We start from the raw sequence: 144,179 nt of genomic DNA on the forward strand, positions 1-144,179 counted from the left end.
TTTCCATTAACTTGTTTTCATGTATTAATGTACAATGGGAAAGTGTGACCTGTGTTCCTAAGTGAGTGAGATTGGCAATAAAATACAAAGTAAAGGATTTATACTCCTCTGTCTCAGACAAATACTGGGCACTGTTTCATCTGAGTTTCCCCTTTGAAGGATGTGGCTAAGACTCTTCTAATCTGAATGGAAGAAGATCAGCCTTCTCTGAGTAAGATCCATATTGCAGATCACCATTGCAATCAATCAGAACTGAGATTTCTTCAATGGATATTTGATGCAAACTATATAATCGCCCTTATACTTAGCACAATTAGAAACCTGAACTAGTTGTCTGCCTCTTCTATCAGGAGATCAAGTATGAGGAAGCAGCGGTCAGAAATTGTTAATGAGATACACTGATAGAGCTGTTTGAATACTTTTACCCACCTTATGTCTACACAAAGCCCAGTGGAAGCTGAGTTATCATTATGTTAAATTATAGAAAAATTTTTATATAATTGTATATTCAGACCTGTCAAATATAATTTAAATGGTATGAGATAGACCCATAGATGTTTGCTGCTTCCCCACAGTTGTGGCCATTCAGTGAAAAAACGACCTCTTGCCACAAGCACCATTACCAAGTTTCATTATGCTGTCAAAGAAGGCCCACAAGAATATTTTCCCCAGTTGCATCCTGATGCTGATGTTGATACATGAAGAGGATGAGGCCAAGAATTTCTGACTCAAATTTGTTATTGCTTTGGTCTGCTTCACTAGGTCAGGGATGAAAAGGAGGCTGGTTTAGCAAAATGGTCCATGTGCCCAAATACAAAATGCAGCTTTAGGGTTTATGTAAATAGGACTCAATCCCATATCCTTAAGGTTTAAGGTTTCTTAGTTTTTCCTTAGTGGCAGACAGATTCTCATTATCATCATACTAAGGTTCTGTGGAAAACATTCTTAAAAACCTTCTGAATTATGTTCTGCAGAAGAAAGCAAGCCAGAAAACTAGTATAACAATATCCCTGTATTCTGGTAAGCTGGTAGTAGAGGGGCACAAATCCTATTGATATCTGCTATTGATCAGACTGTTTGTAGACAGCTCTTCCTATTTTTCTCTCTCCATTTCTTCCTTACTCCTGTGAAATATTAATAGTGATCTTCTTTACTACACCAAAATACAGAAACAAAGTGTAAATTGTCATGGTTACAATTTTTTTTAACATTGCGTTACTGCAGGATCAGATTAGTTTAAGGAATGAATAATTCATTGTCTGGATGATAGTCACATTGTTGGATACTGACAAAATTCTATTAATCTTTTTCTCAAGCTAATTGGGGTTTCTATGCCCTTTTCATGACAGAATATCCTATTCATAAATCTAGTACATCCAGAACTTGCGTTGCTTTTATTATTATTGTATCACTGTTTCAGTAGTTCGGTTTTAGAACTGCAGACGTAACTGTCAAGGAGATTTACAACCGACTGTTATCCCAGCATTTTATAGCTCAGACTGCACTACAGTTCCTTTAAAGACTTAACACTTATCCTGTGACTTCAGTTTAAAAATACAATTTGTGTCTTTCTGTCGATAAGAGCTGTCGGTGCCATGAGACACTGGAATAATCTGCTGCCCACAGTACTTTTTAGTTATTTTGGATAGAATTCTGAGTTTCCAACTGTAATGATTTGCTGATAAACTAGAAGTTCATTATTGAAATGCACTTCTCCCCTCCATCCACATCTTTCCTGCCCACTCTGGCTCATAGCACTGCTGTTCCTTTCCATGTTCTACATTCCACAACCTGAGAGCAGTAAGTGAAAAGCTACACGAGAAAACATATTATTTCTTTTCCCTCTTTTTAAGGGTTTCTAGAGAGAATACTGAAGCCAAAACCAAAACTCTGCTTTGTCAGGGGTCATCTATCATTATCTTCATTTTTTTACCAATATCCTGCATTTCTCAAGTATTTTACTTCACCAGATATTATTTTCTTTCTTTCTACCTACAAATAGCCAAATTTATCCATACCCTTTTTTCTCATCACTTAATAATCTGAAAAAACTGATGTTTCCCTCTGCTCTGCTTATACCCTCTCAAAAAAGAAATATCCACGTGGCTTGTCCTTTGTACCTTGAAAAATATTTACTGCTCAGTGTTCTCCTTGATACACTGCTCAGTGTTCACCTGCTGTTTTTCCTGATGCAATCTTTCTTTGATAAATCTCTCACTGAATAGTTACCAGTTCAACATCTCATTAGTGAATACATGTGTGGGGGTGTGTGTGGTCAAGCTCTGTGAAGATCAAGCAAAGAAAGAAAGAGGTAAAATATGCACCTCTTTATGTTTCTGTAAATTATTATTTTTACTACTCATTTGTGTGTATAGTAAATGTATACACACATATAAAATAACTCAGAATTGCAGTTATAGAGCAAAAACTAGTTGTTAAGTATGAAGACATCATTTAATTATGAACAGGGGAATTAATGAGGCCTGACTTCCTATGGATTTATGTCCTTTGTCTCTTAAATCCTCTCTTCTGACTGCATTACTCCCAATTCTTTCCCAAGTCTCCTGTGATGATCCCACTGGCAAGAAATAGCACTTTCTGCAGTTAACATGCAGCTGCCAAAGAGAAGTATATAATGGCTGAATCCTGTCTGTCTTTCCCTGTTAGAGCACTAATTTGTTTCTTTCCTGTACAGCTGCTGATTTCCAGAATGTGTGCAGGAGCTTCAGACTTTTATCTGTCTTTCAAATTTGTCCTCAGCTGGCCAGTATTTACTGTGGGAAAGGAAAGTTAACAGACATGTAGCATTATTAAAGATGACTTGCTCCTTAAGTACCAAATTAAAAATAAAATCAAATTAAAATATGCAGTTTCTGTTAATAAAGTAATTTTGGAGCATCAGTTATTATTCCAAAAAAGTCTTTTACTCTTGTTATAATAATTACAGTGCTCTTGTTATAGTAATTACTGAGTCTGTTGAATAAAGTACTAGTGAAAGGATGTACAACTCTAAGAATTTGAACCCATATGCATTATTTTATTAACATGTCTGAGAATTAGATACAAAACAACCATCTCATTGACTGTCCTGCATAATGAACTATCAGAATTCACATATGCTAAACATACACTTCAGGCAGGACAAGACTTGTCTTCATCAATACTAGGCCAGTGAAAGCAATCAACTGGTGAGCATGGGAATAAAATATAGAAACAATGAGCCCTCAGCCCCTGAGGGAGAGCTATAATATATTGTCAAAAGATGATCTGAGAACTGAACTCCAACCAGATGATAAAAGTCTTGGACTCAGTAGAGATACTGCTTTTATGGCACATCATGACTTTCGACATTTTCCATCCCACTTAAATTTTCTGCATTCCAGAAATGGTCATTTTCTTTCTCCATCTCAGAGGAACTAAGAATTTCGTCACTCCCCCTATTCCTTTTTTCCCGGTGTTTGTCTTTCCTTCTCTCCCCACCATCCCCACTGTCTGCACTCAGGGCACACCAGACCAAATAAGCCAAGTTTTTCCATATGGGGAGGTCTGAAATTAAGGTAGTCCTTTTGTGCGCCTATATAAAACTAATATTTTTCTTTAATAAAATATTTGAAAAACTACAGTCTAGTGTTGTTAAAGACCCAGTCTTTAATAGAATTGAGAAAGAGTTGAGAATTGCATAACAATCCCTTCAAAATGTGTACTCAGCACCTCAAAGGTTACAGAATGTCATCTGTCCAGTTGAATCAGTAAGTGTGATGGTTTGTGTGTGCCAAGTAGCCAAATGACAGAATATAAATATTGTATAATAAAATATTGCTCTCTAAATAACCCAGGCAGGCATAGTATAGAAATGGAACTCTTAAGTAAGCATAAAAGTTCACTAGCTGAGTATTTGCCTCTATTTGCTATTACAAATAAATAACATGAAAATGTAAGCCCTGAATCCATATAAAAATAGCCTTGAAATGGTAAAAGGAGTTTGCAATATTAATGTATTAGAAATAATTAATCACTCTAACATATTTTTGAGTGCTATGTCAATTTATTTAAACTGTTTCAGTGCCTAAGGTTCTCTAAATCATTGAAACTATTGCAACTTATTTTGATAGCTTTGATTAACATTAGCTGAAGGCAGGGAATTTCAAGGTGTTTACTAGATTATGCATAATTAAACATAGCTATAAATATAAAAATTGAAACAGTGAAAGGGATGGGAATAGGGTAAAACACTGTGGAGAAGATCTGTATAAGTATGGAGACAAGTATATTTGAAGACCTAAACCCTTGTGGTATTGAAGCCACAAAAATCCTCATGATGAAATGACCAAAAAGTTATTTTTAAATATAATTTACAAGTGGGAAAATCTAGATTGCAATCTACTGAAAGTACTGCTATAAATCTGAACACAGAGCACAAACCTCAAGAAAAAGGGAAGAAAAGTTGACATTAATCTGAAGGAAAGAGTAAAATTTTATTCAGAGTTTTATCTGTTTGGTGCTTTTTTTTTTCTTTTTTAATGACTTCTCTGGTATAAATTACCCTTTTTATTGAATTAATTGAAGGAAATATACTAGTGCTGCATACTCACATATGTTGCTGGAATGAGCCATAACTTCCATGAGGAAAGATGTTGCACAAGTTGTAGCTTTTTAACTGATTCTCAACAACAGAAGCAGAAGACACTTGTAAATACTTGAGCTAAAACACATTATCAGGAATGTATTTGCTCTGAGAAGTCCTCATGGAAGGAGCAGTTTCAAGAAACTCCATGAATATTTACTGAAGATTTTAACTCGGGGACAAGAAAGGAAGATGCTGAGACACTGTGGGTAGCTTATTGTATTGTATACTGTATTTAGTTGTTGATTAATGAGATTCTGGTTGAGGTTGGTAGCTGATGAATCTTTACTGTAATTCGTAGTAAACACGCAAGGAAGAAATTCGTGAGAGCGGAGAGTGAAAGATGTGCGTGACTTTCAAGCAGTTCACGCAAATGTGACATTTGGATCTTCGTGCTGGTGTCAAAATTGTATAGCTTAGAAGATACATGATCTAGAAAACTGTAAACTAGGTGGTGACTGGATGGAAACTAGACCAAGTAGAAGTTCCTCAAATGTTTCTCCCAGGGACTTCAGAGATTCAGAGCAGTTTTGTTTCCCAGGCAGGTCACTTCTAGCCTTTGAAGGGGGCTTCCAAAATGCAGCTTTCTCACCTGGGCATTTCTGCCTCTGTTGACCCATCATAGTAGTGATATTTTTCAACTCTGGAATTTCACCCATCAGGAATTTCAGTCTTTTCCAAAGCCATGGATTCAGATTTGTATTGCAAGCAGAAGACTGCTGCCAGATTCTGCTGTTCATTAATTACTGCCAGAGGCAGGCTCTTTTCTCAGCATCCTGCTGGATGAACAGTTGTTACCATCGGGCATTGCTGGACAGTTGGCAACATCTCCTGACACACATCTCATTGCTCTCTTCTTATCACCATTGCAGAAGTAAGTTAATGATCTTGTTCATGAATATCTTGGAGGAGAACTTTTGAGATATCCTCTCCTCTGCATATGTGGCAAAAACCAAAGGGAATTCAACAGAAATTTTAAAAAACCCAACAGCTGTAGCTTGATTCAGGGTGTCTGATCACAAAGGAGAATTTGCTATGATAACTGCCAGCTTCCTGCTTTCTCTGGTTCATCTGTCCATTCTCAGCAGGCCAAATAGACTCTGCTGGTATTTCCAGGCAGACCTCAGACAAGGTCCACTGTGGTCAAGTATATGTGATCATATGGCATGTATTGCCTTGTGGGTTTTCTGAGGACATAGGGTTATTATGATGTCTCAACATCTAATACTTCTGCCTTTCACTTCCACACCTCTGTAATTAGAGTAATAGTGTGTTCCCAGTTCCTTACCAAGTCTGCAATATGAAACTTATTTCTGTAGGTATTGAATTTCTCTTTTTCCCACATTCTCTTTCAAATCTTCTGAATCTCCTTTTATTTTTCAGTTTGGTATCTTAGCCAGTCTTCTGCATAAGATTTTGCTTGTTAGTTACTGTTTTAGTTTTATCCTGGATTGGTGTTGCCCAAGATTTAACTATTGACAGTCTATACAGTGTTCCATAAGAAAAAAGAATTTTCCCTGAATTTTTTTGTTTCTTTAAAAGAAGAAAAACAAGGAAAAAAGAATAACTTTCTGAAATGTTTGTCTACTGATTTCAGTTTAAAAAATAAACTGAATTCACTTTAAAAGCTCACATGCTTATGTTTCTTATGTTATTGTTTCTTATTTTTTCTCTTCATCTTCCCTCTGTGATAATGTATTTGACTTTTTTCCGTATTATTTGAAATAGATGCTGCTAACATTTTCTTGAAATAAAATGTGCTCTAACCCAGAAAATTCTCTAAACACTGTCGACAAGAAATTCCAAAGCACCTAAGTGACTTAGAAAAGAAAGAGCCATTTCCACAAGCTAGCATATATGAGATATTCCCAAATGGTAGCTGGCATTCTCTGCCAGTGCAACGCTGTGCGAGGATACCAGTGTAGGTCTGGCAAGTCATATAGCTGCATAGTATTGGTTTTCATCTCCTAAATCATGTAAGCAGTTCTGAACATTTTTTCATGTCTAATTACAAGGCAGGGTGCGATATTTAAAACTGTATAGCAAATACCAAAACAATTAACAGTGATGCAATAAGATGCATTTAATTCTAACAGAAATCCTTTGTCAGAACCACTCTTAGGGATGCATAAGAGGCCACACATATGAATGTGTCTGTGGCTACTCAGTATTTACTGGCTTCTAAGCAATATCATTGAACTGGATTCTCTCAGGGAAATACTGTCATTCAAATGTATGTGTTATCCCCATACCACCAGCTCCATTCATAGCTGGGGAGAAAACACAGCAGGGACAGGAATTGCTGAAAAGGTGTTCTGAAATGTGTTTTTTCTGTTTGAATTGCAGTCACACAGAGAGATTCCCAAAGCTGTCAAGGCCTCTCTGTACTATCTATGCATTGCACAAATGAGTAGTGAGAGTGATCATTAAAAACTTTGTAATTTAAACAAACAGGAAAGACTGTAGAGGAAGTGGACGCACATCCAAACATCATATACGGGAAGAGCAACCAATAAAGCCTTGATCTCCCAAGTTGCAGCATAAGGTTTTATATGCTGCTTCCGTCCTTCCTTCCTCATTTCAGGATGTTCATCTGATAAAGTGCCGAAGTGTCACAGGGAAGAGCTGGATCCCCAGCAGCTTCAAAAACCACAACTATTGGTGCTCAGAGCTTATCTCAGCACTTATGCAAACTGCTTTTGAGGAAGGGAACCCAGGACTGCGTTCTTCCAAAGGCAGACCATCCCATGGCTGGTTTTATATGTTACAAAGGTGAATTGCTGCAAAGAACTACTTGTCAATGCAATAGTAATTGCCTTTCAGACAAATAGAAGCACTCTGCCTAAACTGGACATTTGAGGTCAATTCAAAGAGTTTGTTATGGGGTAGAATGCTTTGAATAGGGTAACACAAACCCCTAGATGTCTGGAACATATTGCAAGAAGCAAGGGTCTAGGGAGATTTCTAGGCCTTGTCATGTGGCAGAGAGACCACAGGAAGTGTACCTCTCACATGGAAAGTGCCTTCTGTAATTCTGAATCCCATTAAGTGACAGAACCCTTGCAGTAAAGGTCAAATACTCATTATTAATAAAGCCTTAAGCTTAACTGTATCCTGTGAGCTTAACTGCTACCTGTGAGAGATTATCTTTGCTCTGGAGTTCCCACCTATGAGCTAATTCTCCCCTGCACCTGATGTTGAGGCTGGTAAACATGCCAGAACGGACATGACTTAGCACTCTATTTACTCTCCGGGTGTTGATGGCCAGGCCTGGGCTGGAGGGGAAGGGGCTCTGGAGGATCTGAGAGCTGTAGACACCCATTCAGTACCAAGCGTGCTCAGTCAGACCCTGACCTGTTTGCCCACCCAAGTCCTCCTGAACCTCCTGGGTAAAGAGACTTGCAAGACCAAGAGACAGCAAACAGGATCAGTGCAGGAAGGAGCATGTGAGATTAGAGCAGTGTCAGAGTTTCACAGATAAACATTATGGACAAGATAGAAACTGTATCTCTTGGCACTTGGTACGATACAAAGCCTGTACTTGACCCTGTACTGTTTGAGAGGATTAGTGTGACAGAGAGGGAGAGAAAGTCTGTGAGAATAGTGATGGGTTTCTTTTTTTTCCCTGTAATCAATGACTTGTAGGGCAAGGGTCTGTACTTAACAGTTTTGCTTACATTTAAATTGATTCTGGAAATCTTCTGGACGTGGGAAAAAAGTACTCAAATAAACCAAAGAAAATAGAGAAAATCTTGTCTTAGAGTACAAGATCTGTAAAAAGGGTTAAAAATGAGCTGAAGAGGGCAAGGGCGTTGTGAGGAACCCTAGCTGGATCCTGGAGGAGACTACTGTTGAGTGGTAAATGACATTATTACAGCATTTCAAGGCTACCTTTCTGGGTCCTGCAACATTTCTTTGCATGGCTGCCATGGTAACTAGCATGGCTTCAGAGGGCTGTAGAGTAGGCAGGCGTTGAGCATACCAAAGTGTGAGTACCTGGAAATTCCTTAGCAGAGATACGTATCTGCTGTGGTGTCATTTGTGCTGATTTTTTCTGGCAGAGGCACGGACTCTGTGGGACACGATACATTGATATGTGGAATATCTTGCTGCTACAGCTTGGCAAGTGGGCTAAGACAATGGCTTTATTTTTTCTGAAAATATTCCTTTTCAATGGGCTCTACAGAGAGACCAACTGTGCCCTATGGTGGCTATTATCTATCCTCCCACTGCCAGAGTTTTTCCACCCTAACAGACAGTAAATGTCCCCTTAAATGTATTCCATGTACCCTTCTGTGTCCCCTGACCCTCTAAACTGTACATAGTCAATCATCACAGGAGGTAGGGCTATCCCAGAAGTACTTTTTTTTTTTTTCCACTGAGAACATTTACAGAGTGGTGGGAGATGTGTGGGAAATGAAACAAGTCTTAGCTGTCTTGGAGCAGATAATCAGGCTGTCTGGAGGATTAGAACAGTGGTGAAGCACTGAAATTGCACCCACATCCTCCTGCTCTCTGAAGGTCTTTCCTCTAACATCCTTATAGAAGCTGTAGTGTTAAACAGTGTCCTCAAATTTGTGCCAGAACTCCTAACTCTTATTTGGTTATTTTTAATCACATAAGAAGCCCTCACAGCACTAGAAATGAAGTAGTTGCAGGGAGAGGAAAAAAAAAATTTTGAAACAGATAAACAGAGGCAAGGGTGTTACAAAAAAAGAAGTATGATTTTAAATTTTATTGCCATCCCAGGTGGAGCAGATAATTTATAAAGATTCAAATGAGTAGACTTAACTCGAAAGAACAATGAATATTAGGTATTGTTTTAAAATGTTGAATTGAATAACACCTTAGTTTTATTTTACAGCTTACATTAAGTGAGCAAAATAAATCATACTGTAGAGACTTAAAGATTATTGCATTCTCAGAATAAAAACCAAAGAAGTTTCACAGGAGAAATCAAAATGAGGGACAAAGGCATGAGACTGAGTCAGGTCTTTTGGATTCTTATATTTCAGATTCAAGGAATTTCTAATTTGGGACAGATTGTATCAGGGATTGAAACACCTAAAATAACTAAAAGACTGCTGCAAAGCCTGGTTTAGAAGAAACAGGATTGTTTAAAGTAGGAGAGCATAGAAGTTTTGGCAGGAAGATGACAAAATGACTCAGTGGACTTAGTTTGCAAAACAAAGAACCAGAATTACTTGCTATACTGGAAAAAGGGACTGCAAAATACAGAGTGTGATTTTGAATAAAACAAAAAATGCAAATAATACAGCAGAATGCTTTGAACTAAACAGTGTAATGCCTTTACACAAAGGTGCAATGCTTGCAGTAAGCAAAAACATTCTTGAAAAGTCCACAAACAATGATAAGTATACTTACACACATACTCATACATATTCCTCACAGTAGACATTGAAGCAGAAGGTGATTGCAGAGAAGGGAGAACCAAAGTATAAGGGGATTTCTCTGCACAGTTTATTGAGGAAACGGCTGCACCTTTTGTTTGGAACATTTCCTTGAACATAAATAGTCTTTCCTTGCTTTCTTTGTATGATGTTCTACACACACAGAGACCAAACATGCAGATCTCACTCTTTCCACTTCAAACTCCTTTTTCTCTAATGCTCAATAGTGTTGCTATATTAAGTTGCTATATTAAAATTCACCTTGTTACATACTCAGTTGTACTCAGTAAAGCTCACACGGTTGACAGACTCAGATATAGACTCCTGACTGAACACACAAGAGCAGTAGGAAAGCTGTAGTACTGTTGTGTAAGTAATGATCTTGCTTCATCTGCAAAAGTTTAGTTAATTTCTGGTCCTTCAGGATGAAGGAAGGTAAAACCAACATTCAAGATAAGGCTACAAGTATGATGAGTGAGTGGAAAAAGTACTGTGAGACTAGCAAAGTTTTGTTTGTTTAGTTTAGCACAATGAAAAAGAAGAGAGGAGCTGAGATAGGATATATTTGCTCTTTTTAAGTGGCTTTAATTTGATCTTTATTTATTTTTTTAAAATTAATGTAAATAAGGGGGTAAGAAAAATAGTGAACAGGAGAAACACCAAGGAGGAAAAAGAACTGTTTAAGCAAAAAGACCACACCCGACACAGGCAAAATTACCGATGTATAAATATATCAGCCATACAGGAAATTATAGGAATTAATCAGTTCTAGATCAGTTCAGTAATAGTTAAATCAACAAATCCAATCTCAAGATACACTATATAAATCGCAGTTGCTCTGAATTTGGACCTAAGGACATAACTGCCTTCAGTACTAGGAAGGATTGGAATTGAAACTATATTCAAATTCTTCATTCTTGTACCTCCAAGTTTACTGATTAACCTGAAACATGTGGTCTGGATAGGTCAGCCCCCAAGGCAGGGGGCTTATGTTGGTCCTGCCCCAAAAAAGCACCTCAGCTTCATTTACTATTTGTTCTTTCTCTTTTATGAGTAACTGTTTTATAGACCTTTCAGTGAATTACTGTGCAAAAGATAACAGAATATTACTGTGATCGTTGCTTTGTTTGAGGCTTTTCAAGCTGAAAGTTTTACTTTTTTTGTTGTCGTATAGGCAGAGCTGGAAAAATATTTGTATTCTTAGTAGTTGCCTTGTTCAGGGCTGAGGTTCTTCTGAAGGATCAGTCTCATGCTGCAGGGAGACAGAGTCTGCTTCAGTGTCTTTCTTTGCATTGAAAATGAGATTCTGACATCCCAGAAAATACTGTTCTATGCATGCAGTTTCATGTGATTCATGAAAGTACCATTGAGGATTAATTTTGTATTATTTTGAAGATATATTTCATTGCTGGCAAAGAGGTGAACATTTATATGTATGTAAAATAGACACCCAATATGCCTTTTGAAAACTATTCATGAAAAATGTCAAAGGAAATTTTTAAAACCACAGCTTATTTTTGCAATCAGGTAAAATAGCATATATTTGGGTTTGGATATTATTCTCTGTGGAGGATGAAAACAACAATTTGTTTCTTTCTAGATGTGCCATTTCATTATGTGATTGTACAGGCTGTAATACAAAGGACATGAATTGGTAATTCCTCCTTGTTTGATAATGAGAATTAATATAAGTCAAATGATTAAATAATGTATGTAAACTCAACAATAACAAAAATCCTTTGAATAAGCTTTCTTGAAAGAGAAAATTTTAACTTTCTTTATGAAACTAGGCACGTGCTATTGATTTATAACTCCTGCAGGAGGAACAATCAGTACGACAAATATTGCACCATTGGCAAGCTATTTAATGGAACTTTCTTTCCAGCCCACATTATGACAGATCTCATACTCCTAAGCAAAACCCTGTTGTTATCAATTCATTATTAGTTTTCATTGAAGGCCTAGGTCAGGTCACAAACCTTTTTTCAAAGACCCTGTGACTATTGCTTTCTCTTCCAGAGATAAATAAAGAAATGATGGATGAAACTTACCACAGTTAAATTATCAGTAGAAAATTCATCAGCTAGTCCAGCAGGGTAAAGAAATTTCATAAATTCAATAAACCACCAGCAGTATAATGTGTATGTATATATGTGAGATTCAAAAAACCAGAGATCAGCCAAGCTGATTAGAAAGACCGAAACACATTTAAATGCGTGACTGGTAAACTCTGAAGAAGGCTGTTTGATGTGGATAAGCTTCATGCTGTGCATCTATGCTGGTAGCAAAAATAGCTGGAAATTTTATAAGGACAACCTTGTAGATGGTGCAAATGGCTGGTATAGAAGTCAGAAGAGAGAAGCCAAATACTTGTCAGTTTATTTCTACCAAACCTTAGTGGCTTTTTTCTCTGCTAGTAATAATGAGCGAGGGCTTTTCCAAACTATGTTGAAGATTTTGTGAAGGAAATACCTTTATTTAACATGGAATGTTTCTCAGCCATTTTCTGATACTCCTGAGTATGACTAGCAAGTAATTCCTTACCTGATTTTATTAGGACTATTTGCAGATACCTCAGTACAACAAATATTTAAGACTATATTTGAAGTTAAACAGCTGCTGAATGCTTTGCTGGATATAGTCCAGAATGAAGTGTTAGTCTGTTTCATGACAGACTCTGACTCCCAGTGCCACTTTGCTATGTTAGCAACAACTTTAGCCCATGGCAAGCAAAAGAAACCTTATCTGTTACACTAAGTGCAAAAATCAAGAAAGAGTTGGTCTGTCTTATGACTAGTGACTTAAAGTATGACTTCAGTACATTTTGTCTGCTTCATTGCTGAACATTAGCCTGATAATTTAATTTACATCCACAATAACTTGCAATAATTTTGGATGTACTAAATGTTTGTTGTATATGTACAGCTTTTTTTACCCCTCACAGTCAACGAACACATTTCTCCCTTCTGTCTCAATTCACTATTTTAGGAACACTGAAGGAGGGAAGAAGCCCCTGATGGAAACAAAGAACATTTTATAAAGGTTTTCTGTGACATTTTTGTCTCAAGCATTTGTCATGTTGTATCTGTCTGCTGCACTGAAAATTGGTATTTGGTTTCTGTTCTGAAGTAATGCTGAATCAATACTGCTTGTACATTACTTTTTAGGCTTTCTGTAAATGTAATACAATAATATATTACTCCTGGAAGTTGTCCTCACTGATGTAACCAAAGCAGTGCATCTAGATCCCAGCACAAATGGAGAGCCTGTTCTGCAGACACTTCTATGTTTGTTCAAACACACTGATAGATGCTGCTGATAGATACTATACGACCTATCTGTAAAGCATCACTGATGCGCAGTGGAACTGAGTAATATTGTATATAACAAGAAACAACACTATTCCAACTTATATCTTGTTCATCCTTGTTCAGGGACTGTGACGTCTTGGAAGAGAGTACCCATTTGTATAACTTATGATATAGTTGCAAATTAAACGTGAAACCAATATTTTCTGAAATAATTAAATTGGACTCTTTTTCTGTTTTGCTACAGATTTATATGCAGTTTTCTATACTGTTCATTTTGTCATGTGCCATCATTAGCTGAAGGTACCTAATGTTTTAAAGGAGACTGAACACAGTTGTTGTTCACAGACTCATTTAGGATCAACCCCTTCACGTGTCAAGTTTGGGCCTGGCACAGGGGGAAGGGACCAAATAATTCCAACAATCTCCTGTTGGAGGCTGAGCTATCTGGCACAGGAGAGACAAAAGCCAGCTCCAGCCTGTACTCCTGAAAGATTTACTTTTTTACAGTTTACAGGAATTTGTTTTAAAGTTTACAGGAATTTGCTTTCCCTGCTGTACTGTTTTCTGATGAGAGGACAAATAGAGTTTTGTTTTAATTAGAGGTTGAATGACAAAACCTAACAACAAATATGCTTCTGAATGTAAGGACATGCATGTACCTGCTTAGGTTCAACAGCTAGTTAACATTAAATGGATTGGTTTGGCTAGGGCCAAGGGAGACCAATTTTTGCCTTGGGGCAACACTGAACTGTCCCTTGGGAAGCCACACTCCTTCTTAGTCCAAAAATGTTCATTAAAAATGAATGGGAAGATTCCTTCTCTTCCTTAGTCCAGCTTGTAATGTAGCATATTTTATGAGTAAAATAATTTCTTTTTAAAATAGTTAAAAATTATGGTATAAAATAGCTTAAACCATTGAGCTAGGTAAAAATGAGGAAATATTTGGGTGCAGACTAAAAGAGAAAGAAGCCTTACCACAGGACAATTGCTTGCTTGCAATTCCATTTTGCCACCTGTGGAGGCTTGGAAGGGAGCCCAGCATTTGTACAGTACATCTTATCTGGTACTTGAAGCACAGGACTGTTTGTTTTGGCACTTTCTGGACACACGATTTTGGCCTCAATCCAAAGAAGCATCTTGCGATTTGTGTCTGATGTTCAGTAGATAAGGTATCATTCATTGGCTGTATCATATTCTTTGTGCTTTAAAATGACATTTCTCCAGAGTAATACAACAAATATTTGTATGTGTTTTTATCTTTTTTCCTTCTAAAATGTGGATATAGTTTATTATGGAAATTTACATTTATGTTATGTACAGATGTATTCTTTAACATAAAATAAAATCAAGGTAAAAACATTGAAAATCATTACCAAAGACATACTAATTAATGAGATCCTTCCAAGGACTTTGTTTTGATTCACAAAATCAATGATTAGACAGTACACAAGGACAATTTTCAAATGTAAATATAAAAGTGCATTTTAGTATGTGTAAAAGAATGTCATAAAATTTTAAAGAAAATAAGTATAAAGGTTGGAAGAGGATTGGAAGGTAAGGAATAAGAATTGCAAAACTGAACTCATCTTTGTTCCAGTGTTGATGGCAATCTACCTTTTCAGCTCTCTGTACAGAGTATTTTTACAGTTTTTACTGTCAAACTTTTGCATGAAAAGCTAGAGGACAATGACTTCCCACGTAGTCTCAACAGCAAAGAACATAGCTCTTTTGTGGACTTCAAACAACAGATGCTGTTGGAGCTCACAGTTCAGAGAGCTCCTTTACTGCTTGATTGATGCAAGCTCTTTCAATCTGTACAAATATGGGAAGAATTTTTTGTGTACAGAGTTTAAGACATGAAAGCTGCTGATGAAATTTTAGCAAACAGTCTGCGGCCTCTTTGAAAATGTGATCCTGAGGAATTTTACACATGGAAAAATATGAAGATTCCAATTATCATCCTAGCAATCAACATGTCAGAAAGTGGGAAGGAATGTGATGGGGCAAGGGTGCTAATTCCTGTTAATAGGAATTGCATGCTGGCACTGTGGGCAGTCAAACTGAGGGCAGAGCAATTGGATGCCAACATCCACGAATACCCCAGTGTCTTCTTCACCTTAGAGTTTAGAGGATCATAAAGTCCTTAAGTAGCATCATGTCTGATCCTTTCAGATCTGCATCTAAGTCTGTGTAGAAGGGTTAAAAGGTTAAAAGAAGGCATTTTATTTCTTTTTCTTTTCCTCATTGGCACCTGTGATGTCCTTTCTTTTTCTTGTTTTTTTCTTTTTACTTTGTTTAACTGAAAACAAATAATGTGAGTGAATTTTTGTAGATTAGAAGACATAAAAAGTCTAATCCTCTCCAATTAATATGAGAAAGCAGACTGGTAAAAATACCTACATTCTTGTTAGTGGTTTATTTTCTTGCTCTCTTTATTTGGGTGATAACTGTCCCAAAGAGATGTCACTGGGAACCTTTGTTACTGCTGTGATTCTCAAACACTCAAGAAAATACACATTTATTGCTCTTTGCATGAATTACCACTCACATAAAAGTCAATAGCTAAGCTCCCATTTATTAGAGGAGCTTAAGATTTTATTTTCTGAGTCATCTTTTGCATGTCAGCAATGACAGTATTTACAATTCTTCACTTTTACAGTTTTGTTTTATTATTGTTATTGTGGTAATAATAGTTCTATTCATAATTTTAAAAAATAAATTGTGTAACATGCAGCATTTCATTTCTGTTATATTCCTTGTTCTTGTAAACCATACCACCACAGAAGTTATGGAACTGCTAAGGGTAAATTGCATAACAAAATCTGGCAGATCTGACAGAAGGCTAGTGCCAAAGGAAGACTTTATTTTCTGCAAGAAAAATGAAATGCTAACTTTTCAGTATAGCTGCATGTCATAAAATGAGAATGGAAGGTGAACATAGCAATGCAAGTTTGCCTAATAGTTCCAATTTAATATGTGTTTTTCAGTTGCTTTTAAGATTTTCAAGTTGTAAAATTTCAGATTGAAATTGTTTGAGCTTATTCTCATTGACAATATTGTTTTGAGTGGTCAAAAGTGGTGTTTAAGTTTCATCAAATGATTCCACATTTTCTTAGATCTATTAAGGGAGAAATTTGCTGTTTGACAGTTGTCCCAGTTGTTTTTTTTTTTTTCCAGAAATATCATTTACTGCCAAGAGTTTGTGGCAGAAATCTGAGATTTGACGGAGGAAATAATGTTGTGTACCAAAACCAACATTTTGATCTTTTCATTAAAGTCCTTCAGGCCTGATATTATGAATATGAACAAATTTCCATTAATGTCTATGCAGTAAAAATCATTAGCTGATTGCTGCTAAAATTTCCAAACACTTATCTGCAGGAAGCATGATCCATAATCATAGTGTATATGTAGTTTCTGTGGACAGGACAAAGAAAAATCAATGCTACTGTCTTGTCCTTCCTCCCTTGTTCCTGTGAGGTGAAGTTGCATGAAGTAATCTTTAGACTAGTAGATTAAGACCACAGAGTGTGATCTTGATGGTAGACTCAGTCAGTGACTTTTTTTTTTTCTTGTGGCCACACCTCATATCTTAAGTTTGCATTTTGCAGTCACTTTGGCCCCTCTGCTTTTCGTAATTATGGTAGAAATATTGTCATTTTATTAGAGGCAATTTATGGAGATCTTTTCTGCCACAGAATTTAGGTACAAAGACTAGGAATGGAATTAAAATTTTTTGTTCTGCTATGTTGAATTTTAGAAACTTTATTAGCTTTCTCTTCAAAATATAATAGGGGCTTACTGATGGCAGGCCTGTTTGTTCATCTTCAGTTTTGCAAAATATATTAGGGCTCTGTTTTAGCTGTGGTGTTTGCTGTCCTTACTTTGAAGTCTCAGCTATCGAGGATTTTGCATTTGAAAAGTAGCCATTGCTATGAATATTCCTGAGTTACTCTTACTAGTGTTTTCACAGTGTCATAGGTAAATTGAACCAATTCCATGAAATCTTTATCCCCAGAGATATAATTTCAGTGGGAGCATCTCTTAGTGTCACTTCTACTGAGGTCAAAATTTCTAAGAGAAAAAATAGCTGTGCCATTAGAGTCACATTGCATCTGCAGGGCTTCAGGGAGGGGAAACACAATGTTAGTGTAAAGCATTGCAGATATTTTTTCTTTCTTTAAAACTGTAAATATCAAGACTTTTGCTTTTGAAAAGAAACTGCATTTATGAATACATTTTAGTTACTCTTAATAGTGTTTTCATTATGTCAAAGGTGTATTGAATTTCTTCCATTAAAGCTCTATCTCCTGAGACACGGTTTCAGTGGGAGCGTCTCTTACTGTCACTTCCATCAAGATCATGATTGCTTGGAAGGCAAAAAATAGTAACTGTGTCATTAAAGTCATACCATATCTGTAGGACTTGGAAAGACTACAATTCAATGGAAAATGTCACATGCACTTTTTCTTTCTTTAATTTGCAGGGTTTTAAATGGGAAAAAAAATTAAAATACATTTATAAAGAGTGAATGTAATATTTTGGATCCATTTTAGACCTCTCAGTTTTGTTCTCATGACCCAGTGTCTAAACCAATAGGAAGTGTTGAGCAGCATTCGAACAATGAGACCTATGTACACATTTGAAAGCAAACATGCAAATTAAAAAGAACAAAATCTGCATTTGTCTTGTGTTAGTCACCATCAAAGATGAGCCTAGCACAAGGGGTCACATGAAACTGAAATTTGAAAGTCAAGCCATGAAGCAGATGAGTCCATGGGAGTAAGTAAAAGTCATTTCCTCGACTTCACTGGATTTCGTATTGGGCTCAGGACTGGAATTCAGAAGCTGTAGCACAGCGGTATGTATGGTACTTGTGGTACTCTTCCAGTGATGTATGCTTCTGTGACTGGTGATAACACTTTCTGCCACTGCCCAGAAGATGAAAAAAGGGTGTATAAGTCTCTAAAACCTATCTGAGAAAAGAAAAGATGTCTTGTTACCCATCCACTTGGCTAATGGTGACAAAACATGTGCCTCTCTTTGTACTGAGCTAATAACTGCTCAGCCAAGGACCCAATTCTATAAATTAGTTCAGAAGTGATTATAGTACTGAGATATAAATATGATTTTTTTTAAATGTCTAATTTCTGTTATTACAAGTACTTAACACAAATCTATTGCTCTTTTTGATATGCAGTTTTGGACTTTATTATAATAATGGGCTGAGAAAAACTGTAATTTGACTTCTTAACTTTTATAGATCTACTTGATATTTTATTCTCAAGAACAGGTGAAATGACACTACCAGCAGAAAATCTGACAATATCAAATAAGCTGCATGCCCCTTCTCCATTGTACTCACATCTCATTAGCAATATTGTTCTAATAGAATAAAAATAATTAACTTGTATATCTTCACAGATGAACCAAACAGCCCCAAGTGAAAACAAATTTCGATAACTTACATTTTCACACTTTCTGTGATTTAAATCAGGAGCATGGTGATCTCTAGCAAAGAAAATCCTGGATCTAGACAAGTAAAATAAGTTACTTGAGTGGTTGGAATTAACAAGTCCCACATACTGTTGTCTTTTTTAATTTTCCACCTCATTAATATCTGCAAATGAGTATGTAAGGCTGAGCCTACAGAAGTCATACTCTTCTGTCATTATACATGTTTGCTGCTAGCAATAACTGGCTCTCCTAATACTGGTTTGCAGATATATGTGTATTTAACCCCAAAATACAACAATATGGATAACTCAGACCTGTGTAATCAATACATGTGTGCTGAATTTGTGGGGCAGTTATAGCTAACCTTTCCAACACAGTGGCATCTATCTTAACAGCTCTAAGTTGTAAGTAGTTTTTAATAAGTAAAATTTAGTTTAAAAAATCAGCCAACCACTGAAAGCCAGAATTTTCTTACTCCAAACTGATAATGACCAGACCTCAAGAGAAGATTCTTCTTGGGCTACGCACCTCTGTTAAGCTTTGTATCAGATATCACATAGGCAGATAGTTTTTCAGCAATGTTCTCCCAGATGATCTAGTTTGGAAGTAGATGTAAAATAGTTTCCTTTGCAGTTCCTGCCTGCAAAGGGCTCAAATTGTTCATAGAGAAATAAAGGTGGGGCATGATCCTTTAATAAATCCAAGTACCAACTATATATAGTCTGTAATAAATTTTGTTTTCTCCAAAAGCTTTTCAATGTCAGAACTGGTTTTCAGTTCTCTTAAAACTGCTGCCATCCACATCTCTCCCAAAATCCAAGTCCATTGGAAGAGGATTAGACAGCTTGACAAACCAAAAGGAACAACTTGACCTTTATGGTTTTGAACGTTTTCTTAATGCCATCACAAAGCAAATATAAACAATATCTGATGAAGCTCACATATCAGGAAAGACTGGAAAATGGCATTTCTCAGACTTGACATTTTGAGTGGCAGATGGGATAACAAATAATTTTTCCCCATCTTTTCTTGTCAATATTTAATTTTAAAGTACTGAAGCTGATAAATATAGTACATTTTAGTTCCACAAAATACAAATACCAGTATGCTTATCTGGCCTAATTGCTAATATGTTGACAAGAACAGAATAATAATTTGATGTGAAAACAGACTTTTTTTTCCCTATTTTGATACAGTGAGCAGAGTGTATTACAGTGCTGATAAAAATCAGTATCTTGTCAAATATTCTCTGTGATGTTTTCAAAATATCCATCTTTCAGTATTTTGAGGTATCTCTCACTGAAGAGTTGAACACCCTGCAAACCAATGGCACCAAATTTTTCATGTTTCTAAGTTAATTGCTCTGACTTATGAACCCCAAATGTTTTAAATTTTAATTCAAACATTAATGAAGTCAAGTCTGTACAGTATGTATATGACCTATGTAAATATAAAAGTTAACTGTGCATATATTGTTCTAATTCTAGTAGCTGCATAGACCTATGTCATCACTTATTCCTGCTCATTAGGCTTGCTATTTCTATCAGTCTCACCTATCCCTGCTAATTAGACTTGCTCTTTCTATCAGTCTATGGATTTTCTACAGGGCCTATCATTATACAATTAAATTCTTCCCCTGTTATCTCCCAGGTGTCTTCCAGTAAGTTTTGGAAATGATTTACCCTGTGTTCTGCATGGAAAGCCTTACTGAATACACTTTGCTATCAGTTAAGAATCATCTCTGAAAGACTAAAACCAAACACTAGAAAAAGTGTAAGCATTTGGCTTGAACTGAAGATCAACTGTAGCTGGGGCCATATACAATTCTTAAAAGTATTTAAGTAACTAAAAATGAAAGGAGGCATTTAGTAGATTTTTAAAACTCCCACTAGGAGTATTTAAGCACAGTTTAAAATCTCACAACTTCTACGTCCTATCTTTTCCCTGGTGGCACCCTGGAGTGCCTGTACAACTTGAAAAATTGCACCAATGAGAGGGTTTTATTTAGACACATGAACATCTTGTATCAGTAATAGCTACAATAATAGAATTGTAATTGATGTATAATTGATCTAAAGCTTGCATTCAGTCATGGTTGCTAGGAATTATTTACTTTGGTCCTTCTTTTCTACCAGTAATTTCATGGAGTATAAACATATGAAATAACGTGCATATATGGACCATTAGAGTGTTGAGTTTGTCACAGCTATAACTGAAACTGCTTGGAAGCCTTCAGGGAAAGCTGAATGAAATCTTTACTATGTTTCCATATTGTTCTTTTTTTTATTATTATTATTATTTCTTTTATCTCTACAGATACAGACCAATTCAGATTAAAGGGATTATAGATCTTATAACAAGTTACTTAGAAAAAAACATGTGAAATAATTTTGACATTGTTGTTCCTGATAGACTGTAAAAAATATGTTATTTGTTAATTATCAAGACATTTCTTCTAAGATGTATTAAATTACCACATTTCTCTCCCAGTTAGTGTTTCAGTGTCATGTAAGATCATAAATGTGTGACTCAGGCTAACTATCATATGACATGCTAAATTTTTTTTAACTCTATAAAGTGTTGCTTCTACAATGCATTTCCTTTGTTAAAACTATGGAAGCTATTTGTTGCTTTGAAAAATAATTTTTAAAAGCATATTTATTTTACAGTCCATTTTCTCTTTTGGTAGGTATATGTCTAGCCTCTTCTACCCTAATGATAAGTAAAATACTTTTAGTAATTTTTCATGATATCTCCTTAAAGGTTGGAAGGTTTAGAAGACAAAATCATGTGTGTATCACCTAGATACTACATTACAGCTTTACAGACTGAATACAATATTGGGTAGTCCTTCACTTTACAAGCATTCCCACTGAGTTCAGGCCTGCCACTGATGGGGGATAGTTCTCAGTCAGAACCTTACTGACTGTCATTTTTATTAGTCAGCTCTAAAACACACATGTAAAGGAATGACCTAGAATCTGTGTTTTGTAGGTATGTAACTGAGAGCTTTGCAAAGAAGTAAAATGCCAGTGGATTGTTTTCCACAGACAGATTTTTAAGGACATTTTTAAGGACATTATGGTTCCCAAGTTCCTCAAAAGATTCTCTAGAACCAGGGAGGTGATTCTGGAGATGGAGAATTGATAGGGTTACACGTTAGTATTAAACTAGTTTCTGCTTGCTGGCTCTTTTATGCATATTTTCTCAAAACTCAAACTCAAAACTTTTTTTTTTTTTTTTGTCCACGTAACACTGCAGTTACTGAGTAAAGTGCAAATAGCTGTTACCATCCCAACATTAACATCTTCTGTCTCCGCAGTAAATTGCTGAGAAGTCTTCCTGATTGTATTTGTAATGCAAAATTAGTCTGTAAGATTTCTGCTGAAGATAGATTCTTCTGGTGTGAAATTGTACTGAGTGCACCTCCCTTCACTGCCTCCACCAGTGTTGGGCTGGAGAAAAGGTAGTGATATCTGTGAGCATTTTAGCTGGCTAATTGTTGCATTTAAGGTAACGAAATTAATTTGGTAAGAGACGAATCCCTTTGTGTTCTAGCCAGTCCTCAGAGATTACAGCGGCTAGGGGCGGCTGGACTCATCTCTTCATAGGTATGCCAATTATTGCCACAACTACAGGCCTGACACCAGATGCATGAACAGCTCACATGGTGTAGGTCCGGTTGCATTCAAGAGAAGCAGTCAGGTTCACGAATAATACAGTTTATTCTTATGCAACATCTACAGATTCTTTAAGATTGCCTATGATAAATGCAAAATGACAGGTTGGCTATATAGCACTACACACAAAACCCTATTTAATCACACATGCATAATTCCCAGGTAATAATTCAGCATAGCCGACGGCACAAATCTTACCAAAATGTGTCCCTTCTGGGAGGGGGTGAGGAGCACAAACCCGTCGATCTGTCCCTCCAGTTTGGTATCGGATTATCATCCCTCTGAGTTAGATACAAACTCGGGGTAGTATTTATCTAAGTATGTATGTGTGAGTGGGTGGGACTGTGGTCAAGCCATTGTTTCTTGAGTAATCTCACAGCACATTCCTTGGTGCAAGGTGTGTGCTGGTTTTGTGGGAAAAGAGGAAGAATGAGGGATAAGGTCTGCAGAGTTCTGCAAAACAGTCCTTGAGAGAAGAGGAAGAGCAGGAGATAAATCTGCATAGTTGTGTCAAATATTCCTTGAGAAAAGTGGAAGAACGGGACTGCGCGGCCTCCACCTTGCGTTGCATTCCTCCTTGGTGCCATGGCAACACAAATCACTGGATCTCCATCCTGTCCTGTGTTCTGGGCACCATGTGTTAAGGAAATGTGTGTTTTGCATTTTTTTTGCTGTTTTGCTTTTCCCACACTTCCAACACTAATAATGAAAAACAAAAAAATAGTTAACAATTAATTGCTGCTTGACTTTCACATGAACAAAACAAAATCTGAAGAGGTATCTGGTTGGGCCTGTAGCCCTAGCTACTCTTTAGGATGCCATTGGACATCATAGGTCAAGCAAAGTTTTGAGTTTCATGTATGTGGGTGGAAGGTAGCTGAAGCTGAACTTTCTGGAGTTGAGGAACTACTAAATAGACAAAACTATACCATCCTTCTCGTTTTAGTTTTGGGGAGTAAGTTTACAGAAAGATGTGAAGGGTGATGAGTGAACTCATGAGCTAAAGGAGTGTCAGAAATAAACATAGTGTCCCAAGTAAAGGTCCGGTACTCAAACTGCCAAACAACACATTTGCACCTCTTAAAAATATGTGCAGACATCTTAAAATATATAGAGGTATCTTAATAAATTTATAGATATCATTACCTCAAACACTCATATAATGAAGTGCATTTTCCTCACTTTAAGGAAACAAGAAGTAAGAGCTTCTTCACTTTCTAAACCAGACATGCTGTCTATACCTGGAGCAGCTTTTCTCCTCTGTATGCTCTCAGTGTACAGACATATTAAAATTGTAAATGTCAAACTTGATGTGAAGTTTGGGTGGGACCTGTCTGCAAATTCCATTTTCAGTTTGCCAGCAAGCACTTTACCCTGCTCAGTAGCTTGCACCTTTTCAAGAAGCAGAATAACTTAAAGCACTTCTCATACAATCATTAATTGGTTGTTTCTAGTGGGATCTCTTCACTGAGTACATGTTAATGTTCGTGATGTGGGTCACAACTCTGCCTTGCTATTTTCTCTAATTACCATCCTTCAGTGTTTTTTCCCTCAGCTGGAACATTGTGTTCTCCCAGGCACAGTGTATGCAAAAGTGGAGATATCACAAAATGAGAGGAAAAAATAACCTAATTATCTTCATGGTCCAGGAAGGTCCAATTAGCAATTAGAGAAATGTGTTGAAATAAAAATTGTGCATTGCTTCTTTTGACTCTGTTTCTAAACTGTTAAATTCACTGCTTAGATTTATCATGGGATTAACTAACTGCTGATAAGAACACTTTTAACACCAGAGCTTTAATGTTTCTGAACACAGATGGTTTGAGGTGTTTGAAACTGCATGAATTACTGAACTATAGTATCATTGCAAGGTTGTTAATTGTTCACGGGGCCTTGACTGGAAATATAGCTTGATACGTACTGCACAGTTGCCATGTCCAGAATGCAAGAAAGTGATCTCAAGCATTGGTTGACCTGTGAATGTGTAGGCTCTGCTCGTTCCCGCTCCTTGCATCAGTGCACAAAACTGATCGCACGTTACAGAACCTACAGAAAGAATAAGATAATGATACTGCTTTATTCTGAGGTTTCATAGTTTATACTGAATTAGAGAGAGTAGGAATGACTGGTGTGGAAGAGGAATGGTTTACTACAGGATGGCTGACCGTAATGTTGATGCATTTTCCCTGTGAACCTGGCTTCTCTCTCCTTCAGTATGAACTACACCTGAATTACAAGGGATAGTCTGCAAAAAATTATTACAAACTAGGACTGCATTTGAGAAGAAAGTGAAAAAAGGTGGTGCTGTATCTGATCCATAGTCAAATTCACAATTTATATTCCAAGGGTTGATGTGGTTATGTAATAGTCTTCATTTATCATTTATACTATTATGTATCTACTTTGGAAGGTGTCTCCATCAGCCTTGGCAAGGGTAGGCATACAGTCCTACTAGCATGCAGCCTGAGCTCGGAAGTCTACTTGGTGAAATACTATTTATTAAAATCTCTGAAGGGAAACTAGAAGAGATCAACATAAGTACACAGGTAACAAAGAATTTTAATACTTCTTACTATGCAGGATCACATTTGTTTTTTCTTTTGTCCAGATGGATTCACATTTCTGCAATTGGAAGCTTTGAAATTGGTAGCTGGAATATATACATGTCTTTTTCTGAAAAGCAGTATGCTTTATTCAGTGGTGGTGGGGTAGGCCATAATGAAATTTCATAATAAAACTTGTAGGCTGCATGTTATGAAAGGCACAGAGGGAAATACCTGCATTTTCCTCCTTGTCCTGGACCGAAAAAAATAGCAAAAAAAATGCTCTGCTTACTATCGTATATTATGTTACCTTATCCATCTTGTCATTCAGTTGTTCTAGGCACTTGTTTTTGCATCTCTTTGTCTTGCAGCATGGACCATGTATAACCTCTTTTTTTCTTCTTAGACTAGAAGATGCTTTTTGTTTTTAGATTTCACACTCAATGTACTTACTGTCTAATTTCTCACTCTGAAGCCAAACCAATTCTTGACCATGTTTTGCTGCTCAGGTACGCCATACAAATCTGGCTGCAAGAATAATGACAGGCAAAGGCAAAGGTACTCACTGTGCACAACGCCTGAGTGCTTAGAATCCGAGATTGCTGTATATAAGCGTTTAAATACAGGAGTGCTTGCTAGGGTATATGAAATGTATTACTTATTACTTGTTACTTAGATGTATTCAGAAAAATGTTTGTAGTAAGATCTAGGCTGGAAAACTGTTTCTATTTTTCATTCACTGCATATCAAGTAGGAGTTGGACCACTTGGAGAAGATCAGATGGAAAATAAAGGGAAAGAACAGATGTAGAAAACGTGAGGTATGAGAGTGCAGGTTGGTTTATTCTAGAAAGAGACAACCAGAACTCCTTTGTTCAGGGAAAGGAACGGAAGGCCGCTCTGGAAAGGAAGGGAATAGCCTGAGCAACCCAACCAGTAGGACAAAAGTAAGGTTGCAAAGAAGATTTCAGCTAGATAGGATAAAAAATAACAGTTGGGAAAATGAAATATAGCACAGATTGAATGTGGAAATACAGCATTTCTGCCACTGGTACTTTTAAAGAACAAGTGAAATAAGCATCTGTCAGCAATATCAAGGAGCAGTTAATCCTTCCTTGGGGCAGGAGAATGTTTCTGGTCATGTCTTAAAATCCCCTTCAGTACTAATTTTTCATTGACTGTATTAAGATTTTACAGGCAGACTTTCAGCCCAAAGGGTATATACTAGAAAGTTCTCTGTTGTTTTGTCTGAGAATTTTTAGATGTCTTTTCACCAGGAGTAAATGGAAGATGTCACATGGGGGATGTCTGGTCAAATAAATGAACGTTGAGAACTACGGTGTTTTACAGATGTGCAGTGAGCAAGTCTGTAAAGCAGATTCCTGTGGTTGCTACAATCAATGTCAAAAATTCTATTGACTTAAGTGGTTAGAGATGCAAATCTTAAGCTACGTGGAAGATATCAGTTAATCAATTTGAAGAAAATTCTTCTGCCATGTGTGTTGAACCAAGCAATAGTTTTCTGTTCTCTTGAGAGGTGACAATCTATCATGCAAATCCCCCCTCCCCCGCCCCCATTCTTGGGCATTCATTTTAATTAATATTAATTAAATTTGCCTTGAGCAAGTTATTTTGCTGTCCAGATTTTGTGAGATTTTTTTTCATTCTTGCTGCTTACATGCTTTATCACCTTGGTGCATCCATTTACAGAAAATGTAGATGCAATATAAAATATTCATTCATCAATTTGCTGAGGTTAAAACAGTCTTTTCCCCCTTCCCCTTCAGTCAGTTGGACTCTGTACCACTGCCGGGGTAGCTGTTGGGGGGTGGCTCAGGGTGAGCCGTCCTCTTTTCAAGGCAGCTGGCAGAGGGTGCTGCTGGGTGCCTCGGGGCACCGAGAGGAGCCTGGGGCAGGTGGAGCTGGGCTGGGAGCCATCCTTGGAGATTGCCCCTGGCTGCTGCTGAGTAATATGAATCAGGTGTGGAAGCAGAGCCCTGCCTGTCAGGGTGCAGAGAGCAGCTGAGCTTGGTTCTGAGCCTGCTTCTCTCTATTTCAGCTTAACACAACCCCTTGGGTTTGGGTGCCTCCTGGCCTTTCCTGGGGAGATGCCTGCAGCACTACACCGGGGACAAAGGGCTGCAAGGCAGAGCGCAGCTGCCTGTTTATGTGATAGAATCATAGAATCATTCAGGTTGGAAAAGACCCTTTGCATCATTGAGTCCAACCATCAGCCCTACTCTACAAAATTCTTCCCTGGTGAGGCCACACCTTGAGTATTGTGTCCAGTTTTTGGCACGTCAATACAAGAGAAATATCGAGGTGCTGGACCAAGTGCAGAGGAGGGCAATGAAGCTGGTAAAGGACCTGGAGAACAAATCCTATGAGAAGAGATTGAGGGAGCTGGGTCTGTTCTGTTTGAGGAAGAGAAGGCTGAGGGGAGACCTCATCACTCTCTACACCTACCTGAAAGGACATTGTAGAGAGGTTGGTGCTGGTCTCTTCTCACAGGTGATTAGTGACAGAACAAGGGGGAACGGCTTTAAACTCCAACAGGGGAAGTTTAGACTAGACATTAGGAAAAAATTTTTCATAGAAAGAGTGGTTAGACAATGGAATAGGCTGCCCAGGGAGGGGGTGGAGTCACCATCCCTGGATGTGATTAGTGATGATAGCTCTCAGGTGAGAGGGAACCGCCTTCCCTTCATGCGGGGGTGGGGCAGCACTTAATGGACCTTTAGGTGGCTCAGTTGGCCCCCTCCTGAAAAGGGAGAGCTCTTGTGTGGGAGCTAGAGAGAGGGTAGAGCTGTGAAGGGAGAATCTCTGTGGGCAGGGTGAAGGTGTTGCATCGTGTGGCTTCTCCCCTGGCAGGGGAGGCTGTGGGCTGGCTGTGCTGGGGCCTGCCTGGGTGCTGCGAGGTAAGTGCGGAGCCTGCCCTGCACCAAAGCCTTGGGTGCAGCCTGAGACTCCGAGTGGCCTTGCTGGAGGGTGCCTGAGGGTGCTCTGGCTGCACCCTTGGTCTCAACGCTCCGTAGGTCTCAGCAGACTGTGCACATGGAGCCAGTCCTGGCTGCTGCATTGGGTGTCTTGTGCTGTCTAGGTCAAATGAATCTCAATTTATTTATGTGGCTTTTAAAGAAGGTGGGGGAGTGGGGTGGAATATGGGATCTCATAATGTGAAATGTTATTCTGGTGGTCTCAGAAAAACCCAAATACATAGTATGCATCCCTAGATGGGCTTTAATGACTGTAGGGGGATATTCTGTGTTGTGTGATGGGGAAATACTTAATTGGAGGGAGAGATTGGGGGGGGGGGGGAGGGAAATATCTTTTCTCCCTGGTTTTTAGAGTTAATCTGTATCTGATCCTAGATTTGAATGAACTAGAGAGCAAAATAACATGAACTTGAAGTTTCTAAAGTTCTGAATCTTTGTGAATAGACAGCCATACTCCTTTAGGTTTTGGGTTTTTTTTTATTATTTTTTGAAAAGTATAGAGTACATATTGCTATATTTGGGGTATATCTCAAACTGTAGCATTCTCCTGACTGCTTTATCCTGCTGTTCTGTGTACCAAAGAGTGGAATAATGCATCTTGCAGCACTGTAGAAAATTTATGTAACTCTGCTCCCCAAACCCAATTTCCCACAAAACGCTGTATATAATAACTCTGTGTCTTCTATTTTTCTCATGTCCTCTCCTGATTTAAAACTAAACCATACTAGAATCTAGCTTCCAAGTTGGGTTATCAGCTGTCTGTGCTCTTAATCAGTAGAATAAACAGAGTATCTATTGATCATTTAACATGTTGTTGTAGACTCCTAAATGTGTTCATATGCAACTTAAGCCTTTTACTTTTTTCCATTGGGTGCCCAACTGAACATTGTCATGTTAAATTGTACATACTTGTCTGTAGCAAAATCGCTGTAATTATGGAAATGTTCTTACTTTCATTGTACTATGGCATGTATTGCTGCATATGTACATGCTGTAAGAAAATCTAAATTAAAGTCATTTTGTTAGTGCTTACAAAGCTAAGAAAGATTTACACTTTTCTATTTCTGTGAATTAAGGATAAATTTAGGCTTTAAAAAACTCTAGGAAAAATACAGTCTTTTAACCAACTACTTAACTGACATTTTAAAATGCAGTACACTCTTTAATATGGAAGTATTATGCTCCTTGAGGAAGCCCAAGGCTAATATTTTGGCAGTCAGCTTAATCATTAGTGTAGCAAAAAAAAAAGACAACTGTAAAACTTACATCAATTACTGTTTGTACAACAAGCAGTTTTTCCAAGTGTGGGACTGTCTTGTTTTAAACAGACCTGTTTTTCTCAAAAGATGTTTTTGGTGAGTAAAAATGTTATTAAAATTACTACTTTGAGCATCTAGTTTGCAAATCCCTGGAGAAATCTAGCTGTCTTGCAGACAGACAGCGAGAGTACTATTGATCTGGGGGAAGGCAGGCTTTCCCCTGACCCTCTCTCTCACAGGAAGGGAGGACTAGAAGGGATGTTCCAAGTCCTGAAGCACCATCACCTGCCATTGTAAGCAGCTTTTACATCTGGTGCTATTCAGAAGTTCATGTTCCTTGCCTACATGCACATCTTCCCATGGCTTCACCATTCTGATAGTTGAAATCCTCCTCTACTTCTTTAGCTATTATTATTCACTTCCAGATTAAACCTGCCAATCTTGAACCTGTTTTTGGCTCTTCTCCCTTGTTTGTTGTCCCCTTTCCATAGATCTTTATGGACAATAGTCATCCTCTTGGTTCTGTCTGACTGGATGAAAATGTTTATGAATAGGTGGTTAATACTAATAAGTCATCAGCTGCTACAGACACCCTTTCCCAGGCAGTGGATGACTGACTAGCAACTTGTCTGGCAGTGAATCAGGGATGCATGGGGAGAGAATGCTGCTGACTACATTATCCCAGGTTAAGACTGCTTTCTTTACTGTATTTTTCTGTAGTTTTCCAGTCTCTCTGCAGTGTAGTGCCTCTGGCTTTCTCTTTCTCCTCTGTACCCACCTTCCTTTTCAGTGGCCGGCTGATGGCCCCAGCAGCTCAGCCCCAGGACCTCGATTCCCCCTGTGCCTCTTGCCCCACTTGGCTGTGGATGGTTCCTAGTAGAGTGTCCCAGATGGCTGCGTGGTTTGCAGAGGCAGAAGCAGGTGACTTTATGGCTGCTGTTCCTGTTGTTTATGACTGAGGGAACAGGGCCAGTCAAACACTTTATTTTATCCAGAGAGTGCAGTAGGCCAACGAAGTGGCTTAGTGGAACACATCCAGCTGAAGAGCCATATGTTATGCAGGCCTGGTACAACTCAGGGACTTTGTGCAATCCTTTGAATGTAGTTCATCCTCGAAGACTGCAAGTTCCTCTCTGCTGAGATCTGCCTGCTTAATGCCAGCCAGGAGCTTATTGCACACCACTGAGGCTGGAACCCTGAGCACAGCTATTCCAAGCCTCATGTTCACACTCATAGTTGCTCAGTATATCTGTTATCCCTTAAGCTATCTACACAAACTTTGTGAGCAGTTTGAATAGGAGTAATCTTTTTTTAAGTATCGTTATCTGTCATGGATGCCAGCCCCCCTTGTATTGCATGACTATGGGTACATGTCTCTTAAATCTTGCTGTGATCAGAAGAATACTAATTGTATTCATAAGTCTTACTGATAGCTGTAGGAGTATTTGGAGTTATTTGTCCCACCCTTTCTTAGCCTAGATAACATGTACCAAGACTGGGAGTATCAACAAATATTTGATTACACTGCAGCATATGACATTACCCTCTGAAAACTTCTGGTTTGGTGTCGCAACTTTTAAAAACTGTAGGCCATTGTTTTGAAAAGGGGGCTACAGTGAATAGATTGGAAGTGGGATACAGCTGAAAGGTCAATGTTTCCTTGCTGCTGCTTGGTAATATCCTAAACTTGTCTGCCTCAGGTTAGATTAGACTCATGTTTAGCTAGTTTCCTCAGCAGTGTTTGGCTTTCAGAAATTGTATTTGTTTATCAGATTATTTTTTTTTCTTTGTGGCCATTCCAAAGCGGCTTTTGTGCAATGTTATTCCTTTTGGAGATTATTAATTATGTCTGATAATTTAAGAATGGCTGTTCTCAATATTCATGCAAGCACTGCATATAAAACAGACCTAAATTTTAACTGATAATGTTTATTTTACTTTGGAGGAGTGAGGGGTACCCCAGCAAGATATTTGGAAAAGTATATTTGTATCAGTTGGACCATTAAATGGAAATCAAGTGAATATATAAAACCAGCTCAATGAAGACCTTAAGGAATCTGATAACTGTATATTTCTGTGTGTGTGTAAATACATATTGTGCTCCTTAGTTCCAAAGAGTCCAACAGAAGCTAAAAAATAATTCTCAGTGTTATTGCCAGATACTTCTGGAGTGGTGAAAACAGTCTGAGAACAGCTGAGGTTCCTTTAGTGGGAAGAGTGAGAGAGGTACTTGGTGACCTCAGAAATTTTCAGTGGGTCCTGAGATGAAAGCATATTTTGGATCTATGAGGGACTCCTAGCAGTTACAACATGACAGTTATTACTTGATTAGTAATATTTATTTCTAAACATTTATATTTATTGCCTAGAAAACTTTAAAGGCAATTTTTATATATCATTATTTATATATCAGTACCTGGAAGGAAAATACATTTCCAAGTCCTAGGCTTGGTTCCTTTTTTAGTATGTCTCCTTATGACATGAGCTCCATATTTTGCTATGAAGCAATACAGTGGCATATAGCCAGTTTAAAACAGATACACCTGTTGAAGAACTGGGTATGTAGAAGAGTTCAGATGTGATTCTTAGCTCTGTTCAGGACATCCCTATGTGGAAGCAATACCCTCCCTCCATCAACATCCCCTGCACCTTCTGGTGATGCTGTGGCTGTGCTAGGCTCTGCTGTTCCTCACACTCCATGTTTCTCTTTGCTGACCTTGCTCAAATGTGTTTTACTTAGTTTATTGCTAACTTCAGGGCTGCCCCTTAGTCCTTTGTCAAACACCTCAGGTTTGTCAGTCTTATTGGTCTGTAACCGTGGTGTTTCCTTCATTTGTATTCCTTTATGAAAGATGCCCTGGTTCATATTGAAGCTTACAAACTACATTTTCAGTTAAATGGTGTTCTGCAGGACTTACACGTATATTTTTGCTAAACTAATTTCTTTTGGGTTCATTGATCTCTTTAATGAAAGTCTAAGCATTTTTATGAGCCAAAACCTCATTATACTGTACAGAGGCTGTACTTTAAACCTATCTGTTCTGTTACTGTACATTTTAATAAAACTTTATTAGATTTCTCTTCTGATGAAAGACAGCAGGAAATGTTTCCTTCATTAGAAAACTTGAGGTGCTGGGAAACTTAATGTTGCATTCTTGTTTTCAGATTAATTATGGGGCTTTTTATACCTGGTTAATGGGCTTTCTATGAAAGGAATTCAATTTAAATTATACAATAGAAGATAACTGGATTCATGTCAAGATTATCTTTACACACCTGATCATGTGGCTTCTCTTCAATTAATAACTTTTTTCAGTCTTGGATTTATTTTTTCCTGTTGTAAATGAGTATGATATACATTTTATAACAAGGTATTTTATATAAATTCTGCTTGTCAGTGACACTTCACTTTGCTACAGCAGTAGATGCAAATCTACTGGAATGTACTTTCTTCCTTCTTTTAATGAAGAAGACTTCTTTTTTAAAGTGTTTTCCTATGCAACATGGGGTACAGTAATCTCTACAGATATTAGGTTGTCTGAATAGGATGAAATGAAATTCCTATTTCATAGGAATGAAAGCATTTTTATGTAACTTAATTTTGTAAAATCCTGAGTAGCATCTGGAGGGAAGAAAATGATGGGGAATTAAAACTCTGGGGATTTTCTCAATATGTTGAATCTACCAACATCTTATTTTTCCTTTTGTGACCACTGCACATGTGTTTGGGCTGCTACTGAGAGCAGGACAATATGCTTAACTGAAAGCTACAAGTGTGGGGTTTTTTTTGTGTAGATATAAGTGACTTCTTCCTCTTTCTTATATTACAGCTACATCTCATTAGTGTCCTGGCTTAATTAAGAGAGGTTAAAAATTGCTTACATTTTCCTTCCCTGCTGCAACCACTCTGGAAGATAATAATCGAGAGAGTTTTTGCATGCTGTTTTTTCTGTGCCTGAATTATTCCTCTGTTCCTAACTTTTTTTTAAAACCAGGTAAATATTAAAAAAAACAACCCAAACAAAAAAACGTGCTTTTAACCCAAATAGGTAGTCAATATGAAACACCTTGCATATTGTTTCTCTTAAAGAGGAAAATTGGTGATAAGGTTGCCTTTCACTAACACAGACTTGTTTATTTGAAAGCAGTTTGCACAAGGCCCTAAGCACAAGGAAGATCCAAATGTAAATTTTTGAGCTGGTACTCCTAATTGTATCTTTTAATAATTATTCCCCTATTCCTTAGCTAGTGCTGAATCTGAAACCTTCTTCCTTTGCTTCCTGTCAGGGTCAGGCTGTAAGTCGGACCATTCCAGGCTTTTTTGGTTTCTTTTTCAGCTGGCATCTCCATTCAAACAACCCTGAAGTGTAGGCCCCGGCCAAAAAGGTCATGGCTCTCGGTGACCTGTGCTGTTATAGAAATTGGTTCAGCCTGTATCCTCCTGCTCTTATTGGGATGCTTTTTTTTTTTTGAGTAGCAATGTCCAGCGATGTGAATATACTCAGAGCCTGTGTGGTGGGGTGACCTTGTGCTGCAGCCAGACCCCCAGCCAGGTGATTCTCACACTGTTTTTCCCCTCAGTCCTCCCTGGTGTTCGACCCTTCCTTGCGCACACTGTCCCAGAGGTGCCAGCGGCGCTGCCACTGGGCTCGACGCTGCCCTATGGTGATGGAACCAGCCATGCCTGGTGCAGGGCAGCCCTGGCCTCTCCTCATCCTCACAGAGGTCCCCACTGCATGCGCCTGGGCAGGGCCACCCCACCCCTCACAGTGCTTCCTACTTGGTAATCAGTCTTTATCAATAAAGTGCTGTTGTATATTTGAGTATCAAAGTTATCCCAGCAAAAGCTTCTTCCTCATTGATGTTGGTGTCCTGCTGATGCGAGAGCCCACAGTTGAAAAATGAGGATGGACAGGGCGGGACATGGCTCCCCAGCTCTGGTGGTTCTGCATGGTTGTGCTGGGACCCAGGAGAGGTGGTGGAAAACCATTGTCCAGCAGAGAAAGGAGTTGAAAGGAGATGGGAAATCTACAGGTAGAGGCAGTTTATGCTTTTTGGTGAGTATACCTCAGCCCTGTAAGTGGTAAATAGTGGTAACACGAGGGAACATGGGCCTTAGAATATTGTGAAAGAAGGAACAAACAACACTCTAGACAGCGGCAAGGCTAACGATTAGCTTATCTGGGGCTTTTGTCTCCTGGCCGATGGTGTCTAGGATTGCTATTTTTCATGCAGAGTCACTTTGAACCTTAAGTTTTAAACTTTTAGTCAGATATAGATGTCCCCACCAGCCAGATGCTGTGGATTACATACCTTGGATTTGATTACTACTTCTTTGTTCAGTAGGAGTTTTAAATCCTGCAGGATAAAAAAAGGAGTGTTTGGTAGGAAAAGCTTTCCAAGGCTTCTAAAGGCTCGCTGGCTTGGAGACTGCCTGGGGACTGGGCCTCGTTCTGGTTAGTTTTGGGTTTAGAAATTAATCTTTTAAAAGTCTTTGATGCTAATGTTCAAGCTGGTAGCTATGTATTGAATATATGCCAAAGCACTAATCTGTATAAGGTGGTATTGAATTGTTTGAGTTATGTACTTCTAAAATAAATGTCCATTTAGAGTGACCTACTTCTGATACACTTCATGTGATGTAAGGAGCACCTTCTTTGTTTCCAGTAAGCAGGTCACTTTGAGGTGTTCCTAATGATAGGAATAAATAATTTATGAATACAGGGCAGTTTGTTTTTCAGTTGCAGCTTTGATCTAGAAATACATGGAGATAGTGGACTGTTTCAGATTCCAGGATAAATGCTTCCCATGCCTCCCAGGAAGTGATTTACTTTTGACCTCCCAAAACACTTCAGGTTTTGGCTCATGACAAGCATTCTGTCATAGGTAAGGAAGAGTCATTGATGCAAATACCCTAGGTGGTGTTCTGAATGATAAACCAGTAATAATTTATTGCACAATGTGTGTAATTACCGAGTATTCACTTCTGAAGGACTGCTATAGGTGTTAGTGAGCCAGCCCAAGTGTGCTGACCTCAGGGACATTCATCTCCAGAAAGATGTGTTAAAAACATACACTCTGGTTTATTAAGCATAGATAACAATGTAAGTACAGCCAGTTTCATATAACTGGGATGACTTAAGTGGTGAAAACTGACTGCTCCCTCGTAATTGTTACAAAATAGCAGTACACAAAGTAAAGGTGTTTAGTGGTGAATGATTCGGCATTATTATCTTCCTAATAATGTGTCTGGAATATCTTGGATTATATCAAATGTGTTTACATTATTACTTTGGCTGTTAATGATCAAACTTTGGGCTTTATTTGCTGCTGGTTTTCTGGAGCTTCTTGGTATAATATAGGATACAAACTCTTGTAGCTTTTGGCTACAGGTCATCAAGCAAATGATTTGGAGTGCAGGCTCTATGAGCAGGATGCTCAAAAGAAATGTGTGGTAGCATAAGGCATCTCCAACTCATCCCAATTCCTCCTTGACTCTCTTCTAGCTCTGAACAGGTCATATTTTCCAGACTGAGAAATGCTCTGAATTTGTGCCTGGTCTCCCCTAAAAGTTCTGTGAGAGCTCTCAAAGTTCATCATTAGGGGACTGAATTTGTCTGAAACTTTGATTTAGTTTTCTGTAGTCAACATTTAGATATGTTATTACTTATCTGAGTTGCTTTAACCTAGAAAGCATGCTTGTACTTTGTCATGTTTGGACAGCCTGAGGTTTTTTTGGTGGTCTCATACACAGGATAGTGCACTTTGGTTGTAATTAAACAACACAACTCAGGCATGCAATTTTCTGCTTAGTATTTTCTTATTCAGTGAAAAGGTTTGTGCAACAGCCCCCCCCCATCCCCAAGCCTGAGCAAATTTGTTAATCAGATGGAAAACTTCAAAAACTATTATGAGACCCATAGTGTGCCTCTGAGGTTTGGATCAGAGCTCTGATCCAAATGATGTGATGAGGCATCCAGAGCTGGAGCTGCTGTTTTTGCATCCTGTGGCAACTAGAATTCTGTGGGGGCATGTATTTGGGGTTTTTCTTTCTGTTGGGAAATTGATGGGAGCTGGGTCCAGAAAAAGCTGCCTCTTTCAAAGGCTCCTGCTGACTTCTGGCTCAGATGATTCCTTATTGTTGCAATAGAAAAGCTTTTTCTCCTTAAGTGTCAAGAATTGCATGCCCTCTTTGTTCAGCTTTCATTGCAATAAGAGGAACATTGGGTGCAGACTTGATGTTTTTGTTTCCATGCTAAGACAAAAAGTAGTGGGCTTTTTCCAGTTGCTATATTTGGGAAATTATTCAGTTCTCATTTAAACAAGTCTATTTACACTTTCTTTTTACTACCACTTGACTTGGAGTTACACTTCCAAGCACTTGAAATGCTTGAAAATTAGTGCCTAATTAGCAAAATCTAAGAAGTTCTGCAGTTTTGGATGTCTTCTAGACTTATTCTTTTGCCCAGTCCAAAAGCTTATTGAAATGCTTGTTGTGAGATAATATTGCAGCCAGCATCAGAGGCATAGTCCTTGACCCTGTTTTCACTCATCAATAGCTCTTAATACTGTTCAATATTCTGTATGAATGAGAATAAGCTTGTGAAGTCTTGCAGGGTAGATGGGTTAATGGATCAATATTGGCCTTTGCCACTACAACTGCAATTAACGCAGCATATGAACTGAAATGAGGGTAGCAGTTTCAGCACAAATGGGGAGGGTCGGGGGGGTTGCAGGAAGATGTTTTAATCTAACACTATTTTATGCCATTTTAGATGTCTCTGAAAATGTCACAGAATTAAGAATAAAAATGTATGGAGAATGCTATGAGGACGTGGATAGTTTTAAATCAAATCTGTTAAATGGGGTTTGTTTTGTGTTTTTCCTTGACAGTGCAAAATCTCTTAGCAGTGAGTTTTAGCTCTTCATTATGAAACAGCTATGAATTCAGCTGGTATTTGTTTTTACTCACTTGATTCCTCTCACTGCACTTGCTGTATGGTTTGGATGGAGAAATGCTATTTAGCTCAAGGAGATCTCCCAAACAGTGGGCAGATTGGGTTAACAGCATAGCACTGTTTGTGGGTCATGACAGTGAAGACAGAATGTGCTCCTTCCCTGCCAGCATGCATCCCTCAGAAGTAGGTTTCACCCTCCAGTGTGATAGTCTTTGAACACCCTTTGGCTATGCTTTCACATCTTGTGTGACCACCTACATCAAGTGTTAAAAGGGGCTGACACTTGAATTATGATGACGGAATCTTTGTCTTCAGGTAGGAAATGTGCTCATTAAAATAAGACTTCTTGGGCAGCTGGAAAATGGAGACTCCCAGCGTCATCAGAGTTGTTGTGTGTTTACTATTCTGAATTAAGTTTGTGTCTATGCTATCTATTGTTTTGGTGTTGTGGGTTTTTCTAGGAGATGGGGGTAGCAGTATGTATGGGAGGGAAAAAAATCAGTTTCACTCACTTTGTATTAATACAGCATGAAAATGACAACAAAGGGGGGGAAAAGAAGGGCTCAAGGATGGTCAATCCACTTCAGAATAGTTTCTCTGTGTTCAAAAAATAGATTCTAAAAAAAATGGCTTTTCCACTGTGTACCAAATCCCTAACTCTGCATTCAAATGGGAATGTACATTAATACTAGTCCTCTTTACTATTGTTCTCATGGCTTTGTTTTATTGTGAAATACAGAAATATGACAGGGTCTACTTTAAGAAGCAAGAGGAGACACCAAATAGCTGAAGTCTCCTATAATTTTGTCCAACTTTGGTTATAAACTCAAGAAGACTATATTTACAACTAAAGAAAGGGAAAGAGAAATACTCATTAATTCACACATCTTGTCCTGACAAAGTATCAGTGATAGAAAGGATAAAGTGAAATGGGAAAATGAGAATGAAAAATTTTAAAGGAAATTTAAAAGTAGCCAGGAGACATTAAGTGAAGAAATTGAGAACAGCACAATTTCATCATGGAATGAGGCTGGATTTTACTACCCTTACCAAATTAGTATTTTAATTTTTCAAAGATTTAAAAGCTTTCTCACAACTCTGCCCTACTTATGATGGGAGAACTACTGCCAACACTGAAGAGTAAGTTTTTAATTTATTCACAAATATTTGTATGTGTGGAAACCAAGTAAATAAAATATGCTTTCCAGTTCAGACTATATAGTATTCTCTTCTCCAGGAAAAAAAATTTTTTAGACCAAGACTGGAAATGAGTGGGATGCTACATATACCTGTCTTTTCTCTGGCATTCCTGCCAGCTGCATGGCCAACCCTTTGCTGCATAATGGTGAGAAGAAAGCTGAAAGGGGCAGGGAGGATTGATCTTCTTGGATGGGTTCAAGTGCAGGATGGTCCCCAATGTATCTGGGAGAAAGAAGTAGTATTGATCTGTTCTGTGGAATGCTAAACTTGCACTGAACAGAAAAATCTCATTAAAGCTCCTCAAGATGCCCTTTGCTGCTATTGTTGGGTTCTTTTAAACATTTTCTGTACAACCATTTTCTTTAGATTAAATGGCCTCAAGTGTAGCAGGATCAATGCAGCTATCTGGAGACTTGCTTTTGGTAAATAAAAATAATCATAATATAGCAAATAAAACCTATTTGCCATGTTATCTAGTAAAAAGCAGGGCAGAATTTGTCCTGAAGCATTGAAAATCTATAATGCTAGCTCTTGGGGCGATTCTTCTCTCCCTCCTGTGCTGAAGCATGTTCTCAATGTGAGAAATAATCTTACCAATTAAAGATGCTTTACTTTTTTTTTTAAAAAAATAAAAGTAATTCATATGTTTGAAAGTAACTGCAGTTGAAGTGGGACTGTGATGATCATTACATGTCATCTCTATTTAAACTAAACTGAATCACACCCTTTCTTTTTCGTTCTCTTGAATTATTATAAAGGTTATTAGATAAATCCTGTATATGACATCTTTAGAGTGCTGCAAGTAACATTAAAAAAATACAATAGTTATTGTCTCCTTCCCTTTTTAGATTCCATATATAGATGTTTATCTGTCTCTCAGTAATATCTAAGTATGATTTAGTCTTAGATGTTGGTTAATGGTTTGGTCCTAAATTGTTTCTGAAAATGAAAGTTCAGGTTGAGTTTGGTAATATATCACACAAGTAATAACTTTTGGTTGCACTGCTTTTTCTCTGAAGAGCTCAAAGTACTTTAGAAATGTGTTATTTGTTATGTACTTGTAGTACTGTGTAGGGAGCTTTATGAAACTTGTGGCCTGTAAAACCATTAATACAGGCAAGTCCTATGGATGGAAACCTATTCAGAAAGGAGACCCTCTCCACTCTTGTACTTAAATTGTAGGTGTGAAACTCCCTCTGAGCAGGAGCTGAGTGAAAAAACTGTCTTTGGACCAAGTTCAATAGTGATAGGCAGTGCCAAGCAACTTGCATCTCTTCAGTTTACCCTCTTTGTTCCTCAGTTTGCCTGGTATGCAAACATACCTGTACAAATGCAATCTGCTAAATTTTGCTTCTCCTTTTGAGTTAAAGCATCAGTAGTAATTCAGCATCCAAAAAAAATACAGTTTGATTCCAGAGCTAGTACAACAACAGAGGACCTGGTCTCTTGTGAACAGTCACATGTGAAAAAAAGGAATAAAGAAAGATCAAGGTTTTTTCATTTGATCTTGTTTCATTTTTCTGTGAATGTGGCAAGCTCCTAGTAGTATAATCCCTTAGACCATCATTTTTTCTTGACAGCAGCTAATTGCTCACATTTTTGTCAACTTTCTGACCTTTAAATGGTGCCACTTTTGACAGCACTTGAAAATAGTGACTGCTTTTAGAGGAAGAAAGAAGAAACAAGGCAAGCATTTCCACTTTAATTAGGATTTGTAGTGCATTAATGACAATCATGTTGTCAGAAAACTTTACACACTTGTAAGGCTGTCATGATGGGCAGTTGTTTTTCCTTGTCATTTTCCTTGCTTTTTCCTATCCATAAAAGTGAAGAGTGTCCCCAAGGGTAATGTGACTTGGTGTGTGCACAGTGCAGAGATGTGTTTTCAATAGAATGCTGCTAGTGACATGAGGGGAAAATCACCGTATAATTTACTGCCAGACTGCATGCAGAGAGAAACTAGTGGGGAAAGAAGGCTCTGTGACGATCCCCTTGTTGTGATACTTCTGTAAGTTGCACGATGCGTCTGAGCATCTTCTACTCTGCATGGGTAATGCCTGACTTGCTAGATAATCTGGACAAACAACTTCTGAAGGCAGGAGAGAGCTACATGTTTTGGGTCTCTGTGCTAGATTCTGTCTGAAAGTCCTGAGCGTACACAGTAGGGCCAACTCTGACCCATGCCATAGGTCAGGCCTTACCACAGAGTAACAGCTCATGGACTTGAGATGTGGGTCTTGCATCCTGCCCCGTCCCAAACAAGGAAGCAGGTTGGAGTGGGTGATTGATGACAGAACTGTTTGCTTTTGCTGTTTCATAGACCTCCTTAAACGTTAGGGCTCAATTTCTGTTGTGTAACTACATGGATACTTGTCACATCTTGGGGTGAAAAGCTCCAGGGGAAAATGGTGGTGAGGATGTAGCTGCCATCAGAATAATTTGCCAAGCTTGTAGTTAACCTTTTGGTGTTGTCACTGGCAAAAAGAAAGCCCCTGGGAACAGGCTGTGAAGCATGCTAATCACTTGGTTTCCCCTTACTTAGTGTAGTGCTTGTCTATAATCCTAGATTTAAATATATACACACACCTTTCATGTCTGTCTTTTATCATTCATGGATTGAAGCCCCAGCACCCAGTAAACTGCTCTTACAGGGTTCTCTTTACTATGCTTGTACAGAGGACTGTACAAGTCTTCTGAGATCAGTTGTCATTTCTTTGAAAGAACCTTTTATTAAGGTTAGTATCATTGAGGAAAAAATAAATATCCAGGAAAAGTGTAAGTGCACATTTCAAGATATCATAAGCTTGACCTTTGCTCTAAGACTTAATAGCAGATTATAGAAAAAACAGAGTATAAATAATAAACATCGGCTGTATTTTTGGTTGGGATTTTTTAGTAAAGATTCTTTTCTGACCCACTTTAGAAGTTTGTCCTATGTCTGTCTTTATACTCTCTCTTTAGATTTAGTTGTGGTCATCTTATATGAAGCAGACTTCTTGTGATTCCTAGGAGAACTATTTACTGTGTTTATCCTATATATGTGTTTGTTTCAAAAATTATTATTAGCTGAACTCTTGACTGTCAAAGTAAGTGAATCAAGTCATTGAGCTCTGGTATTTTATTCATAAAACCTTTTGTACTAGACAGGTAACCTTGAATCCGTGAGCATGATATCTGAACTGCTCAAAGAAAGGTTTACTTTCTCAATTTTGTTCATTCTGTTTTCCCTGACTTAAGCATATAAATACTTATATTTGTAGGCCTTTGAATGGCCAGTGTATAGTGATAACAGTACAGAGAAGTAGTAAAATGACACAGCTAATGTCACAAACATTTAACCTTCATAATAGCAAAACCAAGACCCTTCTAGGAGAGAGGGGTCAGCCGCTGCTGCTTTTGGCACGCTTTTGGTACAAGTAATGTGGGTTCTTCTGCTCATGTTCTGAGTTTCTCTCGTCTGTCTTCTATAGAAAGCAAAGGTTTGACCCTTCAATTAGAGATATGTGTCCCTTCCACTTTTCAGAGACATGTGGAAGAATGAAATGTGCTGTATTCAATCTTGGGTTTTGCTGGGTTTTGTTGTTTAAGATATTCTCAAGTTAAAAATACACTTGCATAAATGAAAGACCGCCAAATAAAAAGTGTCAGAATTTCATTGGTTATAAATCCTGAAAATAAGTTCTTTAGCTACAAAACATGAATATTTTTAGAGCATTGCATATATTCATAATATCTCTCCTAGTAAAATAATGACTGTAATTGGAGCATGAAATTTTAAGAAATTTTTTTTTACCTGGTTCTGCACCTCCTGGTAAAATTCTGAGAAGCATCCTGAGCTGGATGTCTTATGTAACCTAACTGACTAAGATATCACAAAGGCACTTTTTCTTTAACTCTTGGCTGTGTACATTAGAATTTAGACCTGTGTATTGGGTTTGCACGGCAAGGTTTTAGTAGTGGGGGAGCTACATAGGTGGCTTCTGTGAGAAGGTGCTGGAAGCTTCCCCAGTGTCTGACAGAGCCAATGCCAACCAGCTCCAAGACAGACCCGACACTGGCCAAGGCCAAGCCTGTCCACGAAGGTGGTAGTGCCTCTGGGATAACATATTTAAGAAGTGGGGGGGGGAAAAACCAGTTGAGCAACTGCAGCCAGAGAGAGGAGTGAGACTATGTGAGAGACAACTCTGCAGACCCCAAGGTCAGTGCAGAAGGAAGGGCAGGAGGTGCTCCAGGCACCAGAGCAGAGATTCCCCTGCAGCCTGTGGTGCAGCCCATGGTGAGGCAGCTGTGCCCTGCACCCAGGGAGGTCCATGGGGGAGCAGAGACCCACCTGCAGCCCGGGGGGGACCCCATGCCAGAGCAGGTGGGTGCCCGAAGGAGGCTGTGACCCTGTGGGAAGCCTGCGCTGGAGCAGGCTCCTGGCAGGGCCTGTGGACTCATGGAGAGAGGAGCTCAGGCTGGAGCAGGTTTTCTGGCAGCACTTGTGACCCTGTGGAAGGGACCCACGCTGGAGCAGTTCATGAGGAACTGCATCCTGTGGGAAGGATTCACGTTGAAGAAGCTTGTGGAAGACTGTCCGCTGTGGGAGGGACCCCACGCTGGAGCAGGGGAAGAGTGTGAGGCCCCTCCCCTGGGGGGAAAGGAGAGGCAGAAACATTGTATAATGGACTGGCCACAAACGCCATTCCCTGTCCCCCTGCACTGTTGGTTGGGAGGAGGTAGAGAAAATGAGGAATAAAGTTAAATCCTAGAAGAAAGGGAGGGATGGGGGGGAAGGTGTTTTAAGATTTGGTTTTATTTCTCATTATCCTATTCTGATTGGTAATAAATTTAATTCATTTTCCCCAAGTTGACTCTGTTCTGCCTGTGATGGTAATTGGTGAGTGATCTCTCCCTGTCCTTATCTCAACCCATGAGCCTTTCATTATATTTTCTCTCCCCTGTCCAGCTGAGGAGGGGAGTGGTAGAGAGACTTTGGTGTGCACCTGGCATCCAGCCAGGGTCAACTGACCACAACTTGCAAGGGGGCCATGCAGAACTTGACCTCGAAGATACAATGTTGAAATTGTATTTGATAATGTGTTCTAACAGGCCAGTCTAAGTATAGGATCTGAATAGCATGAGTTGGTTGTTTCATTTTGATGAAGGTTTAGGGAAAAATGTGTTGCCCCCTCCCCTGCTGCAGCTCTGTAGGCATTTACTGCTTATTTTCCTTTGTTAGCTGTGCATGTGGCCTTTAATGTGAATGAAAAGAATGAGAACACTCATTACAGAAAATAGTCTGATAAGTTTATATATGATTTAAAAAGGCTAAAAACCCTCTTATTTAAAAAAAAATGTACTGAGAGCTACATGCAAGTAGCAATTCTTACTTTTCATGCAGAATTCTGTATAAGGCTGTTAACAACATCGCATATTTGTAGACAAATACTTTTTCTGTTTTTCATGGGAGACAAAAGAAATATTGAAAATACTGAGCTGAATGGGATGTATTTTTCAGGAAGAGTATGTTGACCTGTTGGCATTGCCATGGTCTGCTCTGGCAAAAGTGGGACCTTGTTTTGGAGCTGCAAGCTATTTATGCTAAGCTCAATGGGCCTTTTGAGTCTGTGGACAGCAGTTCTCTTTTTGTCTAAAAGAAGCATGTCGTGCTTGAATTGTAGAGAAAATAGCTTGCTTTAAAAATTACAATGCCAGAATCATGCCTGAAGACTCTAGAACAGGAAAACATTTAGCTGCATCTCACAGTGTAGTTTATTGAGGTTTAGACACATATTAAAATACAGCTGAATCAGGGCCTTGATTATTTTTCAGACTTATTTATTTTTTTAAGTACATTTCAGAAATGTATTCTTGGTTAAAAAAAATAGTAATAGAGTGCACCATGAAAAAAAACCAGACTTCAGCTCTGGTTTTGAGATGCTTTCACCAGTTCCAGTCTGTCTCTTCATGGGACCAGAATCCTGTATGCAGAAGTATGCCCAATCTGTTGCTTGCATGTTTTTTCAGATATTGCTTTCCAGGATCCAGTCCCCTATTCTGAATTTCTTTACCAAATGTCTGACCTTGTGTTTGTCTGCGAATAGCTTTAACTTCCCAACTAAACTGGTTTGTTTTTATGGCTAGCCTACCCTTCTCAATATTTAGTACTACTCGAATTGCTCAATCATCTACACACTTTATCAGCAGTGACTTTCCTATTTGTTTCCAGCTTTATTTTTTAAAAAAAAGCTCTAACAAAGAACTGGTCTGGAGAAAGAATTGCTTATGAAATTTGCAGATTAAGAGTCTTGGAGACATAATAACAAGCATTGAACATGGAACGCCTGTGCAGATTAATCTAGCTAGATTTGGGGTTTACATCAGGGGAAAAGCTTATCTTTCAACTGTAGTAATTTCTTTGTGAACTCTGCTCTTGCTCAGCGGTGACAGAAAGGGATGAAACCCCCATTTATGTGCAAGAGAAATGGTTTCATTTATCCCTGAGCACATGATTCCTTGTAGTCTCTTGCTGTGGTCCAGCAAAATCACAGCATATGAGTCAAAGGACACTCCCTAAATATTTACAAAAGGTTATCTGCATCTGGGAGATATCAGATCTGTACTTCCTTATCTTAGAGGGTCATGGACTTGATAGTTGCTTGTTTCGGGGTTTGCAATGCAAGGGGAAGGGAAATGAGTTCCTGTAAATAATGACAGGACTGAAAGGCTTTTAAAAACCTTAACTGCTTCAGTGCCTTTAGGATATAACAAACGTGTCCAATAAAAGTTACCCCACTGTGACCCCTTATTTTCACTGGATGTTCTTGCTCTCTTCTGGAATGTTTCTTGCCTAATAAAATGTCGATGCACACAAGGGATTATTCTGTAAAGGCATATGCTACAGTTACTGAAATAAGAATAATGGTTTTATTTTTCATCCTCTTCTGGAAGGAAAGAGGGGAAAACATGATATTGTTTTTCTTGTGAGAGTGATTCTTTGTGACCCATTGAATCCTCCTTTTTTTTTTCTCCCTCCATTTCTTTATCCTAGGAAAAATTCCCATAATTGCAAAGTCCTTGGTGGCTGTAATCAATATATCATCTTCATTTCAGTAGGCAGTACTGTGTCATTAGGAATTTTGGCCCATAATTAAAGTCAGTAGAGAGCTCTAATACATGTGAGATGTCCATTGTCTGTCTGGTCTCAGGATGGTATGTTTTTAAGAACTGAATTGTGAGCTCTTCTTGGAGAGGCCGAGCCTCCAGGCAAGAGTATATGATTGCAAGAAATGATTTACAGATCTACAAAATACTTGTGCACAGCAAAATGCAATTATCAAGATGGTTCATGTTACTCTTAAATCTTGCTAGTATTTTGACATGTTTCTACAGATATTTGTGTGAGGAGTGAATAAACATAGTAAGTTTGTTACTTTGTTGCACTTTGAAGCTTGTCTATCTCCACTCATTTAAAAGATTGGCCTTTCTCTATATTTTATGTCTGTGTTTGTATCTGCAAATATTAATTAACACTGTAGTTTGTGGATTTCAGAAACTTGGCTTTAAATCTATAACTGTTTTTGCCTGGATGTCACATCCTTTTAGCCTTATATCTTGTATTGATGGGATGTGAGAATGGGATAAGGCCTTCTATATGGTGTGGTTTTTCTCTTTCTCTGGCTGCTAGAGCAGTATCTGTTTGCAGGGACATAATAGAAATAATTCTTACTGAAGTGGCTTGGCAGGCAGTGGGTGAGTACATCAAGGTGACAGTATAAAAATGTAAAGTTCAGAAACTGCTTGCAAACTAAAAATTGCTTTGTGTTCTGAGATTACAACCTCATGTTGTCCCTGTGTTGGTTTTTTGTTTCAAAATATTGGAGAATTCTTTACATTATAGTATGCACCCAGAGATAAGCAGAGTTACCTTTCAAAAGGCCAACAGTTACCTCACTGTGACTGGAGGCAATGGATTTATTTCCAGTTCTGAATTTGGGAAGATAACCGATATCTAATAACCATCTCTTAACAATGGCTACTCTGTGGTTGTAAGAAACTTGGCAGACAATTAATGATGAATTAACTTTACTGCTTTGATCTCTCTCTTTGATAAATATCTATGGGCAGATAATGATTCCTTCAAATGGATTTGCTATTCATTTTCTCTTAAAGCTTTTTCTTCACTGTGGATATATTAAGCTTTGCCTCTGCTGTTCCCATATCTGTATTAGCAAAAGCTCTAGTAGAGTATTGTATTTGCAAGAACAATTATTGCTTAGCCCAATAACTTTAGTTCACAGACTTTGTAGACTGATGCAAGTTATAGGGGCAAAAACGTTGCCATGTCAGTATAGGTTATGTTTGGAGGCTTTGCATTCTTACAAATATACCAGAAAATCACTGTGCCTTAGCACCATGCCCTATTGCTCCCTTCTCATTTAGGGACTTCATATCCAGGTCTTCCACCCATCTCCCCTTTTTCCTCCTGGCATCGTTTCCTGTTCTCCTCTATATCAATAAATATAGCTTTGGTTTCTTTCTGTCACGCAGCACAATATTGTGCATGCAGATTGTGCTAGCTGAAATGATTGCAACTATTTCTTATCCTGGTGGTATATTGTTCCTGTTTGACTGCATCTGAACTTGCAATATGACAGTTACAAAACTCAAAAATAATTTCTATTTGAAATATGCTAGCCTAAATACAAATAAAGAATCTTGTGGACCACTAAAATTGGGGCGATTTTTAGATTTTTTTTTTAATACTTTTTGTCTTTTAGGAAAAAAAAAACACTTAGGAAAAAGGGCAAATTCTGCCTTTCTATTTGATATGATTCTATCATGCTAACTGGGAATAGCTGTCGTGGGTCAGAGTCCCATTACTCTACTACTGTGCTGGTGCAAAGCAGAAAGAAATAGAAATGTGTAGAAGAGGATAACTTTGGAGGAAGCTTCTCTGAAAAGGCATATAGTAGAGAGTCTGAGTCTAAAAATGGGTCACCACTGTTGCCTTACGGCAGGGATATATCTTTATTTTCCTTCTTTCAGAACAGTCACTGAGTTCCTTTCGTTTGAACTTGATAGACATTGGCTCTGCCATTTGTTTTCATGAGCTGATAGGATAGAGCACCAATCCCCAAAAGTGTCCTTCCTCAAGCTCACCAAGCTTCTGTCGTAGTAGACATGTGGCAGTGACCAGAGAAGGCCATGGCTCTTTAACTGTATGATAGGAACTAATGACATCCATGGATATTATATGTCTGCTAGTGTCTTGACATGGAGTAAATTGGAATGCAGATGGTGAAATTAGAGGGTTGATCTGTGATACACATCTTCTGGCAATGTTGTAAATGCCTCTAATTTAGGTTTCTGTGCTGTCCCTAATAGTAGATGCAGAATTGTAAAAGATTTACTTTTTCTTTGTGTTCGAGTTCAGCCTGTTCTCATGAAGGGATCTGCAATTACTTCTAGCTGTGTTAAGAAATTGAATCTCATAATGGAAAGGTTTTTGTCTGTCTTCTAAAAGACAAATGTACTGACGTGTCAGAATGGCTTCATCTGAGCATCTTTGTTTTGGTTTTGTCATTAATCTTAAGAACAAGTTGTGATATGGGGAGAATTGATTTCCCATTCAGAGGAAAACAGTTGTATAAACAGTAGACGAAGTATAGGGCATTGTTAGGCAGTTGTGTTGGCTGAAATAGTACTTAATTTAGTACCATGGAAATCTTAAGCAGCCTTTGCCTTTCTCACTGTAAAGGCCTACAGAAATTGCTGTGTGGTTGTGGATAGTGTTACCGATTATGTATCCCTTGTTAATAAGAAAATATGTGTATCTGGAGTTGCATTTTGGAGAAGTTAGTGGTCTGGAAAGAGCTAGACAATAGTTTGTGTGTTAATTAGTAAGGTTAATGGCAGAAGATATGGAATATACAGAGGTGACTGAAAACAAGTTTAGTTTTCCAGGTATCACTAATGAAGCTATAATGTCAAGTGAAGTATGGGTGGAAAAGTCATAAAAGAGAAGGTTGACAGAAGGACTGAAGGTAAGAGAACAGGACAGAAGGAAAAAAACCTACTTTTGGAGGAGATTGAGCTTTGGGAGGCTTTATTAGACCATCACACATTTCTTGTTCCTCCTGACTTCTCTTGTTTGTTTGGGGTTTTTTTGTTGTTGGCTTACCTTCTCAAAGCTATTGCATTTGATTCCATATCAGAAATTCAAGCTAGCTTTAATAGATGTACCCAAAATATTTTGGTGGATAACCATACTACCTGAAGCGTATGATGTGATGGTTGGTCTCTTCTGTGATCAAATGTAGATGTAAGTTGTGCTGCATTTTTTTAACAGTTGATGCTAATGCTATAACTTTTTTTTGCTTTACTTACCTCTGTTCTTGTGTAATTACTTTATAGAAAGTGAAGGAAGATGCAGAATACAAAGTAGTTCTGACTTCTTTTTGAGCTGCATCTAACTACATTTAACTGCATCTGACTGCATTCGGATCTGGAAACATAAAAGTTTATCTCTAATTTTACTGCATGTTTCCCAATGGCAGAGAATTGTATCAACACTGTACAAATTGTGGTATTATAATTAGCACTGGAGTGTACCAGTGCATTTAAATGGTGGTGTGGAAGGATACCCCAACTAATACTCTTTCTTGAAAGTGAATGTTGAGAAATGAACCGAGACGATAAATCAACAAGCAATCTTCAGAGTGGTAATGACACTTGTAGTTTTCAGCTTTATGGAATATGAACCAGCAGCCTGGAGGCAAATAATCTCTAGGTAGGCCCACCACCAATCACCTGGACTAAACAGGCTGCCAATATCCACTCGGCACAAATATGTTTTCAGGCAAAGGATCTATTGCTTTTTTCCTTATTCATGTAGCTCCCATTAATGTCAAAGGGAACTATGTGTTTGTGAAAAGAAAATGGATCCCCCGAGGGTGTCAAGTATTTTAAGGTAATGTTCTTCTGTTATGTTTTATGCACTGCTTATTTTTATGAGTTGTTGTAATTGTTTAGTGTGTATGATTGCTTTAGGGCCTTCTGTCAGGTGTGGAATCACTGTGTAAAAAGGGATTGTGAATGAAATATTGAGAATACAGAAAAGCAACCTCATCCTTTTATTGTCAGCAAAGCAAATATATCTAATATTTGGATTAGGAACCTACATAAGGAGCAGCAGAAATTAAGAGATGCTTGAGAACTATGAAAATGCATGGTCCTAACTACCCAATTAATGCCTACAGTTATTGATATTTCAGTAATTCATTAAGATCTGTATCAGTTCTGAAACAACTGGTCTGCTGGGAGGAGAGCTTATAAAGGCAGCATTGATTAAATACACTGAACCTGAGAGACCAGATTAGTGGTCATATTTCTAATTTGTAAATCAAATACATTTACAATGTAAACAACTTCTTGATTCTTGTTTTTGAGGAAACCTTTTGACATGAACTTGGAAGTGCTGTTACCTGAGCTAACAGAATTGTTCCAAAGCAATTGTGAAATTTGTATTACTAGTACTACCACTATTTGAAAACAGATGGATTTATTTGATGCTGTTGGCTGAGTAGAGGCACTGTGAACAGTGAAAAGACAACTTGAGTAAGAGTTGTTCTGAATGTGAATTAAGGATGACAAGTCTTAACTTTTGTAAAGAAAGCTTTCTATACACCCAGAAATTTTTTTGGTGTTATGTGAAGTTCTTAATTCAGAATTTTTATATGGGTGGAAAGATATTTTAGGCCACACAGGGTGGGGGTTCCCTGCTTCCTGGAACTTTAGTGCTTTTCTACATTTCTGTTCACCATTAAGATGGAAAGTTGTTACCAGGACTGAAATCCTCTTCCAACACTATGTTCCACAGAACTACAGCAATGGCTGTAGTTGTTCTCTGCACAAGGATTTTTAAGGTGAAGAATTGCTTTGTCTCCTGTGCTTCTGCTTAGTAGCAATTATCTTTTGTGCAAACCTGCTCATTTGGAGCTTAGTCCACTCAAGTGAGTGGTTCTACTGGGTAAGTAATGCATTAGCAGAAAAAGCTGTAAATAATGAAAGTAACTTTTTTTTATTAACATACAGCTTTCTACACAATCCTTGGCCATGTGAGTTAATTTAGCATCACCATGTCTGATTAGGGCTCAAGTGAGGAATGATTGATTAAATCTGTAGACAAGTTCAGTCTGATCAGATTTGTGGTTTGATTGATGTGGATTATTGCCAGAATATTGGGAAAACCTGTTTGTTAAATGTTTACCTACATACTCAGTTGTTGACTCCTTTCTGATATGTAACTTGTGTTATAGCTCCAAATAAAATTCAACCCTCTGACATACTCCTGAAGCAGTTTTTCCAGAATTCTCTTCTACATTGGGAAAGCATAAACCATACGGTGTTTATGCTTTTTGTCTGCTTTTGATACTGTTCTTGACAAAAGCCAGTACTGGTTATTTCAATACTGCTGGTTTTAATACCAAAATCAGTTCTTTTTCCCTAGAAAATGCAATATTTCCCTTTGTCTTTCAAGTGGATCTCTGATACCGTAACTAGGTTACTAAACTGGCACAAATTGGCTAAGTCTGTGTATCTGGCAAGACAGTACTGCAGGTGCACGAATAAAATACTTGTTTTCAAGAACAATTTTCTGTGGCTGACTTCATGTCCTTGATCTTGCAAATAGCAGATATTTTTCTTTCATTGCACAGCTGAAGACTAGAATTGCATTAATCTACCTATCCCTAACTTTCTACTATAGAAATTGATTCCATCAGAAGCCATTTTTCTTATGTTCCCTTTCATACTAAACTGCTTTCCTACTTCTCCTCAGTAATGCAGGAAATGCTTGGATTGCAGGTGACCTTGTGAACTGATTTCAAATCAGTTTATACTTCAGTGACCACTTAGGTTCTTCACAATGGTAGTTTCCAATGTTTAATTCAAGATGGAATTCTGTAAAAATCAAATTATGTTCAAGCCTAGAATTGGGGAACAGGAATAGGATATTAAGAAGGGGTACATGAGAATAATTTTTTCAGTAGAAACCTCAAACAAGTTTCCAGCTTGAGAAATGCATTTTAAATGCACTGGCTTGTTTTTTTTAATTCAGTTATTCTGTATTCAGATATACTAACTTCTTGTATTGCCATTGAGCTGGCCTTAGTGCATGAGAGCTGATCTTTCTGATTAAGACTAATTGCTGAATTAATGCAAACACTTGATGCTTAGGTTTACTAGCACAGCTGTTACCTATACAGGAGAAAGGGTCACTGTACTGCAAGGTTGTTCTGGCAGTCTCAGGACAGCATGTGGCCCTGGAGCTCCGGGAAAAGCAAAATCTCCTTGAGCGGTGAGCGTGAGCTGTGGTGTGAGCATGGGCTGCGCTGTCCCTGCGAAGGCTGGGAGGACACTGATCACACTGCCAAAGGGCACTGCCCATATTCAGCCTTTCTTTGCAAAGTCTTCCAAGACTGATGACTAGGCACAAGCAAAAATACAGCTGGAGCTGGGTTAAGGTGGAAAAAGACTGTTTACCAAACTTTATTACAGTGTGTCAGCTGGTCTTATGGTACTTAATTTGACTTTGTCATTTTTAAAGTACAAGACTGGAAAGTTTTGGCCCACCTCTTTCTCCTGGCCACAGGATTTTTTTATTAAATCGTAAGAGAATCTGTGTTGGCTTGGTCCAAAACATTCTGAAACTTTTACTTAATAGCCCTTCTTAAGAACCAGATTTCTGTGATTTGGGGGTACAGTTTAGCTTATTTTTGTCATTTGCAGAAAATGATTAATTGATCTTTTTAGTATGTTTGGGACATTTTTCATTCATAGGTTGTTTACCAAAAGAATCAAGAGAACCTATTCTAGCAGTTTGATGGAAATGTGCTTTTATCTTGAAATGCAAGAAGAACTTTCATTTTTTTTAAATGCCTTTAGCATGGTGTTATGGTGGATAACACATTCGAAAAATACAGGGTGAAAATGGCTACAAGATCCAGGTTTCTCTTCTGGGCTGGTAAACTAAGATTTTTCCAGTTATTCTTCAGCTCCAATCCTCAGTCGATCAGGGAAAGAAATATCTAAATAGTGCCTTTGAGCTCTATGGGTTTGTATTAAAGTGTGTATTAAAGATGGGTATGATGGAGCAGGGAATAATTTTAAGTAAAATTATATATAGCCAACCAAGCATATACACAGAAAAGCAAAGACAGCCTGACTGGCTAATGAAGCTTGTAAGCAGTGTCTAAGTGATCAGCATATAGCAGCTGGTCCCTAGAAGGACCTATGTAATCCTTGGATATTACAGAAGTTGAATTTTCTAGCTCTGGTTTAGTTCTCTATACATGAACTCTGTTCTCTCTCCACCATCTCATTCCCCTGGTGTTCTACTAAATAAATCGGGTCCTCTCCCACTTTGTATCTTTCCTTGCTTTTATTAAACGTGTCCCAGAGTGAGATGTGTGTGGTTGTTTTGGTTTTTTTGATTGGTGGGTTGGGGTTTATTTTTGGTTTTGTTTTTTCTACGAGGAAGGAGGAAAGAAGACTGAAATATATGCTTCTCACTCTTAAAACACAGAGTATAGTATGTTAAAGTCTGCTATGTTTGGCAATGACATGAGTTTTATGACTGTAATTTTACTAAATGCAAAGAGAATGGAATGCAAGTCAGCAGGATTATAACACTGTAAAACCACCGTGGGAGTAAGATAATCAAAATGTAATACCTGTCTTTCTCTGTGGATTTATTCCTCTGTTCTGTGTTGTCAAGAGAGGAGGATGTGTCTGATATGAATTGGTGTCTTTACAGGCTTAAAAAATGTAAAGAGGAGGGAGAAGGCAAACTGTCCCTGGTTGCTAGTACTTGTAAACCCTTCCTCTTGTTTCTGAACTTACTATGCAACAGCTTGAAACCTTGAGGACCTACATTTGTTTTCCAGGACAATTGTAGGTAAAACCTGGTGGTCACTGTATTTTAAGGCAGACCAAGTCCTTGTAAAATCAAAACCTTTAAGTCATGCGTACAATTCTTGTATGCAAGACCTTCACTGAACTTATGAGAAACTTTTCAAGTCAACAGCAATATTCAGGTGCCTACATCAACAGGTGTAGAGTACTTTAAATTCCGGGCTTGACTATTTTTTTTTTTAAGTCTTGAAAGACAGAGTAGACCAAATTCAAAGGACACAGTTTGCCTTTGTTGCCTGCCTGCCTGCGCTGACCTGACCAAAACAACTAGACTGGCAGAAAACTCTCCAGTGAGAAAATTGTTGTTTTAATGAATCAAATTGACTTATGAAAAGGTTTGAGTCCAGAGTGCAGTGTGGCTGGGAGGAAGGAAGAGGAGACTCCTTTAGTGAACTACTAGATGGCCTCAGCTGTCTTGGACAACATCCCCCTTCCCAGAGAACAGCTACAGCTGGATCTCAAGAAGTCTGCTTAAAGTGCCCAAGAGAAGAATACAGGATCACATACTGCTGTATAGTCTCTCTCATCAGACCTGAGTCTCAGCCTTCTCTAGCAACTCAAAGTGATGACTTTGAAATTACCTACTGAAAAGCCACAAACTTGAGCTGCTCAGGGGCAAGAGGAATGGAGTTTTAAATCTATCAGGTTCATCCCAAGTAGTGTTTTATCTGGTATTGTATAAACAAAATATAGTGGTCTTAAATGATTGCCAGCAGGAATTTAATGGAGACTCTTACAGCATACAGATTACTGTAATAATGGTACTAGAACTTGATTACCCTTTAAAAAAAAAAAGAACTGCAAAATACTTCAGATCATGCTATGGAATATAGTAAAAACTGAACTATACCTGTCAAATAAGGAAAGAATGTTCTGCAGTGCATATTACACTTTCTCTACTTGTATTTCCTCACTTTCTACTATATTTTTGATTTCACTGTGGGTCTAACAATCATTAGTGCTAATTAAAACCTTATAATGGTGGGTTTATGTAAATGAAATTGTCATTTCATGTGGTGAATCTGACTTGCAACATATGTTACTCTGCCTGTTCCCTCTTTTGGAAGAAGGAATATAAAATGGGTGATATCTTCAGTTTCAAGGCTGATGGCTTTTAAGGACCCTTTGGAAGTACTGTTTTTCTTATACTGAACATCATTCACAGAATCCTGCAGAAGCCTGCATAGCGTTGTCTCTGCATAGAGATAGGCTATTAAAATTTTAGTCCAAACAGTATTCTCGGATGAACTGTGTGATTTCAAAGTGAGGTTAAATCTTAGAGGTGTGTTTTTCCTTAGATGTTTATGTATTGGTCCCATGGCTACCTAAATGCCTTTTCAATATTACACAACTGTGTGGAACTTACTCTTGCAACTTTTATGCAGAAAATAGCATTTCTTTTGGCATTTCAGAATCACCAGAAATGTTGCTGCTATTTGTGGCTGTAAGTGGATTTCTTTCTATTGTAAGTATCTCTGTATAGAAGGAAAAAGTTTTTAGTCTGTATTTAAAATGTATCTCTTAAGTAAAGAAATGGTAGGGAGGAACCCCCCAAAGGAATGTATTAATCTGTTCTGATGACTTACAAAAAAAGTCCTTCCTCCCCACATAAAAACTACAGTATAGTTAGTCACCCAGTCAAGTGGGCCCCTTCACACATGCATGCTAAATTCCCTCCCAAATATGCAACAAAAGAAAAAAGCTGTTCTATGCTTTAAACTGGACTCTTTTCAATATAGTGATACTTTATCTGGCTTGAGAAATCTGTAAACTCCAAACTGCTATTAATGTGAGGTCGACAAACCTGACAAGGTGATACTCTCTCATTATGAATGTGGATCTGAATGTGTTTGTTGCCATTTATATAGAACTTTTGTCTTTCAAACAGGCAGGAAGATACTGAGATTGTAGAAAATGTTGTTTTCAGAAACACTTCAAGGAGCTGGAGTTGTATATTTCATTGCTAAAATATGGTGTGCATGAATCGATAGTTCAGATCTCGTCAGGCAAGTCTAATTTAGGTCTGCCATTCTTGACAATGTCACTTTAACAATAACCTGGGCTTCGTTCTTCTGTGAGATATTTGAAAACAAACTGTGGAAATTGTAGCTGTGTTTTTCTCCAGTGTCTGAGTCACAAGTTTGGAAGAATATCTTACTCTGACATGGCTGGCTTCTGTCATTGATTTCTGTGACCTGAGAAAGGAAAATGAAACAAACTTTCAGACATGGCTTCCATTATGAATGGAAGATGAAGCTAGAATTATTTCTTTAAACCTGTTTCTAGACCTATGCACTTTTTTTGAGAATGCTGGCTGCACTGAACATGCCAGTTTGGATATTGCATGCACATTTTAGGATCACCAGGATGGGTTGTATTGTCCCTCATGTTCATGTCTATGGGGACTTAATCTGATCCTGAGAGTAAAAAAGTTCAACAGTTCCTGCATCCAGGCATTTAGAAATGCATATTCGAAACCAGACTTTCATTTGTTGCTAGATGGCTTTGGTTATTTAAGGACACTACCTCTGTGCATTTCTACCTCTGCAAGATTTTTTTTATCTAAGTTGTGAAATACAGCTTACGAACAAAATAATGTGTCATAAATTGTGCCTTTATTATTTTTGTTTCGAGTCATTCGTTTTGTAACACAACGATAACATAATTTCTCACTGTTTCTCTGTTAGGTCCTAAGATAGCAAACATCTGGTGCATTTATTATTAAGATATCTCTGCATGCATGTTATTTAGCAAACATGAATTACAAGATGCCAGATATTCCAGTGCAGTCTGTTACAAAGACTTATCTTGTGTGTTTGTTCCTAGACTGAAATGAAGAAAGGGGTAGTGGGGAGGGGGAAGTCCCAGCACTCAAGCAGTAATTACAGGGGTGGTGCTTTGAACACCTTTAGCACCTTTCCTGAGAGGTGGGTGCTCAGCTTTCTCTAAGTATTAATGGAGTTTAGGTAACCAAGTTCATTACTGTGCCTTGCCTGCTCTACTACTGGTCATATCCAAGGATGTATCACATTTGGAGAATACTTATTTATGGATTTCTCTTTGCCAGTACAATATGTGTTCTCCTGTTTGGTTGTTAAATACTCAACACTGGAGTCTTGTTGATCTTCAGCAAATATCTTATTTCCTCAGTGTAAGTGAGTATATGTACATTGGAAAGGCAATATGTATTCTGAGACTCTAAGAGGAAAACACTTGATGATACCTTTCTATAGATATTACTTATTCAGACATGACCTGCTATCTAAAAAATTTTGCTGGCTCTGGATTGTTACAGAAGTAAAATACTTAGAATATACCCCAAATTGTGTTCTTTCTCTGAACAGAGTGAAAAGAAAACAGTAGGACTGTCCTTCCTTGGATATCCCTGAATTTTACCTCTTTAGCAAGTTTTCTGTAGGAGGTTGTTCTAATGCAGGTATTCATTTGGTATATCTTAAACTTGAGCTATGTTGTTGATAGGTAGAAATAAATTGGTAGAGGTGAGCAATTAGAATAAAACTTCATGTAAGTTACATGAGGCTTTAATACCTGTTTGGTTGCACTGTTCAAGGCATTTATACAGTTTAAATTAGGTATACAGTACAAGAAATTAAAAACGTTTGCCAATTTTACACTTTTTTAAATTGATATAAAAGACTATACAAAACAGGGCAGAAAGTTGCTCCAATGAATAGGAGCTTTAGCAAGACAGTTTAATATCTGGTTTTCCTCTTGCCATCAGTGAAGAAGAGAGGAGATTTTTGTAAGTGTGAGCATGTACATGTGTAGTGTGTCTATCAATATCAGTTAGAGACCTAGTGATTGCTGCAGTCAGAACCTGTGTACGGTGAGGTCTCCTGCTGCTTTCTGCTTCTTCCCAGGGGCTAGCCCATCCTTTCTTGCACTTTCCACCACTTTCTGTATCTTCCCTCCTCATCTGCAGTGCAGTGAGGGAGTACATCAGGAAGCTGTGCAAGTGACTCATGCTAAGCAGTCAGAGCTACAGATGAAACAATAGCTCAGGAATACTCTATTAGTTAGCACCTTTTTAAAGCTAGAGTGGAAGATGTTATATTAATGTATTCTCAGTGTGGTTTTACATGACCTTAAAAATACTGTGTATGCAAATACATTAGCTTATCATGTTTTATCAGTTGCCTGCAGTCACTGGACCAACATTATGAGGGTTTTTTGTTCATGTTAATAATAAAATTAGCAATTGGGACTTCCTGAAAAAAATAGCAGTTGTTTCTGTTAGAATTATAGTGTGATTTTTAGGAATTCTAATGAAAACTCTTGTCATGCTATAGAAGTCAGTAGTCAAAAGATAGTCAATAAGAAAAGCTATGCACGGTTATTGATAGTTTATATTATACAGAGACAGAGTAACTTGCCTCACTTTTTAATGTCTCTGAAGTAACTGTGCTAGAATGTGGATCAACCCACTTAATATAGTTACATTAGAGCACAGACCAATTTCTTCAGTTATTAAATTATAAATTAAATTAACTTGTCATGTTTCCTACTTGTATGAAAATGGGGATTCTTCTCTAAAGTGTATGCTTTGCAGTAAATTACAAGGAATCTGTTTTTAACTTCCCGTATTCCTTTGAGTTCTTTGGCTAGATAATTCCTTCTACAGTTTTCAATAGATTAAAACATAGTTGTCCTGATCCTTTACAGTACCTGAAAATAGCTCAGTTCTGGTGAAGTCAGCAGCAAACAGCTGGCTGTAGCTCCCTGTTAGGTAGGGAGCATCTGATCCCCAAATTAGTGCATGAGGCAGCTGATGGGTCAAGCCTGCCTTGAGACTTCACACTCCACCCACATCTGAGCTTCCTTGTTCTGCTTTGTATAGGGTATTGCAGAGTACTCTGCATGAATTTAAACATGTGTCAAATCCAGTCCAATATACTCAGTTATTAAATGTCTCTTTGGCTACTCTAAGGTAGAGTAGAACAGAGTTGACGAAGTAGAGCACAGACTGTTGTCATTTAGTCCATGCTTTGAAAGCAAGTTTAATGTATTGGTGTTAGTCTAAACTAGCAGATGTGAAGTTGCATAGATGCTTCAGTAGGCTATTGGGAGGTAACCAGTAGTTAGTGGGAAAAGGATCAGGCATTGCTTTCATTGGCCCTTGCTTAAGTGCAATTTGGTCATGTTCTCCCTAGGAACACCAGTAATCCTTCCATGTCAGTACTGTTTGGGACCTGGGGACTAGGTGTTGGTCCTGGGCCCAAGTGCCTAGAATGATCTTCCTCATACTAATTTTCTCAGTGTTGTAAATTGAATAAAAGTTTTGATGTTTAACTGAATGAAGATGGTACAACAAGGTTCAACAGGAAAAATAAAGAATAATTAATCATTGTTTAGCTCTTCAGCCAGTGTGCTATTTCTGTAGTTACTGCCATGCAGTTTCTTAGATCATATGGGACAGCTGCCCTCTGGCTCAGCATTATTAAGGTTCTGGTAACACTTAATTCAGTGTTTCTCATCAGAAGCTGTGTATTGCTGCATGGGTACGGAGGAACTGGTGAAGAGACTTCCATCTTATAATGTTTCATCCAAGGGAACTCAGACTTCATCCACCTCCTACCCTCCCTTTGGACAAATCAAGATATAGGTTCAGTACAGAGATATATGCAAGAAAAATTAATTGCTTTGATATATAAAGAAGACATCTGGTTTTATTGGAGCATTCTAACAGTGCCTTTAACTCTAGATTGTGTGAATATATAAGCCTTCATGACAAAATGAAGATGAATACAGAGGGTAATAGCTCTCAGCTGCTCTGTTTTATTATAGTTGCAGCTGTAATATCAACAAGCAAATATCTGCAAATGAAAAAATAAAAATTATGATATGCTAACCAAAGTCTGAACCTACACCATTGCATCTGTGATTTATCTTCTAGCAGTCCAAATCAGTTTTTTGTCTTTTCAGTGCCCTTCTTGCAATCACACTTGTGACAGTCTAATAACCTAGTCTTTGTATAGTTGTAGGTGATTCACCTATTCTTGTCTTCCTGGTCTTCTGTATCTTGCTGGGTCTCAGCAGGCAGAACAAGAATGGAAATGTTCCCATAGCTTCTTTTTAGATCTCTCTAACAATATATATTTTTCTGACAAATTAGTCTAGTGTTTCTATAATCTTAAACCTTTCAAATATACATTCACATAATTACTAGAGTATTATAACTAGAAAAATAAGTGGAAGAAAATATTTAAATTGGATTTTCTTAAAAAAATATACAACAAAGTTCAATAGAAAAAGTGAGAGTTAATTATTTAACTGTTGTCTGACTTTTCTGTTGAAAATCGTGGGTTTTTTTCTTACATAGGAGCTATACCATCTAAAGAAGCCTGATACTTAGGTCTATCAACAAAGATATTAAAAAACAGCCATTCTGTATATCCTTCTACAATATTTATTCATAGCTTTGTAAACCAAAAGAAAAGCTTGGCAGAAAAAGAGTCTTTTCCAAGAGTCTGGCAGCTAATACTTGGCTATATCATTGAGTACCATACAAAATATTAATTACAATTGCAGTTTACTCTAGGATTGCTAATACAAGTTTAATTGTTGAAGGAGAAAGCTTCCATGGGAATTTGACTTTAATATTTTAATTGTATTTCCTTTTCCAAATATGACTTTTTAATTCTGTTTTGAAAATCTGTGATGTGTCAGAAAGCTCTGTGCTCTCTTCACCACTGAATCTCCACAAGGATTTGTAGATAATCTCTTCATTAATCTTGACATGGCAAGAAATGGTTTCAACCTATTTAATTTAGTTGATTTATTTTTTTCCTCACAGCATTCAAAAAACCCACCAAATCATCTAATACTTTAAAAACAAATTCAGTGTTCCAGGGGAAGGAAGCTTGACATGCTGCAGAGTGAAATGTTCTCCCTGAAGTCAGACTAGAAATAGGCAAATACAAATGCAAATTTCTCCATCCCCTGTGAATCTGGAGGGGGGGGGGGGGGGGGGAATTGCTCTGGTCTCAATCAGCAGCAACACTTACAAAGCTTGATTGTAGTTCTCATGTGGTATAGATCCACTCTTGAGAACAATGAGATGGCAGTTGCCAGCTTTTTTTACTTGGCTATTCTTATGATCCTGCTTTTTATTTCCGTAAGTCACCAGGTGCTTTCAGGGCAGGAATTACAGTACTGAGTGTGAGTGCAAGTTGGGTTTTTTGTGCTCTTCTCCCCCATACTCCTGTCCTGTGAAAATCCTGATCCTATGAGCATACCAATTTCCTCAGCAGGTGGTCCTGAAGGACATGGCTGGCTGTGGAGAGCCTCATCTGTAAGTGTAATTGGGGCACAGCTGGGGCAGGGACTGAACTGCTTGGAAGTCTCAAAGCTGGTCACAGTAAGGAGCAGAACTGAGGTATGATGACTGGTCTTAAAAATACAGGAGCCTTTGCCTGAACAAGGTTCTGAGGACCTAGTTTTAGAGATGGAGTATCTATATGAGTAGTAGGGCTAAAGATAAGTAGTGGGGCTAAATTATTTCTTGTGTGTAGCCCTTGCTGACTGACTTGTAGTGAGCTAGGTTCTTCTCTACCGGGCAACTAAAAAAAGTACCTTTTAAAAATCCAGAGGTAGAACCACTATCAAAACTTGTATTCCTGCTAAAATGTTTCTAATGCTGCCTAATCCATTAATATCTATCATACTTCTTTTTTACTATTAAGAGTTGGTTTTCAGTGGCTATGTTGTTGTATTCATTAATTGTAAGTAGGCTGGTTGAAATGTCACACTTCCTAAATTGAATTTACACTTGCACCAGGCTTCTAAAATGATTTCTAATTGTTTTTAAATGGCTGTCATCTGGGTTCATTAAACAGACTATTTTCTGTGTCTAAAAAACATTTTGGGCATTTAATTTTTGTAAAAACCCATCTCTGCCACTGCGATGCATATCATAATCTTACAGATACATAATCAATAAAACAGAAATTGAGCCCTGTTCCAAATTTCCCTCTAAGCTTTTCAGCATTATTTATTCAGTCATTAGCCATGCCCATGCACTTATTGATCTTCAGTCTACAGCTAGTTTTTGGTGTAATTTTTTGTAGTATAACTCAGCTACACAGATGGCTTTGGTAGTTTCAAATAGGCAATTCTTTTATCCTGTTTATAAGAATGAAGGAACACGGTAGGCTTCCACTAAACACAAGCTTTTTTCTTTTTATGACACTGGTATTTCATCATGGCCAGTAAAGCTTACCCTGAATTTCTGCGTGGTTATTGCATTGCTTTACTACCAGTGAACCATGGACTTGGACACCTGACTTGGTGCTGTTCAGAAGAAGAGATATATTTCTTGGATTCCTATCTCACTCTACTTTTCTCCTTTATGTTTTATGATCTCTGTTGCAGAGCTAGGGGGAGTAGTGTTTTTATGGCCTAAAAAAGATGAGTCGGCTAGAAAGTGTCTTAAACTCTGAAGAGAAGAAACTACATGATGTCTCTCTTAAGCTGTGGGCTAGATACATTGGGCATATATGTGGTGTTGAGAAATTTGTTATTGCTTGGTACGATACACTTCTTTTTGCTCCTACAGTAATGTGTTAAAGCAGAAAGACTGCTAATGAATTCTAGTAGAAGCATAGAGAAGTGGATGTTTCTGACAGAATAGTTTGCTTCCTTAACAAACACTTAATGATTTCAAAGCATAGATATTTGGAGTAAGTTACTGATGTTTCTCAGAACATCTGGTTCCTACATTATTTCTCTGCTTTTGATGTGCCATAGCTTCCTCTGGGTTGCTGTCCAAGGCATTGGGTGCCACTCCAAGCAATGCAGTAAACCTGCAGGTAACACGCATGGTAATTACAGCAACTGAAAGGTGTAGCATCATTTGGAAGATTATATAAAAGCTCATTATTGCTAGACATGTACATGAGCAAAGCAATGACCTCCTTTTGGCTGCATCTCGCGCTCAGTTGGGATGACGTAGCCTTAACCAGCTCAGGGCAGTGATATAGCTCAGAACAGCTTTGGTCTGTGCTCTTGGTGGAGGCTGGCACAGATTGACCATCTGCTGTTGTGCAAGCCAGTTCTCTTGGCTCATGCTGTTGCTGCCACAGACTAACACAGTAAAGGAGCATGCTACAGAGGGGGGTTCATTGCATTTAGGCAAAGATAGGTCTCCAAAATCAACCTCTGTTCTCACTATACCTAACAGTAAATGTATTCAATTACAGCATTTTAATCCAGATAAATATTTCTGGTCTAGTGCCAGTGTTTTCCTTCTGAAGTAGCTTAGTGTGTCTTGTACAGGACTCATTTCCCTGCTGGTTGTCTCTAGATATTAGAGCAATGGTGACCCTACTCAACAGTGGGTGCTGTGGGTATAAATGTGAAATGAAGGGATGAAAGAACAGTTGCTCCCTTGCAAGGAGAACTGAAGTATTGTGTATGTCCTTATAGGGTAGGTTTTCCAGCTAGTGCTCAGGTCTATATGAAGAGCTGACTGATTTTTCTAGGTTGAAGACAGGAGCTTCTTTATGCCTTATGTTTCTCCTATACATGTGCAGGAGGCCTGCAATAAGCCTTCTTACAGTTTTAGTTTGATTTTTTTTTTAAGACCAGGTTTGAAGATTTTGCATTAAACTGAGGGGTTTTGGCCAGCTTTTTATGTCCAAGAGATACTTGCACTGACAGAGGTGAACCTTACTCCGCCTGCTGTGAGGTACTGCAGTACATTTTGTGAGAGAATGAATGTGATTAGTGATTTCTCCAAGTCAAATAAGGTGGGGTTCTTTGTGTTTGTGTAAACTCTGTGTTTACAATATTGCTTTCCTGTGCTCATAAAGAGCAGCTGTTTCTGTCCTGGATGTGATTTGCTGCAGAAATGACTGAGATAGTGTTGTGGTTTAATCCCAGCTGGCAACTAAGCCCCATACAGCCACTCACTCTCTCCCCGCTGGTGGGATGGGGGAGATAATCAGAAGAGTAAATGTGAGAAAACTCATGGGTTAAGATAAAGGCAGTTTAACAGGTCAGAATTTGCATGCACAAGTAAAGCGAAACAAGGAATTCATTTGCCACTTCCTGTTGCAGGCAGGTGCTCAGCCATCTCCAGGACAGCTGGGCTCCATCATGTGTAAGACAAATGCCATCACTCCAAATGTTCCCCCCTTCCTCCTTCTTCCCCCAGCTTTCTATGCTGAGCATGATGCCACATGGTCTGGGATACCCCTGGGGTCAGTTGGGGTCAGCTGTCCTGGCTGTGTCCCCTCCCAGCTTCTTGTGCACCCCCAGGCTCCTTGCTGGTGGGGTGGGGTGAGAAGCAGAAAAGGCCTTGACTTTGTGTAAGCCCTGCTCAGCAATAATGAAAATATCCCTGTGGTATCAACACTGTTTCCAGAAAATACTATTTCACTCTTCAGTGCTGCAAAATTAGAACATTTTTAACATTATTGAAATACAATGCAGTTCTTCATGGTAAAAATGGTTCTGAGAATTAAAAGAAAAAAAATAAGGACAAAATGGTGCACATGAGGATGAATTAGATACATTGATGGAGAAATAAGGACAATATGTGACCAGAAATAATTTGTAAAATTTTGTGATGCTAACTTGTATACCCTCATCACAGGACAGGTATTTGAGAAATCTCATCTTTCTCAAACCAAGCTGATCATGAAGAGAACTGTTAGCTGTCCTTGCAATATTTCTGTTATTCCTTTGCCCCCTGGATACGTCATACCCAGTGCTCTTTCCAGGTACCTGTCTCCCTGTCCTACTTGCTTTTATCCTGGGCAAGTTGCTAGGGAACTCATTAAAGCTGTAGTGGAAAAAGAGAAGGTTGAGAGCTAATCAAACTGCTCTTTCTTGCTTGCTTTTCCCCCTTTTCACAGTCTTTATAGTTTCAACTTTATACAAAACTATGTGTAGTGTGATGTGGTTGGATGGAGCATATGCTAAGCAATAGGTCCCTTTCAGCTCAACAGGCTGTGCCTATAAATCAGGAGATATACTGTAATGTTCACCCTATCTGAGTTGGCATCAGCTGGTCTTTGTTCTGCAACTGAGTCATAAAGTGCTGTTTCAGGCATGAGTGGAACAAACTCAGTGCAGTATAACTTGTGGGGGGTCAGTGCGGGAGTTACGCTTTGAGGCTAATCACCTGAAAACAGTAGTCGTCAAAATGCAGCATTTTTCTTAAATACTGAAACTTATTAAATATGCGTTTCTGTAATCTTGGTGTACTGTCTTCAACCTGCTGGGGGAGGGAGGGGTAGGTGTCATTATTTCAGAGTGCAATTTCCTTCCTAAATGCATCCAAATCTGGTTACTGCTTGGAAGGCAGATCATGGCAGAGGATTTTCTGATGCCAGTCCTGGATATTTTCCATTTTCACAGATTTAGCTGAATTTTACATATGACTGCAGATATGTAGCCTTTGGAGTGATTGGATTCTGAGCCCAGAACGATTAATCTAATACAGCCTTGTGGCCAAAGATCCTTTACAGATCTGTGATTGTGCTTTGGAAAAGGAGTTACTCTGGATGCCTGCTTTTTATTTGTCTAAAAAAAAGGCCTGGAAAATAGGTACACTTGTGACTTGTGTTCAGAAAACAAGAGTCGGTTTCAGTCTTCGTTATTCTCATTACTAGAAGCTGAACTTCCATTTAATATCTGTCCTTACATGTTGTATATGATGAAACTGGAAAATATATTTCAGGAGAAGTTGTGGTCAAGAGAGATATCAGTGCAATTTAAAGAAAATAGTGTTGCAAATCTATTGGAGTAGTTAACAGAGCTGTCAGAATCTTTTTCCCAGGACTGATAGTGACTTGTCAGAAACCACCAAAATTTTGGCATCTAACTGTGGCACCTAAATTAGGAGCATTTGCTAAATCAGTAGACTATGGTAGGTGCTTTCAGAGGTTATTCAGGTACTCTGGTAAATGAAGCACACTCTGGTGTGCTCGTCTGCCTCTGCTGATTATAGAGGAGGAAGAGGATGTTTGTCTTTAGGTGAGTGTAATATGGTCCAACTCTTCCCTGCTCTTCCCCAGTGTTAGCTGTGCTAGAAGGAGCAAAGCATGGTATGCATAATGGCTCTCACTGCATTTGGAAGGTATGGAAAGAAGACCCAGGCTAACTATAAATTTTTAAGACCTCTGAGCTTAATAGTCATTGTCAACATAGATCCAATTACTAGCTTGTCAAGCCAAAAATGGTACTCAGTTTATCTTGTTCTAGGTGTCATACTGATAATTCCTGCTTAATTCACTCTCACATCTACCTGTAACATACCTGATTTTTAAAATCTTATTGTAAATGGATGACATACTGTTCATGTAAATTTGTTGGCTTTCTCATTCCTCTATCAATGCTCCATAGCAATTAGATAAGCAAGATGGTATCGCGAAGAGTCCAGGATGAGCAGAGTTAGACTGTAAAATGTAGTTTCGAAGTATGTAGGGAACAAATTAAAGCCTAATTACAACTTAGCTGTCAAACATAAAACTGTTGATAGTGGTATAGGAGAAGTTTATAGAATATAAACATTTCTAATCTGAAGAGGGGAAGCACATGATGTCATTATATATTCTTAGCATGTGGCAGTAACAAAGTTCATTAAAGTCAGCTCAATTACTGATTCATGATGTTGAATTGTAACTACAAAAGTTAAGTTCTTTTCATATTAACAGATGCAGATAACAGGTATCCAAGGGATTCAGAGAATCACCAAAAGAGTCCTCTGGAACTGAATGTTCATGGTGATGTTGGTGGCTTTTTGGTGTGTTTTTGTTTTTGCTGTTTGTTTCCTTCCCCCAGAGCTCGCAGGGCAGTAGAGTTTTGGAGTTCTGGAAGAACATTGATGTTCCCCTGATATTTTGCAAGGGTAAACAGGATGATTTACCTGACTATTAGAATCAGCCAGTATGGCTGTGGAAACCATGAGCTGTCTAATGTGGTCCTTGACGAACACAGTTAAGAGGGATATATATAGATCTGAGACAATTATCATAACTTTTTGATGGACAATATTGTAAAACTAACTTTATATGATATTCTCACTCAGTTTCAAGTTTGGATAATTAATTAAAAAGTAGTATTAAAATAGAGCATAGACATAAGGGATTTTTAACACTGACTATAACACAACTTAAAGAGAAGATTAAATAATATGAGATTAACTGGGTTTGCATTATGTCAATAAGTAGCATTTTATAGTAATCTCAAAATGTAATTTTAAATAGGAAGTGATGATTGTACTTGAATAGTTCTAGATTCCAGAAAATGTTGGTCTTGGTGTTTTGGAGCAATAGTTAAATTAGTATTTAATCATTACATACATTTACAGATGATCTTCTGGAAAAATTAGAAAATACTAAATAACCAACACAGGTCCTAGCCATTCTGCATCATTTGGGCAGCTGAATTCAGTCAAGCACACATGCTCTCTGTTTGCTGGCTTCTAATTTGGTCATGCTCCAATAGAAGTTAAACATTTGAGGAAGGGAAAAGGGTTCTGGGAAATAGTTATGAAAAAACCAAGACGATGATGATGGCTAATTAACAGTTTATGATCTCCCAGGGTGAAATTCCCCTGAAAAAACATTCTATTCTTAGACTTATAAAAAGGGAACTACTTAGTAGCAGTAGTAGCTTCTGTATTTCACATTGGTATGAGAGCTATTGAGATGATCTTAGTCTGAGTCCCAAATCGAAGTAGGAAGCTGGAAAACTGGTCAAGATTCATAAAAAATGGTTAAACAATCAAATATACACTTCAAGTGAATGAGTCCTGCATATTTATCTTAAGGGCCTGCTTTAGATGTTTATGTGCTTTTGTGGGACAAGTATTGTGGACAGATATGAAATAAGATTACCACTCCTTGGTTTCATGCAATATAATCAAACTTCAATTTGACACTATAATTGTTCTGTAAAAATTGCTTTCAAGAAAGCAATAAGCAAAAATCCTACATTTATTTCAAGTAACAGGTCTGCTTTTCTTCAGGAAAATGAGCATAAAAGTACCAGAAGGAATGTCAGCAATAGATAAACCATATTTGTGTAATTCATTAGAACCAATAATGATGCATTGTCACAATCTGCTTTCCAGCTGTGTCATTCAATAGCCATGGTATTTATTTATTGCTTCATTAATGAAGAATGAGAAGAGCAGACTAGCAAAAAAAAATTCATTCACTAAAATCGAGCCAATCAATCCAGAAAAATGACTAAATAATTCTTGTTATGAAACTTTACCAATTAAAATAAAAGCTTCATGATAACTGTGTTTTGCTGAATGTAACCAATCAGTGGCAGTGTTCCCAGTTCAGATGTGAATACAGCCTACAGAAACTAATTGACTAAAGTTGTTTTGGCCTTGCCAGAGCCTAAATGTTGTCATGTTTGTCTAGTAGAAGAGAAAAAGCTTTTCTGTTTTGTGCAAACTGTAGCACATTGTATACCATAAACAAGACGATGACGTAGGGTTTTCAGCTTCTTCACAGTGGTGAAGAATGCTACCATTTCAATGAACATCAAACTGGATTGGTTTTAGTTTCAAATAATCCAAATAATTCAAATAATAATTATAGGCACTTAAGAGAAATCTCACGATCGCTTGCCCTTGTTCTTGTGGGAGACTTAAACTTCCCAGACATCTGCTGGAAATACAACACAGCAGAGTGGGACCAGTCCCGGAGATTCCTGGAATGTGTGGAAGATAACACAGCTGGTGAGTGAACAAACCAGAGAAGGTGCCCTGCTGGACCTCCTTTGTGAACAGAGGACTGGTGGATGATGTGGCAGTTGGAGGTCAACTTGGGCACAGTGATCATGAAATAATAGAGTTCTCTATCCTTAGAGAGGCCAGGAGAGCGGGCAGCAGAACTGACATCCTGGACTTCCAAAGGGCTGACTTTGTCTTGTTTAGACACCTGCTTGACAGGATCCCTTGCGAGACTGTCCTGAAGGGTATAGGGGTCCAGGAAGGCTGGACACTCTTTAAGAAGGAAGTCTTAATGGCACAGGAACAGTGCTGTAAGAGAAGCTGATGCCAGAGAAGATCACCTTGGCTAAACAGGGAGCTTTGGCTGTAACTCACGTAGGAAAAGAGAGTTTATGACCTTTGGAGGAAGGGGCTAGCCACTCACAATGATTACAAAGATGCTGTGAGGCTATGCAGGGTGGAAATCAGGAGGTCTAAAGCCCAGCTAGAAACTAATCTGGCTTCAGCAGTCAAGGGTAACAAGAAATGTTTCTATAAGTACGTCAACAGCAAAAAGAAAGACCAGGGAGTGCCTTCATCCCCTGCTAGATGCAGGAGGAAACATGGTAAAAAGTGATGAGGAAAAGGCTGAGGTGCTTAATGCTGCCTTTGCCTCAGTCTTTAATAACAAGACTACTTGTACTGAGGGAATCCAGCCTCCTCAGCCAGAAGACAGAGACTGGGAGAATGACACCCACCCCCACCCACTCCTACCCCCAATCCAGGAGGAGATAGTCAGTGACCTACTGCATCACATAGACACACACAAGTCTATGGGACCAGATGGGATACACCTGAGGGTGCTGAAGGTGCTCACCAACCTGTTTCCCATCATTTACCAGCAGTCCTGGCTGACAGGGGAGGTCCTGACAGATTGGAAATTGGCCAATGTGAGGCCCATATATAAGAAGGGTCGGAAGGATGATCTGGGAAAATACAGGCCTGTCAGCTTGACTTCAGTGCCTGGGAAGCTGATGGAGCAGCTCATCCTGAGTACCATCACACAACACATGCAGGACAACCAGATGATCAGGCCCAGTCAGCATGGGTTTATGAAAGGCAGGTCCTGCTTGACAAAACTGATCTCCTTCTATGACAGGGTGACCTGCTTATTGGATGAGGGCAAGGCTGTGGATGTTGTCTACCTTGACTTTAGGAAGGCCTTTGACACCATTTCCCACAGCATTCTCCTGGCAAAACTGGCTGCTAGCAGCTTGGATGGGCACACACTTCGCTGGGTAAAAAACTGGCTGGATGACCGGGCCCAAAGAGTTGTGGTGAATGGAGTTAAATCCAGTTGGTGGCCTGTCACGAGTGGTGTCCCCCAGGGTTCAGTTTTGGGGCCACTCCTGTTTAACATCTTTATTGATGATCTAGACGAGGGGATCGAGTGCACCCTCAGTAAGTTTGCAGATGACACCAAGTTGGGTGGGAGTGTTGATCTGCTCAAGGGTAGGGAGGCTCTGCAGAGAGATCTGGACAGGCTGGAGCGATGGGCTAAGGAACAACCGTATGAGTTTCAATAAGGCCAAATGCCGGGTGCTGCACTTGGGCCACAACAACCCCCAGCAGCGCTACAGGCTTGGGGAGGAGTGGCTGGAGAGCTGCCAGTCAGAGAGGGACCTGGGGGTGTTGATTGACAGCCGGCTGAACAGGAGCCAGCAGTGTGCCCAGGTGGCCAAGAAGGCCAATGGCATCCTGACCTCTATCAGAAATAGAGTGGTCAGCAGGGACAGGGAAGTGATCTTGCCTCTGTACTCGGTACTGGTGAGGCTGCACCTCGATTCCTGTGTTCAGTTTTGGGCCCCTCACTGCAAAAAGGACACTGAATTACTTGAGTGTGTCCAGAGAAGGGCAACGAAGCTGGTGAAGGTTCTGGAGCACATGTCGTACGAGGAGCGGCTGAGAGAACTGGGGTTGTTTAGTCTGGAGAAGAGGAGGCTGAGGGGAGACCTCATTGCCCTCTACAACTACCTGAAAGGAGGCTGCAGAGAGCTGGGGATGAGTCTCTTTAACCAAGTAAGAAGTAATAGGACAAGAGGGAACGGCCTCAAGTTGCACCAGAGAAGGTTTAGACTGGATTTTAGGAAGCATTTCTTTGCAGAACGGGTTGTTAGGCTTTGGAATGGGCTGCCCAGGGCAGTGGTGGAGTCCCCATCCCTGGAGGTGTTTGAGTCGGGTTGACATAGTGCTGAGGGATATGGTGTAGTTCAGAACTGTCAAGGTTAGGTTAATGGTTGGACTAGGTGATCTTCAAGGTCTTTTCCAACCTAGATGATACTGTGATTCTGCAATCCATGAACGTCAAACTTTATTACTGTTTAAGATTTTTTCAGTTGATGTTTGATGTTTAACTAGATTAAATGAATAATGGCAAAATGTGTTTAACTTCAAAAATTTCCTATTTAACCTTGTGGCAGAGTCTATAATCCCTAGGATATCAGTTCTACTCTTAAACATTTTTCTGATGAAACATCCAGTTTATTTGTAGTTAAACATTCACAGTAGGGAAAACCTCTTTCCATGAATGACTCTGGAAACAAAATCCAGTCCCACAGTTCGATGCTCATAAATGGACTGAAAATCATGCTTATGAAAAGAAAAGGCACAAAGACTATGCTTCATTGGCCTCTTGCTTAAGCATTTTACCTCAGGGGCCAGAAGCCATGAACTGGCCCTTTGAATGGGAAGATAATATAATTCATTCTCAAGAAGTCAAAATGTAAATTAAAGACTAAATTCCATTCCTGATTAGAGTAACAAATGTAATGCTGGTAGTGAGCCATGACCAAAATCATGTACTGAGAAAACTGCATCATGTAGCACAGTAGTGATATCACCTGTCTCTTTCTTGGGGGGAAGAGAAGGATCTTATTGCCCATGAAAGATGGGGGGAAATGCATTCCATGTCATTGTTACTCATTGAACTTCCTTATGAAAATCTAAAAATCACTTAAAGTGAATTGACCCAAGAGACTGCAAAGTGAGCATAAGAAAAACTAGAACTAAGTCAGTAATTTTCAGCAGGCTCATTAAAAAATAAAAGTCCTGCTCCAAATGAGCAAAGGATGGGGAAAATGCATTTTTTGGGACTAGGAACATGGACATTTAAATCAGCATGAATGTACAACACTTATACAGATTCTGAAGCACCATTCTAAATGAGCTCCTAGTTTGTTTTCTGTATGAAATTTGTAAATGTGATCAGCTTGAAAACTGTAGAGATTAATATGAATGTAGCAATCAGTCTATTGCCTTTGTATTCCAAAGTCATTCCTAATCAAGTCTTCATTTAAAAAACAAGCCCCAAACTGCCTGAAGATAAAAAGTAAAGCACCTTTGTTAAACATCTTATACATCACTGCACTAGAGTTATTTTGTGAAGGAATTAAATCTGTTTCTGCCAAATGATTCAATCAGCTAAGTGGATATTTTGTATTACCATGGAAATGAAATTGTAAAGTGCAAATTGTCAGGTTTAAAAAGTCTAATGCACAATATGATGTTTTTTTCTTCTTTCATTCACTTCCTCATTTCTTACTAATTAATTTCCTGATTAAAATCTGAGTGATAATCTTGATTTGTATTCATGGTAGGATGCTAACTTAAAGAGAAGAATCATAGAGATGAAATAGATCATTGTTTAAAGTTCTGCAAAGTTGGTTGTTTTCATTTCATTATTTTGGGGAAATCTAGATCATTTATTTTACTTTGTGGTGACTCAGAAAAACAGAACACTAAATATTTCATATTAAGAGCAGAAACAGCAACTAACTGCTTTCAGGACTGCAGTTACTAGTAATGGAAAGAAGAAACATTTAAATTTGAATATTAAATCGTCCTTCTCATCCACAGTTCCTGCCTTTCTCTACTTTTTGCTTAGCAATTGCCATAGAATTTTAAGATGTGACTACTTGCCTTTAGGCAGAGAGATGTCTGCTGGGCACTTGGTGCTCTTCTAGATCTGGGCATTTATTTATTATCTCCGGGTTTCACCACTGGTAGTAATTATCTGCATTTAGAACTGCTTCTAAAATGAGGCAATTCCTGTTTTCATTCCTATCTGCTGTTTTATATAAAAAGCAGTTGCTGTAGCTTCACAATGGTCTCTCTTATCTGACATACCATTTGTATAGCTTTTTATTTAGTGGTTGCAGTGGCTGGCTTCCAACTAAGATTCAGTTAAATTATATATTTGAGGCCAGATTCTCCACTTATTCTTTCTCCCTTTCTCAAGACATGGTTCATATTTCCTTACTTCTCTCAAAACAAAAAAGCTAACTATAAGGCTAGGGAAAGTAAACAATTAAGTCCATTTTGCATGGAGTTGAGTACAGATTTGGCTGTTGATTCTCGAACATCCTTTTTTTACCCTTCTTGAGCTTGTATTTTTCTAGGCATTTGGAGCTGGTAAAAAAGAGGGTCCTAAGAATGTTGCTCTAGGTCTGTGAGCAGAAAGGAGGGAAGCAATCCTCCTGCCTAGTCCAACAGACAATCACTCCTCAACAAAGATGGTCTGTATTCAGTGATGGTCTCTCTAGCTTTAAAGCTTTCACAGGTTAAGATATATATAATGGCTTTTAAAAAAAAAAAGTTCATGAATCACAAATACCTAAGCTATTGTTTGCCAGTCCTATAAACAAAGAGAAAGACCTTCTTAAGTTGTCTTGCTGAAAAAAGTATGAAATAAACCTATATTGGTGTCAGGAAGGGGAGAGCAATCTCACTCACCCAAGAAGATATTTAGGGTATAGTGGGGCTTTACATGATAATATTCTGCCCACACAGGAACCAAGTAAATGACAAGATAGATGTGGTTTTATACTTTTGCAATTACAATTCTCTCAAACGTCAGAAAAAATATTTTCAGGCTGTGGGGAATGAAATGAATTTTTCAGCTGTATAACAGGATTTTTCTTGATGTAAAATTGAACTATACCCCACAGTCATGCAATTTACTTGCCATAGGCCTATACTTCTTTCATTCCTTAAGCTTATATTTCCTGGAATTGCTTTTACAATGTATGTTTTACTGGAACTGTCATTCACTGAGCCCTTGCTTTTCAACATAGCACTTCAGAAAACCAAAACAAAACCCCAAAAAACAAAAAACCCCAGACAAACCAAAAACCAATCCACAACCCCCAAACCAACAAAACAAGAACAAAAAAACCCAAATAACAAAAAACCCCCAACAAACCCCCCAAACCAACAAAGAATTGGAAAAAGAGAAGACAAATCAATGCTAAGAAGTAGGGATACCACATCAGTCACCTGCTATGAAATAATTGGCCATTCTTGTGTCATTTAGTTTTAAATTCCATCCCCCCTTTTTTAAATTATTTTGACTGTGTGTTCACAATGGAACTTAGATCTCTAAAGTCAGTTGCATCTGAACATTACTTAGTTGCTTTAGCAGTTTACCTAACACACTGGTGTGCTAGTTTCACACTAGTTCATAGCACTTCTGAAATCTATCTTGAGTCAATTCCAGCTGCTGTCTGTGGTGAGCTGTGGGGGAGAGAGGAGTAATGATTCCTGTGGGGTAAATCTGGAGTCTACTTGTTGGCAGAATAACAGCCCAGAAGTTGAGGAGAGTGTTCTCAGGTTCAGTTCTTTCTGCAAATCGGTGTTGTTTGTACAACTGCAAATTTCTGTTTAACAGGTTGCTTTGTAAAAAGCCTAATGTAATATTCAGTAATATAAGTAACATGAGTTTCCTTTTGTTTCAGGCAATTGTTCATTTGGGCAGTAATTACATTAAAAAAGGTGTAACTTCACAGCCATCTTGGCTGAAATGTAAACACTAGTACTACCCTGGCCGCCCCCACTTCTGCTGACCTAGAGGTCTGTGGAAAGATTCTGATTTAACTTCTGTCAGTTCTTGGCTCTGAATTGCTTTTAGTTTATAGGCAAGTTACATAGCCTTCCCTTTCCTCAAGTACTGTGTTTGAAATATAGGAATAAGGGTGCCAGGATCACTGGTGTGCTGCACTGAACTCTTCTTATGAGAAAAGCTAGTTAGAGAATATAATAGCATTATTATGCAGTTTCATACCTTTAAATAAGGACAGCCATTTTTTTAACTGACTGGTCGATTCTGAAAGCATTCAGTAAATGTGCATTTATGTGACTTTTATTTAAATATTTCTAAAGATAGCCTTCTTTAACCATGTTTTCTGTTGCAAGGAGACTGATAGTTTGGCCTTTGTATGACCTTGTGGTTTAATAAGTTGTACATAATGGCATTGCTACTTAATTAGTTAATGATACCTTGATCAAGTTAGATAAATGGATTGGAACAATGCTGTATTCAATTAATTTCATTTTCAGCTAATTAGTGTTGCTACTAATGCCCTTAATTCAAGATGTGGTTTTGTGTTGTGATACCTTATTAATTTCTATTTAAAACAGGAAAGCTAGATTTTTCCAGACTCAAATGCATTTATTATACTGAGTGTAATTACATTTCAACTTGTTAATTGGTGGCACTGGGTATGTATTTTTTCTACACATAATGCGTGTGTAATCTGTACCCTGCTAGTACTTGCATGCAAAATTTACATCAGCATTGAGAGTCTGACAGTGCTGGTGTCCTGCATCAACTTCTCTGTCAGATCTAGGGAGCTAACAGGGAATGGGCTGAAGGGGATGGGGAGAAAGGAGCTTGCTATCATTTGACTGGGTGGTTGTTCTGTCTAGCTTTCAGCTATTTACTAGACCACAAGAACACCAGGAAAATTTAATTCCCTTTTGTCTCATCTCTGTGACTGCACCTGGTATTAATCACATGTTACAAAACCCACTAAGGTGCTATTACTCTGGAGCCTCAAATCCCTCCTAGTGACTGAATCCAGTTAAGAATCCTGTTTTGTTTTTCCTATTTACTTCCATAAACATGAATTTGTGTGCCATTTTGTTAGAGATGTGTCGGGAAATCTAATTCCATTTCATAGATAAAATCAGAATTTGTGTCAATCTGGTTTCTTTCTGGTCTGGAATGAGAATTGAGCACTTTGACATCATTTTGGCTTGGAATGATGCATCTGACAAGCAGCAGGACAAGAAGTGATGGACCTTAGGTGTCAGTGTCTTCAGACTGGCACAAAGTTGGAGCCAGAAAGTCTTTGGTCTGCAACAGAGCTCAGGACATGAGGAGTTTGTTGCTAAAAGGTGGTTCAAGTCCTGCACTTCTCATCATGTTCCTGATGGGCTGCTGAAGAGCAGAGGGCTGAGACAGCTCAGGCTCTGCAGAAGCTGCTGGTTAGGCAGGCAAGTGAGCTGGTGGCAAACCCAGGGGATTTTGAAGCCTTCCTGTCAGGCAGTTTTCACTGGACCTCTGCCCTAGGTTGTTTCAAGATCTCATTAAAATGATGAACTTTTTTAGTGAAATATTTTATTTTCAATATAGCCATGCTATTCTTTGAGAAATTTTAAAATACAGTGTTTTGTCAGATGGAGAAAACTGAAAATGGCATCAATGGAATGTCAACCTGATACATAGCTTACTGTAAATTACAGTCATTTTCTTATAAATGCTAAAATGGCAGACTTAAGCTACAAGCAATTTCTTTGATGTGGTGTTTGGTCTGATGAGTGGTCTTAGTCTCTCAATAAAGCAACTTTCTCTGCTAATAAAGGCTTTATTCAAATTTCTATTTAGATTTTTTCTATTCAGATTTTTTCATATGATTGCTACCAGACAATGACAAGAAGTGAGTGGGAGGAACTCGTAAGAAAAGACCAATTTGTACCATCTGTTCCAGAAATGTAAGATGAGGTGATAAAGGCGGAAGCCAAACACTTATGTCTGAAATGGTGATCAGTGGTTATTTTATGTTCATGTTAAAATCATTATTCTCTCTATACTAGTTCTGGAAGAAACAAATATTTTATATAGTTAAAGAAACTATATATTTACAAGAAAACATATCTTCACAAGATTTTGCATTGCCTCAATGGCTGACATGGCAGTATAGCTCTGTATACAGTGCAACTTATGTGGAGAACTATAGTGGGCTATAAAATGTTTTTATAGCAGTGAAGGATCTCCAATTCCTGCTAATGTCAATTGGTACTGTGCTTGAACAATACTATTTTTATGTTGATATGCTGTGATATATCAACATAAGATCTAGGAGTGCCAGAATGCTCTGAAGTGTCCAAAAGGTCTGTTGGCAATCTGTGAGCATTTTAGTTTGCAAAATAAGGTTACAACTTGTAATCCAATCAGTCTTTGATGTTATGGACTTCCATAAATTTTAAAGACTGTCTGGTCTATTGTGGTTAAGGTAGAGATCATGTGGTTTTTATTTGCTGCTATCTTCCAGAGCATTTGCAGTAGTCTTAGGAAATGCTGTCACATATCATTCTTGAACCATGACCCTGTTATCAGTTCTTGATGTATATGGTCTTCTAAGAGCACTTTCATTATAACTGTGTAAAGTATGTTAGTATCTTCTAAACTCTTTAGTGTGGAAAGATTAAGTTGTACACAAAAGTTCAGTTAGCCAAGTCTAATAACTGTAATGTGGAGTTTTCATTGTGAAAATGTGGTAGTTCTGGCATCCTGCAGAATGTTAAAATATACACGTAATAGAAATATAGGGCTGTGAAGTCAGTGTGAGCCTCTGATTCTTATTGAAGGTGGATGGGTGTTAGATGTATTATTCCATCTCTTAATATGAAGTTTTATGAAAATGGCAGAATTTATTCTAATGAAGTGTTAATTTCTGTTGAAGAAAGACTTCCTAGATTCATATGTAAGGAATTAGTTTCTAAGTGTTGAACAAATGACAGTGTTGTGATTATTGAAACTGGTCTGTTAGTTGTTCCTCTCTGCATAGGTTAATACTAAAGTTAATTACAGCTTTCATTCCAGAGGCAACTTTTCATTGTCATGAATCTAGATTTAATTGGCAAATTTAAGAATGGGAAAACATTGCCTGGGCCAGAGACCAGGCACATATGGATAAGAGACACTGTATTTTAAGTGCCAACTGATTTTTAATTTTTTTATCCTGATGAAAAGTAATTTTCCCTGGCTTTACTTTTGCTGAAGACATAATTTGACTAAACATTAATGTGCCTGTGTCTCCTTTACATCACATCAATTTAATTTTAATAATTCTTGTGAAACATGCTGTGAAGTTGGATACCCTGTAGCCTCAAGGTAATTTTAACTTTTCATCATGGAATACCTGAACTTGCTCCTTGTAGCAAGCCCCTTCATTTCTTTCTTCCTTCCTTTCCCTAAATGATTGAAACAGGACCAGGGACTGGATGAGAAATTGCGCCATTGCACTACCTTTTGAGCACAGCTGAGAAGTGTTGAAGAAAAAGGTATAAAGTGAATCGGATCTGCCTGTGTCAGTGTTCTGGACTAGTACATAAAGGTTAGGAGGCACAATGTTGTGCCAACAGAGAACGCTCATAAACATCTTGATCAGACATTACTAAAGGGCTTATTACTATTCTATGAGTGGTTCCACTTAGATAATTTACATCTCTCACTGTAGTTCTTCAGATATTTGCAAAGAGTGTCAGAATTAAGACAGGGCCTGTCACACAATTGACAGTCAGTATTTTTTCTTTAGAAGAAATGCATGTTATGGCAAAACCTGAAGCAAAAAGTCACTGATGACAAGTGCTTTTTATTTTAATGATAATAAGGGTCTGATACAACAACAAAACATCTATTTACAGTTCTCCTTAGAATTTTGATCATGTCTGCTTTAAGCAATGAGTAGAAACTGTAAGGGAGAAGATCCTACTAAGAAAAAAAGAGAAAACACCACCAAAAAGCAGATATTGGAGATGGAGGGGTAATTGGCATATTTTGCAACTCAGTCCTGTATGTGTGTTATATCTAGGGAACTCTGTTGGAAATGTGAATCAGCTGGTGAGTCCTATGAGGTTTTGCAGGGTGATGAAATGGTTAGGAGAACTTGAAGACATCAGCATTACCCCACTGCTGGATATAGTGTTCCTGCAGCAGGGCTCTGTAGGCTTTTTATATTAACTCAGTCCTCGGAAACCCAGATGTTTTTAAGAGTTGATGGTGATTAGGTAACTTCTGAAGCTGGGACTGAAGAGTGAGGACAAATATACTCATACAGACCCTAATGGAAGTGGTTTATGAAACCATCTATAATTAGTCTCCAGCTGTGAGGCAGTAATGACTTCCAGAGTGTATCATCTCTGAGATGACTTATACAAATCTGATGTCTTTATGTGAACAGGTACAACAGGGCTTTTATGGTCACTCTGACTGTGGGAAGAACAGCGATAAGTCTGCAGTTTTGTTTTTTCTCTCTGTAGCTTTTGTCCTTATACTGTGAAGTTTAGTTAAGTTGTACTTAAGGGCCAAGCAAATTTCTTAATACTTGTAATATCATTAATTGAAAAGGACAAAGAAGCTAATAGTACCGGTACTGATTTTTTTTTGTCTAATGTTATTGCCTGGAAACATTTTCCCTTACTAATTGAAACATTTCAGGGTCTTAATAGGTAACAAATGGAATAATTACAGTTATTTTTGTAGCACTTGCTATGTACAGTTTGAGACTAAAATGTATAGAATCTGTATGGCTTGAACAGTATAAGTACTTGAAAGAAAAAGAGCCCACAGACTCATGCTTATTTTTACTTTTATCTTCCCAAGTATTTAATTACTTTATTTGACTCTTTATATATGCTGCCTGCTTTACAGCACCCAATCAGGCCAACTATAGTCTGTTTTTATAATAATACATGGTGTGTTACTCTAGTTAAAACAAACCTTTGCATTTTGAATTGTCATTTTTTCTTTCCTAATTTGGCAACAAAAAAATATCCTTGTCAGAAATGCAAGGCATTCTCTTTACAATCTCATTAAATAAGCAAAGTGGGTTGCTCAGCATATTTGTATCAAGCTAATAAAGAAACTACATAGTCAACATGTTTTAAAGCTGTGTAGCTCAACCCTTGTTCCTACAAGGAATGACCTTATATCAAAACTGTCACTTCAAGGTTTTGACAAAATCTGACATTGTAGCTGTAACATGTCAGGAAGCAACGGGATGGGCTGAGGAGAATTAATTGCTTCATAGGCCAGTAACAAACTGAAATGTGAATTGTGGTAATGAAGATATGTTTGTCAGTTGTCAATGCAGGTTTTAAAAAAAAAAAAAAAAAAAAAACAACAAACCAAAACCTCCCACAACACAGAGAAAAACATCTTTTGTAGATGTTTCCTTTTTCATGAGCAATTAAGATTACTGTGCTGCTTTTGCTCTTAATCTGAGAGAAAGAAAAAAAAACCCCCACAAACAAACAAAAAACCCAAGAAAAAAACCCCCAACTAGTAATGCATTAATTACAAAAACTGTCATAAAAATAATCATTCTTGTTCTCTGGAGCAACATTTGCATCCTAGATGGGTCTTCCTGCCATGGACAAAAAAGAATGTTTAGCAATTAAACAAAAGCTAATGTTATGGATGTGTCCAATTTTCTTTTAATTGCAAGATTTTCATCACATAAAGCTGCTTTATCTTTGATGTTGGAGATTTCCATTATGATATCAACTTCTGAAAGATATGAGTAACAAAAAGTACCTTGAACTAAAAATGCCTAGTTAACTGTACAGCAAATTCTCTCAATTACTATGTAAAATCTGGAGAGAGTGGTAGGCCATGAACAAAAGATAGTTTAAAATTCAGTCAGTCTAAGGCAAAAGTAAACTGTGGCTGGTTATGAAGTGGATCCATGCTAGTTTGTGAGAGGGTAATTTTGAGGTTTTGGAATCAAAAGTCTTCTAAACAGAGTTAGTTCCAGTACCAGCTGGTAGTTGTACTTGACCGCATTTAAGATTAAGCCAATACTCCCATTTTTTTTCATAAAAATGGGGAGCTACTAGCATGCTAAGAAGCATAGATCTGCTTTGTAAAGGTCTTACTATTCAGCTAGGTTTTTGTCAAGGTGGTGATAATGCAAGTAAAAAGCAGATGAGAGTGTGAAGTATTAATGGTGTGCATCAGCTCATCAGCACTGCCATTGTGCAGTGTCACTTGCTAAAATGCAGCAAACAGCAGCACATTGAGCATTTCAAGGCAATATATGGTACCGTTTGACAGCAGGGTGAGGTCTGTTGTGTATAATATGATTTTCAGAGATGTACATATTTTTGATCTCCTAAATATATTTGACCTGAGAATTGTATTTCCCCACCCTCCTTCTGAAAAGTTCTCAACTCTTAATTTCATAGATAGGCTTGGGATCTGATCTGAAGTTTGATGCTATCCACTGAGTGGATTCTCTTGGACTGGAAGATGACAACAGTGGGCTTCCCTAGAGGTCGTATCTGTAGAATTGAATGTGTGCCTTCATCTGTTCCATTTTCCTATTACTTCTTCCAACTACTCCTGTGGTGTCCCTACCTGAAAATGGTAAAACTGTTAGGCAAGTTGCCCACGTGCTTCCTTGTCTCACTTGTTCAGGATATGGTACTTTAGCTTAAGGCTTGTACCAGATTGAAGCTTCTCAATATTGCCTGGAGGAACACAAGCCAGAGTGGCTTAGGTTAACAGGGTTAGTGATATAGTGCTGGCATGGTGCCTTGACTTCATGCAGCAATACACTTTTTTAAAGAAAAAGATAAAATTAAACTTCTTTGTTTACATACTACCTAAAGAAAAATTTCTTCTGAATCTATGTGTCTTGAAACTATGGCCATAGAATTTCTTTTAATGAACCTATAGTGAGGTTTGAGACTATTGCTCCTTACATACATTTAATGAGAGGAGTTGGTTAATTTGACTGTCATCATGGTGCATTCTTCCTTTGATGGGAAGCTATGGGAATAATGTCTGATCATAGAAGTTTAGTAGTAATTATTTTGATAATCCTTATGTCACTTGTATTTTTATTAAAATTTGTCTATAGTTCAATGTAAGTGGTAACCACTTCTCAAAGTTGTGTGGCATTTTTAATATTTCAGCTCACAAAAATTCAGTAAAATGGCAAATTAATCATACATACATCTGTAATCTTATTCACAGAAGCAGCCTGCAGCATTGCAATGTGACCTTTTCAGAGTACAATTACTGGTATGTTTTGCAGGAATCATTTTTTTTTTTCCCAGAATTCTGATCTTGTTCTAAGCAGACAGATACAACCTCGATGGGAAATATTAAGCAGACATGAATATTGTTATATTCACCTGCTTATATTTAGGTTTTAACTGGAGAAAAGGAGGTGGGAAAAAGGGCACATGCATGCTTTAAAAAAAAAAAAAAATTGTCATAGTTATTATACCATAACCAAAGATGTCTCCCTACAATTCTCCAAAGAGTAGGGAAGATAAGATTTATATATCTGACATAGTTAGTGTTATTGATATAATGCAGGTGTCCCTGTTTGAATATAATATTTGAGACCCTGAATATAAATGATTTTGTTTAACCTTGAAAATAGTCAGATTTTACTTGATGTCTAAAGAATTATATATAGAGAAGATATACCTAATCTACAAAAAATTGTTATCTAAAGTACGACAACACTCCATCGCTTGATGTGATGAATAGCTTCAAGGTAGTCAGGCAGGGTAAGGATTATCTACAGCTATAAGCATGCTTTTGTTCCACGGAGGTGTCTGTGCTGTGTCATATGCATATATCTTCAGGAAGAAGACCTAAAATATTTGTCTCTATTCTAAGACCATTTCTGCATAAAAGAATATTCACTCTAGGCAGCCACTTTCCTTTTCTTAAAAAAGTGCAATCCAGTCAAGTGAGTTTGAATTACTTCCTCCTCCCAACTCCACAGATAACTATAAATTGATTTTTCTACCCTCCTCTCTCCAAAACAAATTGCAACAGAAGGATACATTTAACCAGCCAGTTATGAGAACAGGTCATGTTTGAGTCCAATTTTCTGGATTAGGAGTGCTTGAGATGTAGGCTTTCTTAATTATTATTTTTTTCCCCTAGTAATGCTACTTTGTGCATCATAATATCTTTCTAGGATTTAAAATGCCAAGGGTTTCAAATGGCTGAGACTGAGGTCCTGAGAAAATAATGTTGCATGCAGTAAAGTTCTGGTGTACAGGGCAAAGAAAATTTCATGGTATTTAAAGCTGTATATGAGATAACATATTATGCAATATGAACAATAAAAGGCTATTACATTTTAGAAATTATTTTACAGTTTGGATTACTCTTAAATTGTATAATACTTCTATCAAACCACCCACTTAATTAGAGTGAATTCTGGGTATAACATATTTGAAGAAGGATGGGGTGTTTATTGTTACAATCAATCCAGTATGTCAGTACATTCAGAACAATAAGACTTACAGAATGCAACCTTAAAACTCTGCACAGACCAGATTTCTTCTCTTTAGACTCTTACAACTTTTCTTATTTAATAATAGTGTTTAATAAGACCTGATTCTGATCTTACTTATAAACATTTAGATAACTTGATTATAGAGCAGTTACTGTAATGAAAGCTAAGGTAAATAAAATAAAACTCAGGGCTACAGATTTGAGTTGTGTACAGAAAGTATCAGGTCCTCAGCTATTCTCAATCTGGTTTATGCTGGATAAAATGTTGGGGGATACGTGAAGTTTTCTGCCTTCCCTAAAAATGGCTGAGGTGGTCTTCTCTTACATGAGAGTTACAGCTTTTAAGGTTGTCTTAAAGATTGTCTTCTGTACTGTGCTGTCACCACTGTTGAAGAATGTGTTCATCAATTTATTAAATAATGAAATACTGTCATGTGGTTAATGACAGAGGTATAACTCATTCCAAGCGCCTTTCTGAAAGAGCTTCACTCAGAGCGTTAATCTCCACGGATATAGCTGAGATACACACGTATGCTGAGGCAGGTAAGGATTTAGGGCATTGAATAGGCCATTGAATAGGGAAGCTAAAGAGCGTACATTTTGCTTAGAATGGAAATTGAATGGTAATAAAATGAGTAGGTTTTGTTTGGATGTAGTCTTTAGTCTCGTTAAGAAAAGAGAAAATTAGATTACTTATTAAAACAGTATATGGGGGAAATATGAAGAAATCTGGTTCATATGTGTGTAGAATATCTGTTTCAAGAGTTGCAAATGAGGCTCTTGCAAAACTTCAAAATGGACCATATGATGTAATTTCTAAATGGATCCTGTAAGGTCCCTGTCCAGCAGCCCTAATAAATATTTCTACTGTTATTGTTTATCCTGTTTAATAACTGAGTCACAGCTGTTTTCATCAGAAATCTAATTTAAACTGTTTAGCCTCTTTCAGTGGAATAGTTTTACTGAGAGATCTCTAGAGAGATCTATTTCCTGAACATGCCATCTTAGCACTTGAACTGTTTTCCTGGCCAAGATGGCTGTAATCAAATCTATGCAGATAAAAGAACACTTTTAATAGACAAGTCTTCAGGCAGAAACTTTTTTTTTAATGCATTGCTGTAAAAATTCTGTTATGTCCTGCGAATACATGGTATTGTTTGCCTTGTAAAGCGGCCTTCATCTCCTGCTGATTTTACTCGCTTTGTATTGCTCATTACTTTACAGATTATAGCACAGAGCTAACTTCCCAGTAGGACATGGCTAGATTTCTATTTCTATTGTAATAGTTTGATTTGGAATTGTTCTGAATGACTGCAAGGCCAAACAAAATAATTAGACACAATAGATATTCCACTAGTGTGCTGGTCCAGAGTGTGCAGTCCAGCAACCTGTGCTGCATTTAATCAGGCTACACTTAAAAGTTCAGATCTACTTTAAACTTTTGTGCTCAGCATTTCTGATGATACATGTTGATTGCACTTAGACACAGTTGTTCTGAGAATTATTTTCTTAACATGATTTATTACTTCACTTTCTGTGAGATATTTCAAATGCTTTATGGTATTGGAATAGTCTGTATTTATCATTTATCAGGTCTGCATGGATGCATACAGGATCTTGGACGTGTGCCTGAGTTTGAATGGCACCACCTGTGCTAAGGTGCAAGAGCTGTGTGAAGTTTTAGTAAATTGCTTGTCTTTTAATTTAATGCAGATGGGATTTCAAAAGTTTAAAGTCTTGAATATCTATAATAAATAAACTATAATAAATTTGAGAAGTTATTCTGAAAGGAAATCCTCCATTAAAAAAGTCATTTCCATAGTCTGTTGAATTAGGCAAGTTATTAGTGGCCCCATCTTCTTTGTGAAGAAAGCATAAGGGATGGTCTTTTCAGTCTTTTTTATCCTTTTTTTCTCTGAGTACTATTCTTCTGCAGCTGGCTAATCTCTTCTGTAAGATTTCTTTTTAATTGAGATTTAAGAACTTCTTACAACAGTAATTATTCAGGGGGCAACCTCTGACTTGGTGCTCAACCTGGTAAATGAATATATGTTACTTTTTTTTTTTCTTAAATCAGAGGCTTTTCAGACTCTTCTGGTCTAAGAGGTGTAACTTCCCCAGATTAGTTTAGATTCCTGGTGCAGCTGTAGCAGAACTAATTTAGAATTGGGATGCTTCTCCAAGGACATTTCAAGGAAAAGCAGGCGATGATACCACATTAGTGTTGCTGTGCTATAAATGATGTAATAGTTGTCTTAAGGCTGACTGGATTACACTTGTAATATGGTGGAAAGAGGTAGAAAACAACATCAGTTTTAGGACTCTGGGTACAACACACAGTTCTCAGATGATTATGCCACCAAACCAGTGGTTTTTTAACAACTTGGGTACATTTCTAGTGGGAAGAAAAGGTGGCACTTTTAGAAAGGTGAGCAGCAGTGTTTAGGGGGGAACCAGATGGCCTTTACTAGCTGCTCCCCCTATTCTACCTATATGCAAGGGGAAGCAGAAAGGAATGTCTGTGGGCAAGACTGAAGTGTAGGGAGGTAGCTTAAAAGCATAAATTGCAAATGGGTGTGGCTGAGGCATCTGTTCTGCTCCACTGCCCCAGCTACAGGGAGAGCAACTTTAAGGAGAAGACTCAAGAGAGCTGTTGGAGATAGTATTAACTGCTCAGCTAGTTTCATTGCCAATGCTGGGCTTTGCTAATGCTGAAATTCAGCTGCCTTCAAGAGTCACATGTAGACTTGCACCAACCCTGCTTTTGCTGGACATTAAAGTCCCAATGTTATATTGCTTGTCTTCACCAGGAGAGAAATTTAGGATGAACGTACTGTAAGGTGAAGTTTACTAGAGAAGGGAGTAACTTTAAGATATCTTAGAAAGCTGGGTTAGCTGTAGGTGCAGAGGGATGCACTAAGGATAAGAAAATGAAGATAACGTGGAAGTTCCATACTAATAAGTAGTGAATTTAGTGTTGGCTATATCAGAGAGGCTTAGCACTTTCTTTTTTAAAAAATAATTTCAAGTACAAAAAATACAAATTACTCTATAAAGGGAGTGGTCTCTTGTAGAAGAGTTTAATAAAAACAAAAATATTTGTTCTGAATTTTGAAAAACTAGGGAAAAAATTTCCTTTCTGTTTTTTCTTTAGGGCTTAGCAGTATGTAGTGTGCTTAACAATGATACTTCACAAATTGCCATGTAGTTTGTTTTTTTTATTTAGCTATTCTAAGAAAATCAATTTAGCTGAGTAACAGTGATAGGATCTCCAGCTATTATCACCTAATCATTAATTTCTCCTGGACTCTGATTAATACAACTGCTGCAGCATGTTTAATAAATCATTAAAATAGCTTGGATTTAACTGAAAAATTAATTATTTAAAACCATAACTGCAACCTATTCCCCCACTCCCAACCCCCCAAGCCCTCTTCAATTATTAAAGCATAAGTGAATTAAAGCACAATGATAAATATGGGAATCTACAGCTTTAAAAAAAACATAATAATGAAGTGAATAAATGCAGATGACTGAATTCCTGAATCTAGTCTGCTCATGATCCATGCTTGCAGATACCACACAGCTGTATTTCATAAAGTACTTACTACCTCCAGTGTTTACACTATGATTGATTTAGAATTAAGACATTCCTCTCCTTGTGTTTGCCGTTGCATTTTTTTTCTACCCAAAGCTTCAGAAAGATCTTGAGCACCATCAGATTTAGTAGTTGGTTGATGTTTTGTAGCTGTGATTCCAGCCCGGGCTGACAAGTCAGGGCATGAACTGATTGTCTTGACTGCACAGCAGGCTCAGTATGGTGGTACCCTGAGGCACCTGAATGATGAGGACCACTAATGCACGAGTGCTTTGCACCTCTGAGTAGATTTAATAAGAGCTGCTCGTATATATATAACCTTTCTTTGATACAATGTTGTTTTTTCTGTTCTTTGTATTAAATTTGGCAGCTTTTTTTTTCTTTGAACATCAGATCCTGGTGGCATGGAAACACTAAAGGAAGAGCAGAAGAAACTTTTAGATGGTATAAAACGAAACGGTGAACTCTTATGTCCTCCATATTTTGTGGACTGGATAGATGTTGAGTCTGGAATTTTTGTTTACAGAAACTGAATAATTAAAGAAAATTAAGACCTGGCTGAATAGCCTCATTAGGTTAAACAGATTCCTTTTCTAGGATTAAAGGGGAATGAAAAAGGTAATGAAAATAAATAATTTCTTCTCCTAGTAAAATATTTAACTTTTTCTCACTTTCTTAGTGTCATTTAAAAAATATTTATCTGTATCCACTGTCAAATCCAAAAGCAGATGGTTGGCAATATAGTTACTAGCTCCTCTTACGAGTACGTCATTTCTTTTTAGTGGAAGACACTTTTTTAATAGCAAAAAAGTCAAGGGAAATGTTGTCTTCCTACAATTCTTTTAAATTCAACTTAAAGGAACAATTAACTTTTCCTGCAAACTTATTTTTTTTATTTTCCTGGAAATTGGAAAAAAAAAGTAATGTAGTCAACAAATACTTAAACAAAAAAACCAGTTATTTATATCAAGGGTGACTATTAGTTCTCTTCTTTGGAGTGATCTTCTGGTCTTGCTAAGAAACAGACTCTTGAAGCCATACATTGAGGTAAATAATGTCACATGATGTTGCTCATACTGATGCTGAAGAGGAGAAAAATTACACCATAGAAAGCTTTGAGAATGGGGTGGGGTGGGGAAATCTGTTTGCATATGTGTACTTTGCATAACCAGCTGCTGAATTCCTAGTGTTGGAGGATCCAGAGGGAGAGAAAGGTCTGTTACCTTTTTCTAGAAATAGCAGTTGGACCTATGTATTACAGAAAGTGAATAGAAAAGTTTATTTTGTCAGGGATTTTCAAACAAGGAGGAGTAAAACTTCCTAGTGCAGAGACATTTAACATGGGCCCACAAATGGCTGTATATGTAACATGTTTATTTGCTGTATTTCTTTCCTTTTCGCAGTCCTATTCTAGACAGAAAACCGTATTACATGTATTTTGCTTAAGATTTACATCTACTTACAGATCCTGTTTTCAGCCCAGTGAATTTGAATACGAAGAGGCAATGAGGAACCAAATCGCAGGGACATTCAAGGAGTAGTAACTATTGCAAAACCCAGGGGTCTTGATCCAGTGCCTGTTTACCAGTGTCAGTCTTCCCAGTGGCTCTAGATTTGGCCTTTGATGATGGTGAATTAACTATGAGATGAGCAGAAAAATCTTTATAAAGATAGGAAGCAATAACAGTGGAGGGAACTAAGGGTGCTGGTTTTGGCTGGGATAGAGTTAACTTTCTTCACAGTAACTAGTATGGAGCTATGGTTTGGATTTGTGCTGGAAGCAGTGTTGATAACAGAGGGTTGTTTTCATTATTGCTGAGCAGGGCTTACACAGAGTCAAGGCTTTTTCTGCTCCTCACCCCACCAGGGAGGAGGCTGGGGGCGCACAAGAAGCTGGGAGGGGACACAGCCAGTACAGCTGACCCCAACTGACCCCAAAGCTGAATATTTGCAGTTGGCCCATTCGTAACTCTGGCTACTGTGGAATGCAGGCAAAATAAGTACTGGTTTTGGGTGAGCAATACTTCTTAAATGTGGAAGGCAAAACTGAAATAAAAAAATAGTGAAAATGCATTATCTCTTGCCACAAAAAGTTCACATTTGGAAATAGTTTGATACAGATGAGTGGAAACCTAGAAGCTCTCTTGACTGAGTGGCGGGGTTGTTTTTGTGGGGCTTCTGTTTGTTTGTTCCTTAGTGGCTTTCCTCTGTTGATCTAACTTCATCAGTCTGGGTCCTGGTGTGTGCAGGATTTTGAGTAACTTCTGTGTTCCCGCTGATTTCCCAGTTCTGGCTCTGACTTGACAGACACTGCAGAGAATTAACAGAATGGGGAAGAGGTGAAAGAGAGTAAGTGTCAAGAGCAAACACCTTGAATCCCCTTTTGTAATTTTTTTTATGACTGTTGCCTGCTACTATGTGTACACAAGTTAAAAGAATCTGATTCCAAAGAGTCCACTGTACAGTGGATGTGTTGGGTAAGAACATGCTTTTCTTTGGTTTAGGTGCTATGGAAATGCCAGTGGAGACAAAGTGCAGGTAATTCTTTTGTTTCGCTTTCTTTGCAAAAGTCTAGGTCTTTACAACTTTGGTTGTAGGGTTACACAAATCAACTTGAAATAATTCAGGAAAGATACCCCTGACTCTACTTCTCTGTGGCTAGAAATGAAAGCAGATGTATCCCACTCATAAGAGTAACGGCAACTGCGTTTCCTAAGTAGAGATTTACAGCATTTTTGCAGCCCTCCACTCTTGCTAATAAATTGTGTATTTATAGTTGAAAGAAAACTGCAGTAGCTCATAAAAGAAAACATTCTTAGCTACTGACAGAAGTGAATAGTCACCTGTTAAAAACTCACATAGAGTTGACTTTGTCTAAAGACCTTGAAGATGTTACATATAAAGTCTTAATATAATAAACCACTTCTCATTTCAAAGAAGAGACACTTAACAGTCTCAAACTCTGCAGTGATATCAGCAACCTTCCAGATGAGGAAAAGCAAGCAGAAAATTCTCTGTTCCCAATTCTCTAATTTCTGTTTCCTGCCCCGTAGCTGAGGGGGTTGCAGATTTGGAATTACAGGGGCTCTTTGGCGGAGTTGCCATTTCTCAAGTTTGCTAGATGCACAGAAGATATGTGGTGTGCCTGTATTTCCCCCAATCAAAGGCACTGATCCAATGCAATATGCTATTGTGAAGCTGCTCAAATGCAAAAATTAGTTGTCCCAGGGAGGCCTAGCACTTACCCAGGAGAAGGAGGGGAAGAGGACAAGTCTACCGGCTTCCACCCCTGTGCTTTACATCTCGAGTAAAGCAGAGGAAAAGGTATAAACCACAACTGATATTTTTTTGCTTTCTTGCATAGAGACTAGAAAACAGCTTTTGTAGGCATTTTTAGCCATTATTAATCTGTGTAATTGTAACCTTTCTAATTTTCTCCCTTCAAAGTGTGGAAGACACTGAAATAACAGCCTAAGGAGGTTTGGAAATTGGGACTTGGCATTTAAAGCCTAGTCAGTTTGCATTGCATTGTGTAATAATTGCTAGTTAATGTAATAGCAAAACCATTACGGTGACAAAATCTTAGAGTGTATTTCTCTTTTGATGTGTAAATTAAGACTGTCAGAAAGCAGTCCCGATATTAAATAGGCCCCCTCATCCTTTCTAGTTTGAAAACACTTTGCTTAATCACTGACAGCATACATATATTCTTTTGCTTGTGTCTGCCATATTCACTAGTATCCTCTTTCATGCAGACCAAAGGAGAAACATTTATAGGGGCTGTGAAATGTTTGAGAGGCCTTCTGTCTTGAATAAGTTACCTGTTTGGGACAAAGAGGCAGTGATTTTTTTAAGTTAAAATCTGCTAATGTTTTTCTAGCAAACTATGCAAAATTCAAGCTTCTTAAGCCTGAGTATTTTGGTACGTTATTTCTTTTCAAACAATACAAGATTAAAGAAGTTCAGGAAAGATAATGTGTTTCCAGAGAATCAGAGTTTTTGAGATAAGCTGCTAGCCTATTTGTAGAAATTACAGAAGCTTCAATAAACCTCAAACAGCAACTGTCTGTTTCTTCTGTAAATCTTAATTGTTTTTATTATGGCATAGGCATAAAAATATAATTCTCTAATTTATTTTTAGCTACCACATAAATGGTGAAACAAACTTTCTCATATTGCTTCTCACTTTATCAGAATTCTTCATAAAAGTCTGTCTTCTACTGGAGATCTTAAACAGTTCTGTGAATTACCAAGAAAAAGTCAATGTGATGTTTCTTCATGGAAGAGTGAAATGGTAATGACTCTATTGCTGTTCCCCTTCACGTGCTTGGTTGAATATTTTTGTGCTCTTGCCTCCTCACTTTCTCTTCTGTTCCTGCCAAACTTTTAAAATAATAATCATGTCTCAGTAGCAGTGAATCTGCTGCAGATGGTTTGGGTGTAAATTGTGTATCTTATCTTTAGTTAGAGTGTAGTGAGGACTTTGGAATGACTGGGGTGCTGTGACCCATTTCAGTGTCACTCAGCTAGCTCCTGTTCTGTGATACTCGGCTTTTTTTCCTGCAGACAAATAGAGGTTGCAAACTAATTCTGGGGAGGTTTCCATAGGCTTATGTAGTCTCCTGAATTGTTTCTGTGAAGTAGTAGTTTGATGGGATTCACATGTGCTGATAATTAATTGCTTCTAGGGAAGGGTAGGGGAAAAGAAACCAAAACAACAAAACAAAGCACTGCACTGCAGTACATTTACCAAAGCCAGCAAGCTTGCAGTATTAATAGTTTAATGCCATGGAGGAAATAAGCAATTAAGTAGCTAATATGTGATGTTACATCAAACAAGTGACTTGAGCTGGGATTAGCAAAGAAGATAGGAATTGCTGCTCATCCTTCTCCCACAGCACATCTCCACTTTGCTGCTCTGCTGAAGGGTCCATTAGGCCTCTGCATTGACTCAGCATCTTGTTCATAGTGGAGCATATGTCTTGCCTGGGAGATGCTACCTAAAAAGGGCCTCTGCGACTGTAGTGTGACAACTGTAGAGCTGCTCTCTAAATGCAGTGTGCCATCTCACAGGTGCATGTAATCTTCCTTCATCTGAAAAGTCCAAGATGCAAAATTTTTTTTCCCCCCAGTGGTTTCACTGCAGTGGGATGAACTATTGTTGTCTCTGCCCTGCATTAAGGATGAACAGGTAGTTTGTCATCATTGTATTGCTTAACATTGAGGAATATTTCTAGTGACTCTTTGATCAATGTATGCAAGATAATCATTGTGAGGCAATTAAAACCAAAAAAAAGCCACTTTGAAGTTGCTGACAAAAAGGAATTCTTCCTCAGAGTCTGCTTTCCTAATACTTTATTCTGTCCAGTAGAGGAACTGAAAGTTTGCATAATAATAATTCTGTTAATATAATGGTATTTAGAAGGCCATTTCTCCTCCTGCTTGAAAATGAACAGGTTATTCATGACCTGGTCTGTACTCTTGATATGCGAGAAAATGTAGAATCAATAGAATCAATTTATTTATCTGATGTTAAAAGGAACACAAGAGTAATCTTGAACTTCTAGTAAACCTGCAGTCATGTAACTTGTAAATTAAACAATTGAAATGCAAATTTAAGCACCTGGCTAATTCCTTGAAAGATCAAGAGGAGAATCTCAGAAATATTCATAACAAGAGGAAGGGAAATTTTTCAGGAGTCCTTTTTAAAATTTTTCTTCCCTTAATTGGTTTAAGAATAAGAAAATATGCCACAGAGTTTGAAGAACCTTAATGAAATGGAATATAAAGAAGAATTTCATGGTGCAAAATCTTGAGTTTATTTCTTAGACTGAGTCTGACATCTTAGAAGGGGAACCTAGACCCTCCCTTATAAAGATGGGGAAGGAAGGGTTGCTTTTAATATTGCTCTTTGGTGCTTTGATACCTGCCTAAGCACAGCAGGTACATACCTCCCTGCACTGGTAATCGTAGCCTGAAACAGTGGGTAGGTACCAATAGGCTCTTACTCACAAACTTGACAATAGCCTCTTTTCCTCCACAAAAGAGGAATGAAATGTGATTCTTTAGATTTTAGAGATTTTTTTTTTTAATATAATAGTAATTAAAGCACTTGCCAAGGATAAGGGAGACAGTGGTTCAATGTCTTTTTTGGCTTTACTAAACTGAGTTTCAGTGCTTGAAAATATATTCTGGAAAAAAATGTCGTACACTGTTTGAGATGACTGTTGGGCGACTTGGTACTGCTGAATTTACGTCTTGTTACAAACAGTGTGGAATAATCTGGTGCAAAAATCTTTCCTTCCAGTCTGATGAGCTGAGTAAAGTAAACAATTTGTTTCATAATGTTGATTTTCTTTCTCCTTTCCCTTTCTTAAATGCTCAAAACCTTTATTAGGTTATCTGAGAAACTCAGTATAATAGGAGTCAGATTGCAAAGAAATGTCTTGATTCTGCCAGAAGAATGAATGAGAGCACTTGAAGTGATTACACTGACTTGCTTTCATTTTTTCTGCTACTCTGATAGATGAATTTGAGATGTTTTTATTAACAACTTTGTCAACCAAGTGATGAAATCTGATACAGGGTAGGAATTAAGATGCAAGTACTTTTCAACTTTGAACTCTGTAAAAAGACTTCCCAATAAATTATCATGATTTAAATGGATTTAGGAAATATTCAGGAGACTGTGCTGCTGTTTGCTACAGCCTGTGCTAACAGAATGTGTGAAGTCACTCCCTTTCAACAACTTCTCACTGACCTGTAATCAATCTACTTTACTGGCTATATCTTAATTATTCATATAGCTGTACTTTTTATCATGGTGCCACGTTCAGTCTCACCAATACTTACTTCTCAGCAGCTTGTCCTGAGCGTAAGCCTTTGTGTTCCTTTTCAGGAACTGGAGGGGTAACAGCATTCCTCTGACTGCAGGCGTGCTTGGCCACAAAAACTGTACTTCACTCAGAGTGTTTTGTGAAGTCTGCTAGTGGTTTTGCAAATAAGAAGGAAGGCCTTTTTTTTTTTTCATTCCTTTCCTTTTTTCCAAAACAAAACACACAAAATCCCCCAAAATCCCAGACCTTTCCAATTCAGTAGCCAAGTGTTAGCAGGAAGAGGAAAATGAGACACACAAAAGACCTTTGTGTTAAAATAGTGCTTCAGAAATACACCTGCATTTTCACCCTCCTGCACCCATACTATATAAGCTATCTAGTTCCAAATATTTAGAAGCTGTGACACTTTTTTGGGTTCTAGGTCCTATTCAATTCTGTCTGTTAGTTGAACTAATCTGGACAGTCCTTTTTTGCCCACATTACTGGAATTTAATCTGTTTAGTACCATATTTTCTGGGACAGTCTGATTTGAACTGTTAAACTAATACATAATTGGAAGGAGCTGTCACTTTAATGATGTTTTAATGTCACATGTCATGAAGGTGAAATGCAATGTAAAAAAATGTGTTACGCAAAATACAGCACCCTCTGGAATAAATTTCTAGAAGGCAGATTCATGATAATGATGTAAAAAAAACAAAAACAAACCAAAAACCAACCCTCCCAAAGACCCTCAAACCAAAACCAGACAACTCTCTAATTGTTATGAATTGTTCTTCAATGCCAGGTAGGCTGACTTGATTTTACCAGTTGTATAGCACACATGGAATGCAGCATTACCATATTTGAGTGTTGTTAGGGAAGCAACAGAGATTTTATTATAATAGGGTGCTTTTTTAAACACAATGTTGTGGGTTTTTTCTGTTGGATTTTAGCCAGGTTCACTACAATAAGTCTGCAGGGTACATGACTGGATAGACAAACAGCTTGATGTGATTCTGCCTACCAGTACATGTATTATTTTACTGTGGGAGAGAGGTTTCTGCATATCAGTTTTCCCTTGCAGCCTACATCTTCCTTATCCAAACTCAGAAGAAACAAAGTGGTTTTTGAAGGGTTTCCATTCCTGTGTGTTTTCTGCTACAGGGCTCTGCAGTCCCTTTACTTAACTCATACCAAAGCCCACCTGCAAGATACGAGAAACAAGCCAGACCCACTAACAGTATCTTCCCAGAGGCCTGCAGAGATGATTATGGGTATGGTGAATGAACATCTTGGAAATTTGCTATTGCAGGCTTTAGTTGCTCTTGAATGTGTCATGCCTATGTTTTGTGCTTCCATTTCCTGCAATGGGGAGGAGAAAATTTTAGTGCCAAACATTCTGGAGTAACATAAGGTTGCTGGTTGGTGCCTGCTGGGGAATGTGCAGCTGGTGAGAAGAATTTTGTTCAGCCCTGTGCTTTTGCAGTTTTTATTTCAAGTCAATTAAAGACATGTGACTTTAAGGTTTGGACTTCTCTAGAAACACTGCTAGGCTTTGCATTTGAAGTGCTGCGCCTCTCACACCTGTGACTTTTCTTTGGGTGTTTTCTGAAGTGCAGGAAGCAATGATATTTGGAAGGGTGTGTGTGGTGGTGGTTGGTGGTGAGTGTTAAATGGAGAATGCTATTCCTGAGATCCTGAAAGTGATTTGGAAGCCTGGGGAGTGGGGGTTGGGTATTTTGCTTTTTGGTTTTTCCCTATGTATCTATGATTTAAAATGTCAGTCATTCCTTCCATGGATGAAACCCACCTGCTGGGAGGGCTGGATCAGAATCTTGGGTATTTTTTGTGTGTTCTGACAAATGTTGCAGCAATTTTCCTTATGGCCTCTAGAGGTTTGTGTGCATTGCTCTTGTGATGTTTCTATTGACACTGTTCCCACATTGACTGCTGAATGTATCGGTCTAAAAAAAATATTGTGAAAATATAAAGTTTGGCTGAAGCTTAAAAAAAAATAATGGAAGAGTTCTCATTTGACTTAATAGTTCGACATTTTTCCTATACCTAATAGTTACTGTGGTATGTTGTGCTCATAATACATCTAGTCACTAGACCTATGTGGATTTTAAGCACTATATTCAGTCATGTTTTTGGCAGCTGCTCTTGTGCTTTTCATCTTGTTTATCCCTTGTACAGTAAAAGGATGTATGAGCTCCCTGTAGCTGCTGGCAAATCAGTGCTTTAATCCAGATAGTTACACCCTGACATAACTAATCCTTTAACTGTTGAATAACATACCCTCTTTTGTCTGCTCAGACCTGTGAAAGTGGAGAAGAGTTGTCCTTAACCACAACCCAGTTGTTGGGATAGTGGGTGATGGTTATTAACAGAGGTGTATAATAACACACAAACAAATGCACTGGATTACAAATGTGCAATTTAGGATGAAGGTTTGAGGGAAGATGAGCCAATTATAATGGGATAACTTAAAACTACTATTGTTTTATAAAACAAAGGATCCTAGTAGTATCAAGTAATGAAACAAAAACTTATGTACAATAAAAACATTCGGGAGTTTAGAATTAAGTTTTTTTTACTATGTTATTTGCAATGGTTCCCCCTCCCCTTTAGCTTTAGAAACAGACTGATAGTTTGTTACAAAGGAAGAAGAAAAGGAAAAGGAAGTAAGAATATATAATTGTGCTTATTAGAAGAAATAGTCAGAAACTGATTAGTGTGGGAGGAATTAATTATTAAATCTACCCACACTCTCTGTTTTTTAATTTTTTGCTATTCAATTATGCATTAGTAAATGTTACCATGCAATCACTGGCAAGATGCTAATTAGTATTTATGAATTGCTACTTTTTATGTCTGACCTTTTGATAATTTCCATTTGCGGAGATGGTTTGAGGTATACACTGATCTTGGAGAACTGTCTTTTTGTTTTTCTCAGTTCTGAATTTTTGATACACTGTTGCAGTAGCAATGATTTACAATCTCCTTTTATTTTTGCTAATAAAAATGGAAGCTTTAATGGACAGAAAGGTGCTCCTGCAAATCACAGAATTACAAGAAAACAATTCTTAAATTTAGGTAAGGAAATGTATGTAAATGAGTGATCAGTGAAAAGTACTGTGAAAGGTAGTAAACAGATGCCGTTTAAAATCAAACTTCACATCTAGGTGCCTAAATTGCATTTAGATGCCTAGGTTTAACCAGACACAAAGATTTTTTTTTTTAATTATCAAGCCTTGAACATAACAGAGGTCGCTGATGTTGTCTTTACTAGCTAACTATACCCACCAGTATGACTTCATTCTGAAAATAGCCATCTTTACTCCTTCTGAAACAGCAGTCTAGTGTTCCTAATCTCCCAAGCACCAATTTTGTAAACATCCTGAGGTGACTAAAGGGAATTGTGGAAGTGAGTGGGATCATAGCTAATCAAACTGACTGAGGGGATTGTGGTCAGTGCTGCCTAACTGCTTGTCCGAATGAAGGCTTCCACCGTGGAAGAAAAGCACATTATTGCTTTGATTTTCATCATGTCTTGCTGACATGCTTTGTGCTTCTACTAGAATGAGTGTTTCTGTGGGTGCAGCTGTGCCAGAATCTATTTAAATGTTCTTCACATAAAAAAAAAAAAAGGCAGTGAACAGGAAAAATGCTGTTTGGTTTAATCAAGAACTGAAAAGAGGACTCATTTAATTTATATATATACAAAACTGGATATTTTTGTGTATCATAGATCTGTGTAAAGTGTTTGGTTTTCATATTAAAAACCCATTCTTGATGCTGAGGATTCATTGTTAGTTGGAGCACTCCACTGTGCCTCATGGGCAGGATTTCAGGGCAGTTGTTTTCTTGAGGAAACAAGCTTGTCTGGATAAGAATTGTAGAATCTTAAAGTTGAATTACCATGACTCATGCCTCTTACATTTTAAGTTATATTGCTTGCCTATGGGATGGAGGATTTTTTCCTAGTAGGCTGATTTAAAGCCTGTTAAGGAACTAAAATGTAATATTACTTTCCTGGCAAGTCTGAAAGCAGTTTGGTGTTAGAAAATTGTTTGATCAAAATGGGTTAAGTCTCTCTGGTCACATAATATGATACTTCTTTCAGACTGCATAGTTGCCTTATCTGGTATGAGTAGTATGACTCCTCCATGATGACATCCATTCTAAATGAGCAGCCCATAAGTGGAATAAATAAGCCAAGGCTCGGGGTTTTTTGTTTACAGTTTTGTGTTTGTGGGTTTTTTTGGTGAGCTTTTATGACTGAGTTAAGTTGGATATGTATAGTCTTGTGCCATCCAATGCAAATATGCCCTTGTCCCCTTCTTTTCCCCACTTGAACTGTATAAAGTAACTTTGTGGACCTGACTTGATAAATATTTGATTATGTTCTAGATGTAAAATTAAACTCAAGTACAAATTATTTTTATAATACTATTTTTCTATGTTCTGTAAGCGGTTTTGAAATGTACTGAGTCATAAAGATGCTCCAGCCAGGCAACTCTGCTACTGAAACTGGATATGAAGAAGAAAATGCACAGTTCTCTTGCCTTTTTGGATTCACTATTGTTATGATGGGTTTTTTTTGGACATCTCTTCCTTTAAAAATATGGAAGTATGACAAGAACACATTATATTAGTGTTATACTAATGTGATTTAACTAAATACAACAACAGTTCTTTGAACAGCAACATAAACGACTCTGCTTTTACTTAACTAAAAAGTGTCCGTGGGTACAATAAGAAATTTTAAGTCTCCAAGGAAGGAATTGATCTCATGTTGTTTGTGACAAGAAAGTATGGTCTCCGTTGCTAGTTACGTTGCATTAATGGATATTTATTGTTCAGCAAAGCAAATACAGAGATTTGTTAAAGCTGCAGTGAAAAAAGCAACATCTTAAAACAGTTATATTTTCTTTTAAAACTGATCCCTTTTGACTAAATTTGAGTTTATCTTTGGGTTTTCCATCTTCTTCCACCTTAAAGGCTGTGGTGTTTGTACCTTTTATATACTGTCCAAATATAGTTACTCAGTTAAATGATAAAATGTATTTCGGCATTTGTGAGATGAGATTTTCGTGACTGGTTTAATTTTGTGATCATAAACAAGAAAACCACAATATCTTCAGAACTTTTTTATTTACCTTCAGCTCAGTCTGCATTGGTTTAAGTTTCTTCTATTTTCACACGAATTTGAATATAAAACTTCTCTGAGAAAAGTTCTGCTAAAAACAAAGCCCTGTGTGTACACACAAAGCCAAAGACCTTTTTTATTTGGTTATTTTGCCATTTAAGCAGAACATAACACTTGTATAATTTCAAAGTGTTGGTGCCTAATGTAATTGAGCTAGCTTAGCTGGAAGCTGAACTGAGTGAGATCCTTAATGAGCAGAGACATTAGCTAAACTCAATACTACTTACATCTGGAAAAGAACTAAGTAATACTAAGGAGTCGTAGGGAGAGATGTAAAGATGCCCTTTATGAATGATTTATGTGAGTTCATGTTTTTTCACGTACAACCAAAATGGATTCATATGGATGATCTACACTATGATCTTCAGAAACTTAGCAATAGTATTGTCTCACTAACTGCTATATTTAATAAGTGGAAATCTGTGGTATTAAAATACTTACAAGCAATTTTTGTTTATATTATGAAAAAAAGCCTTTTTGAGTAGAAGACATTGCATCTTGATTTCTGCACTCTCTAATTAAAATCCTATAATGAAGTCCATACTTCTTGTAGAGTATTTAAGAAAAAGACTGGTCAAGAGACTTTATTTGCCTTTTGCAAGCCACCATAGAATGATCTGTAGGACTTCAGTTATATATTATATATATATATGAATATATATATATTCATGTATATAGCGTTTTGGAAGGCAAGTGCTTTTACATTAACTACTCCCTGAAGTTCGTATTTATAGGTTGACTAAAACTGCCTCCTTTTGCCTTCAGCTCCACATGAATCTTAAACTATATTGATAAAGTAGTCTCACTAACTAGTGTTGATTATGTAATAATTAGTGGCATCCCATTGTTGGTAATTTTCCTGAAACAGTAAAAATATGAAAGTTATTAATATTGAATAATTTTTCAATTCACTTTCCAGATGCTGTGTAATAGTTCTGTTACTCTGTGATGCTCCATAAAGCTATAAATCTGAGATGTGCCCATGGTGTTTCACATGATCTGTAGTCAGTATCTATCAACAAAGAACTGCTAGTTGCAACTTCATCTGGAGGAAACCCAGAGCAGTCAAAAGGAAATGCTTCTCAGAGGTAAGAGAGCTTTTTTATTTTCATTCTCTCCTCTATAGTGATGAATTCTGCCCATTTGGATCTGTGCAGTTGTGTGGACTGAAATTTCTTGCAGGAAAGCAGCAAAAATAAAGGGGAAAGGAAAGCAGTTCTTTAGCTTTGGGTCTTTGATTTTTTTTTTTTCTTCTCTAAGGTTATTTTCAGTTTCCAGAGAAAGATTTTGCTGTGGTCAGAGTATCTATTTCTATTTGCTGGAGAAGTTGTTTGGGGTTCTTTCTTTTACACTCAGAAAATGGAAAAAGAGGATGTAAGAGCTGAAAGACTTCTCATATGCCTTCTGATCTGTTACAGAAGTCAAATTAGCAAATTAATATACATTTCTGGATTATGCCCCTTTCCAGTTCATGGAAGTTAGCCACTTTCACATCCTTGTATGATAAAGTGAGGAGGCAAGCAGTTGAGAAAGCAGTACAATACATCTTGAACACATGCCTGTTGGGAAGCAGAGTCTGGAAATGAACTATGAGCAATGTGTAGACAAGTCTGATTTAAAGAGCTGCCACAGGGAAATCTGAGAACAGGCTTTGTGGTGGACACTTTGGGGATGGCTCTTATTGCTCTGCTGTGAAAAGTCCTCGTTACAGCCATTTATATTAAGCTGCACCCTGGAGTGATTAGTCTTCTATAGATGGGCAAAAGGGAGAAAGCTGTCGTGTATGGCTGTAGTAAAAAGACTGTATGTTTGGAGGAAATTTCATGGATTGGATTTGACCTCTGTAGCAAATGAGCTGTGGAAATCCTTGAAACTCTCACCCAGAAAAACAGAAAGCATGCATTTTCCTCACCAAATGGCCTTCAACGGTTTAACTTATTTTTCTGTTGCTATAAGGCTAAAAGCCCTTCTATATTCATGTCTCTCGATGCTTTTTATTATTTTTTAACAGTTTTAGCTGAGGCAAGACACACTTGTCATGCTGGGCTTTATAATTTTCTTCCTCAGTGTGATTGTAGTGAAAAATATTAGACAAAGGAGTAGGAGGGGAGGGAAAAGCTTTTGGAATTGTGCATGTGGGCTGTAGCTAGAACCCCACAGGTGAGTTAATTAGCATGGTGAGAGCCTGCCTGCCCAGCTTATTAGTACTTAGCATTATGGTATTGGTGTTTTTGAAAACGCACTTGAAATGAAGACTGCACACAGAGCGGGAAGGAGATATATTGTTATTGTCTGTACATCTTCTTGCAGCACTTCATACTTCTAGACTGTGTTGTATGAGGCAGTGTTATATGAGTTCTTGCTGTTGTGATTTTTTTTTTTTAAAACATAATTATCTCAAAAACTACAAACAAAAGTCTGAGAAGTTAGGAAGCTGAAGGCAAGAAGGGGTTATATTTTTTCATTTGTGATTGAAACCTTTTTTAAAACCTTTATTGCAATTCATACTTTGACTTTCAGAAATCTCTGTGTCAATTTGTAGAAGTTGGAGTCTTTGCTGATCAGCTTCTAGTACATTTTGAGACTGATCAGTAACTTATCATTCCTCTAAAACTTAATGGCACAGTAGGCACACGGCAAAAGGCTCTGTCTTGCAGTTTCTGCCTCATAGGTCTGTAATGGTTTGAGATGTATGTTTTGCCTCTCTCTTGTAGGATACCTCTCCTGCAGTAAAAGCAGTAAAAATAGCATGTAATTGACTCAGTAACAGCATATTGGCTTGTACCCCACCAGCTAAATCCACACAACTGTGATGCTGAAAGCTTTTCCCCTTTCTCAGTGAGTAGTATAAAGTGGAGAATGATATAAAATAAGTGCATAGCTTGCCCACGGATACCAGATGCCAAACTCACTGAAACCTGTAATTTAGATGATCTGGCAAAGATTTTAAATTCTGTGAAGGTCTTTCGGGATATTTCTACGATCTCAGCTCTGTTCAAAGTCTCCATAATGGATTCACAGTCTATTTCTCAGTTTTCCTTCCTTAGGTTCTCTCTGAGGGTGCTTAACTACTTGCTTTATGTGCTGCAGTTCTTAATTTTAGATGAGAATCTAGCATTAGGTTCAGTTCAGCCTTGCTTGTCTCCATCTCATTTACGTCCTGCTATTAAGCCAGGACAACAGGTCATAACACTTTATTTATAAACATTTGATATCTTCATCCATAATTCTGTTCTCTTCCTATCCCTTTGTGTATGGATTTGTAGTGTAATGTTGAGCTAATGTATGGAGTCTCTATAATACAAATTCAGCTATCCAAATCTGCCAGTTTTGGATAAGTATATTGGAAGTGTACTCATTCTGAGTAAATACCGAGAGCTATGTCAAAGGAAAGCAAAAAGATCTTGCCACAGGCAGAGCTGTAATTTTTTCTCTTATGCAAGAAAGATAGATGTGATGTTGAAAATAATCAAAATGGTGAGAGGAAAGAATAAGCATTGGAAAAGAGGAATATTGTGAGTTCTATGAACTTTTCAAAAGGCAAAAAGTTTTACCCAGTGTTCTTTAGCTATCTTCTGATACAGACTTTAGATATTTACATATAAACAAAAAGCATTAGCTGTTAATATTCAAACAGTCAGATACTGAAGTATTTCGTCCCTTTGCAGGAATTTAAAATGCTAATGAATGATTAGGCTTCACTAACAAGCTGCCTAATTTCACTTGCAGTGATTTAACAAAAGTGTTTTCCATTTGGGAGACACTAGAAACAAACAACTCATAATTTCTGGCAACAGATCTGTTAATTTATTGTTCTTTGTGAGGTTGCATTATGATGGCATCCTATAAAGGGAGTTGTTTGTTTTTTCTGGACCTTGACAGAAAAATTCACATGGGTAATATTGTTAGAAGAGGAAAAACTTGTCCAGAAGACTATGTCAACATATTCTCTACAGGTTTTTCTTCAGAAGCATAGATTGAGTATCATACTCTTCAAAGCAAAGAAACAGAACTTTGTTTTAAAATGGGATATTCAAAGCTTTGAGGCTTATTTCTAGAGTAGCAATTAGGAAGATCTGGGAGTAGGTTGCAAAACTCCTATAAATGCATTATATTGCAAAATCTAAAAGGAAATACATTATAGATTTTGATTGAGAATACTTTCTAACTAACAGCACATTTATGATATATTTCTGTAGTTTTTTAGGATGCATAATTCTCATAATGCAATATAATAAAACTTTTGGATTGTGGCATGTGTCAAGAACCAGACAGAGGATAGACACTTTTTTTGCATTCAGTGTGGACTTTATTTAAATAGAATGTTGCATGATATTAGTTGGCATTTTCAGCATGTCCTTAAAAGCTATATTCCTTCTCTCTTCACTCCTTTTCTTTCTGTTCCACATAACTTTTTTCACTTAATTTCCATTAGAGTTGTAAAACTTGCCTTTTCTTAAATTAGCTGTTGTGGAGATGTGGACAAATAGATTACTGTTTGGTGTAAATGCAAATTTTTTTGTTATGGTTTTTTCTTTCTTACTGCATTTTATAAACTGGATGTAGAATGGAAACGTACACTGCAGGCATCCTAGGTAATGGAGAAAAATATGAATATTTTTGCTACCAGTATCTGTGTTAACTGCTCAGGGAGAAAGGGATACCTATTGTGATATTTTCATCCCTTTTGCATAAACAAGATTCCATGTTTTATGAACTTGCTTTTATAATGTGTTTAATGTGTGCTGTTTTAGCCAGCAAGGCATCAGAATGTGGATGTAACTGTTTACACTGGAAATTCCATCAGTCTTGACTATGGCTATGCATTCATTTAGAGCTATATATGTTCTTGGATCACAGTCAGTCTATTCAGCATCTACATCAAACCCCCTGTCTTTGAAACACACAGTTTAAATGTGTATCAGTACAGTTCTGTCATGTGTATGAGCACACTGACAGTAACACCAGGTCCCATCTGTTTGAAAGTACAACAATGATGAATTATTAATGTGCAGTCCTGGAAGAGAATAGTCCTTCTTTACTGACAGAAAACGGCATTTGGTTTGATACAGGAAATTAAATCACTTTATGCTTGTGAGACTTGTTAATTATATCTAAAGTAAAGGATTTTAATTGATCTCAATACTTGCTGTACAAAATAACTTCCTTCACTTAAATGTGAAAGACTGTATAGCCATTTTTATTCTCAATATTTAAAAATGAAAACCCAAACAATAGTTTTCAACAGCTGATAACAATTTGATACTAACATAACTTGCCATCTATTCAACTGGGAAAAAACCAAACACAATCCTTAACTTTAATGTATTGGTTTGCATGAGAAAATGGTTGTCTGTTAATCTCTAGGTGTAGCCTTCATACAAGCTCGTGCAGTCTTAGTTTTGCAGCCTCTGTGTGAGGTTTGGACAATGGGTTCCCCACTTCTGGAGAATACTTGGAAGAATATCTTAGGCAGCAGAGTGCCTGAACACTTCCCTCTTCACAACATTGGCTAGTGATGTTGCTGAAGACATAGGTCTGCTACGGGCAGCAGTGGCTAGAAGAGGTCAAGGACAGTCTCTTCCTTGTGAAGTGACAGTCCTTAGTCCCCGATGGTCCTTGCTGACAGAGCAGAGGCAGGTTTCGTACTTGCATAGGTAAAACCAGCTTTCTGATAGCTCTGCATAGAGTCCTGAGGACTTTTTGTGACTGTGGCTGGGGAAAAAGAGAGACTTCTATGTATGGGGGCGGAAGAACAAGTCATGGCTTAACTTCCAAGTGTTTTAGTGTTTTTTTTATAAATAATTTTAAAATTTAAAAGACACTGATGGTTTTAAACATGATATATTGCAATTTCATTCACACTTAGCAAAACAGGCAAATTTTAATAGTTTGTTCACTTTCATCAACACACAAGGTAGACAAAAGTATCAAAGGATTAGGAAATCTTCAAATTATGAAATCCATTTGGAGGGGGAGGCTTTGAGGCAGGGAAACAGGCAGTACCAACCTATTGGGATACCAAAGTCAGCTGATGCTTTATCCCAGCTCTGATGGCTCCCGATGTTGATTCCCACTGTGATGCTTCCTGTTCAGAAGCAATTTCTGTGTGATTCCTTATGCTGTCTGCAATTTTGAAAGTGTTTCCTCTGGTTTAGACCTGGGGATTGTGTGTGCGTGTGATACCTCTGCTTTCTAAAGATTTGAGCGACTAGATTTCAGTTCAGACATTCTAAACCAGATTTTACTGGAATGAAGAGATACGAACCTGAAGTAATGACTTAATATAGTAATAACCCAAACTGTCCACGTAACCTATCTCATTTCAGTTCCCTTGGTGAAGAGGCTGGCTGATCCTGGTGGGAGCAGAGAGAGAGACCAAGCAGAGAACTTCTTAGTAATGTTCTGTTTCTCAGTCTGATATATGAAACTTACAGCACAGGTCTTCTGTTCATCACATCTGCTGACCAGACAGTGCATACATTTGATTCGTGGCCCTCGAACCTGTTTATGCATCTTATTACTTCTGCCTGCCCTCACCCCCGCCTGATGTGACTACAGTACTTCTAAGCTTTAGACTACATGGATTTAGCTTCAGTGAGCCAAATAGTTAGGGAAATGTACATTGTTGCCTCTTTAACCAGCATAGTGCAGATAGTGGTTTCTTTTTGCAATAGGTTTATATATGTTAATACACTTAATGAGCAGATTGTATAGGCTCTTAAAGTATAGTTTTGCTTTATGGCATATCTGATATTTACCAAATACCATAGGAAGTATGAATATTTAAATCCAAATAGCAGGTTTGGCTATGAAATGAAAAAGAAAAGAAATAGAATTAATTTGTAACTTGAGGGTGAAGCCCACAGTGGAAATAAAGCTCAGTAAAAGGAAATAATATGAGTATTACCTCTGCCAGTTTCTTATCTGCTTGGGTCCAGAACGTTTAGAGCAGAGCACATTTCAAGGTAACTGAGTGCTGGAAGCCTTCACTCCTACTGTGCCCTCCTCATCTACCTCTATAATCCAGATGGAACCCTATTTATCAATCAAAAGTGGGGATGAAGGAATTGATGGAGCTCAGTTTGCAAGGATTAAAAGATGTGCAGTCAGTTTCAAATGCTGTTGAAAAAGAGATGGAAATGTGTTTAAACTACTTCAATTTGAAAAAGTTGTATCAGCTTTATATTTCAAGTTCTTTTATCAAACACTCTCATATAGTTCACTTTCAACAAGACTCAAGTTTTTCTCTAAAAGATACCGACAGGAAATTTCCATCCAGTGTAGAAGTGAGTCTGTCTGCTGGTTTGTGGTCGTTGAAGATTAAGTCCAGGAGCACTGGAATATGACAATAGCCATGTGGATGTGTCTCCTATCACGTATGCCTTCTTCCTCCTATCCTTTTCCACAGTCGGGATCAGTTCACCCAGGCTGTACAGGTACAATGTAGGTGACAGGATTTTTTTGTTCCATTGTGTGAATGTTTTTAAGCATTTCTGATCTGGATTGCAGTTTGGCTAAAACCAGCTAAATATATCTTAGATATGTGTTCTGTTGATCCAGCTTTCCTACAATATCAGTTTATGTGGTCTCATAGAAAAAGAAAGCTAAGCTGCTTAGCAAGAGCCTGAGCCTCTCCAATGAGCCAAGTGAGAATTTCTTGCCAAACTGGGTGCTTTATTACTCTGACAGTAATCTGAGAAACTTCTAGAGATATTGGACATCTGGTTTCCCACCATGACAAAAAAAAAGCTGACAATTGCAAAAAGGGAACAATTAAGAAATAATTGTGGTGAACGACTCCTAGGAGGAAAGGAGGGAACTAGAGGGTTTATTCTGAATCTGCCATAGTTTTCATCCTCCATTTAAACAGAATTTCTGCTTCTGTGTGTGAATTCAACGAAGTTAAGAAGAAGAAAATGTAGCACAATACACAATATGGGGGAGAAACTGCTGCTGATGTGTGTTTTTCAGGAGTGAAGGGAATAATCTTTGCAGGGGTTGTATAAGGAAAATTGAAGCCTCTGTGGAGAGGTTAGTAAACTGTTCCCCAGCACTTGAATAAATGCGTTTTATAAGAAGGGATGAAATCAGCAAAATCTACATGGAAGGATTGCCCTACAAATCCTTTGCTTTCTTCTGTTGGAATCCCCAAACACTTAGTGTGTGGTTTTCATGTAAAAAGAAAAACAAACCCAGCTTCATGATGTTAATAAGATGTAATATTTCACGTAACTAATGAAATCTCTTACAAAAATGCCAAGTTCTGCGTTTGTGTTATAAGCTTATGAAATAAAGGAAATACCTGTATTGTGTTCTCCCAACAGAAATGATTCAGTATTAATTGATCAACTTAACTCCAATTTTAAAGACCTGTTGTTGCAGTAGAGGATTTGATGGTTTAGGTTCTCAGCACACTATGGTTTTGGGCATAAGCAGCAATTCCTCTAAAAAGCATATTACAATGTTTGCCTTAAACTTGATGGTAAGAACTGTGATGAATTAAAAACCCTCTCAGTTATTTAAGAAAATTATTTATAGAAATATTTAAGAATGACTGTAAAAGAGGGAAATGTGTGCAAGGGCTTAAGATACACATAGGAACAGAATTTAAATACCTAGGGATAGGACATAGTGTGAGGGATGCAAAAGCAAGAGCAGTGTATACAAATGGGGGAAATGGCTTTTAGAATGGATGATTCCTCTGAAATCTTTCAGCTGTTTGATCTGTGTGACTGAACACTCTGCTATCACCCTGTTTAATTTGACCTTCATAGATGAAGTATCTGAGATCTTTCATCTTCTGACAGCAAAATAAAAAATGATGGTAGTTCACAGAAGAGTATTGATTTGTGATGAAGGTCTGAAACTGGATGGAAAAATGATGGTAATGTGAGGTTGTAGGTACTCATGAAAACAAAGTGTACATACAGTTGTAAGCACTGAAATGAAAGCTTAGGGTTAGGTGGTGAACTGGCATGTACTTGTCATGGTGATCTCTAAATCTGAAATTTAGGATATCTTGTCTTTTTTTCTTGAAAGGAGCCCTAGCTGGAGTCAGAGAAGTGATTTAGGATTCTAACTAGCCATGGGTGACAGAGGAGGGTGTCTTCCCCTGCCCCCCTCCCACCTGCCTTGTCAGAACAGTGACTTGTGTCATGAGAGTGCTGTGTCCTAAATAGACAAATTTGAAGTCAATGAAAAATTTTTTTCAATGACCATATTTACCCTTGCCTCTTTTTAGTCTTCCATCTTTCTTTCTACTGTCTTCTCCCAAAAGAATGTATGCATCACTGCTTTCATGGTAGTTGTTATTCAACATTGGATAGGTAATATAGCAGACCTGATCTATAAATTAAAAAATCATTATTTTTTGGGGTTGTTTTCTTCTTTGTTTGTTTGGGATTTGTTTCTGCTGAAATGCCATACTGATGGTTTTTAATGTCACCTTGATTGAAACAGGGTACATGTAATATTGATAGGAACTATGTGGCTAAGAAGCAACCTTTAGCACATTTATCCCATCAGTTCCGTAGCACAAATGCTGCATTTCAGTTTTTATTTTTAACAAAAAGAAGTAGAGCATTATCCAGAATTGACAGGTAAAAGCTGCCTTCCTGTGATATTTAATATACTTGTGTGCTGAGGCCCCAAGTCATTCCAGGTACACGCCATATGTTGAGTTGAAGTCAGTCTTTGCTGAGAAACAGACAAAGCGTAATCAAAAGCCCTGTGCATTTCGTTCCATGTTGAACAATCTTTTGACTCTGAGGAGGCCCTGCAGAATTTCACTGTTGAGCTTGAAACTGGTGACAGTCAGTTTGTCCAGCTGAGTGCATTCTGTCAGTCTGCATTAGCAGACTGTCACCTACAAGCTGGACTTTCAGATGGAATTGTGGCATTGAACAAACTGATAAGTGGTACCAGTTTCTGTTTTTTCTTGTTGTGATTTCACATAACTATGCTTCTAAATCTTCCCAGGGAAGTGAAAAGTATCCTTGAAGGATCATTCTCAAATACCTGTTTAAGACCAGCCATTTCACTCTCCTCTGGTGATAATGACTAGGAAAATCATGCAACTTCTTGTGCCAGTGAACGTTCAGAATCTCCATCTAAGGGCAATATCCAAACTGCTAATATAACAACCAAGAAGAAAATAGTAATGGCTGATAATATTTTAAAAAATTACCATAATTTTTTGACAGCTGTCAGTAAAATTTAGAGAAGGACAGTGGCTGTTCTGATCTCTGGTGTTTGTCATCTGCTCTACCACAGAGCAGAATAAACAATCAAAACGAATGTTCAAAGGAAGTATTTATGTTTTATAGTGACCTTCTCTAGACTGAAGATATATGTACTTGCTTATTATGATAGGTCCTGCGTGGTATTTGTTGGTATGAAATAATACAATAAGTGAATCTGTCTCATGGGTTCAAATATTTGTGATTAATTTAGTTTAAGTTCCCATAATATAAAGTCTAGCAGACAAATCTTTGGCTGTAAATCTGGCTTGGGGGAAAATAAACAGGCCTGGCTGTATCTTCTGGAATCTTCTACATTGGACACATAGCAACTGTCATTAGTCACAAGACCAGCACAATAATTTGTCTTTTAAATTTTTGGCAAACTAACAACCTGCTAGTCTGAAGAATTGGTACCAAAACCTATAATAATTGCTTATAATGCCACTTTCCGAAGTATTGAATCCCTTTCAAATAGTTTTGTCACTAAGTATTTAAAAACTGTGCAAATCTCTTGGTACCTTGACACCTGTATCCCATGCATCCTTGGTATATGTACAGTCTTCAGACTATACTTGTGATTTGTCATGTATTAATTTTACAGTATGTCTTAAATTAGGGGAAAGAAGTTGTTTTTCTTAAACCAGTGTAAAAACATGCTTGCCAGAGTTTTGTTTCAAATGATAGCATTATGGTAACCAAGTCAAGTGCTGTGGCATTAACTTTTAAAACAACAGATTTTAAATTACAAATTACTAATTACTTCTGTTGCAATAAAGTTTAGTTTATCAAAGCTATGAAGAAATCCTACAAACCTGATGTTTTTGCAACTAAAGGAGCATTGCTAGAGAAATTTTCTTTATTATAATTACAAAAACAGGTACCATGAGAAGCAGATGTTTTGAGAAAGCTGAAAAATTGAGTTAAGTTTTAATGAGAGCTATTGTTACGGTTAAATAATGCATATCTCCAGCTACATAGATGCTTACATCTAGAGATTCTAAAATCTTATGTTCCAGTGTGGGTACAATTAAAATGTCTTTTTGTCACCAATTTAAGTAATGATTGAAAACTAAGAATTTCAAATGTCTTCCCTGAAGCAAGAAACCATTCAATAACAATAACAATGGCTTATTCCCTATTGTACGGTGAGCTGCATTTTGCAGCAATAACTTTTTGAAAAGAACTAACCTTCAACAACCTGAATTGCTGGAATCTGTAAACGAAGGCTGTTTGGAACAGGAAAAATGCAAAGATCTAAGCATTTCATAGAACTGCACTGCAATGTATTCTGTTCAAGTAGTAGTCTTTCATATGGTATTTTATGTTCCAAGTTTTGTTTTATTGACCTCACTTGCTTTTGCACCCCTTCTCCCAATCAATTATTCCCTTTAGTTTCCACATGATTTATAAAATATGCTAGAAATTTCATTTCTTGAAAGTTTGACTTAAGTGAATTCTGAATTTGCAGGAAATCCCTTCTGGAGAAAGTGGAAAAAGGGCTGTGAGTCAGGCTGATGTGCAGGGAGTGTGGTGCAGTGAGAGGTATTTCTGCTGCCTCTTTCAAGCATGGGCTTTTCTGCCCTATCCTGCTGACACATGCTAATCTTGTTCTTTTATCATCCTTCAAACCCCAGCCCAGGTCCCTTGCTTTACTAGGCAAGTCCCAGGCTTCTCAGTTTTCTTGTGTCACTCCAAGACTTCTTTTTCTGTAGTTCCTAATTTTGGCACACATCTTAGCCTTTGACTGAGCAGTTTCTTCCTTTGCCCTGACTCTGGAGAGGGCCCTTGCTCCTTAGTGGAGAAGACCAGAGAGGGCGTTGTCATTCACAGTGCATGGCTAGAAATCAAGCCTGGTCCACCACAGGCAAATGCATGTCCAGTGCAGAGCAAATGTTTGCTGTTTTCTAAGAAGACCAAAGTATAATGGATATCAAGTCCCACAATAGTCTGTATGTGTTGAAGCTTTTCAAATAAAGGACTTTTTTTTTTTTTAAGCAAAACTATGCAAGTTAGTGTAGGTCTCAAATAGCCAAATGTGTGTGGAAATATCCAAAATAGCAGATTTATCAGGCTGTCTTAATTATGGACAAGGCTACAAGCTGTACTTCAGTATGCTAAATTCAATCAGATTGTAGATTTATGCAGAATGAGTAGGGAAATAATTCAAACATCCTTGTTAGAAATTATGTTTTAGAAGACTTTAATAAATGCAGTTATACCTCTTAACAACCAGTAAGTTTACTGTAAGTGATATGTAAAGGTGGGATGTGTATCTGAAGTACAGTGCTTGCTTAGAGTTCTGTGTGGAGAAGTTAAAAGTAGTTGTCAGAATAATGTAGTATTTTAACCTTCTTCTTGGAATACACGAAGCATGTCACTGTGTTTTGTCGCATTGTATGTACCATCATTTCCTTGGATTTCTCTGCTACGTTCTTTTCTATCTTCTATTATCTATTGCAGAAGTCTTGATGGAAAAATCATAATAAAGATCATGTTTTTGTATACAGCTAATTGTAAGGAAAAAATGTAGAACTTCTTAATTGTCTGGTAAAGACAGCAATTCTTCAGAGACAGTGCAGTTAATTTCCTTTCTTTGTATTTTGTATGTGTATTGCTATTAATCAAGGAGATCATAAGCTCAACATTCCTGAAAATGTGGTAGTTAAATAAATGCAACTGACTTATGACATATCTTATAAGAAATCTTTGGAGAGCTAAATATTTTGCCTTGCATAACAAATTGTTAGCACTCTTTCTGAATATGCTCCTGAAATAGATAAAAGGCTTAGAGCATGCAGTCAGACCTTTTTAGGGTCTTGAACAAGTTAGGTGCCAATTCTCATTCCTCAGTGTGAATTTTATTTATTAATTAAGTTTTCTTAAGGTTTTATGTCTTAACATATTATTGGTGAATTGGTAACTACTGAAATATTACAGCTACATTGCTGACTGTGGATTTGGGAGTTGGGTGATTCTAGGTCAGCTTGTGTCTGGATGTTTGATTCTGATCTAAAATGAGTGTACAACATCGTGGTACTGGACTGGCACTGCAGGTAACAAGGTTTTTCTAAAAAACAAACCAAGCAGTGGTCATCTTTGAGGTTGTTGACATAAGTCGGTTATGTAACTCAACATGTTATAAGTCTGAAGAATCCTAAATTCAGATTCAGTAATAGAATTGATAGCTGTAACAGTTTGTATGTGAATTATGTTTAACACCTCATATGCCTGTCTTACTACTTTCTTTTGCAATGTTGTCACTGGATTAATTCATCAATCTAATTGTGTGACTGAAAAGGTTGCAGAAGTGTACTACAAGTGCTGAAGGTCTAAGCTGTATCGCAGCTCATAGTTTATGAGTACCCATAAGAAAAGACAGACAGAGAACATGACAGATGAGACTTTTTCAAATGAAAATAAGAATCAGTGGTTCTCTAGCACAAGCACTTATGACAAACCTTGACAATGTAATTGCTTTCAATCCTGCTAATGTTAAATGTACTTCAGCATTTTGACCAACATCCAGCTGTTCTTTCTTCCTATGTAATTTTTCTTGTTCTCAAAATTCACATTTGTATCTTATTTTAACCTGAATTAGTTTATTAATAAACTACATTCAAGCTAGAAAGTAAACACCAGTCTAATTACCTACTCCTCTATGTCTGCAGACCTTGAAAGTCCACTTATTTAAGTCTGATGATTCCTTTGCCAAAAAAAAGAGGTTATGACAAGCTCTCTCAGCTGCAGAAGAGAACAAGATACACCTATATAGTCAGAGAAAGATTTTCTTTTCTAAATTCATAATAACCATCCAGTCAGTGTAACCATAAAATGTTCATTTTGTGCTATGTCACACCAGATGCAGTTAACTTGGTGATGATGTGAGCTGGTTGGCATTCTGGTGTCACTTTTTAAGGGGCTGTCAGTTAAAAGGGCTTTGAGGTGAATCTGAGACTCACAGTGAATTTCCTGAAGAAGGCCAAACACAGATAACTAACACTGTAAAAAATCAAAGTGACTAGAAAAGGCAGAATAATATGCAAACTTTTTCTTGAGTTGAACTAAAACAGTGAAGACAAAATGATGATAATCACATTTTCTAGAAGATCCTGCTGGTTAAAATACTGGTGTAGAACTGGGAATGCTCAACTTCAGTCTCTCAGGAGAAGATCATGGCTTGAAATTTCTGCTTGCTTGGGTATAGTGGATGGTCTTTACTGTGAAAAAGTCACATAAAATTTTAATTAGGACAGGAAGAAAAGACATGGGAAACACTCTGCAGTCTGACAGTGTACCTGCTGTGCTTTCCCTTGTGCTTCTCCAGAACAAGTACGCTTCAACAGTCACCGTTGTCCCTCCAAACACCTGCAAGCCAGGTGGCCAAGGCTCTTGGTGGAAAATATACTTTTGGGACTCCATGCTGGAGGAGAGATTTGAACACTTATCGCCATTGTCCTGCACAAGTTCTCAGGTCACAAACACTATTCCCCCAAGTATAAAGGTGGGAAATAATTTCTCTTAGTTTAGTAAGCAGCACTCAAGTGCTGCCTTCTGATTTACTTTGCGAGACTGAAAAAGAAATGAAGCAATTTGTTTAAAGCAGAGTAGAAAGCTTTGTTCAACTAGGAAAGACAGCTTTTCACTATGCCTGTGAAAGAAAAGTTGAAAAAAGTGTAATTGTATTTGTCTTGGTTATCTATACCCTGAATTGGTTTTTTTGGTTGGTGGTGTGTTGGCTTTTTGGTTTGTCTGGGTTTTTCTAAGTCAGTTTGTGGGTTTTTTTGTTAATTTCTGTTGGTTTGTTTTAAGCTTTTTCAGTTATTTTCAGCCCCTGCCTGGAGGCTTATCTTTTATAAATCATTACCTGCGCTGAGGACTGGGCCTCAGATCTATAACAGGGCTACTAGTGACCATGTATCTGCTCTTACATAAGGTACTAAAGGTGATGAAAGGTTTTGAAAAGCCCAAGCTTTCCCTCAGCTTAATTTAAAAACTGGGTTTTCTAAACCTGCTTACCCTAACTGTTACTTCTAGTTCATGTGGTTTTGGGTCAGAACTTGTCCTCTTTGGTAAAAATAGATCTGTCTCGTGTTAAGTGTGTCATCAGTGGCTTCATGCTGTGTTTGTTTATACGTATATAAAAAAAGCTTAGGGAAAGAGAAGGATGATATCACTGATACTGACTTGTAAATGTTTTAATTATTTTTATTATGGCTACAATTTCTTTTTGTATTTAAATTGGAATATTTTAACTTCTGTACTTCCTGACAAAACAAAAACCCCCACCCTATTGTTATGAAGTCCTTAAAAATCAACATGAAGTTCCAAAAATGTGGATTGTTAACCTTTTCCATTGTAATGTAACTTTGTGTATTGACATTAAATATTTCATAGAAATATTTGATTTTTACTGTACAGAAGTCTTCGGTGATGTGGTAGGACTTGGATGCACCTCACTGCACTAAAGGCTATGTAAATCTTGCTGTGTTGTTTTCAAAGTTAGTTCTGAGACCAGTGAAGGTACAAATGAACACTAATTGTATGTAAGCTTAGTTAAGGAAGGTCATGTATTGTCTTAACTGACCTGGGCAGTGCCTAGCAGGACTGGGTTTAAAATATTCAGAACTGCATTTTAAGACACAGAAATAAAAGGATATATTGTCAAAGGCAAGCCTCATTGAGAAGGAAGATATTAATTCTGAAATGCTGTCACTTTAAATCAAAGATGCCTGTCCATTTATACTATTAACACAGAATAACACTTCCTCTGTTAGCAGACTGTTAGAGAAGGGGAAGCTTTATCATGCAACACTAGAAGATTACTTGAGAATACATGGGTTAGAATAACTTCTAACCTTAGGGACCTGAAGACGAGAGAGTAGCAAGATATTGTTCTTCATTAAATAGAGTCGGGGAGAAGAAAAGGAAATACTGTTAAGACTAGAAATTAGTACCAAAAAACATTAGGTGACTGCAAAAGCCAAATTTCGTATGTTCTAAATCAACAAAAGACCCTTCTTATTGACTAAACAGGCACCTTATGAGTGTAGTCTGAACTCCTGAGGTGATCCTTTGCAAGTGAAACTAGGATTTGGTTGGTTTGATTTTTTTTTTTTTAAACTATATACTATTTTGGGCAAAACCTGAAGGTTTTCTTTATTAGCCAAAAAAGCAACATGCTAGTTCTCTCGTTCTCTACTCTGTAAATCTTTCTTCAGCAGCAGTTACTAGATACAGTAGAGAATGCTATTTGTGAAAAGGATGTGCTGCATACATTAAACTGTGATCATATGGTATCTAAATGTGACTTCTGTGTTGTCAATGCCTCAAAATCCAAGAACTAAGTTCAATGGATTTTAGTGCAACCAATCTTGTAAATAGTTTTATGAATCAAGGCTCCATTACTGTTTTGATATAGTTATGATAGATAAAGAATTTGTTCAGAATTACTAGTTCAAATTGTTGCAAAATAAAGGGGAAGTTTTTATTCAATTTAAAAGCTTGACTCTTCTTTCCCAAAGAATAATTGATGAAAAGCCTGAAGGGTTCGATGTACAGTACAAACTGAGGTGTCAGCTTGCATTTGGATCAGCTACTAGAAGCTTATCACAGATACATGTGGCATTACAGAGCATTTTATTTAACTTGGTTTTGTGAAACTGCTGTTTATGCAACTGTATTACACAGATTGCTTCCTTTACTGCTGAATTTTAGTTTTCCTAGTTAGAAACATGAAGAACGCCAGAGATTATGCAGTGCTGCCAAAAACAAGTTCAGTACCACAAAGAATATTTTGTTAGGTAGAGGAGTTTTGTTTGATCTGATCTCTAATGTTTTAGTTTTTACTTTGTGAGGTGGGAACCCCATAATCTGTTTCTTCCATCAGATCAATACGGTATGTATCCTAAATATTGAGTTAAGAAATAACGAAGAGATTATTACTGTGGGTTATGTTTTGCTGGGGGAATACTTGCATTTGGCCTAAGATAATTCAGATGTTTGGATGTGGCTGACAGTCACCCAGACTATATGGTGAACACATACTGATGCTGGCAAGAGCTGGAACTATATTGTTTATGAGATCTGATGAGATAACATCATGAATTAATATGGCTACAGTATGTAAATGACACACTATATTAACCAAACTGAAGTTTACAGGTCTTGAGTTGTTCCTTAAAATTTTAACCATCTTTTAAAAAACAAAAGGCAAATAATACTGTGATCTGTCTCTAGGATTTATTTTTACTAAATCCAGCAATTTTTACCTGTATAGGAAGTCACAGTTCAACTGGGACATCCTTCATAGCAAAAATGCTGTTCTAGACATCACAAATGACATTTTTCTTTGAGCTAGGCTGCAGATGAAGAAGCACAAATACCTGTTCAGAAGCTGATTTAACAGGAAGACAAGTTTACTATGCTACAGTACATGAGCATTCTGCACTGACAACGTTTTATAGCTGGTCACAATGCTGATAAATATATTTTGTGGAATTTCTGCTTGTAATGTGCAGAGGCGGGAGAATTCTCTGTTTTATTTTGTTTTGTTTTATTTTGTCATTTTAATATGATTTAGAATAAGCCTGATAGGCCATTAAGAACAAGCTGATATACTTAGCTCTTAGTTACACTGATGTAAATCACAGTTTGTGGTCTTTGGTAAAGTTATTCCACACTTAACAGAACAATTTGCAGTTTGTAGACGTGTCTTATGGTATTAGAGATGTAAAATCAGAGCAAATGAAATAAGTATCAAACCTTTCCTGGAAATTTTTTTTATCCTGCACTTAAAAATGAAACCACCACAAAACAACAACAAAAAAACCCCTTACACAAGATCTTTGTATTTGTACTACACTTTTACATACTGGAATAACAAAAATCTCTCCTGATTAAAAGATAATTACAATGTTTGCCTTAAGCTGTTTATGTCTAAAAAGTCTACTGCTGACATTGAAATAGTAGAGTCAGTGCCTGGGGAGGGCTGGCTTCCTAAATTTTAAGTTCCTTTAACTAGTCATTCTGGTTTAAAACATCATAAAGCTTGTGATTCTCCATTAATTATTTTTGACATCTTTTACTGTGCACATTAGAACAGGGAATTATGGGACTATGAAACTCTAATCCTTCTCTTAAAGTCAGTGTGAGAAGTCCCATGAGCCCTATTTTTTTATCTTGTGTTTTGTTTCGTTGTTTTCACCTGAATAGTTCAAGAAGCTGTGAATTAAAATTCCTGAATGTTATTCTTCAGCCCTGTCACGGCACCCAAGGGCAGCTTCAAATCTGCCTAAATCCTGCAAAACCTCTCTAGTTGCAAAGGGTTTTGCCATCACACCCAGGAAGCACCAGAGCAGGGTACGACTCAGCTGTAATGCTTTTTCCAACTCTGTCCTCTATGCAGAGGACAAGGAAGGAGACTAGTAGAAAATGAGAGCTTTTCATGATTTCTTACTGTTCTGCTATGAATCTTTCACTAAAAGTTATCTTAACAGCTGGCTTAATTTGTTTAAGGGTCCTTCAGACTATCGAAGGGAAAATCTTGTTCGCAGCATAGGTATATGATTTAACCTTTGTGGCTTCTGAAGGAGCAGGAACAGATTTGCAAATAATAGACCTTGCCTTCCTGTGGAGCTCTGGCTGGAACTGTGCTGAAGGCAAATACCTTGTAAATCCTCATTAGTGTCAACAGGAAGCTATTGACACGGGTCTCAGAATTACCATACTGCAAAGCATATGATTTCCTCTCTCTAGATCATACATGGAGGTTATTGAGATTTGCTGCTTTGTGTACTACTGAACAGTGAAATCTACAGTGTGGATTCTTAGTGTACTGAAATATTTTCAAGGCATGATGAGCTTGGGAAAGTGCTGTCCCAGGAATCACAGTATGCCAGTATCAGCCGCAGGGTGCCTTTGTTCAGTTTTGATGTCATGCCCTAACAACCATGTTTCCCCATTGCATGGGAGCTATCCTGGCTGAGCAATGCCTTAGCCAAGTTAAAAAGAAAAACATAATACTAATTGTCTTGATTTTTCTCTTACAATGCATTACAATGAAGCGAAGCTATTAGTGGTTAACGGTGATGCTTGCAATTTAAGTTTCAAAATTGAATATATAGGATTTGTTTTACTTCCATCTGTTTGCTTCTCCCTCAGAGTACGCCCCAGGACCATCAGTCTTAGGGAAGAATCTTGCAGTTCTTCCTTTTGCTGCCCCAAACCGGCAGTGCTAGAACTACAAGTCATCAATTTACCTAGACACTCATCAGACACTCGGGTTTCTTGGAGAGAAGCAGTGTACTATACCAGTATAGTAGTGATGATGTGTGCATGGGGATTTTAGAAGCAACAGAAAGCAAAGTGCAGATTTAATGTCAGGTAAGCTGCATCTGTGCTACAAGCTAAAAGTACATGTTTTTTCCTCTGAAATAGCCTATTTTGCCTTAACGTTTTCCTGTCTGTTTTACATACATCTGTCTAGCCCCACAGTCTAATCCCTTATGTTTAAACAAGATTCAGAACATGCCAACAAGGTTAAAATATATTAATATGAATTCATGGATTTGAACCACACTCTGGATCCCACCCCAGGGTCTTTCTTACTGAGCACTGCTGTAAACAGGTGCTGAAGTGGATGTATGTGAATTCAGTCATACACATCTGAGTGCTGTTGTGCTTTATTGTGCTAGCATGATAGACCACATAAGTTAGAAATAAATCTTTGCCAATTGCAGAGCAAGAACTAGAAACACAACTGAGACATCTGGCTTTGGCATTGTCCCTTAAGAGCCCTTAAACATGAGCTTGTAGAGTTAGTTTTTTGACTTATGTAGTAGCTGGAGTCTCTGCCTTGTTACTTCAGCGAACAGGTATCATTTTTTATATCCTTATGGATATGTCTTGCCTGTGATGGTTTTCCAGATCTGGGTGTTAACAGGGTCTTTGTATTGGTAAGCGCAATGTGAAGCTGTGCCCTTTTTAACAGCGTTACCACCCGTTTTGGTGTTTTTCTGCCCAGCTGGGATTTATGCGAAGGCCTTTCATAGGCTTAGGTTTTGGTTTTCCCTCTAGAAAAACCTGAGCCTCACAGATTTTTCTTACCATAAATTGTGGCAGAAGTCGTCCATCCTCCTAGCAATGATAGAAGAATTATGGACAGACAATGAGGGTCTATGAGCGTTTTACTTTCTTGTAGACAGAACTGGTGAGCAGTCCAAACTGGAGGCGTTACCTGAGCCAGGCAGTTGAGTTAAAAGCACCGTTGATTTCAGGTCAAATAGTTCTGTATTTTGATAGAGAAGAGGTCAGCAACAATGGATGTGGAACAGCCTGTATTAACTATTGTGTGAAGACAAATATTAGTCAGTAATAACACAAGAACAGACAGGTACTTTAAGTGGGCAAATGCCAGTAAGGCCTGCAAGTTGACAGATTTTCCTAGTTTTGCACTGGTATTAAATTTGTATTGATTTGTATTTCAAAAATTATGTTACATTACTCTTGTATTTATTTGTATTGCAAACCTTAGTAGAAGAAAAAGCAAGGTCATCATCAATGTAAAAAACTGTCTTTGCAACTGGGTGTGCTTGTGCTGATTGGAAAGTAATGCCATTACATTTAACCCCACTGAGTTTCAGGAACTGTAATTACTGCTATTTGTTGACATCTTTGTTGCTTAGAGTATAAAGATGACCACAGTACCCACGCTTGCTGTTAACCTTGCGCTTTCCTTAGAGTTCTTTTTCCTTCTTTCAAGATACTTGCAGAATTTTTTTAAAAGAACAGTCAGTTTAGCTCTGAATACTTAAATCACTATAATGCTGCTTCTTTTAGGCACCTTGCATCTGGCATCTTCTCTGCCATCAGGAAGAAACAAAAACTACATCACTGAAGAAGACTAAAATAATTTGGTTTGCTTTCTTCAGTGATCAGTTATACATGCAGAAGGATGCAGGAAAGCAAAAACTACTAAGACATACATGTATAAGCACACTCGTAAAGCTATGGCATTTGAGAACCTTTATGGTACAAATGAATACGAAGACATTTCCTGATGTGGTCTGAAGAAACTCTTTCAGTGACTCTTACAAACCAGACATTGTATTTCAAAAATGTTCCTTTAAACAGAGCTGATATTTCACTGTAGGTTTTTCTACCGGAAATATTCCTATAGTCGCTGTGTAATGATGCAATAAATTCACCCAGGAGCTTGTTACAGTTAATAACCTGTAAAGGGCAAAGGTATTTGGACAACGCACATTAAATTAGATCTGTATCAATTACTAATACTGTAAGTTATTTCTTCTTTTGTCCTTCAAAGAGATGTCATTTTGTGGAAGAAACTAGAGGTCAACTTATTTTCTACATGTTTAATTTTTACAGCCAGTGACTTCTTTCTGAATAAATAATATGCCTTGTTCAGAAGACAAGCATCAACTCTGAACAATTATCAAAGACATTAGGATACAATGCTAATGTATTTCATGCTTCAAAAGCTACAGCTGCCAGAAATTCATAGCAATCAATCAACCTTTTTTTGCTGTTTTTGTATATTAACAGCACACCAGAGGTAATAATTATGACCCTGCCTGCTCCCACTTTTTCAGATAAATTTACTAGTTATACTGCTTCACTTAATGTTCCTCTGTAGCTATTTCATAAGCAGGTACCATTTCAGAAGACAAACAGCCACTGTAGAATGCTTAAATTTATTTATTTATTTTTAGATAATTTAACACATTTCTTTGTGTTTGAATAGAATTACCTTTTCTACCATTGTAATCTGTAAATTAGAAAACTGAACAATAGAGCTGCAAGAGATAGAGGCTTTGTCTTTCATAGCCTGTCAAGTCATTCTTTGATTCTTTAATAAACTTAGTCTGGTGATCACAGTGCAAGCCCTAGTGTAAAGTAGTCCGTAAGAGAGAACTATCTCCATTTATTGCAACAAATGTTTGTCTGGCTGAGGTCAGAAAGGTCTTTGATAAATTCTGGCATATAGAGTGAATTATTTCAAAACCTGGAAAGCTAAAGATGCAGGGGTTTTCTAGGTCAAGGCTTATACTGCAAGCAGAACAACTTGTATTAAAGGAATTTGCATTATGTGCTGTCTCCATTTAAAAGACTTAAGTTTCCAATCCAGTCTCTCTTGCTTGACCTTCACCCAGAATAGGCTGTAATAAAAACTATTTTTATAAGTGACAAAAAGGAAGCACAGGCACTGCAGCTATAACAATGTAAGATTACCTGTGGATTTATGAGTAGGGGATGTTGCTTCTTTGGTTATAGCAATGAATCTTGCTTGTGCTAATAAGCAGTATTGCCTCTGCCCTGCCAATGCTGGGGCAAAGTCGTTGTGATGCTCTCAGCCAGGCCTAGCTGTGCACTGTGGCAATGAGCTCTGTTTTCTGTCTTTCACACTAGATAAAAAAGGAACCTATCTCGAGAAAATGGAAATTACAAAATGCCTATTCAATACTTTGCCTTGGGTTTTTTTTCTGCCCTAAATGACTGCTTCTACAAGTCATTTCAAAATTAGTTTCTCAGAAAAGGAGCCCTTGTCTTTCATGGTAAAAGAAAGCAACAAAGCCTTGTGAATCTCCTGCCATTCCTCTCTGTTACTCAGGTAGCCAAGGAATAACAGACATTTGCCCTCAGATGAAACTGGCTGCACAAAGCTGCCTTCTTGCATCTGCTCTTGTTTTATGTAAACTTTGGGTTAAGAGGTGTCCTGGTATCTCCTGTTTATGAAAGGAGGATGAGAGGAATGTAAGATTATCAGGATGAGACAGTGTGATACCTCTCCTATTGGCTTTATGCTCTGTGAAATGAAGGGATAATAGATGAAAGACTGTGTGTAGAGAAATTAAAATAACCTGTTTTAAGTAGAAGCTGTTAAAGTTATGCTCTGAAATGCAATATTATTTACATGATATTATATGTTGCCCTAATTTTGTGGTTATTGCTATAGCAAATGCAGGCAGGAAATACTTGTATGTATGTTAAAAATACAAGTTTAAAAATACTTCAAAGCTATTTTAACAGTTGACTACTTTTGTGAGATCAGTAAAATTTTACTATTGATTTTGAAAGTTGGCCGATGATATTGATATGTGAGTGAAAGTTCAACTATTTTTTTTTTTCCCCCCCTGATGCTGCAGTGCTCTAGTATGGCAGTAACAAAAGGAGTGGAGTAATATTTCTTTGTATATAAAATCACAGGACCTCACTTCCAACACTTTAGAGTTTGTAATTTGCAACTGCAGTAAATAACACAAGTTTAAGAGACTAGTTTTGCTAATAGACAGTTTCTTGTGTTATTAATGTGTCTCAGTCTATGTATTTGTATCTACTTTCCAACAAAAACAAAGACCAGTGTCTGAAACATCTACTTTTTCTTTTAGAGTCCCTCAGGGGTTCGCTTGTTGGAACAGAACAATTGTGTTCTAGGTAGATCTATTGGATATGTACACAGAGCTGTGTTCAGCAGGTTTGACTTCATATGCCTGCTTCCTTAGGTATTAGTTAATAACATTTTCCAGAAAGATATCTAAACTTTTATACAGTGCTTGGTGAATAATTTATTGCCAATTTACTACAGCATTGCTGTCTATGATGGCTGGTGAGTGATCACCAGCTGTGCCCTCACTCAGGAAATGTGAAATGTCTCTATGTGCTCTGAGCAATGAGGAATGATTTTTGTTTATTTGCTTATATGAAAGAACTCCATGTAAAAAGGTAATGGAAATAAAACCCCTTAACAGCTGTATTGAGATAATTAACTACAATTAAAAAAATCTAACAACCACCAACCAAAACCACAACAGATTAAGTTTAATATAAAACTAATGAAGATGGAGGAGTTCTTGACTTCCATTTCATAACTGCCTTTGAAGGTCATGCTTCCTCAGAGATAAGGTATGTAAACAACAGTATTCATTAATCTTTATAAAGTGTCAAGGGAAGTGGGATGAAACAAAAGAAAGTCCTAAATATTTTTACTGTGCCTGAAAGAAAATAGCACACTTCATTAAATACTTAGTCTGCACTGAGTCCCATTGTCCATAATAATAAAAGAGAGATTCCACTTCCCTTCTGCATATAAGATGATGAAATAGAAGTTATCTTATTTTATAACATCATCTTCATAAGGTAAAGGGTTAGCAACAGACAAGATGCAGGGATGATGTCAAAGCATATATTGATCTTATATTTATTAAAAAAGGGGGATATTTGCATTTTATGTAAATTACCAGTGTTCTTGAGATTGCAGTTATGCCTGTGTGCAGGACTACTCATGTTAAGTTGAAGCCAAATAATTTCTCCAAGGGTTTTTCATCTTTGAATTTGTCAGTTTCTGTCTGATGTGCCTTCCTCAGGAGTTGAACAATAACGTTAAAAAATCTACCAACTGCTATTCAGTTCTCAGTTACCTTGTAAGTCTTAGCCCTTTATAAAAGATGAGAGCTTTGGACTGCCAAAAAGTTTGGGGACTAGGCAGTACTTAGCAGTTCAGTACACCAACCTGCCTTAAGCCCACTTACTCTATTTTAATTTGCAGAGCCAAAGCTTTTTGTTTATCTGGACATACATAATGCATGAATGGGTCTGCAATGGATCATAAGTTCATTGAAAAGAAAAGTAATATTTGATCTGGGTCTCCCACCTTTATTTTTGAATTTTTATTCACTTATCTCTGTAACGTATCTTGGGATAGGGAAAAGTAACTTTCTAATGGTAAATCGTAGATGCATGTTAGTCATGGAAAATCAACCATACAGTCATCTTGCATATGTGTTGTAAATAGGAGTTATAGCTGTGTCGTGAGCAAAGGTGATTCTCTCACCTGAGTGTTGGTAAGGCTTTTAGCTGCAGTACTACTCATTTTGGATCTGCACTTCAAGAAGGACATGGACCAAAGACAACAGGGGAGATGCAGGAATAATGTCAGGTTTGAAAATTTGATTTAAAAATTTGAAAGAACTCTTAATTGAACAAGAAAAGTTAACGGAGAGGCATGACAAGTTTCTGGTATTTTGTAAGAGAAAACAAAAATCATCCCCCACTCCCCACCCAAGTCTAGAAAAAGAGAAGAACACACCCCAAACCCCTAGTAAAAAACTCTCCCAAATCCCCAAAACTCTTCATTGTGTAGGCTGGGAAAGTAATTCATGATGTTAGATTACAGCAGCAAGCCTGGTCAAGGATGCAGGTACTTTGTGCAGACTGTAGCAACTAGTACTATGACTGTGAAACTTTTGGGCTCAGGACTAGGTTATGTTGTACTTTAGAAGGGTTTGTTGTGCCACTTGTGTTGTCTGTAGTGTAGTTTGGACTACCTGGTCCAGACATGAAAGAAATTTTCTATCTACAAGGATAATCATAGACAAGAAAGTGCAGATTATCCATCATATATGGTTTAAGGAGCAAGGTAGAAAAGCATGTGTCAAATGTTTCAATATCTGTTGTGTTTTCAGATGGGAGATGGACTGCATGAACTCTTAAAATGTTGTTTGGCTTTCCTATGATTTATAAACGCTAGATATTTTTTCAGAGTCCTTTAAGCCTAAAGTTGGTCATACTTACAACAGTGTTGTGGTCTTGGTATAGCTGGCTTGAAATTTATCTCACAGGCTGTATATTTCTTCTTTTATGATTCCAGTTTTCTGTCTGAAAAGAATTTAATGAGAAGCTTAGTGACTGCAAGTGGTGGGTTAAAAGACAGTAGAGTGAGCTTACAACAGGGAGGAATATTAAAAAAAAAAAACCAAACCCACAAAACAATCAAGCCAGTATTTGGAGTAGTGCTTATAGCCTTTTTTACATATTACAGTCCAATTATGTCAAAACTTCTGGGTTTTATTTTTATTGAAATTTTTTTCTCTTTGCAAAAGCATTAGCAGCATTCTTTGTTCTTTGCTCTTCTTTGTACTTGCCTCTTACCTTTGGCAGGTTGTTTTTTCTACTAGGAAGAATTAGAATAAAGTGAAAAAGATAACTAAAGAGGAGGTGGAGAAAGGTAAGATAAAAGTAATAGAGACAGTGCAGCTGTGAATTTAAAAAAAAAATACTTACCCATCTAGTAAAAATAAAGGCACTCAGGCCAGATGTGACAGAGGGCAGAGAACAAAGACAGACATATAGTTAAATACAGAAGATGCAGTCTGTAATTTTTGTCTGATTTCACACCCTCCCATTCCTTTTGTATAGTGACAGTGAAGCAATATAGGCTTTTAAATAAAAAGTTCTGTGTGCTTAATGATAAATGCATGTTTATCAAAAAAGTGCAAAGGGCTGTACTGAAGTCTTCCAGTCCATCTAAGAAAGTACATAGCTGCTTTGGATTTGAGCACAACTGGGGTTGAACTACTTGATTTCTCTTTTTCTGTGGAGAATAGTGTCTAATGGCCACTTTCTCTGCGTGGGCACAGCCAGACTGGCAATGGTAATGGAGAAGGCAGATTCTGAAGGTTTGCTCCCAAGATCTTTCTTGAATCCCATCTTCCCGTAGCTGGGGAGATGTCAGCACTAGCTAGACAGCACCTGCATCATCAGAAGACACATGCTTCCCTGTGGCTGGCTAAGGGGTATTCCTGTGGAATCCAGCCCTGCTTTTTTTCCATCTCCTAATACTGAGTCTGCTAGGGATATCATATCCTGAGGTCGAGGTTCATGTGCTGATGTTTCTTGTTCACAACTTAAAGGCTATAAAAAAAACAAATTTCTTTTCTGGTGGAGTCTCCATCCTGCCTGCTCACAATAGAATGATTTTGTTGTTGTTGGGTTTTGGGTTTTTTTGGATGAGGGGAGGGGGGGCTTGGGGGTGGGTGGTTGGGAGTGTTAATTTTCTGTTATCTTCTTGGTGTGTTGTTTAATAAAATGAGCTGCAAAATTGGCAAAGACCCATTTGCTCTTCTGAGATCATTCCTTACAAGTTTTGTTGTAAGAAGTTCAGTAGTTGCTGTTCTGCAGTTGCTTAAGTTAAACCTCCTTGAAGCATGATAATTTAGAAAAGGATCTTACAATTTTCTGAAAAACCCTATTAAAAAAAACAAAAAAAGCCCCACAAAACCCCACCCTCAACATGCTAGCAAAGTCCTAACAGTGAAGAAGCAACATTTTATTCCTACACTATGCTATTAATATTTAAAATTGTGAGCAATCCTTTCAGTACATTTGAATAATTTTGACACAATTAGAAGTGTGAACAAGACATGAAAGGAATATAAAGACTACCACCTTACTTAGAGGGGAGTTCTTACAGCGCTTGAGTATGCTGGTGACACCTTGCTAGGCCTAACGTCTGCTCAACAGGAGAATACAGCTCTAAAGGTGGTCTTTCAAAACATGTCTTTCCCAGAAGCAGACACAAAATAGAGATGTTTTTTTTCCTCAAAACTGTACTTAGATTGGTCAAAATCCACTGCCTTTATTCTCTTGGTATTATTGCTATTATTATATGTAATAATTATGCAATATAATAATGCAGTACAAGTTGTACAGGATTATACATAAAATATTATACAGTATTATCACTATTATCTCTGTACCTTTCTTCTGATCTTCAGAATATATCTTGTTCATCTTTCTTTTCCACTGTTCGTAACTAGATAAACTAAAACTAGGTAAAATACTACTCCTTTTCATCCCATTTTATCCTGTTGTGCCCCACCACTGTTTTCTGCTAGGTCTCATCTAATAGTGGGCTCTCAGGTATGTATTATTCCAATAACTTCTGTGCAACACTTTAGTGTGTGTGTATGTGTTTTTAAAATAATATGCTTGATGAAAGCATACCTCATCTATCAAGCTATGGTGTACAGTGGTTCATGCTTTTGTACGCAGCCTGAACAGCTAACCCTCACTTTCAGTTACTAAATTTTGATTTAGTTGTGTTCTCTTTTTGATAAAAATAAAAGCAAACAAACGAACAATATCCTCCCCCCAACCCCAAACCAAACTAAACCAAACAAACCCCCAAAACAGAGACAATCAGATTGTATGATTATAATTGTGTTGGTTCTGCTTTGATTTTTTTTTTTTAAAGCCAACAAAAATGTTTAGGGATTGTAATATTATTTTTTTTTAAGGATTAATATGATTCTCAATTTTCTCCACTGGTTGTTGAAATTAATACATTTCTATTTACATATTACTAATCTATATAACTTGTCTTAAGGTGGCTCTTAAGCTTTATTTACAATAACATATTTTTCATAAAAGAGATGGACTTCTATGCTACCATATAAGCCTTTGGATTCTAGAGTAGATTTGATTTCAAAGGTTATGAGTGGTGACAAGTATAGTTTCTTTTGTGGACTAGAATGTTCATAAATTCTCCAACCCCTTGGAAGTAAAAGGGAACAATTATTTGGAGAGGAGGGAAAAAAGCTTCCAACACAGAGCTAAAAATGAGTCAAGCAGTTGACAGGCATGTGAATTACTGTTCTAATGTTGTCAGTCTTAAAAATTTCATGGTGGAAATGGGTATATTAATTATGGGTCTTCATAAAACTAATAGCTTGCAACTGGTTGTGCAGCAGCTTTATTTGCCTACAAATGTATTTAAGACTAAAATTTAATATAGTTGACATATACCCAATTAAAAAAATATGCAGAAGTTTCCCTGTTAAAGTCTTTCCTGTAATGAAGCATGTGATAGGAGTTGCAAAGGAGTTGTACATACAGGTATTAAGATGAAGTTTAGAAAAGAAACTGAAAGGAATTCACTGAAATTTCGTTGGAGAAGAGTAAAACTTTTACCTTTTTTGGTGCATACAGGTATTTGGCTAATCTCCCTAGCTACTAGCTATGTGAATGAAGACTTATTTTGAGAAAGAACTTTTAAAAACCTTTTTATACTTTTCTGAAAGTACCACTGCTAAATTATACATATTTATATAAATTAGATATATATGTAAATCTTGGAGTTGTGAAATACAATTTAATCTTGAGTGACTTTATAAGGTAGAATGTATTATCTGAATATGTTCAGAATACCTGGACTTGAATTAAGTGATCTGCTGTCAAAAACAAATCATGACTGAAATGCAAACAGGGAATGATGGGAAATAATTTTAAAAAAACATTAATAACATTGTTCTAACTACAAGTACTATCTGGTGATATCTTAAGTATGGATTAATTGGTAAAACAAGAAAGACAAAGAAAAATCGTGAACGTGAAATGTATATCTGTGGTCTGTGCTAGCAATAAAAATAATTTTGAGTGTAATGTTATATTTTATCTGCCATCTGAACCATCTCACTGTATTTATATGCTTATAATTTAGCCTAACCTGTACTTTCTGCATTCATTAATATAAGAAGAACCCAGTGAATGAGTACCTGTTATATGCAAGATCTATGGCCTGGGGACAATTTTATTTTACTCATAAATTTTAATATCCATTCTCTACTACAGTGAAAATAATGAGCCTGTAGTGGTTTTGTCCATCATTACAGAGAACTTTTTTTAAAGCTGTAAAAAGGAGTTGTGACTGATTAGAATTGACCCACAAATCTGAGACTAGGTTTTTCTCCCCCCCCCCCCCCCCCTTTTTTTTTTTTGTCAAATGCCAAACAGCCTTTGGCCAGCATTGGCTTATATCTGGCCCCAGAATGATCTTGCTTTTTTCCTTTCGTCATAATTTCTTGGTATTTTGTTATAAAAAGAAGGGATGAAATAACTTTTTTTTTTCCCCTTGAACAACAATGTATGGTTTTGGTTTTGCTCTTTAAATGAAGTATTGGACTTTTTAGCTTATCTTTGATCATGAATTCCATTCAAATCATATTCTTAGGATCATTAGCAATAAAACAGTAATTCTTGATGGATTTTGGTGCAGTTTTGTTGCCAAACCACTTTAGACTCTAAAAATCTAAACCATAATTTTCTAATGATCATGATAATTGTGGCTTTAAGGTTTGTCCAATCCATATATATCCACATATGGAAGATCCAGTGGGAGTCTGCAATCAGAAAAACTTCATAGTTTAGACTCTGTTAAGTCTGCAGGATCATCTGCCAAGATTCTGTGAATGTGTATTGACTAGACAACCACAGAAAAGTAAACATGCCTCTGAGTGGAGGACATCTACTGGTTTAGATGAAACCAATCAATAAGCTTGGTTTTCAGGCCTCCAAAAATAGTATCATTTATATCAATACTGACAATTTGGCTCCTAAGTGTTGAAACACCGATGTTCTATTTCATGTTTAAAAAGAAATTTAAGCTTAAGCTATAATGACCTTAATGCTCAAATTATGGATGCGTATGTTTATTTCAATTGCACAAATAATATTTTTTTTTTACATGTGGATATTTCAAACACTATTAAAAAAAAGAGGATTGGATTGTAGAAGACAGATCAGGAGAAGCACTAGTAGACTTTTTCAAAATTAAAAGTGAATTTTCTTGTAATATTGCATAGACTGAACCCCTATATTGCATGTTATGTAAATTTACCTTGCAGAAGGATGGTATTTTATCTGTTGAAAAAGCTTTTCTAATGATTCACAAATCTTGCTCTTACTATTTTCTATAAACTCTCAAGATTAATGTTACCTTCCAACCTCAATCTTGTTCTCTAGAAATATATATCACTCTGGGTTTTGTGTTGCATTGAATTCAGAAATGTTAATCCTTTCTGCCGTGTCATGAAACATCAGTCGAAGGGACGGGCATGATCAGGAAATCACACGAATCACTGTCATTGAATCTCAAATATCCATGTCCTTAAAGTTTGGCCCTGTCTTCTTTCACTCTAGTCTGCTTTTTAAAGTTGTTGGAATACTTTGTGTTCAGAAGCTTTTTGAGCAACATATTATGCCCGAAGGGGAACGGTAAAGAAATTGGTTTTGGTGAAAAGTGGTGTTTTTGACTAGCCTTAATCTCCTGAGGCCCAGTCAGAGACTTCAGGCTGGTGCTTGTTGAGAGCATGTCCACATATAGACTTGCTTCCCAGGCTGCTTCAGACAATTATTTTTCTTTGAAATGAGTCATTTTCTGAGAATACAGATATTCTTTATTTACAGTCAAGCTTCCCTTTTCGTTCAAATGTAGATTATTTTTATTTTTCATCTCACTCTGTACCTGCTCTGACTTTGTTCTTCCCTTTTTGGTTCCTGAATTCAAAATCAGGGTCAGTCCTTGTCACATGGCTGCTCCCAACTGTTGTTGTGGCTGCTAATTGCCAAAGGTTTCATTACTGTGTTTCCCCAACGCCAGATCGTATTTAACAATGAAGCAGTCTTGCACCAGTAGGCAGGCTGTTGAGGATCTGGGCCAGAGAGAACATTTCATAGTGTTACACATTAAAAGTTTGCTCCTAAACCTTGTACTTATACTTTAAATAAACACATTGTTCTGACACTGTCTCAGATTTTGATGCATATGCACTTTTCCTAACCCATCTGTGCAGCACTTCTCACCCTAATTGACATGTTCCTTCCCAGTCACCTACTGCTGTCTGCTTTTTGTCACTACTCATACAACCAGCAGCTGCTGATGCTCTTCTTTGTTCATAATTTTTGTGAAGGGCACTTTCTGAAGAAAGACATGCCTGCATCTTCTCTGTCAGTGCCCCCAGTTTGGTGATCAGATACCTATTTCTGTCTTGTTTCAATACCAATCTCTTTTCTGTGTAAGAAAAATAATAGAGACATACTATAATAAGTGTTGATTCTAGCTCTTTAAGTATTAGGATTGAAAAAAACAATTCTCTTTTTATGAGTGATAAGGGCCACTGGTTTAACATCTGTAATTATTTTAATAACTAAAATGATTAGTCAAAGTCAATGTTATATAGTTCACATTGCTTGGTGTATTACATTATATTACAAAAATATCTGGCATATGATCCCCAAATGATATTAAATTCTTATGTTTGCAACACCACCCCCCCCTTCTATCTCATATTTATGAAAACGTCACAGCAGTTTTCTTAATTCTCATTTACCTACTTACAGGCAGCATGTGAATATGCTTTTACTTTGTTTTCCTGACAGGTCTGGTTTTTTGAAGGGAATTTTAATTTAGGCTCAAATTCTTAAACTTTATTATGGATTATAGACACCTGAATTTTGAGGTATAAATTAGTGGCCAGTTTCCTTTGATTTCTTTGATCTCTGCACTTTCACTCTTAAGCAGAACTTCTCTTGCCAGTGGGGATGATTAAGTTTAAAATAACCAGAAAAAAACCTTCTCAATTTTAAATAAGAAAACTGGAAGAAGAATAATGAACTCTGTTAAAACATGATCTTCAATTTTGATCTTTTTTACTGTTGTTTTTATTGCAATATACCTTATGTTTGAAAATAGTCAAACTAAAACATTGAAAAACTCTATTTGTAAAGTTTGGGCTAAAAACCACCAGAAAGGTTACAATTTCTCAGGAAATATATCGAAAATTAAAAGTGCATATTTTTATAAACTCCATGACTATTTGTTTCAGTAAATTGATTGTTTTCATGAATAATATTAATAATGAAAAAGCTACTAAATTCTCAGTTGAGGTTCATGGCAGGTGATTTTTAATGTTGATCTTTCTTCCAGTTAAAGCTTCCTAGTTGTTGGGCATTTAGTGGGTGTAATGACTCTTTTGAGACATTGATTTATGCTGTTTCATCACTGGGGGGGGACGACGGGGGACACACCAAAACAAAACAGAAAAAAGCCAGTCATTCTGTCAGCTGAAGGTGAACAACGATGAATGCAGCTGTTTTAGATTGGAACAGTGCAGACCACTGGAGCAGTCTGTATAAGTAGGCAGTTCAGAGGCCCTAGCAGCAGCTGTGCTGTTTTTAAGCATTTGCTGTATTATCTCCAGAACAATGTTATTTCTTACAACTACTAGCGTATTTTTTTTTTCTTTCATGCCCTGTCAAAAACCTCTAAGCCAAGTATTAAAGTAGTTGTAGATGGATATTGTTAAATAGTATTAATTGTATGGAATCCTTGTTATAAGTTATTTCTGTTTTCATATTACAATACTTTAGCTTCTAGTTAAAATATTAATTCCTAGTGAAATTCATATGATAGATGGTACTACATAGAAGCATACATGGGAGGTAAGCTGAAGAACTTGAGGAATACAATCAAATTTTCCTTTTAATCCTGTTCCCCAACGATTATGAGAAAGATGCCTGTGGTCAGGCATTGGTGCTTTCTGATGCCCTGCACTTTTCAGGGGGAAAAAACCCAGATGTATCTGTCAGAAGAATTGATGGCTGAAATAATGGTGGTCTTCTCACCACATGTGCCTCTTCTCTTCCTTCTTAAGGAAAGGGAAAGGCTAGACTGAATTTTGAAATACATGATCAACAGCTGGTGAGCCTCAGCTTGGACTGGGAGGACTGTGCAGACTCCCAGGTCTGTGAAATCTGGGGTATGACTTTGTACTCTTTGTGGCTCAGATGGTGAAGGGTGATAGAAGGGCTGCTGTGCAAGTGTTGGCCTTGGGATAATCCATGCTCCTGGCAGCCCCTGGCACCTGGTCACTTTGATAGTTTGATTCCAGGTTTTCATTTTGGTGCAGTGGTTTTTGTGGTGTGGATTGTAGCTGAGTATAGGAAAGTGATGGTGGGTGGAAAAGTGGTTTTAATGAGATTATGTACAGTTTTAGGCAGAAACTTGATTGTTTTATTGATTTGGGAAATTAGTTCTAAACGTCAAGATATTTTCTTTTTCAAATAGCCGTGCTTTTTCCAGGACAAAGTGTAATAGGTTAAGTGTTCAGTAACAGAAATATTTCTCATAATGTTTACAACATACCAACCTTTCTCTTTGCTGCTGTTGGCTATAGACACAGCTGAGTAATCATTGTGTTCTTTTGAGAGGATTTTAATGTTAAGTTTGAATTACGTTGTATAACCTTCAATGCAAAACTGCAATGAAAGGCAATGTTTTTATATGCTGAATATTTCTCCCTAATGGCTGCTTTTACAGAGAAGTTGTCTTTTCTGACAAGGGTGTGCCATGCTGCTGCTGCTGTTCATGCTTTTGGAATGGAGTATTTTTATGTTAAATTAATGAAAGCAGTAGGAGTTTACTATTTGGTTGCAGTAGGGCTAGGATTTCTCTCTCAGGATTGTAATTTTACCCCAACCAGTCTCACCAGTTCTTTTAGAATATTTGTTCTTTTCTGATTTTCCTCCTAAGGACAATTCTGCCACTGAAGTAACTGGAATTCTAGACAGTATTCCATGTATTACTTATATCTATAAATTGTATAAAAGATGCAAGTCAAGACAGATTGTTCTTGTGGACTATTGTAGTGGTTTTATTCTTTTATCTTCTAGTTTTACAAAAATTTGTTTCCCCTTTTATTTCATTATATTATGCTACTGGCAAAGATACATAAACATGTATTTTAAACAGTCTTTTAAGATCAGGGAAAACACTCCAGTACACCAAAGGTGGATCAATAGATGCTTTTAGTGGCTATATACAAACCAGACATATGGAAGTAAAAGCTCTCGCTTCTATTCAGTCTCTTAGCAGTGTAGTAAATTAGACTTATGTCTTTCAGGTTCATATGAGTTATGCTAAGACAAAATAGGTAAAAAGAAATAAATATTAAAAACATGTAGGTCCAAATTAGCAGAGATGTTTTTCCACTGCAGATTTAGTGCTATTTGAAACTTCCAAAGAGCATTATTAAAAGCACTTCAGAATTGCTCTCAAGCAGTTAAATAACCTTTCATTGCAAACATTTTTGTAACTGAACCTGTGTAAGTACAAAGACTTTTAATAACAGTGTTTAAGACCTTGTCATTGATTTAAATACTTTTTCTTTATGCAGCCTGAATCATGCACCTGTTCTAGCCTTTTATAACTGCTGTAATGAAAATCTGTAATCTGTAGTATTTTATGTTTTTTTATGGGTTTTTTTACTTTCGCCTCACTAACTTTTTAATGTACTTTTTTTTATAGTGTCTCTTCTTCCTACCTTCTGCTATTTTAGCACACTTTTCATAAAGTAGTCATAAGACCTTTTATTTACCTGGGACTTTAGTGAAAACAACCAGCAGCAGATCTGTCTCCCTTAAATTAATTCCATCCTTTTTAATTCCACCAGTCCTGGAAATGCACAGATTAAGTAGTTCAGAATGCCTTTCCCCCCCCCCCCCCCCCCCCTCTATACCCTGCAACTTTCAGATACATTTAAAAAAAGGTTATTCCAGTGTTAAGATCAAAGTATCATATTTGAAATCTTTTTGGGAAAAGAAGAATGATAATTCATTTATCCATCCTCCAGGGGATATTAAACACCTTGCTGATTACTGTTGAGGGAGACCTGAACTCAGATCACTGTGAGATGGGTTTTAAAGTAGCCATAGTTTAGAATTGGAAGGTTAGTCCTGTCAGTATCACAGATGTATCTGACTAGTTTTGTAAGTTAATTTGAATTCCCATTGAAAGCAAAGGCTGAATTACCTGTTTCATACTTCCTTTGGAAGACTACAATCAATCAATTTCTCATTAATTTTTTGGCTGCAAAATTGTTCTCCCCCACCCCTACCCTTCTCATAGTTTAATGCAGCAGAATAAACATTTAAGGAAGAGATTTCTCTGACATTTATCCTGTGATTAAAGTTTATTTTACTGTTTAACTTAGAGTTATTTTACTGATAAATTGATACCATGGTACACAAGGTTTATGAAATTATGGAGCATGTCAACAGCATAAGCTAACTACACTGTAAAGAAAAAAAAGCAGAGCTGTGTAGTGGGAGCTGGGTGAGCTGTGAATAGTTATGAGTTTCTCTGAAGGGAATGGGTTATTTTTGGGAGTTAGAAGAAAAATTAATCTACACAAGAAGATACTGTTTTGTTGATTAAGGATGCCAATTAAACTCGGACACCCGAGTGAAAAGAGTAGGTGTATTTTACTGGTGATAACTAAATAATGAAACAAAGTAATACGGAAAACATGCAGTAAGAAGAGGCAGAATAATGCACCTAAAGCAACAAATAGGAAAATACAGGGTAATGCATCAAATCATTACTACACGAGAGAGAATAATGATTAAGAAAGATACATCACCACTTGCATATGTCACCATCATCCAGATCTGCAGTCCCTGGGGAGCCCCAGTTACAGCGAGGATTTGGAGAGCCTTTCCCTGCAAGTGGGAAGTCCTACGCAGTGCCTCCATCTGTAGGTGAGGCATCCAAAGTTGCTGAAAGCAGGTCCAACCTTACATACCAAAAATCAGCAAGCCAGAACAATTTGCACCTTTGTTTTGAGTGAAAACATCTGGTTTCATCCTTCTGTTGGATTCCACCCAAAGCCTGGCCAGGCCTCGGGGTGGGGAGACCAAGGGAGTTTCTAACAAGGCTGAACACCTGGGTTCTCAGCCTTGAACAAGGCTGAGCAAGGAAAGTTGGATACATTCTCTCAGCATTTCATCCTCACTACTGATTATATTCTAAGCTGCTTCTTTCTCTAGTGAGCTTACATACTTCATTAATGATTGCATACAGAGTTAGCAGCTTCAGCTTGGGGCCTGTTGTTCAGGCTTCAGTACTTCAACACTTTAGGACTTTTTACATCAGTGTAGATGGCTTGTTATAACCTAGCACACTACCTACTAGCACAATGTTTATCAGTTATAAAATATACAGGATTCATCTATAGGTCAACTCTGGCTTGGGCCTGGTGTCCAAGTCCTAGCACTTCAGATATACAGACTCATAGTAAGGGTGAGCTGAAGCTTTGCACTTTAAGAATTAGAGGAAAAAGGGATAAATGGATGCAGTAAGAGGTCTGGAGGAGATATTCCATTATCTGCAGGAAAACCCACCAATGGATGGTGATGCGTTGATATGCTCAACTTGGATATTCTTCCTGTAGCGCATTGCAGTGGCAGGTTTGTTTTCTGACCACACATCCCACCTCTGCCAAGATGAGTGCTTGCTGTACAAAGCAAGATAAATTTGTACCTGATTGAGTGGGGGGGTAATTGAAATGGATTTTTAAATAATTTGAATGTGCAAATTAACAACATTGAGGTGTTATTTGCCCATTTCATTGTTCAGCTCATCACTTGAGATCACAGTTATCTATCAGTTCCTAGGGAAAAAAAAAACAAAAACAAAAACAAAAACAAAACACCAACAAACATGTAGCATTTTTCTTGGTTCTGCAGGTACTTTTGCCCAGTACACAGGGTGGATGACGAGGCACAGGCTAAGACAGGCTTTGTATTGAGTTGTTTGGTCATATCTCTCTGTTGTTCTTAACTTTACTCAAATACGCCTAATTGGTTGCAAAGGCATTATTGTTTCTTGCAGAACTTGCTCTAATTTGAACCAATTAGAATATAATTACACTATTTTATGCTTAATTAGATTCTCAAGTAGATTCTTTAGGCTAAGGTTATTCCCCTGACTCTGCATTTTGAGATCTCTCTTGGCTCCACTGGAAGACTCAGGTGAAATAAGGCCTCTAAACTCAAGAAGTGCTGCTACTTTTAAGTTCATTAAATTGCTGTGCAGGATCTTTGGTATTCCATAGTTCATTTCTTGCAGAACATTGGAAGAAGAACCACATGGTGGGGATTCACTGCACTTGCATTTCTCAGGTTGCTCTATTATTTTCTTTGTAAAGTGTTCAATCTCTGTTAAGGCCACACTGTGAATCCTTATAAGAAGTGCCCTTGGAATAGAAATTTCTTCATTATCCCTTATGATAAAGGCTTGTGCCAAAAAATCATTTAATTTCACTGCTCTCTTGTCATTATTTTTAATTCCTTACAGATTCCTAATCCAAAAAGGGCTTGGAATTGCTCACACATTCACCTTGATATTAAAGCATTTAGATACTTCCATGCATACAGAAATCTCAAACCCATAATATGATGCTGACTTTTAAAATATTAATGGTTGTGAGCTGACTGTGGACTACTTTCTTATATTTTTAAAGGTATTCTTTTCTGTGTGAAGAATTCTGAAAAAGGAAGTAATTCAAAATATATTTTGACTATGAAAAATGAGGGGAAAAGAACAGAATACTTAGACGCCTATGAAATATTGAGGTTTAAGCACTTCTCCATGGAAATTCCAGTGGAATTACATCCCCAATTCAGTTGCCCCAGTACTACCAGTCTGGATTCATGTGGCTTTGATGTTAGATACAGATATAATCTGTGAAGTCACTTACTAGTAAGATTGTTTTCTTCAACGCTGACTCATAAAAATGATACTTCATCATATTCATGTTAGTCATTTACTCACAAAAGGCTTACTAAGACTATATATTCAATGTGTTGAATTAAATGGAAGATTTTGAATATTTTTTTGATGGCAGCTAAAATCAGACACTACATATACTCTGGACTTCTGTGTAGTCATCAGGTGTATGAACAAAAAGAATTATACTATTATATTTCTTAATGAACTTTGGTAGATATTTGAGATTATTTTCAATATATATCACTGCTATTGTAGTAATCTTGTGGGGAAGAAATGCAACAGTGAGTAAAACTGTTCCTAGTGATACATTAATCTTAAATAGCCTTGTTATCTGTATTGTGGCAAACTGAGAAAGAAGTTAAAAGTCTGATACATTTATGTAATGTTTCCATTATCTAATCACTGGTATCTTACTTTTCTATCTAACTTCTTAAAGTACAGGGCAAATACCTGGTTGTACTTTCCATTCTGTGTTATTCAGGAGTGACGTTTGCAGTGATGAAGAGTTTGTCTAGCTTTAAGACTAGGATTTGCTTGTTTTACCCTGAATTTGCACATATAATAAACCAGGCAACAACTTAAATTGTTATACTACAAATTATAAACAAAAGTTAATTATTAAAACATAAGAGTGTGTCTACTCAATCTCTCAAGCTATAGAGATTTTTTAGTTAATAGATGTGTTCAACTAAATTTAAAGAAAAAAAAAATAAAGAAATTGAGACCAGGCATAATGTCATACAAAAAGTCAAGGTCCTAGACTTTTACCAGTTGTTACAGCTCAAGAACATTGTATAAAAGAACAAGGATGTATGCTTCAGAAATAAGACCTCTAGATATCTTATTTATTCAGTACAAACAACAGTACAAACATCATAGTTACAGCAGAACTTCTGCTCTCTCAGATATTGAACAAAACTTCTATAATAATTTAGTGACAGTAACATCCATGTCATAGCAGCTTGGTGCCTAGGGCACTTGGTTGACATGCGGGTGAATGGCAGATAAATGACTGTTTCTTTAGTTGAGACTGATCCAGCTGGTTGGATCTCTACAGACAGATGGAAGAGATCCTGGGTTTATTCTGAAATACCAATATTTTTCAGATGAGTTGTCTGTTCAGTGCCGCTGTGAACAGATCCTAACCTTGTTGGGGCCAGTGGTGTGTTATGGTGATGGCCAAAGTAGAAGGCTATTGTGTTGCTGAGAAACATAATTTCTTCTCTTCTATCAACTTTATTCTACAGAACTAGTAATTAGCTGGAACCGGTGTCACTTAAAGTTCTTTTGTTATACAGATTTAACCAGCATCAATGCTCTTATTTCACATATCCCTGTGCTCTTAGATGTCACAGTTTTTACAGTGGTGATGGATATACCAGTACTGCTTGCTTTTCTGTATCTATACCAAGGAGCTGTGAGAAGTATGCAGTGGATTATTTTATATTATTCTCTGGCAAAGCCCTGGATAGTTCTTAATGTTTAGAAAGAGGGGGACAGAAACATCCACCTCCTAATGATAAATGTCTATATCAAATATTAGTATTAAAATGGAATACTTGAACTTCTGAAGAGCTCACATCATGTAGAGGAAAAAGGCTTGCTCTCTCTCACTGAGTACTTTTTTTTATCAGTGGCAAAATGAATCACCATCCTTATGATTAACTGATTTGGAGATTTAAAAGTACAGACACTTACTTAAATAGGGGCCTGAGGTTCACCCAGATGGGCTGACACATAAAGTAGCGGGAAATTACACCAATTCAAGACTGCCCGTACTCTAATTACATCTGCTGTACGTTATTTAGTGTTACAAATCTCAACCCCCTGACAGAATAACGCTTTCTGAACCAGCTTTTCACTGCAAACTAATGAAATGTGTAATTCCACCTGTCTGAGGTCTATTCTTTAGGGTTTATATCCCCTGCAGGTGGTAGAGAGATGCTGCAGTACTGCAGATGTCCAAAAATCCATGCAGATTTCTGAGTTTATTGTGTAGCAGCTGCTGATGGAGACTAATGGCACCCAACTATTTATATACCCAGCTATTATATTTTTCTAATTCGCTGATTTTAGCAGCAGAGAAAACTGATCTATTTGGTTGCCTGGGGCTTTGAAACCTTGAAACTTGCTCACCAGTGTTGCAATTCTTGACTGAATCAGCAGTGTTAGAAATTAAAAGAAAACCTCGGAATGAGAAGGTTTTTAGCCTGCTCTACTAATCTTTTACCTTGAAGTTGCTTTACAGACATAAAGGAAGAATTTGGGTTGCAAATACTAGAATGATATGTATGAAATTGTTGATAATAAAGTAGGATCTGTAAGATTAGTTTTTCTTCCCTTTCTTTGTTAGAAGTCCAAAACCTAGTTATCAGTATATATAGTATCCCTATATGACATTAGTTCCATATGTAAGGTGTGGGAATAATTTTTTATATCCCTCCAAAAAACCCTGAACTGTTTCTGATCATTCTGAGAATTGTCTACTCAGTTTGAGACTCTACATTTTTCTCTGAGTTTTCATACTGCACAGGGATTTTTCCTCAAATGTGTAGTTATCTTCATTTCTTCATACCTTTCTGGTACATTATTCCTCTACTTAATCTTATTAGTAAAGATCTAATTCTGCCTTTGACAAAGGCAATGTTACCTGCATTTTTATGTCAATTAGTGTTCTATGACCTTTCATCTGAGATTAGTGGTTCCAGTGCAGAAATATAGAAAGGATTTCAAAGTACTTCTGAATGAATGAATCAAAGAGTTGGCAGTGTTTTAACTGGGAAACACAGTTATGAAGCAGAATTAAACAAGGTAAGTATTGTTTTATTAACCTTATATCAATTAAAACATTTCCTAAAATGCAAATATATACCTGTAGCCTGTACTGGAAAGAACAAGAAATATTGTTTCCCACTATATGAGAGAGCTGAGACAGAAAATGAAAAGTTACCATGAGGAAACCTTGGTGGTTTTCAGCTCTGGAAATTACAATATTAGTTAGAGCCTTGTTCAGCATGAGGTTGAGGTAATGCAAAGTTTTGGGTCAGGTTTTCTATTGTGAAAACACTAAATAAACAGTCTTCAAAGAAATATAACAGATATGCATATGTAAATCAGAGCTTATCAAACATTCATGACTTTCTTATGTGTGCAGGGTGGTCTGGGTAAATGGAGAAGAACAAAGGAGAGCTTAAGTTGGCACTTCTCTCTGCTCCCCTGCTTTCAGCCGTTCACCATTCATGTGTCTCATGGATGTTTAGCAATCCATTTCTAATCCCCTTAGATGAGAACAAAGTGTATGTAGCACTTATTTTTCACCTGTTTTTTCTTGAACAGATGCTTCATCTGCAATGCATGCATGCATATATCTGAATTGTTTCAGAAAGCTTATCTGATTTGGTTGTATGGTTTGAGTATTTTTTCCTTTAGGGGATATGTGTGTGCACTAATAAGTAAACAACTTGCATTGGAAATAAAGTAGCATAGCATTATTTCAGTAAATGTCACAATATTAAAATTAATTAGGAGTAGTCAGAGAAATGGATAATGTAGAAGGAGAAGCATCTCTGGAGGTCTGGAGAGAGTATACAATAGAGAGTCACTAGGATAAGGTTTGTGGCTAATATTCAGCTATTTTAATTTCTTTTACCATCCTTTGAAACTTCCTCCTACATGTTGAGGAATAGGGTTAGCTAATGTTTTCAAATAAGAGGCTGTGTTTTCCATTCTGCATTTATCCCAGTGTTGTGTGAGTTCTTGGAGAAAATTTAGCTCAGATATTCCCAAGTCGCTCTTGCATTTAATAAAGTTGTATTTCTATGAAAATTTGTTGCTAACTAGCTCTGGGTTGTGGATAGTACAAATAGGTAAGACCAACTCTTGGGGCTGTGTTCAGCATTGCACCACTGGCTAATGGTATCGTGAGGGCTTCAATCTTCCCTCCAGTCATTCCTGGCACCCACTGAACAGATGGACTGGCCAGCAAGTAGTAACATGACACAAAAATAAGCAGCCTCCTTGTGTTCTGTCTTTATCACTTCATATAGCCAAGCAAATATGGTTAGACAGGAAGCTTGCTGACATTGCTTAGATGCTATGGAATTTGAAATTTAAGTAGTTTTAAGTTCCCAAATGTGAAATTTGTTGTTTAGGTATGATTTGTGTATTGTTTTTGTTTTCCTCAGTATATTAAACTAATTTATTTGAAGGCTACTGTTCGAAAGCAGAATGAAACATGTAGCAGTCGTGGTTAGGTGTTTGGTTTGAATACATATAAGGTTCCAGTGGATGAAGTCAGGGTGCCTAGTGGGATACATGCTCCAGTTTGCACCCAGGTAGACTGGATATGAAAACATGCCCTTCTCCTGCATGCAGCACATCATGTTGGGCTTTTTTTTTTAAAAAAAAAAAAAAAAAAAGAAAAGAAATCCTTCAAAAAGAATCAATAAATGTCCATTGCATGTTTTATGGTCGAAGAGTCCACATGGAGTTGGTGCCCTAGTCACACCCCTTTGAATTATAGAACATTACTGAGTGTCCTGAGAAATATTACACATCTTCATCATGGGGCAGAGAAACTTGGAGTAGTCAGAGTACCCAGGATCAAGTATTCCCAATTTCTCTGATCTCCATGAATCAGAATTACTCGAATTCAATAATTAGTGGCAAACTCTTAAGCATGTTTTTTTTCCTCATCCAACTGTTACTTTTGTCTTTGTGTGCCTTCTACTATGCATGTGTCATCCTTGAGCATTGACTGAATGGGGCTTTTCCTTTGGATCAGAGAGAGCATATTCTAAAGCTACTGTTGAGTGTGTTGCTGGCCTTATCAATGTATCAGAATTTTAATTGAGGATCTATCACTTTTACAGTGGCTTTAAAAAAAGAAAGGGATTCATCATAAAGGCTAATGGGGGAAGAACAAATGTGAACTGTGTGATATCTGCCTCTTGGGTGCCATGCAAAACTGTAACTCTATAAGAAATTTAGATTAGGATTCTGCATACAAAGCGAGTATTCAGACTGTATTGGGTAAGCTCTTCACTGAAAATTAAACTCTGTGTGGATACTTTTGGAGTGGTGACAGACTCCTGGGCTAACCAAGTAACAAAGGTCAGAACTGGGCCATAAGTGTTTGGAAGAATGCAGTTTGTCAGCTTTTATTTTCACAGTCGTCTTGATATTTTTAATATTATTGATCACTAACTAGTGAAGAAGTAATACAGTCCCCCCTTGGGGCATGTGATGATTTTTTTTTTTTTGCAAACTGAAGCATCTCTGCCAGAAATGTATAGAATATTAAATGACGTTAAGTCACAATAGGATGCAAATTAGTTTTCTCCTCTCTAGTGGTTTACGAGGCTTTCATCATTTGTGAATTATAAAAATTAAATTTTACTCAGGATCACAGAAACTGCATGTTACTCTAATAACAGCAAGTACAATTTCAAGGACAATGTGCAACTGAAACAATTTTTTGTTTTATCAGAAAATCATGCTTGGGGGTTCTAAGTTATTTCACCCAACTCGCACTTTTGAAAGTATGTTCCTTTTCTTTGATGGCTGCTTAGGTAATATTTTTTTTTTTGTGTAATTTTTGCTAGAATACAAAAACTTCTTGAATGAAAACCATACGTAGGTCTAACAGTCTAGTGAAATCAAGGCTCTTGTATCCAAGTGTTCCAAACAGGAATCCAAAGCTTTCATTTAGTGGTAGGAGTAACAGTTCTTAGGGTTTTAAGTATAGTATTTAGTAGCTTAGTAAAATGCAGTGGTGTTAGAATTTGTTTGATGAAATCACAGGTGTCTTGCCTTGAGAAACTCAAAGACCCATGAGCTTGCAGAATGCTAAGCATTTGAGACTCATAACCTTAATCATCCACAACTGAAATGCTTGTATAGAAGGTGAATTAATCTCTTTGGGATGAGTCTCTCTGGTCTGGCCATGCTTGGAGTCCTTGCCAAGAATTTGCACACAGTGTGCCATAGCTCCAGCCCAGTTATATACCCTAGGAAAGTTGCTTAGGCAACTATTCCTGTCTGCCTCTTTACTGAGACCTGAAAACTGATTTCATGAGTACTGTTATAAAATTTTAGAGTTAAATAGGTTCACTAATGAAATGCTGAAGGTGATTTTGAGGCAGACTGTTAGCCTTCACTCTGAGACAGACTAGAAATCCTCATGCTCATTTGTATTTGAGAATCATAGAATCATTTAGGTTGGAAAAGACCCTTAAGATCATCGAGTCCAACTGTAAACTACCCACTCCAACTGTAAACTCCACCACTAAGCCATGTCTTTAAGTGCCACATCTACATATCTTTCAAATGCCTCCAGGGATGATGATTCAACCACTTCCTCGGACAGCATGTTCCAATGCTTGACAACCCTTTTAGTGAAGAAATTTTTCCTAATATCCAGTCTAAACTTCCCTGACACAATTTGAGGCCATTTCCTCTCATCCTAGTAGTTGTTACTTGGGAGAAGAGACCAACACCCACCTCGCTACAGCCTCCTGTCTTCTTACAGTTGCAGAGACTGGTAAGGTCTTCCCTGAGCCTCCTTTTCTCCAAACTAAAGAATCCTGGTTCCCTCAGCCATTTTAAAGACTACAGTCTCAGTGCAAGTGAAAATGGATGATTTGCACAACAAATGTATAAAATGTTCATATCAGTAGTTACGTTTTGAATGAATTAAGGCTTCAGAACTGCACTGCATAGCCCTGTGTCCCTGTCCTCTGACCAGTGCTGGAGGCAGCAAGGTATTTTTACCTGACTTCACGATAAACCCACATGTGTGTTTTCTTTCTTTCACTGGATACATCAGTTGGGTTTGCAGCTATTCAGAAGACATCTTCAGCTCTGATGCATTGTTCTGCTCTCTTGACATCTTCCGCCAGATGTTTATAGATGTTGGACTCTTCTGTGCTGCTATGAGAGGGGACTGTTTGGGGGCAAACTGAACAGCATTAATGTCCCTTCCAGTAGATAATGCTTAGAGCATGAACTTCAGCAAGCAAGAAGGGTAGTGTCAGAAATAGGAACAAGGTTCCAGCACCCTTTGTTTCTTCCACATACAACAACAGTTTGTGACAGCAGCATTATTAACTGAGGTATTCTTATTTCTGTTGCGCAACAATTTATGTGAAAGTATCTAATTATAAAATTTTTAAACTATTTTAAAATTAAACTATTTTTTAACTGTTTTGAATATTTTCTATTTGATCAAGTTTTCGTATGGAATACTTGTCACATGCTATTCTCAATACATTTTTTTTCTGAGTTGCAATACAGATTTGTTGTAAGTTTTTCACTAAAGTTCTTTGATGCAAGTCTCTCGGGTGCCAAATACCGCTACTGTTGAAGGCTTGCAGCACTTTACACCTTCAATTAGAGCATTTTTTTTATGCTGATGTAATAGTGTTGGAATCATGTGGAACTGCAGAAGTCAGCATTAAGGCAGCAGTGTTTAATAATAGAACAGTATATTGAACAAGGCAAAACCACTTAAAGAACAGTAAAATAACACAAATTTCTTAAATCAATGTTCTTTATTTAACCTGTTGTTGCAAGAAAAAGGTCAGAACATTAGTCAAAACTGTTATTTTAATAAAAGGCAAAAATTAGTAC

The sequence above is a fragment of the Strix aluco genome, chromosome 9, assembly GCF_031877795.1.
Source record: "Strix aluco isolate bStrAlu1 chromosome 9, bStrAlu1.hap1, whole genome shotgun sequence".
Classification (NCBI taxonomy): Eukaryota; Metazoa; Chordata; class Aves; order Strigiformes; family Strigidae; genus Strix; species Strix aluco.